Raw genomic sequence first — 144,179 nt, 5'->3', positions numbered from 1 at the left:
CTTCTTCTCTATCCTCCCCCTCCCAAATCTTAGAAAGAAACCCTCAGAGAAAGTAGGGAGTAAACTGAGTGAGTAAATACGGTAACAAGCATACTGGTGGCCCAAGAGCCACTGTCCCTCCAAAGGCCACTTGTCTCCAGCATCTCTACACAGGCAAAGGCCAGAGCTGAGTCACCGCATTGATTTGCCCACATTATTTAAAAGGTAGGTTCATAAACAAGTCGGTAGTCTCGCTCTGGCCAGTTCTGGATCTGTTTGAGAGAAGCGTTTCTGAAGATTATAATTACTAAAAAACTTCTGTGTCACTTCTCTGTATGCACAGCCTCAACTGAGTAGGTTTTAAGAAAGGCTACTGATTATCTGAAGGTCGAAGCTTATCCTATAGATGAAAATATGTTTTTAAAGACAGTTATATTGGGAGTTTTCATGGGTGTGTGTGTGTGGGGATAAGTAACGGAGAAGAAAATGAAAACATCCTGGAAATAGAAGCCATTCTGAATGTCACATTAGAAGTCACTCTGGTGGAATTTAGGCACAGAACGAAACTCCCTTCTCAGACAAGTACCAGGACTAGCCCCCTTCATGGTGACTCTTCTGGGTAGGTATTATGTAAGCCTCGAAGCATCATGCACCCCTCTTTGCCGCTGTCATCTTGGACTGTCCCATCTCCAGCTGTGTTCTCTTGATTTCCTGATCAGTTACGCTGATGTCCGGGTGGAAAGGAGACAGGAGCTGGCTTTGGAAGATCCGCCATCTGAGGCCATGCACCCTTCAGCACTAAAGGTATGCCGATCCCAGCCAAGTGCACCAAGGCAGTTTGGTTACGTAGAATCATCTATGAGTTGTTATCATGAAAATAGTAATAATAAAAACAGCAGGTCCTTTTTATTGGGCTCTTGCTATGTTGCCAGTATTATTCAAGGTGGTTTCTGGGTATTTGCTCATTTACTACCGTGGAGTTCCTGGGAGGCAGGCATTGTTCTCGTTCTGGTTCTTGGGAAGAGACCCAGAAGTTCCGAAGCTAATGCACCCAAGGCGCCGAGGCTTGGAACTTGCTAAGTCACAGAACTGGGTGAGAAACTGCCTCTGTGCTCCAAGCAGGGTTTGGTGACTTCCTGGCCTTATGAGAATGGTTATGAGAAGTCTACCTGGTGTCTCTCCCACAGATAAAAGCTGGGAGATTATTCCACCATCCCACGGAGGCATAAGACGATTTGAGGACCCCGTCCTTCCCTTAGCTCAGTGCTGCTGCTCAGTGCCTCTGGGACTTGGGCACCCTCCATGTCATCAGTGGCAAGGCATACTTTCTCTTCCCATGTCTGGGATCTTAGTTAATAGTGGTGTTGGAGCCAGCTTCGTGCTAGGGGGCTCTCCTGATGAGATGTATTTCCCTTTGTGGAGCCGTGTCTCCTATACTACCCTCGCCTGAACTCTCCAGCCTCCGTCTGGGCTTCCCCCATCTCCTCAACTTGCACAGAGACCACAGCCCTGTTCCTTAAAGGCCATTCTTCAAACAGACACGAATGTCAGGAGGGAAAAAGAGAAAGCAAGAACAGGAGGGAGTGTTGTATGTCATCAAAACGAAGAAGCTGTCGACTATAAGATCCACCATTATTTTAGCTTCCTCTAAAAGAGAGAAAATGCTGCTGGTCAATTTATGATAAAAGGATTTCTTTCATCAGTTGAAGAACACATTCCAGTTTCAGATGTCAAAAGGGGGGTGGGAAAGTGCGCCTTAGAATTATTGAAATATGGTTCAAGTTCCAGGCCGCCCCGTGAGCTAGGATGCAGAGTGGCCGGCTGGGGCTGACGCAGCAGCGATGGTGCAACAAAGGCACCATGGTCCACCAAGGACCGAGTTGGGGGGAAGGAGAAATCACCTTTAAGGACCAGAGAACAGCAGGCATCTTTGCAAAGCTTCCTTTGCTGGCTGCTATACGGGGTGCGATGTAGGGTGATTCATCATTGGCATCCTGATGTGATGCACCTGTCATTGTTTAGGGAAGTGTTTATTAGCCAGCTCTGTCACATAATGCATTGTATATCTTGTCCAAGAATGGAATTAAGTCATTGATTGGCAAGTGTTAGACACACCGTTCATCACAGCTGAAGAACAGGTTTAATGTGTGTGTCATCCAGTCTGAAATTTACTCTCAAGTTTCTCATCCTTTATAGTGGTCCTCAACCTGTTTGGTGCCAGGGACCTATGCTCCTATGAGAATCTAATGCCTGATGACCTGAAGTGGGGACTGATGTGGTGATGCTAGCGCTGGGGAGCGGCCGCAAATACATATGAAGCTTCACTCACTCACTCACTGCTCACCTCCTGCTGTGTGGCCCGGTTCCTAACATGCCACAGATTGGTACCAGTCTGCAACTCAGGGGTTGGGGACTCCTGCTTTAGGAATCCCAGAGCCCAGTGGAACTTCTCCTAAACATGTACATGTATGTAAACACACACACTCAGTCTCAGGCTGCCAGGTTACGAGGCCCCTCCTAAAGGAAAAGCTCTAGGACAATACTTTTCAAACCACCAGTGGAAATAGACCAGCTGGTTTTTTTAATGTCAGATCTGTTGTTGACCGATGCTTTTGTAAATGGTGGATTGCCATGCTTGGATGTGATGTGAGGGGACGTCAAATGGCTGTAAAAGTTTTTCAGTGCTTACTCTCACTTCCTGTACTTATTTCTCTTCAGACCGAGAGCACACAATTCACAAATGACTATGGGCCAGGGACCTCCTCTCAGGGATCTGATTGAGGGGCGACTCTGTGACTAAGCAGTCAAGTCTCAAAGTTGACAGCACAGCAAATCCAAACACATCTTGTAATTCCATGTTGCACGAAGGCCCATAGGTCACATATCATTTCAGCCTAACAAGGGCACACGAGCAGTGTTCACCTTCACTGGAGCCATGACTCGAGGGACAGAATACATAGACTCACACCCAGGGGGTTAACACCCAAGGCCGTTGGACATGATTGGCTTGTCCAAACTGCCTTATTGATGGCAGGAATTTCACCATCCGTCTAAGACTATGTAGGAACATGGCTCAGGAGTCTTCATCATGTGTCTTCTTAAGCTTAAAAATTATCATACCTGTTTTCTTACACCTAAGACACCTACACCTTGCAGGATGGAAAAACAGCCCCTCAGAGCTGGAAAGTCACAGCTGCTTTCTCATATACTATATTGGAGTCAGAGGAATGCTAGGAGACAGCATCCATCAGGACCCAGAGGTCAAAGGATGGGGAACCATAGGCCCTTTGCCCCTTCTGTAGAACTGAGGCCGCAGAGGGGGCATGGGCAGTGGGAGGGCAGCATGGGGGTTGAGGTACCCAGGAGGGTCCAAAGTCATTTGTTTCCCTGGAGCATTAATAATCTGGTACCACTGGCAACCTTATTTCTGGAACCTGCCTTTCCTTCCTTTTGGGAAAGTTCAGACTCTGGGCAGTTAGGTGACAATTGTAAGGAAAACAAATAAAATGCAAAGTCACTTACGGAAATCTAAAAAATCAAGATAGAAGGTAGGAAAGTGTAATAACTGCTGTTTATAGGCTAAAAGCCTCTCAAAGATTATGTTTATAGAGAAGGATAAATATTCTACTGGAATGGGTTTGGAATTATCCCCAAACAGGTAGTCTCTCTCTCAACAGCCTCTAAATTTCTCTGTGTGTTCAGGGGAGAGCTAAAGTCAGTAATTTGTTCCCATCACCTGGATGCTGTCATGTGGACTGCTGTGTCTGTGTGTTTCAGAACAAGGGCTCAAGCCTGGAGCCTCAGCAGCACTTGGATGCACTTGACATGGCCACCTCGGGCCTTAACACAAGTCACTCGCCATCAGCATCCTCAAGAAGTTCCCACAAATCGTCACACACGGCCATGTCAGAATCCACCTGTGAGTGTGATGCCATGGATGGGGAGAGGGGTGGGCTCCCTGAGAGCCGAAGGGCCCCGGGCCTGGGCATAATCAGGGTCGTCGTGTCTGTAAAGCAGAAGTTGCTGTCTGTTCACACCCTTTGCCTCATTCCCCACTGGCCTCCCACCTCTCCACGCTCTGGTTCTATCACTGCGTGCGAAGCAGACATAACACAGGTGACTTGCAGGGTAGATAATGTGGCTAGGTTTTAGTGATTCTCATGAGGGGTGTGATCAGGCAGGTGTCTGAAATAATTAGTGGACATGAAGTTTGGGGACAGTCTGTTGTCATCCACCTGCCCCCAGGCCAGGGCAGGGGCCTGGCAGGACTTTGTGCCACCCGACAAGATCTAGAAGCCACCTCCATTGCTGCTGGACTCAGGCTGTAGTCCAGCCCTTGTTTCGTGCACACTAGGGTCATGGTCCTCTCCTAATAAGAAAGCTGTTAAAGATGTGTGTCTCAGAAAGGCCATCTGTTGCTTTCTTCCAGCCACTCCCAGCAAGCTGATTGTGGAAGCCAGCACCACAGCCATGCCAAGATCAGCCACCCTGCCCCAAGATCTCCCGGTGCCAGGGCTCAGCCAGACAGCCACGATGCAGGTATGTGTGTCCCTAGACTCAGCCAATCATGCTATGCTGCGCCAACCCTGCAAGGCAACCGGATGGTGTGCCACACCTCCCCAGAAGACCAGTCTTACTTAGAGATTAAGAGTGTGGAGTAGCCAGTGGGGGTGGGAACCTGGGTAATTTAATTGGCAGGTAATTTAAAATGTTTTCATACCGAAATCAACACAGATTTATATTCCTTAAAATGCAAACTCCAAATGAATTTTAAAGATAAAGCTCAAAAGTTCATACCTGGGGTCACACCCCCAAAGCATGGGTGCAGGAAATGTGATTAGGGTCTTCCCATTTTGGATCTTCTTTCACTCCAGTGAAATATGCTTGAGAAGCTTGGTTGTCAACCAAAACGTACCTCTGCATGTACCAGGCCATGCCCCTGACACATGCCAGACCTCTCCAGAACACTGGGTAGTGAGTGGCTTCTTAGAAAGCACACTGTCTGCGGAATCACTGACATCCAGTACTGGAGTTATCTTCCACCATGTAACAAGCCACACCAAAATCAGAGGCATAAAGCAACAGTCATTTTTCCTGTTTGCGGATTCTGGGTGGGAAATTCAGAAAGGGCACTCTGGGCACAGCTTCTCTCTGCTGCAGGGTGTTGGTGGCCTCACTGGCCAGGGCTGCGGAACCCACTTCCCTAGTGTGTGTTCACTCACCCAACCAGCACTGACCTGGGCTGGGCAGGCCGAAGGCTGGGGCCCAGCCGAGACTGTCCACTTGCACAGTCCTCTCTTTGCTTTGGGCTTCTCCTGGCATAGCAACTGGGTTCTAAGAAGTCTCATCTGGAGAGGGACCTTTCCAAAAGAGCCAGGCAGAGGCTGCATGGCCTTCTCTGTCCTAATGTTGGTTGGCAGTCCCATAGTATCACCTCTGCCATACCTTTTGATCTCTTGGTCAGAGCAGTCACACACACACTCACCCATAGCGAGGGACACGGACCTCTACCTCTAGATGAGAGAAATGTCAAGAACTCTAGGGGCCACATCCAGACAGTTGCCAGATACCTCATATGCATCCCTCGCTGACATTTTAGAGATGAGGGGTAAATGTCCCACCTTCCTGCTTGCCATCATCATGAAAGTTATGCACAGGCTGCTTAAAACCTAGGGTGACATGTTTTATTTTCAATTAGAATATGACAAAGACCACTTTCTTTCTCTCCAGCCACCCTTAGATGAGCTCGTAAGCCACGACTGCCATTCTGCCCACATGTGGCTGTCCAGTAGGACCCTTTGTGCCACCAGTGGTGTCACAGTTCTTCCATCTTCTCCCAACTGTGCAGGGAAACACAACTAGGCAAACCAAAACCAGTCCCTGCTATAACCCTGTGCATGGGATCTCTTACTTAAAACTAAGTCTCCCGTTGTCATTTCTTCCCCATATTGTCCTGGGTGGCACTTTCCATTTGGACTGTTTTAAATAGTCTCTAGGAAATGAGAGCAGTTTAGGAGTAACTTTGGAAGAACGCTTTTACTTTTAAAATCTTTAAATAGCCCATGAGGCTGGGGGTTTCATTCTTGTTTTGACATATTTTCTCCTTCCCACCCGAGTGATCAGGAAACAAGGTCTGTCACTCACCTGACTGCCCCGGAGTCTCTCAGATTACAGGCAGGGTCTCGTGCATTGCACCAGTATTCGCTGTCAGGATGAGTCCACGGGCATGGTGTGTCTGTCCGTCTGTTGAGCGGAAAGGGTAGGACACACACAAAGCCAACACTGCTTATGAGTACAACCCCATTCATACTGCTCAGTGACATTGCTAAGAATTTATCAGTTTGGGAGAAGAACAATTAAATCCACCAAAGGTGGAGTGTAGAACCAGATCCACCAAAGGTGGAGTGTAGGAGGCAAGGGAGAAGTCACTTGGAGCCGCTAAGCTCCTATAGGTAGCAGCGGCTCTGTAGAGCACACCGTGGCAACACCCCCCGAGTGACCCGGGACCTTGCTCAAGAACCACCTGCACCTTGCACCAGCCTGCTACCCCACCTTTGCCCAGGGAACACACGCTCGTACCCTCTAGATGTAAGCTCTTCACTCTGGAATGGAAGGGCTTCCTTTAAGCCAGAAAACCAGCTGAGTGACAGCACGCCCACACCTCTGTGACAGTCCAGAAGCAGTGTCTGCTCACAGAGCCCCTCCCTCCCCCAGGCTCCCCTGTCTGCCCAGTCCTCCTGTGACCTCGCACAACAGCTCCTGCCTCAGACAGTTCTGCAGAGCCCGCCTGCCCCCATGGCGCAGGTGAGTTGGGCTGGGGGAAGGGGTACCTGGCAGTAGAACCTCCCCAATACACAATGAATGGTGGCCTCTTGAGCATGTGGGTGCATTGGTGCCTACGTGTGTCATGCACTTAGGTACCAAACCAGGGCCCCAAAATAGAGAATATTTCTCCCAACGTGTAGGTGGGACACGCTGACCTACGGGCTTTGTTTCTGCACATGTTTGCTTTGCCATTCCGTCTTCTCTAGAGACATTCTCCCTGCTCTTTTCACTAGTGTCTGTTCCTCAATCTTAACCTTTGTTCATCTCTCTGCCACTTTTCCATGTTCCTCTTATTTTTTATGACTCCAAATTGGCCATGATATTAGGCCAAATGTCATAGGAAGATGCTAAAAGGATCTAAAAGCTGTGAATCCAGTACTATAAATATCACATTTTTAAAAAAAAAGGATCACTGCTTTGCTGAGTAATTCCTTCCTTGTTTCAGCAGCATGCAGTGAGTTATTATCTGGGTTGGTCAGTGCACAAGCATGGAGGACACAGAGATGCTTGTAACACAGCTCTTGTTTTTTCATACTCAGAGTTTAAATAGAGTTAGGCATATAAACAGAGAAACCACCGTGACAGGGTATGTGTTTTTATAGAACCAGTAAGAAAATAGTCTGCCTGGGGTAGTCCGATGTGGCTTCCTGGAGGAGGTGACACCTGAGCTGGGCTTGGAAGTGTGGGTAGAAGGTTGCCAGATGGCAAAGCGGAGGTCTAGCAGGGACGAGGAAAATAAGAAAGACATGTGCTAACGCATGCTTTTCCCCAGAGGTAGGATTGAGGAAGGATGTCAACTAATTAAAATACTCCATATTCATCTTCATTAGAAAAAAAAAGAACTGTTTTTATGGTCAAACTTCCAGGCACATTTGGTATAAAATTAGTAACTTTTCAATCCATGGGCACGCGAAATGAGAATTCCTTTAATGTCTGGGTCTTGCATAGTAAAGGATTTCTTTGTTTTATAATATGTAATGGTGTGGGTAAGGCCTTTCTGGGATTCTAATTTTAATAGTAAGAGTTCTTAGTCTGTTAGGCATATTCTACTTAATAATAACATATTCGTTAAGACATTCTTACATAATGAGGACCTTTCAAGTCAGACTGTCCTTCATGTAAAGGAATGAGCTTTCTCTCCCCCCAAGCCGCCCCCCCACCCCCCGCCTCCCACCACAGGTGTTATCACTGTAGCACCTTGTCAGGAGAAGGGGAAAATAAAATCCAAAATCTGAGAATCGGTTGTCAGCATTCTGGTGGTTTCGCTTCATGCTGTGTTTCTAAAATGTCTCTAAAGTTAGAGATCTTTTTTTTCTTTTTTTTAATCAAAAAAGCCATGATCATGAATGTAATGCTTGGGCATCTTGGATGCCTCGAGAAAATTAGAATCACACTGGAAGTACCTAACTCTTACGAAGAACAGTACTGGCTGCCCAGAACTTCCCAGCCCTCTCAGCGTAGAGTGTCCCCTAGACACGGCAGGCAGAAAGTACCCCTGAATGTGTTTTGATTTTGTAGAACTCACCACAGAAGTCTTTCGGTTTTGTTTTTTAAATTAAGTGTCTGATCTAGCTGGTTTTCTTTCTCAATCGAATGTTCTTTCAAAATCCCAGCTAAGTGTTTGCATAACTCACATTCTGATGAATGCATCTGTGATACAGTATGGTTTTGCATAGGTGTCCACCCCTACCCAATGGTCCCTCCCGTCCACCCATTTCCTCTCAGGAGAGTCCCTTGTGTCAGTGTGGATGGGTGGTGACGTGCAGAGATCACCTGCAAGGTTTTCTAAAGCCAGCCCTTTGTCCCAGAAAGGGAATCAGAGGTGAAAGAAAGGGGAGACAGCCTCTTGGCAAAGCAGATACCAGTGTCCCTCCTATAAGGTCACCCTCCACCAGTGTTCCCCTCAGGGTAAATGTTAGGTGGTTGTATTGTTTTTCTCCTTAATTCTTTTTTTGCACAGATTTCTAAGGAGTGCACAGCCAGCAAGTGAGACTGGGAGAGGGGAGGGAGAGTGACCAGGTCTCCATGGACAGCTTGGAGAGCAGGGCTCCCAAGAAATATATTGTCAACTCCAAGCTCATCTGGGAAGTGTTCCAGAAGAGCCCTGCTCTCCAGGATCAGATCTGAGATAATGATAGGACCCCAAATTGCCTGTGAAGCTGTCACATGCCATTCGTCATGTTCTGGATGAAAGGGGGAAAAAGTGGGAAGGAGGGGTGGGTCTCTGATGCCCTGCTTTTGACAGTCCTCTCCAAACCATTTGTTCCTCTGACGCCGTTTGTAAGCCTTGCTTACAAAAACAAGTTGCGATTCCGTGCTCCTTCCAGACTACAGCGTAATAAATTAGGACCATGGATTCTGGTGGGCCTGAGAAAAGCTCAGGGTGTGGGTGATTGGGGGGACCCTGGGGACACCTAGCCCTATCCATAGCCCCTGCTCACTGCCCAACTCCGGGCTGTGGGTCACTCCTTAGGGAAACCGAAAAGGTGGAGAAAGGATAGAGGCGAAAGTGGGTAGGGCCACTCAGAACAACAGAACATGTGTCTGTGAGGTGGGGCCCAGTCTTTGATCTGGTTGTGTTTTCTGACTCCACTTGGAAGTTCCCACCACAATTCAGCATGTTCCAGACCATCAAAGACCAGCTGGAGCAGCGGACGCGCATCCTGCAGGCCAACATCCGGTGGCAGCAGGAGGAACTCCACAAGATCCAGGAGCAGCTCTGCCTGGTCCAGGACTCCAGCATCCAGGTGAGGCCCCTGTCTGGGCTGGTGGTCCCACGAGACCTGTCCATGTCCCAACCCCCTGCTCCATGCTATGTCTCCACTCATGTGTCAGGGAGGCCGCAGGGCTCCCCAGTACCTCTGTACTGCCTGAGAGAACCCTGCGTACAAAGCACACTGAAATAGCCACAGGAGAAGCACAGGGAATTAATGCCACCTCTTCCCTCCCCAAATCCAGGCCAGATGTGGAGTTTGTATGGCATCCTCTTCACTCTCCCCTCTCTTGTCAGGCATGTGTCTGCCGCCTCACCTGCATTTTCAGTCATGGGTTTGGTGGTGGTGTACCGCCTTGCCCTGATGCCAGCCTCCATCCTGTGGGTTATGAGCTCCAGCCTCTGTGTAATGCTGCTTTCCTAACAGCTCGGGGAGATATGGCAATTGATGACATCTGTGCCCTGATGGAGACAGCCGCGGGAGCTGGGGACTGGAGGGCAGCACGCTGGCACCTCCAGGCCAACCCATTTGTGGCATGTCAATGCCTTGACAGCAGCAAATTTTAACTATGACCCCTCAGTTGTCACTGCTTTGAATCCCTTTTGAGAGTTTTGTCTTAGAGGAAATCTTTATATATTGAATCTCTTTCAAGGATAAATTATTTTTACCACAAGTCACTTTTGTCAGTCCAGGAATGTTTTTCTTCCAAAGTACATTCTTTTGACCAAGCCTTTAACTGGAGTTGTAATTCTGGCTAACTTGAGAGTCTGTCCCGAGAGCTGTAAGCCTTTGCACCCACTTAGGAGAGGCAGAAGGAAGCAGAAGAGACCCTGGGAGAAAATAGCTACAGCGCTCCCCACCCCCGACCCCACTGGCCACATTGGGAATGCAGTGACACCCTCGATGGGCAGGCCCTGTATGGGCACAGCATCCTGAGAAGTCACGCTGAGATTAATGCATGATGGTTACTGGAGCAGGCCATGCTGTGTCCCTGGGCTCCCCAGAGGTGCTGGCTCCTCAGTGGCTGGAACTTAGCAAGGACTTGTGCCTCCCATCCACTGTCACCCAGGCCCGCAGGCTTTGCTAAGAAAGCCATGGCCGCCCCCAGAGACCTGCGGCTCTCCCTTACCTGTACCTCTTCAAGGAACCCCCCCCACCCCAAAACTGATGAGGGAGAAGACTGAACCTTTCACATGAAAAATGGAATCACTGAAGTGTCAAAGTCCCTTTTATTTATTCTTCCCCAGCTCTAATCTTTTTCTTACAGAGTTCAATTGGTAGAACTTGCCTGACTCTCTATTATGTGAATGGAACTTTTTCACTAACAGGAAAGGGAAAATAGAGCCAGAAACTGCTAAAAGCAGGGTAGGCGTATGAACATCCTCCTTGGAGCCCAGATTTTTCTATTTCCTGCCTTTTCAACACTGAGCTGAATTCTAAAATAATAGGCAACACAACATTATGTCTTTCCCTCCTTGTTATGAAGAATTATTCTTTTTCTTCCTCATGTCCAGTGTATTTTGTGCAAAGTACACGAGCACCTGGGGCTGTAAAGGAAATGTGAAAATAAAGCCCTTAGACCATCTCTAGTTGTCCCTTCCCTGTTTTCATTCCTGCAGCCTTATCTTTGCAGTGGAATTTTCCAGAGAACATGGAAATCCACAGATAGTCGAACCAGAGAACATTTCCTCCAGAAGTCTGTCTTCTTGTATTTTGCAAGTTTAAAGATTTAAAGAAATATGTTCCAAAATGCTTAACCAAAACATATTTGTTTTTTCTTTAAAAAAGAAAAACTATATGACTTAATCGTAAGGAAAAACAAGTAAAAATTACTGTACTCCTCCCCGCAAAAATGTGGTGGATAGATTAAACAAGAGTGACAAAATGTTGATAACTAAACATTGAAGTCTAATGATGGTACAGCAGGTTTCATTAGACAATGTCTCTATTTTGTATACTTCTAAAACGGTCTGTGATAGTATTTACAGAAGTAAGCAGATAAGAAAAATGACAAGCCACATGTGAGTATACGATTGGTTCGTTCTTGAAAATTACAAGTATATTTTTTTCTCTGATAACTTTTGTCACTTGAATCAGGGAACTGTTTTTCTCATGCTTTCTATCACATTGACCCTGGAGCTCTTTTAAGAAATCCTCCTCTTAAGCCACAAAATTCCGCTTTGTTGTCCATAAAGTAGGCATGGCCGTGTACAGCAGCAAACCAGGGTGGCCCCCCACAGAGTCCTTTTTCCAAACTCAGTGGGCTTTTGTACTTTACTCATTGGCTCAAAGCTTTCACTGAGACTGTGTAACTGTGATGCTTGCTAAGTGTGATTTAAAAAAAAGACTGAGTTATGAGGGAGAGCTCCTCTAGAGTGTTGGTGCTGGCACCTAGATATAGTCATAAAGGATGCCACCTGGGATGCCTGTTCTAGGGAAAGACTCTGTCACCCCCGGCAGTCCCAGGGAGGCTGCGTCTCACTTTCTTTTTGAGAACATGTGTGCCCTCTGCTGGCTAGTCAAAGAAATGCCTGGAAGGACACCTGTAGCAATGGCAAATGATATGTTAACTAGATTTGTCCTCCCTCCCTCTCTCCCTCACTCCCTTCCTTCCTCTCTCTCTTTCTTCCCTTCTTTCTTCCATTCATCTATCTATCCATTGTTCTTCCTTCCTTCTATCTATCCACCTACCCACCTATCTAGCCTCCCATCCATCCAACCATCCATTTATCTTTCTATCCATCCATCCATCCATCGATCCGTCCCTTCCTCCCTCCCTCTCCCCCACTCTCTCTCCCTCCATTCCCCATCCATTCATCCATCTATCTACCCACCCACCCAGCAGACACCCATTATGTACCAAGCACTTGGTGAGGCACTGTGGGGATACAGAGATAAACAGCGTGGGGGTTCTATCCTCAGAGACCACATATTAGTGGGATGGAGGAGCAGACCAAGGAGTCTCTGATGTAATGCAAGCAGAAGCAGTTGTCCTTCTTCCTTTGAGTAAAAGCTTCATTTATTTGTTTATTCATTCATTTATTTATTCCATTCATTTACTTCTTAGTTTTTATATGCCCAAAGTTTTAGGCAAAGGAGCAAAATGCTCCTTTTTTCATTTTAAATATCATTATTACCTAACATTTATTTAATACTTACTGTGTCTTAGCATAATTCTCATTTCATCCTTTATGAAGTAGATGTTGTTAGTGTCACTGTTTTATTAATGAGGAAACTAAGGCTTTGAAAAGTTATGAGAATCACCCAAGGTCATACTGCTAGTGTAAGATAGGGTTGGAATTTGAACTAAGGTATGCCTGATTTAAGCAAGATTATGCTGCCTGTCATAAATAAAGAGCACATTTATTTGAACTAATCATAAGGTAAATTGTATCCTACCAAAAAAATGTACATTATCGAATGTGAGTGATGGGATTTTGCTGAAGGGCTGAAGTGTTACTCTCTGTGCTATAGACAAGCCATATTACAGTAGGTAACTGGGATCACACAAAGCATGAATCCTCAGACTGGATTTATCCTGAATGGTACTGAATCTGAGATGATGACACCAGAAAATTCTTCTCAACTTCAAAAGCAATGAAAAACCCTCATTCCAAACTGCAGGCTCCTCTGCTGGAGCTGGGGACCTGATGAGAAAGTAGGGCGATCAGGTGGTGTGGTAGAAAGGGCAGTAGGTGGGGCCCTGTCCGGCTTGGCCACCCGCTGACCCCGCCTCTGAACCAGAGGCTTTAACTTCCTGGTCCTTAAGTGCTCCTGCAGGCATCTGCCTAGAGGGGTTCTATATCCGCGCCCCCAAAACCGCTCAGCCAGTGTCAGCTTCTGGGCTCTGCACTGGGGATGAGGCTGCACTGCACTAAGTGCAAGAATTGGGAGTCAAACTCTGGATGCTGGGAGGAAAAGAGTCCCCCCAAAGCACCCAAAGCTAGGGGCCTAAAATGGAGTGGAGCACTGTGTCAAGAATCAGGGTACAGATAACATCAGCTGACGTTTCTACTTTATGTGCATAAGGGAACACCAGTTAATGTTTTTAATGCTGAAGGGAGGCTTTTGTAAAAGAGCTAGACACAGTTCTTAAGTTTAAATTATTATTAGGACTATCGACGTTGTTAAGCCTTTAGAGTCAACTTACAGATCATATTTTATTTACGAATCTACTAATTTGGTCTAAAAGTAGTAATGCTTTTACTTCTTTTTATTTATGTTAAATCAGTTTCTGTTAAATACAATTTATTTAACCAATTGTAAATAATCAGCATTATCTACCAAAGCCATTAATTTACACAGTTAATACATCTAGATCTTTCAAACATTTCACATACCCAACAAGGCAGGCTTATAAACTCTAAGAAGTAAAATCTTTGTAAGCACCCAACCAATTCTTTTAAATCATACACCAAACTTATGAATGAGACAGATCGAAGTTCTCACAAGATTTCAGTACTCTTTACCAACTTGATCAAATTCTCCTAACCCTTCACAGGAAAATCACCAGGCTAACACAGTACCACCTCTTAAACATGAGCCTCTTGGATAACAGTGTGTAGGGATTATTGCAATGATTATAAAGCTTATCCATAACCAAGATTTTCAAAGTACATGGACTTGATGTTATGTCATCATCTCTCTGCTCATTTGCCTTCCTAGGGGTGCAGTCACCTCCTTCATGGGAGACATCCTCGCTGGGAGCATTGAGTTTAAGGCACCAATCCACAATATGGGTATAGACCCTGATCACTGGTCAGAGATTCAAGGCTAGGCACAGCCCTGTTCTTCTGCCAGGACAATGTGACCCATGCCACAGGTTAGAGATTCAAGGCTGGGCACAGCCCAGGCCTTCTGCCAAGATGACGTGACCCATGCCACAGGTTAGCCAACTCTCTGCCTCCATTACTGCATCATTCATTCCATTCACAAGATATTTCTCCCTTCTAGTAAGGAACTGATAAGCCAGCCTAGACTCTATGCAAGCAGAAGTCATCAACCAACCATCTGGATCTAGGTGTCCTGACACTGTTAGGCCTTCATCACTACACTGTATCCTTGAGGGCAAGGGCAGTGTCTCTCTGGCCCATCGTTCCATGTCCAGGGCCTCGCCCTGTGCTCATGACAGCACAGGCCCTCAGTGTCTCCGTGTTGAGTGAATGACCTTCCCAGGCAGGTCAGAGAGAGCATGAAATCTAACCTCTTACCGTGGTCAGAGAATACAAGTGCAGGCCTGTGAAGGCATTCCTGTTGTCCTTCTAGATGTTTCTGCAGCAGCCAGCTGTATCCCTGAGTTTCGGCAGTGCCCAGCAGCCCGACGCTCAGCTCCCACAGAGGTCAGCCCCAGGGACCCAGTCCCCACTCGCTGCCAGCCCTCAGCTTCCGGGACAGATGGCCTCTGCCCAGGTCACAAACCAGCACCTGCTCAGAGAATCGAGTGTGATATCAACCCAGGTAATTGTCCTCATGCATGTGTCCTCAGTCCCCATCATCTACTCCAGGTTTTAGCCATTGTAAGTGTGAGAACACAGGCTATCTGCTTCCGTTTATTGTCCCTTTCCCTAGGGCCTTCATGCTCCTCCTGGTCCCTCAGATTCCCTGCCAAGCCCTTCCCTTTCAGCAATTACCACTTACTAAAAGCTACCAGTGACCTTGCCATCTGACAGGCACTAGAGTCGAATGGAATTAAGAAGTGCAGAACCCCTGCTTCTAGAAGGTCACATGATACAGCTTCTCCTCAGCCTTCTGTGTTTGCACCTGGACTTGGGGACCCGGTGAACTCCCCCCAAGCTCCTGCGGTTTGCCAGCCCCAGGGGGACAAAGATGAATAAAAGTTGACCTTGATCTCAAGGAGCTTCTAGTCTGTTGGGGGCTCAAGGAACATAAACAGATAACGTACAATAAAATGTGGAGAAGTACATGTATGAGAGAGTTTAGTCTATCTTCACCTAGATTTAAGAATTTTACTTTAAAATGCAGCCTTTTGGTTCTAAAGGTCAACAGAAAATTTAATGGCTGAGAATAGTCAAGAAAACTTTGTAAAAGAAAAAAATAGTCAGGATTGATACTATCTGATATTAAAAGATTTCATAGATGCTCTGAGAAGTAAAACCCTATGGTGCCAAAATAGGAATGGAAAGTCAGTGAAACAGTAGAAAACCCAAAAGCAAACTCAAGCTCATTCTCTCATTTATTTATTATTTCACTTAACAAATATTTATTGAACACTCACGGTGTGCCAGGCACTAAGTTTTAGGCACTGAGGGACAGTGGTGAACAAAAAGAAAAGAAAAAATGGACTCTTTGGTTCCAGTGGGGAGAGGGATACAAATAAGTGAAAATCTCAGTCTGATAAGTGGTGATGCAGGGAAGCTGGTGATGGTGGGGAGTGGGTTGGAGTTTTAACTAGGTAGCCAGAGGAGGCCTCACTGAGAAGGTAATACTTGAGGATAGGCCTGAGGGGATGAGAGGATGAGGTGCATCTGGATCAGGAGAAAGAGCATTATTTAGAGGGGGCTGGCCAGTGCAAAAGCTCTGCAGCAGGGGGAGGCCTGGGGTCCCTGCATGGAATTTGTAAAGCAAAAAAATTGAGTTGTCTGGTTCAACGCATGTCTGGCTTGCCTGCTGAAGGCCTGGCACTGTCCTGGGCCCCAGGATTCAAAACTCCTTGAGGTGCTTACAATCCAATGGAGAAGACAGTCACAGGAGTAAAAGGATTCAATAAATAATAGGTCCTGAGTTAGACAAAAGGCCGAGGGCAGAGGCAAAAGATGCTGGGGAGGGAGTTCCTGGAGAGATGACACCTGCAGTGACCCTAAATTTCACCTTTCTCATAAAAATGATGCAACAGGGTCCCAAGCCGATGAGAAGCTCACAGATACAGGGAAGCGGCCACTTGGTGGGCAGCTTGGCGCCCCAGTTCAGCGGCCCCACAGCTGTGCTCCCACCAGCTCTGAGCCTGACCACACCAGCCTCTGCCTCCCAGGACGCCAGCCAGTGCCATCCCAGCCCCGACTTCAGCCATGATCGGCAGCTCAGGTACTGAGACTGTCCTTGTTTGGAAGATAACTGAGGGGTCATTTGAGACGATTCATTTCTGTTCTCCTTTATGCTGTCGATGGAGGCAGAGTCCAGGGCCTCCGAAACTGATCTCAGCTAATGCAGAGGCAACAGAGGGCTGGGGTCTTGATGTCTAGACCCGTTGTGTTCACTGTCCTCTGAAAACAGAGCAGGCGGAGTAGGGATTCCGTCAGACAGAACGAGTCCAGCCAGGCTGGGCAAGTTTTGCTATCAGCCAGCGAGTCTACAGTTTAGGTGCTGATCAGTTTCCCATTTGTTTCTTCCTCCGCTCAAAGGCTATTGCTGAGCCAGCCCATCCAGCCCATGATGCCTGGGTCCTGTGACACGAGGCAGCCATCCGAGGTCGGCAGGACTGGACGACAAGCCAAGTAGGTGGACCGAGCGGAGTAAAGAGGCCGTGGGCTGTACTGAGTATCTCAGGCTGGCAGGGCTTCGTGTGCCTAGACCAGCTGCGTACCCCATGAGTCTCCACCGAGGACAGGGTCAAAGTGAGCCCAGAGCCTTTGAAAGGCTCCTCCTGTAGCTTTCCTTCCACGGTCTCACATTTGAGCAGATAAAACTTTGTGTCGGTGTTCTATGCTTAGAACTGGACCTAAACGAAACAATTAATTATATCCCCAGTTTGGCATCATCTTCAGCTGGATTTACAGTTCTAAACGCCTTCACCCTTGGCAGTCTCCCGGGTAAACATGTAGCCTGCAACTGGTCCAGCTGACCAGCAGATGCTGGCAAATTCCACAAGCGTGCTCTGCCTGCTCTGTGGTTCTAGAACTGTGAAACCCTGCGAACATGGGCCCTTAGCCTCCTACACACACAACCTCATTTCTCCTTTCCCTGGGAGAAACCCCAAGACCAGAGGCAGCTTTGCTCAGGTGCTTAGTTCTAGAGACAGAGGTTCTTGGAGACAAAGCCGCAAACACTTGAAAAGCTGGCAGAGCTGGAAAACAGTTTCTAGGCCTTTGAAATGAAGCAGAAATAAAGCTATCTCACAGACGTGTAAACACTGGCTTAAATTGTGTCGGAAGTTCACTGGGACAGCGCTAGCTACGTAGGCCTAGCATGCCCTCATGCAGAGGCCTTGCAGCCATCCACAGAGACTGTCCCCAGAAGTCCTTCCTCTTATGTCTTCGCTCAGCCAGTAATAAGAGTAACAGCAGACGGTTCCTGAGCATTTCTCAGGGTCAGGGGTCTGTACTTACATCGTTTCATTTTGTCCCGATAAAAACCCTGTGATGGGAGCAGGTGGGGGCAGGTGTGTGCTGTGGGAAGCCGCCTTAAAATTCTCCAGCAATGCTCGCAATAAGGCAGGGGTATTTTGGGTTTGGTTTGGGATTTTGCCTGTTCTTCCTAAGTGACCTAAGTGAGTGGAAACAAAGAATCTTGTTGCATTGCTTTCCAGAGATGCTTAAAATGCAGTGAACTAGGTAAAAATGGAAACTCTTTCTTCTTGGAACTCCTGACTGCCATTTTCAGTTAACCCAATAATTTATACCCTCCCCGTCTCCCTCTACCACCTCTTCCAGACGTGACCTAACACTCCATCTTCTAGGGTGTGTCTAGGTCTGTCTCCCACACACACACAGAGGCCTCTTCAAGAGAAGTTAGGAACCCCCAATGCCTATTGCAAATGATCTCATACAGGGAAATAACATTTTTAAAAATATAATGCAAAACGGACTTCTGTCCAGCGTCTTTAAGCATCTGTTCCCAGTCTCTGCTCCCCGGGAGCTTTCCTAAATGGGCTTCCTCTGCTCCTTCTTAATGGCTTGTTGTCAACACCTCTAACTTTATTATTATTTTTTATTGTGGTAGAACACACACACACACACACAGACACACACACACACAAAATGTATCATTTTAGCCATTTTTAAGTGTATAGTCTAGGGGTATTAAATACATTCACAGTGTCGTGCCACCATCACCACCATCCATCTCCAGAACTATTTCATCCTCCCAAATGGAAGCCCTGTTCCCATTTCACACTAACTCTCCAGCTCCTTTTCCCCAGCCCCTGGCAGTCACTATTCTACTTTCTGTCTCTGTGGATCTGACCACTCTAGGGACCTCATATAAGTGGAATCCTACAGTATATGTCCTCTTGTGACTGCCTTATTTCACTCAGTTTAATGGCCTCAAGGTTCATCCATGCCATAGCGTATGCCAGAATTCCCTTCCTTTTTAAGGCTGAATAATAATATCCTGTTGTCTGTATAGGCCACATTTTGTTTATCCATTCATCTATTAATGGACACTTGAGTTGTTGGCTATTGTGAACAATGCTGCTACTATGATCATGGCTGTACAAATATCTGTTTGAGTCCCTGCTTTCACTTCTTTTGGGCATATACCCAACAATGGGATTGCTGGGTCATAGGGTAATTCTATGGTTAATTCTCTGAGGAACCTCTATACTATTTTCCATAGCGGCTGCACCATTTTACATTCCCACAAGCAGTGTTCCAATTTTTCCACATCCTTGTCAACACTTGGTTATTTTTTTTTTTTTATGATAGCCATCATATGGAGGGGTCTCTGTGGTTTTGCTTTGCTTTTCCCTAATAACTAGTGATGTCGAGCATCTGTCCAAGTGCTTGTTAGACAGTTGAATCTGTTCTTTAAAGAAATGTCCATCCAAGCCCTCTGCCCATTTTTTAATCGAGTTGTTTGTTGTTGTTGAGTTGTGCTCTCCATATTCTGGATGTCGATCCTTTATTAGCTAAATGATTTGCAAATATTTTTCCTAGGTGGCCTTTTCACTTTATGGAGAGTGTCCTTTGAGGCATGAACATTTTTCATTTTGATGAGATCTAATTTGTCTACTTTTCCACTATTGTCCATGCTGTTGGTGTCATACCTCTTTCTTAAAAGTCTGTTGTCTCTTTCCCACATGAAACCAAACAGGTATCCACAGAGCCAGGCCGTGTTTCTGAATGCAGACATGCACAGTACCAGCAGCAGCGCCTCAACCCCCGTCCTGCTGATGGGACAGGCAGTGCTGCACTCCACCTTCCCCAGCTCCCAGCCGGTGCCTCTGCAGCCCACACAGGCCCAGCAGCAGCCACAGCAGCACTTCCTGCAGGTGGGTGCCCGCTAATCCAGGAGCCTGGGAGACAGGGCCCAGCTCCCAGCCCAGGCCTGACAGGCCTCTCGCCCCGCTTGCTTTTCAGATGATTCTGGTCTTCAGGACCAAAATAAACCCCCGGCAGATTTGTATTTGAATCTCGATAGTTTCTGAAGTTCACAATGCTCAAAGGTTATAAACATATATAGTGTGAGAAATTTAGCATCAGCTATTATGCCTCAGGTGGTTATGTGTTAAAAAGGTCCACTTTTAAAAGGTTATTATTATGGTGTCCGTATTTTTAAAGCAAAAATCAGACACTGATAACTGTGTTTGTTGGACCCATTAGTGTGTTTATATACCAAGTCTTATACGAATATAAAATTAAATCATGTTTAGTTAAAGATTCATCAGACTTCTTTACAGATACAAGTATGTTGCATGAGGCTGGGGCTTTTCAGGAAAATGTGAGGCACATGTAAATGTGGCCACTTATTACTTAAAACAAGTGCTAAGTACACTGGCTTCCCCTTCACCCTGCCTGGGCAACTTCAAAGCCATAGGAGAGTGTGCAGTGACACATTTTAAAGACAGTGGGGTAGAGGTGAAAAGAGTCATGCTCGAAGGTCTAGAAGCTAATTTAATTAAACCTGCTAAACCATGTGTGGTGTGCTTTTCAAATGTTTCTGGCCCCAGGCATGGTGGGAGGCAATTCCAGAGTCAGCTTTGCATACTTGTCAGCTTGCAGGTCACAGCTGCAGCCATGATTTGGGATGGGGACTGATGTTTGGGAAATATCAAAGTGTGGGTGGCTGAGAGGGGTGAAGGGACAGGATCCCAGCAAGAGAGACAGCCTGGGCAGCTTCAGAAACAGGGTGGACTGGGTCCCTTGGAGGGAGCAATTTCATGGACAGGAATAGTGAGAGATGAGCCCGAAGGCTCCAAGGTTGAGGTTTGGCCAGCTGATGTTTCTGAGCTTCAAATCAGGATGTCTCCTGGTAGACGCTGGTGGTTGCGGTGGGTGAAAGGAGTTACAGAACCAGGGAGAGTATGCAGATTGCATGTGTGTTTGGGTCCTACCCTGCCTATTATCTGTATGTGGTCTCAGCTCCCAACACTCGAACACACACAAGCTACATGTGTACATGTGTGCCTAGTATACCATTACCCCCAGGCCCACTAGGCCAGAAGGACCCCTCATGCTGGTGGGGAGCTTGGCTTCAGAAGTCACCCCTGTCTGGCAGAACCTCAGATCCCATTCTCCCCCGTGCACCCTCCCCCCAGGGTCCTGCCTGAGCCCTCACCACAAGACCTCCTCCGCGGAGGCGAGTCCTGTGGTCTGACCCCATCTCCACTGCAGCTGAGTTGTGGAATTCCAGAACCACCACTGGAGCCCTTTCCTTTTCTTTTCAGGTACAGGTGCCAACCTCTTTGCACAGCGAGGAGCAGGACTCACTACTTCTGTCCACCTACTCGCAGCAGCCAGGAACCCTGCGCTTTGCCCCGCAGCCCCAGCCCCCACGCCCATCTCGCAGGGTCAGCAGCCTGTCTGAGTCCTCAGGCCTCCAGCAGCCGCCCCGGTAGTGCCCGGGCACCAAGGTTGGGTCCCAATCAGCTTTAACCAATGGACGGATGAAGGGGGAGAGGAGTTTGAACTAAACCCTTGGCGTTTGTGCACACTGCGTACATTTCAGATCTCCTGGATGGTAACCATCTCTGGAGAGTAGCGGCTGGCACGTGAGAGTGATCAGCCACCCTGGCCGCATGCGTGTCCTTTGCCGTTGTGCTCCTTGGGCACACTCTACAGCCATACTTGGACGTCATGACTCAGTTTACCTTATCAGATGGCGCATCTTGCTGCATCCTCCCGAGAGTGCACTGGTCACTCTACCTGGTGGTGGCCCGTCCATACATGCTAGCTGGCCTTCACTCTCTCAGTCCTCTTTCTTTTGCATTCCAGAAGCACTGAGTCAGAGATCTGTTGAGAGAATAAAGAGCTTATTTTTCATTATTTTTAAATGGTTGTTTTTATTTTAATTTGCACAGCTGCACAGCAGAGATAACTTAGGCACTTTCAACTTTAAAAAAAAACAAGATCTCATGACTCAATTTGGAGACCACAGTAATAACAACAGCCTACCAGTCAGAGAGCAAAGCTGGCCCACACCCTCCCTCCTAACCCCTAATGAAATGAGGGTTTTTGACCCACCCCATGCTGGTGATTCCCCCCCACCCCTGCCCCACACTCCCTAAATATAACACTGGACTGTTTCCTGTTTACTTCATTGATTGCAACTACAAGGCGGACTCTGAGCAAAGCACAATCATGCAGCTGACCTTCCAGAATCTTGAGATTCCCCAGGGCTGTGAAGGGAGAGGTTTCACAAGCCAGGCAGGCCCTGAGGAACCCACACCTGTGCTGGGCCTGTGAGGGAGAATGCTCCATGTTCCTACAGAACTTCCTTCCACGATAAGACCTGGGATTGGATTTCCATTTCGAAATGCACTTTGCTTTTTTTTTTTTTTTGTATGTTTTGTTATGTTGAGATGTTTCTAAAGAAAAGATTTTATGTAATTATAAGACAAAGTGTAGTGAAATGTACAGCTGTTGTAATAATGACCTATTTCTATATAAAATAAAATTGTATGGATTATGTGTAAATTATTTTGTATCTGAGACACCAGTTCCTTTCCCAAATATAAAAGTATAAAAGTTTTCCTGTGTTTTTCTGTGAGTGGACATTTTGTAATAAATTAACAGATTTGTACAATTTCCTCTGGAAATAGTTTCTGTGCCTGGTTATATATGCATGCATACATCTTTTCATCAGTTCATATATATATGTATATACATATACATACACACGTGTATATTTTTAATTTCAAGATGTTTCTAAGGACAGTCAAATATGTGGAAATGGTGGAAGAAAGCTGTAAGGAAGCCGGGTAATAATGTTATGTTTTCTCAGCTGCAATATGTATGTCAGGCCATCAGGTTCCTGATCTTTAGATCCTAGGTCATGCCAGAGAAAAACAATGGCTCGCTGTAGAAATGACAGCAAAACAAACAAAAGCAGAAAAAGTTCATGGAAACATGTTGACCTTACAGGTAATCTGTGGCAGTAACGAAAGCATTCCTCACCAGAGAAGTTATAGCCTATAACTCAGCTCACCTGGGCTGAGTTCCACGGGCTCTGACTGCTAACAGATATCGGTGATGCACACAGGGTTTGTGTGCATGTGTACACATGAGATGTACACACATCATGTGACGGGCAGGTAGAGCAGCAGCATCTTGGAGGCTTCTGCCAACTACAGACAACCCCCTTTCCCATAAGGATTCATCACGCTGATGTGAGGATGCCCTGGCACACTGAGGTGGCGATGCTCTGCACAGCAATGTTCCTAACCACTGGCCCAAGAGAACTGAGGTCCTTTTCCTGCTCCAGTGCTATAACTCTGTGCTTCTATTTGCTTCCATGTGGAATATGGATCATTCCTCTTGGCCCCACGACTAGGATCAGGTTTGGATGGCATGAGAGGCTGCCATAAAAATACATCAAAATAAAGTTTTATTTGTCACACAATTGCTGTGTATTTCTGGAAAAACGTAAGTCTAAATACTTTGCATGCATTAGGATCATTTACTCTTTAAAACTAAAGGCACCAGAAATGAACTCTCTTTTTAAAACAAAAAGTCTGTGTGCAGTTGGATTAAGTTTTTTGTAATTTAACTGTTTTGTAAATTCAAAGGTTTATAGGTCTGGTTTTTCTGTAAAAGAATTTGTATTTTAATGGGCTGTCAGAATCCTAAGTAGAACAAGATTTTTAATGGAAACAGCTTATTTATCATCCTAGGATTTTCTAGCTGGAAGCCATTAGAACAGGGTGGGGTACTCCATGCTGCTAATTTAATTTAGCATTGTTTAAATCTTACACATGTTCAGAATCTGGATAAATTCAGAAAACTCTTATTGTGTAATATTTCTGTAAACCCACAGAACTTCCAGGGGAGTTTACTCCCTAAGCTTTTGATTCATTTAATTTTGTTTATTAAAAGGCCATTTTGCAACCCTGTCCTGTTATTTGGAAAACTAGAAAATCTTGGCTCACGAGAAGCAACTGAAGCATGAACTCTGGAATATACCATGTTTTTGAATATCTTAAAATCAACTGAAATGTAGTATCTTCTGTCTCTAATGGCATCTGCCATTCGTTAAATTAATTAAAATTTTTTGTTTATACCGGCAACATGGTAAACCGGTCACCTATCAGATCATTCTAAGCCATGACATTTTGTATGACTGCCTAAATTATCTGGAAAACTTTGAGTGTTTGGTACAAAATTGCTTCAATTTCTGTCTTCGTTTTATGTGAAGCCTGAAAGTTTTTAAGCCAGGCATTAATAACCTAGAGAAATAACTAATTTGGATCCTCCATGGAAATGCCATATGTGGCTCTATGGATAGACACGAGTTACATACTGTACATATGTGCAATACAAACGGTAGCAGACTTCTGTAAACATAATGTGGTTGATGAAATAGCTGAAATATATGGCCTTCTGGTAACTGTGAAAGAGATTTATTTTTCTAGGGGAAAAAAAAAGCTCATTAGAAACAAAGAAAAATCTCTTTTAGGATTTTTGCCTAACCAACCAATGTCCAGTTATGGGGGAAACAGGCTAACCCTTCAGCACATTCACTAAATTAATGCATGCCTTAAAATGGACACTCAAATGTTGGGTTACCCCTTACATACTCTGGAAAGATCCTGAATTTAACTCAGCGTGTGACTCAGTTTCCTTTAAAACTATCTGTCCCAACAGCACCATCTCTTTCAGTGGAGCTACAATGAACCCATCTGCACAAACTGAAAATCGTTCTCCTCTGTGCTAGTGAATTCATTTCCATCAGAGGGGATTTTGTACATGGAAAGATATAGTCACCACTCACTGTAATTCATCTAATGTCCAATTCATTAATCTTATATCAATTAGCAATCTTTTAACCATTAAGTAGTCAACATTTTCCTTAATAATCTACTACTTAAACAACAAATGAATCAATATTTAAGAATTCACAAAAATAATTTCCCCCAATTATGAAGTAAGTAGCTTACAAATATAAATACTTATGAGAATTTAATTAAAATCTGAATTCTGATCTAGAAGATCCCTTAAAAGTAGTAAAACATTTAAAAGCAAAAAATCCAGAAAATGTGATGATAACAAGACCACCTTTACATCAAAACTGGTTGCAAGGATATGCATACCATGATTTATCTATTTTTTTAATCTTTTAATCCGTACTCATTTTCATACCTTCTTAGTATTCCAGTTTTTATATACCATTCTCTGGTTTCAATAACTCACCAAATGAAAATTTTGTACTTCCCTAGGTTTAAGGATCTTACCATACCCACCCTCCTCCAGAAAACACTGATTTCTGCCAGCAGAGACTGAAGGTGCAGAGTTAGCAACCTGTGAGTTTGTCATAGGGACTGGGGACTTTTGGTTATACAGTCTGTCAACTCCCCGCTGATCTGTGGCATCAGATTCCTCCCTTTTCATTTTGAAGTTACATGTCTTACTTACATCAGGCAGCTTTAATTGCTGTCTCATATAGATTTTTATTTTTGAAGAGATTCCTTTACATTTTCTATGGCTGGTTTTATGGTTATTACGACATGTTGAGTCTGATCTGCTGGCCTGTTTGGAAACTATGTATGTCTTACCAACATTTCACTGTAATTAAGAGAGGTCGTCTAGGGCAAGGGTCCCCAACCCCCGGGCCACTGACCAGTACCAGTTCGTGGCCTGTTAGGAACTGGGCTGCACAGCAGGAGGTGAGCAGCAGTGGGCGAGCAAGTGAGCAAAGCTTCATCTGTATTTGTGGTTGCTCCCCAGCACTAGCATCACCACTTCAGCTCCACCTCAGATCATCGGGCATTAGATTCTCATAGGATCCCTGGTCCCTGGTGCCAAAAAGGTTGGGGACCGTGGATCTAGAGGTTTATTCCTTGAGAGAAGGAGATCGCATTTCTTTCAGGGGATGTTTGGCTAATCTAGTAGCTAGGATGCACTCCTGGACCTGCTTTCACGATTGTGGCATGTAGCCATCAGGGTGACTGCACAGCAGGTAAGCTTGTCTCTATACATCATTAACAGACATGAGCATTACAAAGAAACAGGACACCCATGCATATCAATATTTCCCCACTTACTAAAAACAATAAATAGGCATATTTAGTATATTGACTCCTTTGTTAATTACAACTTCCTCTTTTATAGTTCATGTTTTACTGTAAGCGTGAAGTTGCAAGCCCGTGGCCTTTTATAAACTCAGCTTTTCTAATTAATTATTATTATTTTATGCTCAAATTGGTACAACTTAGCAAGTTCCCTTCTTGGTGCCTTTATCATTTTAACATCGTCTATCAAAAATCAGATTCCAGTTTCTTTCACGAAACTACAGGATTTATTTTTTCTGCTTACGAGGCATGGAATCAACTCCAAGGAAACTGGATTTCTTTTAATTTTTTTTTTTTTAAGCATTAGAGATTAAAATCTGAGTGCCTAGGATGAGAATGAGAGTTAGTATTGGGTAGAAGTGCTGCTTCTGTTGCTATTACTGGGCCATTTTGTGGTGATTGAGCTAAGTACATACAATGTAATCACATTGATTTCTTCAACCAATTTTATGTAGTATTTTACTCTACCTAAATTGACATTTCATGTAAAGTCAGTTATAAACTGTCAATTTTAATTTCAAAAGATTTCATGTGCCAGTCCTCTCCTCTCTGTCCCCACTATTTTCCCCCTAGCCCGCTCCTACCCATTTCTGCTGGATCACAGCCTCCTCATTGCTCCCCAACCCACACAATACAAAGAGAGTTACAAAGCACGCAAAATTCATCTTAGTGATTTTGGTCTCTGGAAGGCCAGCAGTGACTGGCCTGACCCTGAGGCTTGGGTAGGACTGCAGGTGGGGCATAGGGAGTGAGGATCAGAAAGTCATCCCAAAGACCTGTTGCCCTGTGAAAGGCCTGAGGCAGGTTTCAGGTGCCTTACCCTGAGCTAGAGGAGCAGAATAGGCTGGGTGAGTGGAGGAAGAGAGGAGAGCAATGGAGAGTGCCCTCAAAATGCTGGGGAGAAATGATTTCAACCTAGAACTCCATATAAGTCAAAATAGTAACAACTTTGAGAGTTGAAGAAATATCTTCAATCTGTGAGGGCTCAAAAACTTTAGCACCCATTCTCCCTGTCTTAAGAAGTCACTAAAGGGTGTGCTCCTGTGACATAAGAAACTTCATCAAGAATGAAGAAGGTGTGGATCCATGGATCCAACTGACTTAGTATCCCTAGACTGGTGACATCTTGTTCCTAGGCCTCCAGACGCTTTAGAAGGACTCTCAGGGCACCTCCTAAGAGCTTCAGTCATCCCTCACATCATATCCAGCCACTTGTCCAGCCACTACTGCTTCCTCAGCTCGCTGGCCACAGTTTGTCTTCTTCCAGCCTCTGTGCCCCAAGGGACAGAATAGGTGGAAAGCAGCCCATCTCCGTACTCATTCCTTATTCTGTTCTCATCTGGCTCCTCCCCACTCCCCACTGCTCTAGCAATGAAACTTACTAAAATCTCCACTTTGGAGAATCTAATGAGTACATCTCAGTTTTCGCCTTACTTGAATTCTATAGCATTTAGAACCTGTTGAGCACTCGGGCTTCCTTTGGACTTATGAGAATATTTTCAAAAGTCTTTTCCTACTGTTCTAATGACACTTTACTAATTTCTTCAGCCCCTGCACTCCAGACTTCTTAGATATAGTGAGTCTACACTGGTTTTCTCTCTCCAAGTCCTCTTGATTTTACCTCTTTATTTCTATAAAATGAGTCTGCTCCTTCCAATCCCAAGGCACTTGCCTTAGTTCAGACCTTCTTCATTTGTCTGTTATGTGAAGAGTTTCCTTTCACCGGTCTCCTTGCTATCATCTTATGCCCCGTTCCCAATCTATTCTTTACAATGTAAGCAAATTAATTCTAAAACAAATCTGATCATGGCACTGCCCTCCTCAAAACCTTTCAATGATCCATTACCTGTAATATTCAAACTCTTGAGTAAGGCCACAAGCTATCTCACCTCTCAGCCTAGAGTATGGGAAACTGTACTGCTTCAGACCTTCCACAAGCTGCATGCTCTGCCACTTCTCTGCCCAGCTGTCTTCTGCCCTTCCTTCCAGACCCAGCACAAGCCTCCCTGGCCCATCTATTGACAAAAGAACTCTAGACCTGTAGAAAGCTCTGTAAGAATTTATTTGAGCCAAGTCTGAAGATGTGCCTGGACACAAGATCTCAAAAGATTGGGAAAATGCTCCGGAGAATGGCACTTTTACAGTTTATTTTAAATTTACAACCAAAGGCTTTTGAAAGCATAAGGAAGGTTACATGAAATCCATTGGTAGGATATTAAGGAGGTGGGAGAAAGCAAAGCAGAGAAATGTCTAGGATTGGATAAAAAGCAAAATGGGGAAACACATATTACGCAAGTGGGTACGGGAAAGTTAACATTAGATAGTGAATAGAGATGGTATGTGGGAGACATAAGGAAGGGGTTTCAGTGTCCATATACTCCGTGACCAGTAAGTCTGCTTCTGAGGGGCCTGGAAAATTATTTTGACATTTCAAAAATGTTTTCCTAGATATGTAGGAATGATGGACAGTGCTCATTTAAGGTAAAAATTGATCTTTGCTATGGAAGCCACAGGCCTGCAAAGTGACTACTCACCATGACCTGCCCAATTAGGAAGTATCAGACCATCCTGTGTGGTTACTTTCAGTCACTGGGCTTGCCAGGCCTGCCAGGTAGCCCCGGAGCTCGTCAGGGCTGCTTTGTCGCCCTTTTTGTTCATCAGGCCCGACAGGAGTGGCTCCAGAGTCAAGGACATAACCACTCTTCAGGAGTCTGCAGTGCTGGGCTTGAGCACCACCAAGGCCACAGCTGGGCCTTGGTCGTCTCTGGAAATGCTAGCCAGCCAGCACAGCCAGCACACAGCAGCACACAGGTTCAGTGAAGTGGGCCCAATAAATAGTGAATAGGAAAAAGAGCATCTTCTTTTCCGGACATTGATCTCGGCCAACTGGGGGCCTAGATCTTGATTTCCTGTGACTTACTTCTCCAGTGAATTATTTTTCAGTGGGCACTTTTTACCGTCTTTATGACTTAGACAACAGGCACAGAGACGCGGAGCAAAGACGAGAACTCTACAGAGCTGCCTGAGCGCGCAGCCGCGGCTCACCCAGGCCCCGCCCCCCGCCCCGAGACCCGCTTGCTTTACCCCAGGCGCGCAGTACTGACGTCATAGCCTCGTCTCTCGCTCCTGCCGCCTCCAGGCGACCCGGAAGTTGTACTTATGACGCTGCTTTTCTTCTCCCACAATACCTCGTGCTCGTCCTTTCCAGCTTGGTCCCGGCGTTGTGAGTATGGGCGCTTGGTCTGATCTTCAGTAATCTGGCTCCATCCTCTTCCGGGATTGCGCTCACCGAGACAGCGGGGTCTGTCCTGAGCTGGCCCGGGGCTGCGCGTTCCGAGGGATGGAAATTAGCACTGCGTTTAAGGGCTCGTAGCTTGGGAGGGAGAATGGCTTAGAGGAGCCCAGGGCTGCTAGGGTTTCCGGGATGGAGGCACCTGAGGGGAGCGGATTCTTGTGCCGGGAATGGCCGGCTTGGCTTTGCCCCGACCTGGGGAATCGGGGCCCTGGCCGGGCCCTCTGCACCCGGGAGCTTCCCGAGGGCGGCCGCATGAGGGAAGGCCCGGGAGGGAGGACTTGGCTTGTGCTTGTCTCACTCTGCTCTGATCCTCCATGTTGCCTGGATTTAGATGGCTCCCGCAAAGAAGGGTAGCGAGAAGAAGAAGGGCCGTTCTGCCATCAACGAGGTGGTGACCAGAGAATATACCATCAACATTCACAAGCGCATCCATGGAGTGTGAGTATTCCTGCAGTCGTCCAGGGCCTTGCTTTGGGGGCTCCCGAACTCAGCGCGTCTGGTGGTCACTCAGGTCTGTTCGGTCGTTTAAAGGCTAGGTGGTCTAGAAATTAAACGCATTTCTTCTTCAAACGCTCAGATTTAATCAGTGGACCGTATTTGAGGTTTATGGGGTTTTAATGCCGGGAGGTTAATGACTGGAAACGTGAGATAGAATAAGGTTCCAGGGAGAGCCAATTGTGAAAACATGGTGATAAAATCATTTCACTCTGTGCTTTGTAGTTAAATAAACTTGGGCAGGCTAAAGGGTGAAAAGTATATATGCGAGGGAAAGTGTCGGAAGCCAGCCGACCAAGTCAAACCGGGTACCTGAATGGGGGAGCGGGGACTGAGAAAAAAGAGAAGACAGACAGGGTGCAGGAGGGAGAGCAGATCTCACAACTGCCTCTCCGAGTTTATTTCTTAACCTCCTTTTAAACACAATCTGTTTCTTTTTGCATTCCAAAATAACATAAAAGTAACATCCTGAAGATCCAGGTGCAATTGACACTTCCTTTGAGACTCCCTTAGGCTATACTTAACCTTCTTCTTCCTGAAATTCAGCAGAACCAGCCTTTTCTTTTTTATGCAAGCAGGCCTCCCGAGACAATCCATGCACTCTTTTAAATTTGGGGAGCTTTAGCTCCCTACAGGAAAGCAAACAGTTTCTAGACTCTGGTAAAAAAGCCAGGTCCATCCCAGAATGTGAACGCTTAAATTGATTATTTTTCTTTGACTTACACAGATGTGTACTGATTACTATTGGTTGAGTTCTAACAAGAGTTTACAGATGGAGTTTTAGGGCAGTATTTGTGGTGGGGACACATGGGAGCTGTGGATTTGAGATGCACGAGAATACTGGTGGTGTGAATATTCTAGTGCTTGGTTTTTCCTTGGGTTTGGTTTTTGGCTTCTAAGCCTTGCGTTTTTCTTTGTACAGAGTGCCTACTGCTGATAATGTAAACAGATCTTGAATAGTTATATTACATAGCAAAATAGTCTATTTGGGCACCAATCTTTGGAGCAAAATTTCCTGCATTTGACTGGGCAGTCTTGTGTCAGCACAACTAATTTTGTGAGAGATTTATATGTGCAGCAACATCCACATTGAGTCTGGCGTTTTCAGCTCTGCACTCCTAGCCGAGTGTGAGCCAAGGAGCATTGTCTTATTTGGAGTTTCAGATGGTTTCCAGGTCAAAAATCAGTGCCACCTTTCCGTTAATGCTATTTGTGAGTACTCATGCCTCTTCCCCCTCACCCCGTTATCTGGGGCATGAAGCACCTACCTGTGTGTTAGGCACAGTTTTGTTTGCAGATTCAGTGGGGAACCAAAGACCCTGCCATCCAAGTTTGCTTAGTACTGGAAGTTAGGCAAGTATTTAAAAAATGGAAAAAATGGCCAAGTGGGAAGTGGAAGTCACCGAGTGTAGGGGGTGTTGTTTTAGAGGCCAGCACAGCAAGGAATGTTTGAAAAGTAGGTGTGAGCCATTGCAGGTGGGTGAATTTGATACAGACGCCCCAGGGGAAGGCCTCCCTGGTGGCTAAGTTCGACAGTTCATTGTTCATTCTCCTCCAGAAATGCCTTATTTTACTTTGTTGGTTCCTCCTCACAAGCTACCACCCTCTTAATGGTGAGGAGTCCCAGGCCTCAGATGCTCTTTTCTGTCTGCCTTAGGGCTTCATATCCAGCTGCTGTTAACATCTGTGCTTAGGTGTTTATGTTGACATCTTGAACTTTACATGGCCCCAAACCAGACTCCCGATGTCCATCTCCAGCCTTAACCTTCTCATTTCTCTTGTGGCCTTCCCTGTTTCAGTCACCATCTGGACTAATTGCACTGGCTCCTCCACCTTCTCTGTCACTTGAATGGCTAGTTAGCAGCTCCCTGCTCGTGGTTCCCTCCCTCACCTACCCGGTTGGTCCTCAAACCCTATGTTGCCTTCCCATTTTATTCAGATTAGAAGTCAGAGTTCTTGCTATGATTCCATATGAGCTGGCCATTTATTTTCTTAATCATACCAGGCACATAACTGATTCAGGGCAGCTGTTTGGTTTTATGTTTATTTTATTCTCCCTCTGCCTGAATGCGCTTCACACATACCTGAATGGCTGCCTACATTGTCTTCAGATATTGACTCCAGTATCTCGTTGGCCATCTTACTCAAACCTGCAGTCTCTTCCCCTAATGCTCCCTCTTTTCACTGGTTTATTTTTCTTTGTTAGACTTGACAACATCTGATGTACTCCAGGAGTACTACCTACATAAGCTGAAGAATAGAGGATTTTGTCTGTTAAACCTACTGCTATTATATCTGGCACCTTTAAGAGATGTGAGCTTGCTTGCTAGATAGAACAGAGGGAGCAGGGAGATGTAAGAAGAGGCCAAGCGAGGAGTGGGGGTGGATGGAGAGTCAGGTCTTCTGTGGGTCAGGAAGTCACTGAAGTTTTTAGAGCAGAATTAAGTCACTCTAGCATGCTTTCTTTGTTACTTACTGGGTTTCATAAAATTCACTTCATCTAACAAGTGTGGGGCACCTGTATGTGCCAGGCACTGTGCATGGGGTTGCAGAGGTGAAATAGACAGGGCCCCTCTCCAACGTTCAGTGTTGGGGTGGTGGGACACCCCTTCAGACTTCGCTCTCAGCCCCACTTGGAATGGCCTGCACTTAGGCAAATATTTAGTCATTTCTGCCTATAGTAAAGTTTTGCTTTTTCACATTTTATTTAAAGCATGCGATTCAAATGGATGTGTGCACCCTTCTAAACAGTGCACTAATAGTGCTTGGCTCAGAATTGGAATAGTGCCTGACATGTGCTGAGAGCTCCATAGAATTAATAGTGCTTGGCTCAGAATTGGAATAGTGCCTGACATGTGCTGAGAGCTCCATAGAATTAACTGTGGTCCACATCGTCCTTCACGAGAGGCAGTCTACATCACAAGCCCCTACTCTTCAAGCACATACCAAGTTTGTGGACTTATATGAGTAATCTCCAAAAACATGCTGTGTCTTAAGATGTGACAATCGAATTATACGTTGATCTGGGGGTGCTTACTGCATTTATACAGTGTTGTATGATATAAGTTCAAGCATATTCTAATGTCATTCTTTGAGTATATTCTCCACAGGTGGTATTAGAGATTGGGGATGTTTTATCAGGAAAGGGTTGACAGATGTGTATTTTAGCATTATTTAAGGATCACATGCAGAGCCCTCATCTTACCTCATTGAAAGTGGATTGAGCATCTTCTCTGTCTCAAGTATGTTTGTTGCTAGGCATTATATGCCAGTGGAAGAAAAGAATTGTTTCTGCCTTGTTCGAGTTCAGTTTAGATGTCTTTTGTGAAAACAGGTCATTTTCATTTAATTTTGTGCTTCCGTAATTTATTTACTTACTTTTGAATCTCAGGGGTTTCAAGAAGCGTGCTCCTCGGGCACTCAAAGAGATCCGGAAATTCGCCATGAAGGAGATGGGGACTCCAGATGTACGCATCGATACCAGGCTCAACAAGGCCGTCTGGGCCAAAGGGATCAGGTACTAAAGTTACCTGTGTTGTATTATAGACCTTTCAAGTGACACTAGCTTACCTATCTCGCTCTGCGGTCTACATGTTCTGTAAATAGCTAATGCATAGAGAAGAAAATAGTGTGACAGTAACTCAAGGGTGAGGTAGCATATGCAGGGAGGCCTTTTGACATGGTATTTGAAACGAGACCTGAATGGCAGAGCCACCATCGTGAGGGTCCAGTGGGAGCCTTGTACAGAGAGTGTGCATGGTGTGATCTGGGAACCGGTTGATGAGTATGGGGTCAAATAAATGACTTGAACAGTGAATGAGAATAGAGTTAGGCAAGGGACAAGCCACATTGCATCATGTCGGTCATGGTGAAGAGTTGGGATTTATCTGTAGAAACTTTTGGGGTACTGGTTTTCAGCCATAGGCAACTTTGGCCCCACTCCCCCTGGCACGTTTTTGGTTATCACCACAGGGAGTGTTACTGGCCAGGATTCTGCTAAGCATCCCTGCAGGGGCTGTCCAGACAAGATGTCGGGAGTGCGGAGGTTTAGAAACCCTGCACCTCAGCAGGAGGGTGGTTTTTGCTGTGGAGGACAGTGTCAGGTGCCAGAGTAGGAGTGCATAGGAGTGCGAAGGGGAGTGGCATTGAGAGACTGGATCAGGGCAAGGTGCAGCATCTGGGTGGTATTTCAATGTTGGGGTGGGTGAGATGGTAGAGGGCTCTGAGATTCAGCCCTGTAGTGGGCTGGCATTTAGAGTTACGGTAGAGATGTGTCTAAAAAAGGAGCAGCCAACACAGCTCCTTGGAGATAAAGTTGAAGTGGTGTCGTAGGAGCCAGGAACGGTCTTGAGGTTCGGGACGCTTCAGGTCCTCAGACCCATAAAAGGAGATACAGTCCACTGTGGTGCTGCTGTGAGGTTGGGTGAGCGGACAGGTAGGGAACTGAAACCCACAGGTAGACACCTGGTCTTAACCTGTTCCATTAAGCCTACAGAGCCTTCAGTATTTCTCCAAATTGAAATTTAACAGATGAAGCCCATAGCCACAGTTTTGCATAGATTGAATGTCAGTGGTGGCTACCTACTAAGACAGGTATCCATCCTGAGATGACAGCATTTTATGTCTACCTGTGGGTGAGTTTATTTTCCAGGGAACTAGACCTGTGATGGCTGCTTGGTTAGATTAGAACAATGGATGGAGCATTAGAAGCATGTTTTGGAAGTAAGGACAGCCTGTAAGCTGGTGGCTATTTTTGTGAGGATGAACTGACTTTAGCAACACGTTTATATTTATAAGGAATGTCCCATACCGTATCCGGGTGCGGTTGTCCAGAAAACGTAACGAAGATGAAGATTCACCTAACAAGCTCTATACATTAGTTACCTATGTGCCTGTCACCACTTTCAAAAGTAAGTTTTTACTCCATTCTGCAAAGCTGTTTAGAAGAACATCTTTAGTTCTTTTATAACATGAATTTATCTGTCCAACAAATGCTGTGCGCTTGTGTTTGGCATCCCACTAGGGATCTGAGTAACAGACTTGATGAGTCAACCATTATTGTCATGGTATGAGAAAATGCTTTCAAAGGACACAAACTGGGTTCATATCTGGGTTGTAAAAAGGTCACAGTGAATATTATTACTTGCCTAAACCCTTCAAGAAAAGGGTTTTTGAAAGTTAAAGTGTAAAATGAGATGTGTGGGTATGGAAGGTGACTGGCTGTCACTTCTTTTGCAGATCTACAGACAGTTAATGTGGATGAGAACTAACTGCTGATTGTCGAATAAAGATACAAAACTGCCTTTGAGGTTTGGTTTCCTGTTTCTGGTTGCAGTGTAATAACTGTGTATCTTAAAGTAGTTCCCAATTATAGAATCACTTGGAAAGCTTTTCCTAAGTACTATGCCTGTGTCCTTTGTCCCCAGCCTCTCGAGTTTCTGAATATTTGGACAGGGCCCAAGCAGTTTTAAGTGATTTTGAAGTGTATGTAGCCTCACTTTAGAATAACTGCTTAGGTAGCTGGGAAAGTGGAGATACATAGGTTAGTTTTTGTTACCTGCATGTTTCGTTAATTCTAAGATAAACATTTTTCCAGAAACTGCCATGTAGAACTCAGCTGCTCTTGGCTACTTTTCATTTTAAACCAAAATGAGGCAATTGACAGCATCTTAGATTTCATGAAATATATTTGGTAGTATGTCCTTAAGCTTCTGCCTATATCTGTATTGAATGTAACTCTCAAAAGGTATATAATTGTCATCTAAAATAGATTTTTGATGGTGTAAATGCTTAATGATATGCTTAATTTATATGTACAGTTAATATTTTAGCTCACCTACTAGTAATGGCCCCATGAAGAATTTTTAGTGCTAGTTTACATGGCGCTAAAGCTCAGAGGTAAAGCTGCTTATACATCCAAATCTGAATTCAGCCTGAAAGGAAGGCGCTGCAAGGATTACATTAGTTTTACGCCACTGTAAAGAGGTCATTTCTGAAGCCTTGTTGGTGCTGGCAGTGGACAGCCACTGGCAGTAGGGTTGAGGACCACAATATTTGAAGGGGAGGGGACAGCTCCAGCCTATCTGTTCACTGGCACCATCTAGACCTTAAACATGCATGTAAGTAAAAGGTATAAACAAGGACCAAAGTCAGTACAAAAATTTCTTATTAAAAAACTTGGAGGCTAACGTTGAAAGCATGGTTTGTACACATTTTTGGAAGGACAAAGTGAATATAACCAAAAATATTAAAATGGTTTCAATTACCAGCATTGAAACAAAATTAGTGCAAACAAACAAACAAAACCAAATAACGATTGCACAGATAGTGCTCTTAGATCTTGAAAGTGAACTTGATTTTGACCACCCAGTAACCAAGTGAAAAATGAGAACTTGGGTATTATTTGAGTTAGCATGATACACTGGACTCTTGTGTTCATCTGAGAACAAAATCACAGTAGAAGTGCCCATTTCAGCAAATCTGATAAAAGTAAAACTCATAATTCTCTTAACAAATAAATAGAAATGTTTGAGGATTGCCTCAGTCCCCCAGCCCCAGCTAGGGCTATTGGGGTGCATACCTGGATGCCCAGCGTGTGACACACACTTACGGGCTGACAGCCCCTGACACTGTGGTCTGTACTTTGGTATGGCAGGCTCGTCTCGTCAGCAAACTGCTATCTTCCTTGAGTTCAGGGTGCGACTGGCCACTCATTTCAAAAGTTTTGAGACTGTACTGGTTGATTTTGGCATTTTCAAGTTTGGATTTAATGTCCAGTGGCTTTTCAAAAAAGTTTACTAATGACTCTTCAGTCAGAAGTGAAGCTAAAATATGCTCAAGGGAGACAGTCCAGTTCCCTTCTGCCTGTTCAGGACATGCCATGGAGTCCTGGGGTGTTGGCCCAGTGTCACTGTCTGCAAAAACCGAGTCCTGCTCTGGAGAGGGCTCCAAGGCCTGCAGCTCCTCCCCCCACTCCTGGAAGCAGCTTCCTGAACTGCTGCTGCTGTGCTGTCCTACTTCCCCAATCTGTAGCAGCAGAGTGGTCACCGTGGCAATGGCCTGGTACAAGTCGTTTTCTTCTGGGTCTTCGTGGAACATGCTGTACAACGTCTTACAGAACTGGATAAATTCCCTCTGGAATGAAAAGAGCACATAGCGGCATAACCAAGATGGTGGTATAATGCATTTTTTAAAATTTTATACTTAGTATACTTTATACTTTCTCCAAGTTTTCTTAGAGGAAACTGCATAGTACTTTTTGAAGCAGGTAGTCGCTGCCCTTTGATTCTAGGGAATTTCAGTACACTTAAAAGAGATTTGTCTGTATAGCAACTCTTAAAGCTGAAGGATGTACGTACCCTTTAACCCAGCAGATCAACGTGTAGAAATGCACCCACAAACTGCAGATTTGTTTATAGGGATGTTTAAGCTAAGGGTTATAATAGGAAAAAAGTTGAAAACAGCTCTATTATGACTAAAATTGGGGCTTGTTCATCTGGTGGAACAGCATGCAGCAACTAAAGGCTGTGAAATATACAATGACAATGTCATGCTTTCTCAAATTGCTCCCATCTAAGGTGAGACTGACTTGAGATGCTTCCTGTGGGTTTAGCTAGCTATACAGTTACTCTCGGAATACCTAGAGAACTACTCATTTAATCATTTGGGAGAAATATCCATGATTACTTTGAAGTAAATGAAAGCAAGGTATTGCTGCAGCCAACTTTTTATAGTTAAAAAAGAAAAGCTCTGAGTGATGAGATTAACTAGATGAGATTAACTATATTCAGAGAGTACAATGAAGATAAGAGCAGGAGCACTTCTCGAACAGGCTGGGAAATCGGAAATCCCACAAGATGTTTTGTGGTCACAAAAAGAAACACTGCTAAATTTGACTCTTGAAGGCTCAGTACCTATCAAAATATTTAGATCATATAATAAAGGAACAGTTTCAACTTGCAGCCTACATTTCCTAAACATTGTGGAGGAACCCTTTTCAAATAAAAATGACCCACTATCATCATGGCACTTGAATTGGACAACTCCTGGGGACAGCATAGACTTTAGAGACATGTCAATACTGTATATTACGTAGTCACTTTAGTTTTTCAAGAAACTAAAGGGTAATTTTTAAAGGAAGAATACTATTCCCAGTGCCCCCAAATGCTGCTATCATTCTAGGGAATAAACCATAACCTGGGTATAGATGCATTTGATATAAAAACTTCAAAGACATGAAGTGTGTGGCAGCCTCTTAAATATTTCCCATTTAATCACAATTTTTGGCTAGAAGTTACAAGATCCGTTGATAATGGCTGTAGAGGTAAAGGGGTCTCAGCTTAACCATCAAGCTTCTGAACAAATCATTTGGCAAAATAGTTAACTTTCTACACAGAATAAAGTCCATACCTGGCTCATTTTGGGCAACTCAGTCTCAGATTTATCTTTTTCTTTGGCTAAATCTTTAATCATCTGCTTCAGCTGTTTCTGATAATCGGTTGCATCACCTGAGACAAAGGAAACATATTTTAATCTACATAAAGTCCATGAAAGTTAAACATGTATGTGTGTGTAGAAGTGAGTGGTGAGGGGATGAGGAATTCCACCAAGAAAATCCATATACAAAGGGGCACAGATGACATAAGAGGGAGTTTGTTTACAGCTGACCAGAAATGGAGTGTGGCAGCTGGGTGACCTCTTGCTAGGAGAGAACCCTTCCCTGAAACATTAAGCAAGACAGTAAATGTGGTAGGGTCGGTAGGGTTGAGGGGCTGTCACCCAGTGCACTGCGGCTCAGGAAGGTTTCTGGCCTGTGAAAGCAGTGTTAATTCTCCAGGGAGGGAGCAGGTGAGTCTTGGCTCTTGACAGTCACCATGACACACCTGGTGGAAGGGAACAATGAAAAGAGATACATGCCATTTGGTTTCCCAAAAACCAGGGGTCTTGACGTCGACAACAGAGGATTCTTTAATGGTGACTGGCTGTCTTGGTCATTTTCAGTGAGTGCTTAAAAAAAAAAAAAAAATTGAACAAATTATTGTATCTCTTTAAGAACTAAAGGCCAAGCCAGCAGCCCCCAACTTGTAGACTCCTGCCTTTGCAGGCACTGGGTACACGGAATAAATGAAGCATCCTGCACCAGTCAGTGCCTTTCCTGAACGTATACGTACTGCTGTGATTGATGACATGCGCAGGGCTTGCATGGCAGGTACTGACCTGGGAGGCGTATGTAGTAAATCCCATTTGAAAAGTTCCAATGAACACCTACTGCTATATTACAGAATTTCTAACAAAATTGAAAAAAAAAAAAAAAAACCCAAAGCATTTTATCATTACAAGTTTTCCTGAAATGCACAAAAACAATTATATTGGAACCCTGATAGACTACTCATGGAAATATAAAGTTTGGCAGTTCCCTCAGAGTTAAATGTGAATTACCATTCAACCCAGAAATTCCAGTAGATATACCAAAGGGAAATGAGATATGTCCACTCAAAAACTTGTATACACGTTTGTGACAACATTGTTTCTAAGGGCCAAAAGGTGGGAACAGACTCAGGTAGGTGTTCATCAATGGTGAGCATGAGTTCAGCATGCCCACCAACTGGGGTACCAAATCCGGCCATGAAAGAATGAAACACCGATACATGCTACACCATGGATGGCCCTTGAAAACGTTAAGTGAAAGCAGCCAGACACAAAATCGCATGCATGTTGCATGACTACATTTATATGAAATGTCCAGACTAGGCAAATCTAGACAAAGCAGGGAAATGGATGGACTGAGCAATAGCTAAAAGGTATGGGCTTGCTTTGGTGGGTGATGAAAGTGTTCTAAATTGTGATGAAAGCTATAAAACTAAATATACTAAAAGTTATTCGACCGTACACCTTAAATGAACTGCGTGGTATGTAAACTGTAGATCAATAAAGCTGTTAAAACATTTACACAGGATCCTCATATTTTAAAAAGGTTGAGCTTTCTCTAGTAAGCTATTCACTGCGAATAAATCAAAGGCAAAATTCAGTGTTATTGAACAAATATCTAAAAGATGGTACCAAAGCCTTGATAAGCTACCCTCCTTCCTTGGAAGGTAGGTTTCTGGATTTTGGCGGGTGGGGGTTTTTGGGGTTTTTTTCCTTCTGATTTTTACTATAACAGAGATACTGAGCCCCGCTCCGAAATTCGCCTAAAACAAAGTATATGCAGTGGCACATGGGAGAACCTACTCAGAAACGGAATAGGAGGAAAATTACAAACCCTGGATGGTGCTTAGAGCAGTCATGATGGAGGATTTCTCAGGTCATAGCCACTGAGTTGTCAAGAACATACTGGGTCCCTCCCTATCCTTAAAGAGCTTGGTACATCAAACAGGAGAAACATGTCCACAAGTCACTCTAACAAAATGCTCTAACAGAAAACTAATACACAAGTGTCATGGGGGCACAGAGTAGAACAATTAATTCAAGAGGTAAGTGAGTATCCAGAAAGGAGGCAGAAAAAGTACCAATAGTGACAACCAGACAGGCCAACCAACCACAGAACAGTGCTTCCCAACCTCTTTCTAGGCACACACGGAAACCACTACCCAGACTGGACACGGGGACACGAGGCAGCTAGGAGCTCACTGAAAAACATCTCTCTATGGTCAGGAATAGAAGATACAATGCATTAGGGAAAATAGTAAACACCGAGTTTTTTATACGGTCTGTAAATGTACTTTCAGCTTTTTTAAGTATTTTAACATATAAATGTAACCTTATTTTTGTATTCCAATATATGTATAACTCATAATTCAAGACTACAAATAGATAAAGAGACATTTCTATTAAAGTAGTCATTGTGTCTCTCCAAATACAAGTTTCATTGTGTCTCACTTCAAGTTAAAATGGGATGAGTGATTTACATTCTGTTACCTGAAACTTCCTGTCTCTGGAAGAGTATGTATACTGCTTTCAAAACAATGTGGCCTTCAGGTATAGTTGAGATACTGCAGTCATCAAAATACCATTGCCCATCATATTTTCTTGCAAAGGCAATGTAGTACCCTCCTCTTACACCTCTGTAGTGGTTGGGAAAGGCAATCAAATTATAGGACTTGCATTTGGATTAATTAGGATTTCCGATCTATCCGTCATTGATAGGAAAGTCAGCTGGAGTATCCAACTTGTGTCTCAGACATCTACTATAAAAAAAGCCACTCGAGGTGTAATAACTAAATGCTGGGATTGTAAACCCAATTTCTTAGTGGCTCCCTGACAATTTGAATAATATTGGGGATCTTCAGCACCTCACTTTTCTCTTAAAAAAAAGTTCAATGCAAACTTTAATTTTACAAAAGTTTGAGGTTTGTAGGCTACACTTTTCATATTTTTCAAAATCTTCAGGTGGTATTTTCAACTCTGGATCCCAATCCAAAGAGCAGATCTCCTCTAGCTTAAGCTGTCACCACACCCGGTGTGCTTGGTGTCAGTTCTGATGCGGTTGATGTCGGTATTGCCAAAGCTGTTAGACTTGGATGTACACTCATTGCTGGTGTCGTGTGAGAAGCTGACCTTGGCAACCTTCCTCGGTACATCATCCATTTTCAAAATCATTATCTTCTGCAACGAATCTTCAGTTTCTACTGTCTAAGGCAAGTCCTTGCTCCTGGCTGGAATCATCATTTAGCTCTTCGGTTTCCATTTCACTTGTGGGCCTTCCTCATGTCCGTCATTGGGCCATTCTCATGAATAATTTGGTCCTTAGAGTGGTGTAGCAATCCTTCAGTTTTCCTGGATTCCAGTAAATATTTTCACATACTGGCACATTCCCAAAAGTGGGACATTTTGGAGTTTATCTTCAGTATCGTTTCTTGATATAACCATAAGAGAAGACCAACCAAAAAGTGAAGAACGAATACCTGGCTGTAATCTGAGTGTCCAACTTTTCTCTTAGGCAAATGTCGTCATATCAAATATATCTTCGGTCCTATTGACATTCATTTCAAACACAATAATCCTATTTGGTGACACTGCTAATGTTTTCATCCACAGTGAATACTCTATCAGTACTTATCTGCAGGTACTCTTCACAAAGCAATGCCATGCAAAGCTCTTGTATTTTTCCAAGTGTACTGCATAGGTTTAGAAAATGGATCCAAGTAAATGAACTTAAACTTCAAAAGTACGTTCTTTTACAATGGGCAATGGAACAAAATAGATTTTGTGAATAAAATGATCAAGTGGTACTGAAATCTTAGTGCACTCAGGACTTTTTAATACTAGTTTTCATACTAATATTGAAATGGCTACATATAATTTCTGATTAGGGCTATTAAAGAATGACCTCTTCAACAGACTGTCACCATCACAAGGTCAAAACAAGTGGCATTTTTCTCTACTTGATGGAAACTCCTTTTTTGTCCTTACCGAGAATCTGAATGGTTCAAATGTTTTCAATTTTACTTCTTGCGTAGTCACTATGCATATCAAATAGCTTCTCCCTGACTGACAAATGTAACATTGAGGTTTTTTTTCATATCAAGTATTTCAAAATAAAGCTTTTCCCCATTCATACAGATATTGTTGTATTAGCCTACAATTATGTTTCAGGATTCAAATTACACTAAACATCACTAATGAAGCATTTGTAACCTCATTCTTTTCTAAGTGGAAATTTTCCTTTGAATCCATACTATCGGTACATGTTAATATATTTTCATGGGCTCTTTCAGTTTCCAATTAAGTTCATTCAAGTTTTCAATATTTTAAGCCTTTTAAAATAACTAGCTTTAGCCAAATTGCAAATTGGAATTATTACGATTTCTTTTAACTCAGCTTCTCGACAAAACTCTTCCTTTGGACAGCAAACACACTTTGGTACAAACGAGACCTCAGAACTCTCTACTTCTTCCCATAAAGCTGAACACAAAGACTGGAGCAGGTCAAATTTTTATTAGATTCGACATTTTAATGTGGATGCAGACCAGCAGGGAAACTTTTTGGAGGGTTACCCTGCCAATATAACAATGTCCCTCAATCTCAGAGTCCCCAGCAGGAACTTGTGATGTCAACTCTGCTCTCAGCATATATGCCATTTTACAGAAGGCCTCCAGTGGCTTGCTCATTTGTATCCGTTTACCATTGCCAGTGTATCATTCTCAGTAGCTTGTTTTGATGCTTCTTTCTAATGAATCTAATGTTCTTCCAGGAAACTGTCACCTGGAAGTCCAATTAACTGAGTAAAATGACCAGTATTTGCAGATCTATCAATCTGCAATAAAAACTCCTGATTTAATAATCTGGACTACTCTTCATCCCTATGTCACCTGATACAGTATCAAATCATCTGGAATATTTATTTCTTTTGCTAAACAGTGTTGCAGTCACCATGGAGCCAATAAAGTGAGCTCTTCTGGAACTGTGAAGCCCTGAGCCTAGTGCCTCTTTGATTCCTGAATTGTATCAGATACCTTTGCAGGCAAGCTCACAAAAGCCCTGCACCTCTTCCAGGGCCCTCTGCATAATGTGGGAGTTTGAGGCCAGGTGTGATGTACCTTATTGGGTACCCCGCCTTCCATCAGGAAATAAGAGTTAAACTTTTTTTATGACTAGTGTGTTTGTCCCACCTTTAACCAAAAAATTTTTATGGTGGAAAGTAAATATTTGTTTAAATTAAGTCTATTTAAATGTTTAAATTAAAAGTATCTAAATGTATTTTGGACCTTTATGGCCTTGGCAAATTATATGTTTAAATAGAGGTTTTAGGGTCTGCATTCTTTTAACTGCATCAAAAATTCAAATGTTAAACATAAGTGAGCAAAATAGCAAATCTTAATTTCTTAAACAATTTAAATTCAGTTCATGCAATATAAATATTACAATCACATATGTTCAAAAGTTTTGAAAAACTGGTTTTCTGAAGCCATGAAGGTCTACAAATGCCTTTAATGAACTAATTAAAATGCGTTTTAGAAATAAACTTATAATTTAGAAATAATTCAATATAAAGTTAGATTAAAAATATCAATCTCAAATAATATCAAAAAGCAGTAATGAATTTAAAAATACATCAAGAATAATATATACTATATAACTTTTCTATAAGTCTAAAATTACCCCAAAATAAAATTTAAAAATCAAGATAAAATTGAATAAAATCACTGGTGTTCTCTCTTTAGCAACACCAGAAACAATTATTATGGAAAAAAATGATAATGATAATAAATAATTATTTACGTATTCTATGTTAGTAGGAAAACATCTGTGCAAAGGCAAATTGAATATAAAACAAAACTTAACTTATATTGGCATAAAAGCCAAAGAACTTCACCGATGCTAAACAGTTTGCACTAAAGTAATAAAGAATCTGTGAGAGGGTGGAGGTGTAGCTGCTGCAGAATGCTTCCTGGAAAGAAAGTGCACACTGTACTATGCGCCAGTTCAGCAGTGGCTGACTTCAGGAAGTGTACCCAGAAATCCACAAATAATGTCCATATGCAGGTCCAACTTTTATACAGGTATTAGTTGTAAAAGCCACTAGGATTTTGTGGCCTGGGAAATCTCACAGCCCACCAGCCTCCCAGGCGTCTGCGTTGGGTAGTTCTGTCAGAGTCCCCATCCAGCACCAGAACAATGGCAATGAGGTCCAGAGACCCTCTGGAATTCCGAACCCACCTCTATCTGTGTCAGAGGTCCAAGGTTAACACCAAGTCTGATCCCAGAGGTTCTCAAGCTGCTTCCCTGTCCCTGGTTACCACTGCTTAAATTTGAAGGAAGCATGGCCTTATATGCTGGGAAAAAGAAATGGTCCTTCAAAAATAGCAAGGTGAAATGGCCATCCATTAAGGCCATGAGAGCCTGGCTTCCCCACACATTCCATGAGCCAGCAGTTTGCAAGGTGTGGTCCTCAGACATGGTAAGTCAAACTGAGGCAGGCCCAGCAACCTGCAAGTTAACGAGTCCTCTAGGTGATTCTGGCACACACTCAAGTTTGGACATCTCTGCTGTAGGCCATACAATACAGCACTTAAAATTTGTCATCAGGAGCCCAAACTAGAAATGTCTGTTGCCTTGAGTCTAAATGAAATTTAAAAAGAACTGCATTGTTGTGCACAAAGCTGATTCATGTCATGGTGGAATGACCTAATTTTTCCTCTTGGAATTTCTTACCTGGAGGGATATGAAGCCTATATAACAATTTAATTTTCTCACTCATTTCTCCATTATACATAGTATCTGCCAAAAAAAAAAAAAAAAAAAAGATTGAGTAGGTGCAGATGGCTATAGTACACTTGTCATGACACAAACTCACTGGAGAGAGATTAGTAAAGTCAACACTTATTGACTCTACACTTCTCTGCCCCAGACACACACTGTGTTTGAAATGGAAAAGTGGAAGGTGGCGATTGCTGACTGTTGAGCTACAAAATAACCTTACAAATTTTGGCCTCATACTTTCTGAAAAATTTTAATTTCATGTGCAAGTGTTCAAAACGTGGCTCCTTAACAGACCACCACCACATCCTGGGCACCAAAGAGAACAAGTGACCTTGTATGTTGAGAGCCTGGGCCCCTCTTCCACCCCTCGAAGCATAAAAACAGTCATGAGAGGAGCCTGCAGAGTGATTTTTCAAATCATAAAAATCATGTCATGCCAGTCACAAATGCACTTCGCTGTGTGGCTCTCCCTGTTCCACAATCCACTTTGTCTTATATTCATACATTCACACCCCAAAATCAACTCGCTGCAATAAAGACCCACAGAGTCATACCGAGACAGCTCACAAATGCCTTGAATTCAATAAGATGGTCCATGTTGTCATCCAGAAGCCTGAACGTCCTTCCAGCGAGGATCTCCGTGTGGGCCCCGCAGGTCCATGGTGAGACAAGCTGGAACAGGTGTGCAAACTGCTGGGCATCTATGCGGTACTGCTCTGTGTAGGGCCTGCTGGGGTCATGGCGAGGGGCCACGGGCCTGGGCTGCTCCCAGTAACAGCTCAGCATGTGTTCTCTCTTAAGATGAAGGAGAGAGCAATCTGTGAGAGATGGCAGCACACTTAAGCCAAGGCTAACAAGTCCTTCTCTCACGACTTACTTTGCCTTGTAAAATTATTGTGTAATGAATAAGCAACATTATAGAGCAAATGGAAAAAAATTAAATTGCAATCTCACCCCCCTAACCAGATGTAAAAGTTGTCACTCTGTAGTCCTTGCCCACGTGAATGTCATTTTGACATTTTTTAAGGTTTTTTTATTGTAGCAAATATACATAACAAAATTTACCATTTTAACTCTTTTAAATACATAATTCGGCTGCCATAGTTTTAATTATAGAAGTTATACAATTTTTTCTTTTATTTTTATTTATTTATTTTTTTTTATTTTTTAAATTTTTTAGGTGAGGCAACCCTTGGTTGACCTCACAGATTGCAAGGACTTTGTCAACTTACAATCCCCTATTTTTTAATTTTTTAAAAATTTTCATTTATTTTTTTTTACACCTACAGCACCTGGTCTTCCTAGGTGGATATACAATTTTTAATCTGATGTTTTCTCATAATTGCATTATTTCAAAATCAAAAAGTACTAGGCAGATCTATATATACAAAAGAAACTAGCAACACTGTGAGTAAGGGAAGTGGGAGTAGAGATCCAGACATGGAAGCAAGTCTTATTACTGCATACTTTTATATACATTCTGAATTTTGAATCATATGGACAATTATTAACAATATATTAACAATTCAAATAAAAGTAAAAAAGGTGATTTCAAGTCTTGGAAATAGGCAAGAAAACTAAAGAAATCAAAAGTGGCCCTGTTGCTGAGGACTAGCTGAGCCTCTTAGAATATATCTTTTATGTCACCTCTTAGGACATCCCAGCTATTGAAATGAGTCCCAGTAACTGCAGATTCCCCACAATTTCAATGCTCTTCACCCGTAAGGATGGCACAGAGACAGGAGGCGGCGCTGTAAAATACCAGCACATATTCCATTCTGGATAGAAACCAAAATGCCATTTGTAATTTTACTGTCATATTCATTGTGGCTGTGTTCTTTAAAGAGCCTTTGTAGAATCGTGAAAAGTACTACAGAGGTCTAATGAATTTCCGTTCCTGAAAACCCAAGACACACTAAATTTCCACATGTAGTTGTACATCCTTTGATGCTGAGGGCCCACAGAATCCTGCCCAGAAGAAAACAATTACATATACAGGCCAAGGACCAATCTGACCTGCTTACCTAGACTCTTAGAGAAAAACAAACCAATATAAAACTCGTCAAAGGACATGAACAGGTGATACAAAAAAGTATACAATCGGCCAATAAACTCATGAAATGGTAGTCACCTCACTAATGAGTAAACAAATTTAAATTAAGAGAAAATACAATTTTCTACAATACTAGCAAAATTTTTAAAGATGCATAATATTAAATGCTGGGTGGGTACGGAGTATAGGAAATGAGCACTCAGACATCATCATTGAAACTGAAATTCGAAAAACCAATCCTGTGTTAGCAGTATTGTCCGAAATTTGGTCTGTGCCCCGACTCCATGTTAAGAGCTGCACTGATGCCCTGATAAAGGCATAAAGGCGTTTGCTCAGTACGGCACGCAGCAAAAGACTGGAAACAACATTATTGTCCCTCAGTAGGGGAATGTTAAATTATGGCTCAACCCTATAATGAAATCATGCAGCCATTAAAAAAGAATGAGAAAGGATCTGTAGATACTGATCTAGAAATATGTCCATGATATGTCCATTATGTGTAGCGCAATCTCACTCTATGTGGAAATAAAGTGTGTGTGTGAGTGTGTCTAGAGAGATATAGTATAAAGAGGCAAAAAAATCAGGACAGAGATATATTGTGAACAGAATTACCTGTACAAGGTAGGATTGTAGGTGAGAGTAAGTATAATTTAATTTTACTTGTTTTTTAATTAAATTTTGAAAATAAAAGTCTAACCACAACATGAAAATGAGCAAAATGTATTAAAGAGACCAGATGCTCTCTAGAGTCTGGCAGTCTAGCAACAGTGAATGAATGTAACTGATTATCGAGAAGGAGGGCAGGCTGATGAGTATGGATGGTTTCAGCTCCCCTGTGTTTCCAGAAGTGGGCTATCACACAGAGTATAAATTACTCTGTTCACATTGTATTTGGAAAGATAAGATTAATGAAGCTATTCTCAACAGGAGGTGAACATTATAAATCTGAATTTATGTAATTTTCAAGATTGATTTAAAACATGGATGAACCTTAAGGGTATTATGCTAAGTGAAATAAGTCAGAGAAAGACAAATACTGTATTATCTCACATGTGGACTCTAAAAAAGAAAACAAAAAAACCCAAACTCATAGATGAAGAGATTGGATTTGCGGGTTACCCGAGGCAGGGGGCAGTGGGGCAGCTGTAGGAAGGTGGTCCAAAGGTGCAAACCCCCAGTTATAAGTAGGCTCTGGGGATGCCGTGCACAACATGATGACTGTAGTCAGCATTGTTGTATGGCATATCTGAACGCTGCTAAGATAATATGATCCTAAAAGCTGTCATCACAAGGACAAAAACATTTTTGGGGGCATCTCTATGAGAAGTAACTAAACTTACTGTGGAATCATTTCACAATATATGTGAGTCATGTCATGCTGTATACCTTAAACTCATATAGTGCTATATGTCAATTACATCTTAATAAAACTGAAAGACAAAAATAACTGCATTAAAAGATAAAAAAGATTGCTTTAAATTAACCAGAAAAATAGATTTTATTAAGTATAACCACATGGTTCATCTTCAACAGGAAAGAGAATGTAAAGGTGAAGGTCAGAGCTGACACAGAGAAGTCACGCCTCCACATTCCAGGCTGAGGGCAGGGTGCAGTGGAGTGAAGAGCTTACTAAGAACCTGCCACATACGTATAAAGCAATGTAAGGGTATTTCAGTGTGGCCTTTCCCCTTAAGAAAATTAAATTCTGATTCAAGAGAGAAGCATCTAAAACTCAGCTAGAGAACATAATATATACATAGTGCTTAAGTATTAAGATACATGAAGCGTGTGAGAGCCAAGGCAATTCAGGGGAGACCAGAAAGGATAGCCTGAGGGGCTGTCATGTACAGGTGATGTGACTCCAAACCTGGTGGGAGGTGCTGGGGTGGGTGTGTATTGGGGGCGCCTTGGTTGCACAACAGAATTAGACACTGTGATTATGACACTATTTTACTGCAATTTCCTTTGGAAGTATATTTTGAAAATAATCTATAGTTACAGTTTTTAAATTTATGTAGTCTACAGCCATGCCCCCCTGAACACGCCTGATCTCATCTGATCTCGGAAGCTAAGCAGGGTCGGGCCTAGTTAGTACTTGGATGGGAGACCACCTAGTATTCCTACAGGTGCTGTAGGCATAAAAAAAAAATTTAAATATAAAAATAAAAGACAAAGCTTCAAATTTAAATGAATGAATGAATGTATGAATGAATTTATATTTGTGGTTTGTCCTACATATATGAAAGACTAGTCGGGCTGACTACAAATATGAAAGATTTCATCAAGTGCCAACCATATCATTCACAGGAAAGACAAAAATGGGAAACAAGAAAGTCAGATCTATCTTTAAAAACTTTGTATTAAAGATGAATGACATGGTTAGTACTTACTGAAATGTGTTTTCATACTAAATTTAAAGCAATCTTTTGAATTATATAAATTCAGATTCGTGATACATCTCAAATGGAGAACAGTTAACTCTAAACAAATGAGTCTTTCTATGCTAAACAACACATTTGTATACCTGCTTTCGTGTTTCTGGTTTCCCTATTTTTCCTCCTTGAAAGTCAAAGGGCTTGGGATTGTGGAACAGGGAGAGCGTATTTGTGACTGGCATGACGTGATTTTCTCTTTGTGCAACAGAGGAAACTGTACAACTTGAAAACGGGTGATGTTTACAGGAGACAGGGCCAGGAGTCCTGCTTATTATGAATGAGGAATGCTAGGAATCCAAAAGCCAACCAGCCATTTCGGTGACTGTAGGGAAACGTGCCACAAGGGGTGGGGTTGGGATGACCTCGAAGGCTCTGCTCAGAAGTACCTGGAGTGCTACTTATTACTATTTAAACTGTTTTGGCAATTTGTGATCAGCAGTGACAGTGGCTTCAAGTGTCCACCAGGGAGAGCCCTGGACGCTGCTCCCTTCAGTGCTGGACTTGCTCTCTGCAACTGCTCTCTTTCTTCCTTCACTGCCAGGGGTCAGGAGTGGATCAATGTGCCTGCCACTCTTCCCCATTTTATTTACTGCTTCAACCAAGAATATTTTTAGCAAGGCACTTAAAAATGTTCTTTGCAGGGTGAGTTAAATAGCAAGACCTGAGAATCTACCTTATTATTCAAATATTAGAAATATGGTTTAGTATATTATTACCAAAATGACAAAAATAACATAAAAAAGATTAAGACTATGTAGCAACATGGAAAAATGTTTAAAACAGCAGCAAGGGAACAGAGAATGCATACCGGCCAAATATAAAAATACGTGGACATGGATTGTGGGTAAGATTATGAGTAACTAAAAAAAGTGTTTGAGGTGACAGTTACAGTCGGGTCACTGTTCCATCTACTGTGGACTGGGGATGCATTGTAGCAGCTCTAGTGCATGGGCTTCTAGCCCACAAGGCTAAGCAGAGCCGCCCCAGACAAGCACAGGGCAGAGCCCTCTACGTCACCCTGGGCGGACTGGTAGTGTTGGTTCTGGCTTGCCTCAGGGCCTGCCACTCCCTCTACTTCCCAGAATTTCATACCTTGAATAGGTCATATAGTTCCTCGAGGTCTTCCGGAAGAATTGAGACTTCTGGAGTGACAACACGGAGCTTGAGGGAAGAACAAACAGCAATGGAGTGAGTTCTTTGCTTGTACCTGGAGAATCAGGGGTGGGGGACAGGGGGTTCTTTCTACTAGTGTGGGACACCAGGTGTCCAGTGCCAGCTTCCCTGTCTGCTTGAGCAGTGTCTGCTCCTTTGTGACACAAAAATCACTTTATGGAGACTTTCTCAGGTGTTAATCCTTGGCCTTTCTAAGACACACACCAGGGCCTTCAGATAAATGTGTATGTTCTAATGGAAGTTAAACACTAGGCAAGAAGGAGCTGGGGCAGAAGGCTCTTCCTGAACAGCAGTGAACATGGCAGGCACGCATGCTGGGCATTTTCTCCACCTTACTCCTTCAGTCCCATGCCATGGGCGTCGTCAACAACCAGGAAACCTGTGGCTCACGGTGGTTAATTTGTTCGCAATCTGACTCTAAACCCTATGCTGTTTCTAGACCACACCACACCTATTAAGTTTTTAATTCAACTCAGATGCATTTTTACGTTAGAGAACAACAGGGGACACACCCAGGCCAGTGAAAGGCTTCCACTCACCACGTTCTGCTTTGTGGTCTCTTCATGGCCCTGCAGGACCCTGATCCGGTGCCGACAGCGCATATGCTCAATCTGCTCCACAGACTGGTCTCCAAATTTCTGTGGGGAGACAATGATGATCCGCTCACAGACTCTTTTGTATACAGAGGACATGAGGAGCAGCCCCCCAAACCTCCCTGAGGTCCATTTCCCCAGTATGCTCCCACAGGGTGGAATGGAACAGGACCAGTTACCTCATAGGAGTCCCGGATCAGGTCAGCAATGTCGGTCACAGGGTAGGGCTCCTGGTCATCAGAGAAAAACGCATGATGACTGCCAACTGGGGGTCCAGGGCTGTCCTCATTCTTAATGTGATCTAGAAACCTAAGCATACCACCTGGCATTAAAGTGCAGGCTGGCCCTCACTGGGCACCATCCAACACCAACTCCCTTCACAGGGGCCATAGATATGTCACAGCACTTTTAAACACAGCTCATCTGTCCCCAGACACCAAGAGGAGGCAAGGGAGCAACCGCTATGCACGTTTTAGAGAAAAGGAAAGAGCTATAAAGCCAGACTCGGTGGTATAGGCCCCACAGTAGGTTTCCAGGGGTCTGCGACTCTCCAGTGAAGTAAATACAAACTTCTGTGCGTACACGCAGTTTTAAGCTTCCACAATATTCTGAAAGGGAACCTGTCATTTGTCAGCCAACCTGCCCTCAGCTCCAATAGACCTAGGTTCCAGTCCGTGGCCTAGAGGGACACACCAGCTCCTACTTGTATAAAATGTCTGAAACCTCCAGTTGGCTGCCTGAGGTTTTTCCCGGTGTCCGTCCTGTCCAAGGCTGCTTTGTGTTTATCTACACTCAAGACATTTGAAACTCAGGGAAGAGCACTGACAGCTCTCTCTCCCTCCCTTGCTTGGTAGAGAGGAATGAGGGAAGATGGCACTCTTTACCACATGCAGATGACAAGTGCCATCTGATGACCTGGCTTTAGGGGGACCACAGGGTGACAAGTGATAGAGCGGAAGGAAAGTTCCCACAGCGACAGCCCTGCAGGGCACCTGCTGCTGCCTCCTCCTGCCATCTGTCTTCTAAGGTTCCAGCTGCTGCCCACTCTGCCCCAGTCAGCCACCAAAACACAGCCCACCTGCTAAGGATCATCAGGGCCTGGCCATCATCCTTGCTGCTGCATAGGTCCTCAGTGTTGGCATCCAGCACAGCCAGCCCCAGCTGGAAGATGGCTTTGATCCCATCGTAGAAGAAGCAATCTACAACATTCACTGCACTCTCCAGAGGCATAATGCTGAGGAAAAGAGTCAGGAACCACGAGAGAGAGATGGACGCCAGAGCTGAGGGGTCATTCAGGTGCTCGGCCAGCTCGGGAAGGTGCTCCCTGGTGAGCTCCTCAAACACAGACTGGTCCACCTGGGCCCCTGGAGAAGGAAGGCCACACTCTCTAAAGTTAGCCTGAAACCAAAACCTCTCTGAGGTCAGAACAGCGAAACAGAATTGAGTTCAGAAAGGACTTGTACTTAGTTAACTGATTTTTGACATTTTGACAAAGGTAATTCGATGGGGAAAGGATAGTATTTTCAAAAAACAGTTGATAGATAGTCACGAGGATGGGGAGCACAGCACAGGGAATGCAGTCAACAGTAATGTAATGGCTATGTGTAGAGCCGGAAAGAAGATAGAGTAATCAAGAGGATTGTTTCAAAAAATATATAAATGTCTAACCAATGTACTGTAGACTTGACATAAAATAAAATACAACACTAAAAAATTGTGGATGTTGTATGGATATTGGGGAAGAGCCTCAATCCCTACTTCACGCCACATAGAAAAATATATTTGAAATGGGTCACAGACCTAAAGATAAAAGCTAGCACTATATAACTTTGAAAACATAGGGAAAAGGAAAAGGCAAAGTTTCTTAGGACACCAAAAGCACTAAGTATAGAAAAAATTATAAATTGGACTTCATCAGCACTAAAGACTCATGTCCTTAAAAAGACACCATTAATAAAATGAAAATGTGAACTTCAAACTCAGAAAATATTTGCAAAAATACCTGACGAAGATCTTGTACTCAAAATAAAGAAGTCCTGCAACTTAGTAATAAGTCAGTAGCCAATTTTTTTTTTTTAAACAGGCATAAGACTTGAACAGACACTTCAGAAGAGATGTAGAATGGCCAGTAAGCATAAAAATATATGTTCAACATTATTAATCGAAGAGACGCAAATTAAAACCACCATATCTACCACTTCTCGCCCACTAGAATGGCTAAAATTAAGAAGACAATTCCAAGTGTTAATGGGATGTGGAGTGACTGGGCACTCACGTCGCTGGTATGAGATCTGCGAATATATTACATACTCTTCGAAAAACTGACAGTTCTTATAGAGTTAAACATATTTCTAACCTATGACCCAGCAATTCTACTCCTAATATTCAAGAAAACTGAGAATATATAGTATTCACAAAAAGATACATGACTGTTCAATGCAACTTAGAATAAACAACTGGAAACAAATGTCTATAAACACATGACGGTACACGTGCTCAGTGAAATACTGGGCAACAAGGAAAAGAGACAAACTCGTGATGTGCCAGCATCGTGTTGTGCAAAGGAAGCTAGTCATGAAAGAGAATACTCCCTATTATTACATTCATACTAAGTTTCAGGACAGGCCAAATTAATCTGTGGTGATAGAATTAATGCCAAGTGCTGCCTGTGGGGAAGGGGCAGAAGAGAACTTGGAGGGTTATGTAGAGGCTCCATGTGTTCCACACTGCATGGGATGGGGTGTCACAAGTGTACACGTTATCACAGAGGGTCTGCTGGTCACTGGAATGTGAATTGTCCCTTAGCAACACTCGTCAAGGTTCTGGTTATTCCTTGCTACTTGGTACACTAACTGCCTCCCACGATATCAAGTGGAAAGGGACACAAGCCAGGTAACCACATGGGCACATGAAGCGGGCCAGGTGAGACGGTCAGTCATACCGAAAGGCCACCTCCCTCACAGCCAGCCCTCCCCCTTACTCCCAGGGGTCATCACATCCCCTCAGTCTCAGGACATGAATCTTCCATCCCTTCTTCCTGACTTACCCCTATCCTCAGTCCTTTGGCAAATTCTGTCTCCAGTAGGTTCTACTGTTTCTGTTCCTGCTGCTGCTGCTACCCTACTTTTGGGCCATCTCCATCTCTTGTTTTAGATTACTGAAAAGTGCCCCTAAGAGTATCACTAAAGCAATTTTTGTGTCATTTTCTCCAATAGAAGGTTGCCAGACCACAGACATAGTGGAAATTCAAATGTCAACCACATGAAAGACAGAGGCACCAAGTGCAGCTACCAGTGAGCTTTCTTATTGTCACCTTATGCAAGTAGGGGCATTCTCCAAGTCTGCCCTTTGGTCTGGGCCTAATGGTGCCCTCCAGCCTTGGTCTGTGCTCCTTTTCTCCCATCCTGTCTGCAAGAGCTCCCTAGTACCAAGAGCAAGACCCCCTCCCTTTCCAGGCCACTGCATTAGTGAAAAACCTCTCCAGTTTTCACTTTTCGACTGGTTTCTTGAGCCTAGAATTTCTCTCTCCTTGTAAATTCAGCTATCCAAGTAATTTTTTTATACTAAAATTTGTCAGTGTTTGTAGCAAAAGAGTAATCAGGTTTCCTCATTCCACCATTTTGCCAAAACTATCCAGAGAATTATACCAGCTAGCTTTGCGAATCTAAGAGCCAAATCGTGTTTGTGAGAGAGAGAAGATTGCAGAACCAGGACTAGTGACAAATGTCCTTGCCTGGACCGAGGGACAGAGGAGGAGGCAGCTTACCGATGACCCGGAGGTTGAAGTAGTCGGGGAGCATCCGCTCACACAGGGCGACCAGCAACCAGAAGGCTTCCTCCTCCCTGGTGTACAGCAGCAAGACAGAGGTCAGGATGTTCATGGACTGCTCGGGGGTCACACAAGAGGGGACAGTTACTGACCAGGCCATGGAGGTCCACGGAGATGTTAAAAACACATAAGCCTAAATGACCCACAAAAGTCGAAATCTGGCATACCCCAACCACTAACACTCGTGTGGTGGAATGACCATGTGTCATATCAAGAAGATCCACTAGGCTAAGCCATCAGCCACCATTCTGTCACTGTCCCCATGTCAGCATAGCTGTGGTGCACCCCTCAGGCTCAGATTTAATCCATCTCTTCTGTTCGTGTTCAGACAGACAGATGGTAACACAAACAACTTCATTCACCCATTGATTTTGCTTATTCACAGGAAAACAAAGTTTAAAATCTTATATTTTTAAATGTCAGAAGCTTCTCTAATCCAGTCCTGGTTTGGGGACTTTTTATTGTTTACTGTTTATTTTGTGTTGTTTACTGCATCCCTGAGAAAACTGAGCAAACTTCCTGTGTCCTCAGGAACTGCTCAGAAGATGTCCTGCCAGTACTCATGCTTCTTGAAGGAAATGACCTGCCCAAACATCTTTTTCCTCCCCAAATAGCACTGTCAGTTTTTAAACCATCTCTAGAAGTTCTAGAGGTCTAGACAGAGCTGTGTGGGGCATGAAGATGGCAGCACCCACAGGTACTCGGCCTGCATGCTGCCCTACGGGGCCCTGGGCAATGCCTCTAAGCTCAAACGATCAGCCTGTCCGGCTCTACGAGGATGATTTCCTTTGGTCTCATTTGATACGTTCTTTGGGGGAAAGGACTAAGAATGGAGCATCCGCATGACGGTCCTCAGTACTGGATGGCTCAGAACCATGGCATCCAGGGCCTGGGTCCCGATATAAGACGTAGACTAAAGGGTCTGCTCCTCAGCACACATCTCACCTGGCAGTACCCAATTTTGGGGTTCCGGTGGGCATAGGCTGTCAGGACTCTCCTCAAAGCAGCAATTCCTGTTTCGTTTTGGAAGGCGGGATGCTCCGGTAAGGAACGGTGCAGGTCTCGTTCTATCTCCTCTGTCACCAGGCAACATTTTCCCATGGACTCCTCCACCAGATGGCCATAGTAACCAGGATGTGAGGCAAGGTCAGTGACGGCATCTGACGATTTAACGGTAATTTTTCAAGGGGCACCGATTACCAGAAAAGTGTTAACATGGGGAAGGGGCCTGTCTCATTGGAGAACCTCAGTGGGGTCTCGTGACTCGAGGGACATGAACTATTTTGAGACCACACACAACCAAAAGGGCTTCATTTCTGCCAAAAACAGAAAAGAAAAAAAGAAAAAGAAACAACATGGATTTTCTAAAAATAACCCTATATAGAAAAGGGGAGAAGCTCATACGAGAGTTTTACCAACATGCTTTTCATAAACTGTGGTCCCCAATTACAGGAAGTATATATATGTGTGTACATCTATACATATGCACATACATATGTACTTACATATATATGTACATACATAATTTTCATGCATTAACTTAACAAGAAGTTATTGAGTACCTATGTGGGAAGCACACGAGAAGGTACAATTATGATTAAGCAACACTAACAATCATCAAGGAGCCAACGAACTGCCAACAGGAAACAGGATCACGATGTGCAGGACAACCAAGCACTGCCCCCCGCCAAGCTACTGCCCAGGCCTCTTGACAGGCAGGGACACCAGAGGATGAGTGAACCAACCCACGTGAGGGTTCTAGTCACTCACTGGCCAGTGCCAGGGCACCTGTGGTCTCAGCCAGTGCTCCCTCCCGGGGGCTGGCAGCAGCTGATTCCCCAGTCCTGCTGCCAGCCCCACGAAGGGATGTCCCAGGAGAGCAGTAGGGACAGAAATGGCTCAGCTCTGCCTTTATCGGCTAGTTACTATTTAATTCTGATTGGGTTTATCATACCCTCCTCTTCAACTCCCCCACTGCCATGACTGTGACTTCTGTCACATCTAGGACACAGTCGCCATGGCATCCATGTGTAGTCACTCACTGCCGATGAAGGAAACATCCTACCACTGGAATGAAGACAGTCCTCTGCGAACTAAGCGGCTGCTTTATGTGTGTGAACAGTCATCCCTCAGCACCCAAGGAGGACTGCTTCCAGAACCCCCATTGGTTCCAAAGTCCAAAGATGCTTAAGTCCCTTCTTAAATGGCAAAGTCTCTGCATATGACCTGCGTTTGCACAGAGACTGCAGCAGGGTCTGCTACACATCACGTCATTCTCACGGATTCAGCGTAGTGCTCAGCATGCGGCAATTTCAAGTTTTGCTTTTTCGAACTTTCTGGGATATTTTTCCCCAAAATTAAATATTTTCGATCTGTGGTTGGTTAAATCCACAGATGGGAAACCCACAGACATGGAGGGCTGACAGTACACATATATGAAACACATTCATTAAATATATCTGGAAGACCATAAACCCCATTTTTTTGGCTGGATTACAAATGATGTTGCTTTTTTGCTTGCTCCTCCATATTTCCTGTTTAACTTCAAATAAAGGTTGTTTTTATTAAATGTAAAATTAAAGAAGACACCTTTCATTTTAAAAGGAAGTGTTCTGATGGTGTGTCTCTGGTAGGCAGCCATAGAAAGAAGCCAGGAGGTAGCGGGGAGACTCAGCTTGTGAATAAGGTGAGCAGTAGCTGGAGAGGTATCAGTGATACTGACTGCATGATTGCTCCGAGTATGTGGGGAAGTGTGAATGCTGTACTTGGGTGTCTCAGGCAGGAGACAGGAGGGGCTGGGCTATTTGTGGGGAGAGACAAGGAAGAGGGCCGAGGGGGATGATCAGGGTGAGAGGCTGCCATGAGGGACAAGAAAAGTGAGTGGGGAGAGGACAGATGCCCAGGCCCAGGCTTCAGGAGGCTCACTGCTGATGTGAGCACAGCAGTGACATCTGAAAAAGTAGACCTCCTTGCCATGCCTCCCACAGCATCTTGAAAGTAGCAGCAAAGTCACACCACTAGACATCAAGGGCCTTCCCTTTCCTTTCCTTCCCCAGCCCCAGGTCCTCTACCGATTGGGATGAAATGGCACGATCAGCGTGGAGACGGACAAATGTTCAACAGTCAAAAAGTCTGGTCCCAGTCTCAGCACATCTGCCAGGAAGTGTCCTGATGAGGGAACCCCAGAGGTCACCAAACAGCAGCAGAGGAAGCCTTAGGCCAGACAAGGCCAGCACTGAATGGGTCAAGTGGCACAGGAGGAAGAAGTGGGACAGAAGAGAAATCTGTGTGTTCTGCCCTTGGGGACAAAGGTGTCTTCAAGGAGGGACTTTATTTCAATGCCACTGCAAGTGAACAGCTTATGAAGACTGTTTGCTTTAGTCTATTTCTGAAGTCAGGTCCTAGAAGACACTTCCCTTCCAGGGGGTTGGTTCTCAACAGAATTCTCAGGACTATGTCTGGACTCCAAGTCATTTGTAAAGGAGAGATCACTGCAGCCAGACCCCACACTGACCAAGGAGGACACCACAGGCTAGAGGCCTTGGACACCCTGACCGAGGTCCCACAGATGATAAAGTCAGGCTCTGAAGTCTCAGCTAGGAATATCACAGGAAGAATCCAAGGATGGATAACTACCATACACACACTGTTCAGACCTAGGCCTCCGTTCCTGCGTCTGCTCCAGAAATCACATTTGGCCTTAAAGACACCAGAATTGTTTACCTGAGAAAAGAAGCCAGAGTCTGCCACGCAAAGACTCAGGGATCCCCATGGCCACCAGCTTCCGGATCTTCTCTGTACGGAACATACACACGGTTCTGCCGTACTCCACAAAGTGGTCATTCCACAAGCTTGTTTTTATCTGCTCCCTGGACTGGAAATGGAAACGCCCTTAGTGTGCAAAGAAGCCCGTCTGACCTTCCACCAGCCCATCTACCATCTGAAACCAAGGAATGCCCTTCTGTAATGGTTACAGTTAACAGTAACAGGCAACATGTTCAGCAAATATTTTTGAATATCTAGAGGATGTAAAGATGAGAAAGAAACACAGAGCACCAGCCCTTGGGGAGCTCAGGCCCAGTGAGAGCATTTGCGCAAGTAAAATGTCATTTCCTTGGCAAAGTGAATAGGAAGAAACAGTCTTCCCAACACTAAAATAGCCCAAGGCAGATGGGGAGGTGGGGTAGGAATGGGGGCGTGAGGGGAAGCTTCTCAGGATGCTGACATGGAGCCAGCTGCTGAAACGCAAGTCAGCTTAGGGGCAGCAAAGGGGTATCAAAATTTGCCCTGAGCTTCTTGATAGCCAGAGGAAAAACTGAAATCTGAAAAAATGATGTTGCTCTCATTAGCAGAAGCAAGGAAGATAGTATTTCTCTAGGCAACTAAAAATCCTTTAAAATTATCCCTAGATAGCAGGAATTCTTAATGCCTTTTAATCAAGATGTTGATATAAGCTTTTGATTATCTTTATTCTCCAGTAATGGGAAAAGTTTACACATATACTCAGTACTCTTATGCGTCCAGTCAACAAAAGTTAATTGAGCGTCTCTGTGTAAAGTATATGAGAAGGTTCGGTTCTGACTGGATAAAGCTAACAGTCCATTATACAGAGCCACTAAGCAACCCAGACACAGCTTGGGGTAGGAACATTCACAGCCACCCCCATAGGTACTCATGGTCACAACATAGCTTCCCACCTACCATGCCACCATTTCAAAGTACAGTCTCTAGACTATGTACCCTACTATACCTGTCATTTCCCTCAGATTCTCCCTCCAAAGAGGAAAGCTATTAAGCAAATTGAACAAAAACATTTTTGGTTCAGTAAAATGAGAAGACAGGAGACCCTTTGTCCCAGAAGACAAAAAAGAAATACTGTAAGAAGGGGCACACACAGAGACACCACAGGATAAAAGGAGAAAGACTTATTGGAAAAACCTGAAAAAACCCACTGGGATGGCACTGGTGACTCCCACTTAAGGCGCAGGGAGGGCACGGACCCCTGCTGTTGCACCACATCCTCAAGGCACCCAGCAGGCATCCGTGAACCTCCTCTACTTTGGGCCAATGAAGCAAAGAGGGAGGAGCTGGCTGCTTGGGGTTGCCTGGCAATCTGCACCACACCTGCTCCCCTAGATGCCAAGCCACAGCAGGCCAGAGAGGCAACTCTGTGAGTGCCCAGCCAGGCCGAGCGCACCCACCATTCGTGAGTCGGGGCTCTGGCTGGCTGACTGCTGGAACACAGCTCTCACGGCCTCGGGGTGCAGCCGTGGGCTCTTCTCTGTTCCGCTTCCCTCGCTATTTTGAGAAGACACCATTTCAAGATTCCCAAACTTGTGGTCACTGCACACACTTGTTGAATGAAACGCAGGTGACATCTGCATGGGGGGATAAAAAGTGATATAAAGAAGAAAGTCATTGCTTTAATTATAAGCCAATCTTTGCATTGCCTTTGGGAGCACGAACATAACAAAGTCAAACATGCCTATTTATGACTCAAGGGAAAAACAGACTAAAATGAGACCCAATGGATTTGATTACCAAGAAGGAAGATGGGCCACACTGCAATTTGCCAGTGAGACTGCTCATGGCACCCAGAGCATGGGGCCCCTGGGGGCAAGAAGGCAGTACTTCTCGTCTGCAGAATTATCCTCCCTCAGCTTCCAGAATTGACAGGACCATCTTGAGAAAACAGCTTTAGGGTACTGAAAGGCTATCTCCTGTCCTCCTTGTCACTTTGGGGGAAGACAGGTTGTGAAAGAAGAGACAGAAGTAAAAGGATAAGGAGGCTAGGCCCCAGCAGACCAGGTCCATTTTTGTAGCTGTCCAACTTCTCTTTCAGCAAGTTATAGCTGCCCCCAAATAATATCATCCCTCTACCTGGTGGTAGGGGCAGGAACTGACCCCTCTAATCTGTAAGGGAGTAGCCAGTCCCTTTCTCTGACATATGTATATGCCCATCAATCTCTAACATATGGAGGAGGATGCCCATCAACCCCACTAGCCTCTAGTGGAGGTGCCCTATCAACCCCTCTAACCTGATTGGGGTGCCCTGTTAGCCCCTCCAACCCGTGGGGTGCATACCCATCGGCCACTCTAACCTGTGTGAAGCCCCCTCTAACCTGCGCATCACCCACTCAGGATGCCCAGTGTATCAGAGATGGCACTGACCACCTGGCACACAGGCCCAATCATCACTATGTCCCCATGGATCATCGTTTTGTGCACTCCCTTTTGGAGACCACTGGCTAGAGGTAGTGAAAAATGGGGTTTCCAATGTATAGAAGTCCACTTTTTCGTACCATGTCGTCATCTTGTGAGGTGTCATAATGCACGGGGTGGTCGGCATGCACCTGCTTCAGCCTCACGAGCAGACTCTCCACCAAGCTGTCCCTGTCCTTAAGCTCGATGAACTGGAAGGCCATCTTGCTCCGGATGCTGATGATGATGGGGTTAGGCAGCAGACTTGTGTCCTCCATCTTCTCAATGCTTACCACCTGTGGCAAAAAAAATCATACGCACAAAGGTAAAGTGAGAAAGAAGGGAGGCAGGCATTTAATTACATACTCAGAAGATATCTTAAGACCGAAGGCAAAACAAAATCACCGCAATAAGGATCTGGTACAAAGATTAAAGGTATGTAAGGCAGCATATTCACAACAGTGAAAAACAAAAGTAACTCAAGTGTCCCTCAATGGATCAGTCGATAAAGCAAATGTGGTCTATACATACAATTAAGAATTATTCAGTCTTAAAAAGGACAGATATTCTGACATGTGCTGCAACATGGATTAACTTTGAAGATGATATGCTAAGTGAAATAAATCAGTCATAAAAAGAAAAGACAAATATTGGACGATTCTACTTACATGAGGGAGCTAGAGCAGTCAAATTCATGGAAAGAGGATATAGAATGGCAGCTGCTAAGGGCTGGGGAGTGAAGGATGGTGGCGTGGTGTGGAGTTGTTATTTAATGGTACACGGTTTTAATTTGAAAAGATAAAATTCTGGAGATGGCTGCACAACAATGTGAATTATTTAATGGCACTGAACTATAACACTTAAAAATGGTTAAAATGGTAAATGTTATGTATATAATTAAAAAAAAATAAGTACATAAGACAACTCCTGGTTTCTTGCTCCACTTATAATAACGTTTTTAAAATAAAGACATCTGCTTAAGAAAAATGATATGGAGGTAAGAGGTCACATGAATGAAAAAACTGAGTTTTCCCAAAGGAGAGTGCTTAGTCCACATGTTACAACAGCAAGAATTTAGAGGTGTTGGTGTGCAACAGAGTTGTGAGCACTGTCACAGCAGGGATGCCACAAAACCAAAAGACTGAGCTCAGCAGGTCTGGAAGGATACTCAGGTTGCCCTCCATTTCTAAGAAGAGAATTAGTAAGAAAGGACCTGATCCATAAGAAAGGAAGCATTTTAAAAAATTTTAACTAGTTCCAGAGGGTGTAAAAGCCAAGCAATTGGACATTTATTTTCAAAAGGGATGCTTTTTGTAGGTTGCTTTTCTCTTTCCTTTTGTGGGTGCAAGGGGAAGACTCATGCCTAAGAGCTGTCGAACTAGCTTTAATTGCCAAGCACGTACTTTTTAATAACAGCTTTATTGACAGCATGGAAGTTAGCATGCCCTAGTCTCACCACTTTTTACGAATTTCAGGCTGCCATACAACAGAAAAAGTAATGGCCAAGTTGGTAATGGTCAAATTCAGACCACGCCTCCTTCCAGATGCCCATCCTTAGCAGGCAAAGCCTTGCTCTGAGCTTCCCGCCTGTGCCCCTCCCTACCTCTCTGAGTGGGAGAATGACATTGCAGCAACCATCTTCCTTGCTAGCAAAGCAGATGTAACTGTCTGAGGCGAACATCTGCCCAACGGTGTGACAGCGACTAAAGGGCGTCCAAAGGGAACAGTCCACGACGGCGTGCAGCTTCTCCTGCCTTGGCAACCTGAAGAACGCCCGGAAGAACTCATTCTGTGCTCTGGCTTTCAGGTCTCTGGCAAAGGAGGAAGAGAGAATAAAAAGAGGCAGGCACAGTGAATGAACAAAGGAAAACACCTTTAAACCCGCCAGCACCAGTTCTTGCACGAGACAGGAAATAGAACGGTGTGCACTCCACGGCCAACCACTGTAACAAGGACAAGCTGAATGGGCTGCCTCTGCACAGAAGTAATGTGATGAACTCACTGACCAAAACACACATTTCTGCTGGGTTTGAGTAACTTTGGGATTTACCATAAATAACTGTATAAGAATCAAAAAGTCAGATAGTGACAAGTGTTGATGTGGATGTGGAGAAAGGAACTTTCAGACAATGCTGGGGGCAATGTAAAGTGGTGCAGCCATTTTAGAATATAGTCTGGCTGTTCCTTAAAAGGTTAAACATGAAATCACCATATGACCCAGCAATTCCACTTGTAGGTATATACCCAAGAGAAGGGAATACGTATGTCTACTCAAAAACTCTTATGTACCTGTTCCTAGCAGCCTTCTTCATAAAGGCTCCAAATCAGAAACAATCCAAACATCCATAAACTGATAAATGGATAAAAAAATGTGATAGATCCATGCAATGGAATATTACTCAGCCACAAAGAGAAATGAAGTACTGACACCGGCTACAACATGGATAAATCCTAAAAACATTACGCCAAGTGAAAGAACCCAGATACAAAAGACTACCTATTGCCTGATTACATTTAAATTGAAATTTCCAGAATAAGCAACTCTATAAAGACAAAAGATAGATCAGTGACTGCTTAAGGCTGGAGGAATGGGGACAGATGGAGTGACTGCTTGTGAGTACGAGTTTTCTTCTTGTGGCAATGACAATGTTCTGGCACTGATCGCGGTGACAGTTGCACAGCTGTGACTATACTAAACACCACTGAATGGGACACTTTAAGAGAGTGAACAGTATGGTATGTGAATTACATCTCAAAAAATTGGTTAAAATTTTTAGATCGGTGCCTGGCATATAGTAAGTGCTCAATAAACATTAGTTATTATTATCTTTTTAAAAAAAGCATCAGAGTAAAGTACCATTGGAGAGCAGAAGCCCCATCGATGTCATATCGGTCTTGACAACAGACAATGATGGGGAGTGAGGGTGAAGCGATTCTACCCCAGGAACTCCTAGACCCTGATTCTTGGCCCTAAAACCCGATAAAGCTAGACGACAGCCAAATTATAATGTATGAAAATACTGATGAATTTATGTCACGTCTCAAAATTCTAACAGGGGGAAAAGCCAAAGAACTGAAGTAAACAATTTTCTGTCATTAAATGAGAGTTCTTTAGATTTACCTGAGAGAATCAGAATGCTAAAAGTCAGGTACCTGAACTCTTGGCTTTCTTATTAGCTGTGTTACCCCGGACAAGCCCTTCTTGCTCTCATTCTGACGTCTATAAATAGAAACGACACCTGTTTCAAGGGATGAATCCCTGTGAATATAAAATGTCCACAATATTATAAAAGAGAAAAAGCAGGTAAGAAGTAGCATTTTATAGTACGATCTCATTTATATAAGTTTTATAAAATCTGTAGAAACTAATGTGTAAAAAGAATTTCCTTAATATGTTAATAATGGTTGTCTCTGCATAGTGAGATTTCCATTTTCCATTTTTATTCAGCTAAAATTTTCTACTTTACCACATATTAGCTTCTAAAAATGAAGCTATTTAAATAAGCTATTTTTGTTCAGGAAAAGAATAACTTTTAAAACGTTGCATAAATGTAAGCTATTAAACCTGCACTCTAGCCTCTGCAGCACAGCCTGGGTGATTTTTTAGAGATGAATTGGTCGTGCAGCCCCCTGATGCCACCACCCTGCCCCGCCCCGGGCCATACCCCTTCCACACCATGTCCCCTATGCACCAGTTGTCACATGCCACCTTCACATGGATGTCTTCCGAGGAGACGTACCACAGAGATGGGCAGTCCAGGGAGTTTACTATTGAACCATCACCAAGGGAAGATACAAGCATTCCATAAAGCCCTCTGGGCAGAGAAATGGTATGAATGCTACAGGTCAGACAGGGCCAGTGACTGTGGGCCAAAGCCGTGGTCCTCAGATACCCAACATGACACAGATGGCTATTTCTGAGGAAATTGCTTCTTCCAGAGAGGAGCTGGGAGAAGCAGGGACAGTAATGCGAATGGTTTAGAAGTGCATGCACCTCGTAAAGCAAGGCCCCTCAAGGGTCACCCCAGCTCCCTGATAACTGATCTCTGTCAAAAGCCTTTAAATTGAAAATGTAATCCAACTGTCCCTGAAGTATGTGGGCCACGCTGGTTTTGCTGAAAGTAAAGCCAGTGTCTCCTACCTGTTCATATCTTATCAGGTCACCACCGAATTCTACTGTTGTCCTTTCCTTCTTGTCCCCTTAGGAGGTGGTTAATACACCACCACCTGAATCCCAGTAGCTCGTGCTGAGTGCAGGGAGGGCTTATATTTACTTACTTGCACCCAACCCTTCTTAAGAATAAGATATTCGGTTATCTGAGGCAGATTAAAACCAGTTTTTTTTTCTATTCAGGGCACCTGCTGCCTCAGCCAACAGCTCAGTTCAATACCCCTATAGCTTCTAAGCAGTCTGCGTGTACCACATACAGTATTCCCTCTCCCTTCCAGGCTGTTCTGTCACTGTAGAGATCTGTCTCTCACATGTTTAGTAGCCAGAGACCAGTGGCCTCTTGATACGAAAAAGAAAACAGCAGGAGAGACCTTTCCAAACAATCGTCCTTCCTCCCTTCTAGAAAGTTCTCTTCCAATTCTGCCTTTAAATATGTGTTATATACATGACATTTAAGTTTCTAACATAACTGAGCTGAAGAAACAATGACTTACAAGATGGAGCACAAACCCTTCATGATGCTCAGAATAAGACCACCCCATCCTTTGGGTCTGCTTCACAGCAGGTGGCAGTTTCAATGCTAAATGTATCAACTCCTTTTTTTGAACAGCATCAAAAAGCCCACTGGTCACAACCTGCCTTTCAGATCTCCCAGTATTTAATTTTCCCCACTTTTCCTCCATAGAGAAGACCCAGAAACACTGGTCATCATCTAACACTCAGAACATGGTATCTGATCTCAGGCCTGTATGCCATGGCGGGACTCCTCTCTAAGGACGGAACCAAGCCCAGCAGCCCCAGTAGTATTCACTACCCACTGTACACACTGCTGGTGTGCACTGGCCAAAGCCACAGCTGCAAAGAGCAGGGGAGGGTGCCGCCAATCCTCCTATCATAACACTTGCCACTTTATGAACTGTAACCATGCTGGGAACACATGTGGGTGTCAGAACATGAAGCCATAAACATCAAGTTTGTTGCTAGCCATAAACATCAAGTTTGTTGCTGAAGCTGAAATTAATATGTGTAATCATGCACGCCAATGCTGCAGAAAAATGTAGACTAAATGCACACATTTTAAAGATTCAGGTTTAATTCCTAAGAACTCAGACCCAAGAAGTTAAGGGGTAGGTACTTCTCTTATTTCTTCACAAACTCAGAATTAGATCTCTCTTAGATCAGGTAAAGGAGTACCAAAAACAGGCATCCCTACCCCTGTTCTCCCATAACCTTTTAGAGTGCTTTTGGTAAGAACTGGGTCAGGCCTGACATACCGGCTCTCCCTCATGTCTTTCAGTCTACATACACAAACCCACATGTAAGAGGCTTAAAGCTGCTTCGAGGCCAAGTGCTTCCCCATGCTCGGGTTGTGTGACAGACAGGCTGGGGCAAGTGGGGTCCATTGGCTCAGGGCACGAGGACCTCTGTGCTGAACAGAAAGCCTTGAGCCACCACTCTCGCCCTTCTGGAATAACTCAGTCCTCTGTGGCCAGTGTGTCTCAGAAAGAAACACAGAAAGGTTTCCAGAGGCTCTCAGCTAGGGGTGCCCACAGATTCAGAACTGGGACCTCCACAACACTGAGCATCTAGAAAGTCTCCTTCCTGACAAGGCTCCGCCCTCACCCTCTGCTCTCCACCGTGTCCCAGACAGACCACAGAGCAGCTAGGTTCCTGCAGGGTGGGATACATGGCCTCCCTTTGTGAGGTTTAGGGGTGCATGAGCCCCCCGGGGATGTCTCCACTGGTTCAAGAAGACACTGAGCTAAGATCAGAAGAACAGAAAGTTGAATAAACGACAGGCAGCGAGCTGAAGCATCCTGATGGGGGACCAGGGAGAACAGCAGGAAAGGGGATGAAGCTGGGCAGAGAAGGCAGAGGATGGTCTGAAAAGCCACTGGGAAGTTAAGGGTGAGCCAGGTGGCCAGGGGGTGAAGGTTTATTACTAAGGACATTCTTCCCTGGGTAGCCACTAGCTACCTTTAAGTACTGGCAGAAAGAGCTTATTTACATTATGAGAAAGTTTCCTTTGACTGCACTGAGTTTTCCTCTAGCATTTTCAGCCCAACAAAACAGATTTTAATGAAGATATTTAATTTCTGCTGAGTGAAGCCCATCACTTCTCCAGTCTCTCCCCCCAAAAGTAGCTGGCTATATTTTTTTCACCTTATCATTCACAACTTCTGAATGGATATTTTCTGTTTGGAAAGGTCGGGACCAACGCATTTATTCCCTTCTGCCTTCCATTCTCTCTGGGAGCCCTCCCCGACCTCAGTTGCCTCTGACCTCCTGGACTCTGACTACATACTGGAGAATCCCTGGGCCAGGTCCCACTCTGGGAAGTTCTAACTTGTCGGCACGTTAGACACTGAGCCTGGGGTGAAAACGCACCATCCCATCCTCCCTTATTTTGCTGGAGGTACGAGCCTCACTCTGCTCTGTGTCCACAGGTCCCTTGGCCGGGAGCACAGCAGCAGATCATGACTCATCCGCAATCACTAGGCTCATGCCTCAAGGGCACCTTTCTAAAGCCATTATCTGGGAAAGGAAGTGAAAATATATCAACAAAAGAGCCCAAGGACCATTCTAGTACTTCTGACTGAGCCCTTAGCATGAAGAGACTGTTTTCCTAAACTTTAAAACCTGGACTCTCTTGGCAGGATGTCAAATTGACTGAGTCATCACCTGTTTATGTCCATAGGCCTACGTCTCCATGACAGACAGCTACAAATGAGAACTAGTGAAGGATTAGTAGGCAGAGTGGCATGCCTTTCATTTTTGGAGAAAGTCACTCAAAGTGCCGTGACCAACAAAACACGCCTGGACCAGATTTCGGCCGCCTGCCTCGGGCCAACCCTCGGCACCCTCAGGCACACAGGCATTTCCACCACTGGCCACCACCAGGGCTCTTTTTGCACTTTTCTCTCTCTCACTTTCTGACAGTTTCAGGGGGGAAGGGGGAGCGGCCTCGTAGAATTCACCCGATTCTGGAATATAAATGGAGACTGCCAACACTGATTAATGTTCTTCCCAAATGGATGGTTTTACCGAAAGGGTCTTAGGTGCTACAGACCTTTGATCTTCCCCTTCTTTCTTCATGAAAACTCTAAACGCACTGCCATTCTGAGACTACCCAATAGAAAGAAACTTTCCTCCATATGTTCAGAGAAGACAGCACTTGTGTTTAAGGAATAGAAATGTTAAAACAGATGAATAAAAAAAAATTTTTTTAATGACTAATGGTTCCCCCAAAATTAAACATAGAATTACCATATGATACAACAATCCCACTCTGGATATATCCAGAAGAAATGAAAGCAGGGTCTCGATGAGATACTTGCACACTCATGTTCATAGCAGCATTACTCACAAAAGCCAGATGATAGAAGCAACAGTGTCCATGGATGAATGAGTAGGTAAGCAAAATGTGATACACTCATGCCATGGAATGTTATTCAGCCTTAAAAAGGAAAGAAATTCTGATCCATGCTACAACATGGATGAACCCTGCGGACATTATACTATGTGAAAAAAGCCAGTCACCAAAGGACCAATACTGGATGATTCCACTTACATGGGGTCCCTGGAGTAGACAGATTCATAGCAATATAAAGTAGAATGGTGGGTGCCAGGGGCTAGAGGAGCGGGGAAAGGGGAGTTGTTGTTTAACAAGTACAGGGTTTCAGTTTTGGAAGATGTAGAACCCTGGAGATGGATGGTGGTGACAGTTACTCAACAATAAGAATGTACTTAATACCAGTGAACTGTACACTTAAAAAATGGTTAAGATAGTAAATTTTATGTTATGTGTATTTTAAAAGAATAAAAAAAAACCTTTTTAATAACTACTAGTATTCGAATAGCAGTGGTCATTCTGTAACTCCATGAATATATCCAGCCAGGACAGCACTTTATAGGTTGACTTGTTTTTCAAAGGACACCATTGGAATAGTTCACCTTTGCATCCACTCTGCAGTTACACCATTTGAACCACAAAGCCAGAAATCATAGTCAAGCTCAAACAGCACCATTTGAGTTTTAGATGCTAAAGCTGAACTACTTTAATGAACAAATAATCAAGCAACTACCTCACAAGCCTCTGTGACTAGTATCAATTTGGGGCAAGTAATAATGACTCTTGACTGACACTCTTAGTAAGGCACATTTCTAATGACAAATTAGCACCAAAAATAAATCCAGCTGTCCTGAAACTTTTTCTACAAAGTAATTTAAGATGAAAATGCAAATTTTCTTAATGTTCACTAATAAAGCCCAATGCTGATCAGAATTCTATCATGAAGCTGCCTGAATTACATTTTCTTTTTTTTTTTTTAAATGAAAATCAATTTTGAAATAATGTCTGAAAAAAGGAAGGATTAGATCTGGAAATGAAAGTCTAAGGCATAAAGGAAATAAATAGTAATCAATGTCAATTACTGTATTTCTATCACAATTCACAACATGGAAAAATCTGGATTCTGCCACAAGAGAAATGTAAATCTAGTACAACTCAGGCTAACAAAGTGCAGGTCAACAAAGGAGGTGCATGGCCTGGTCCCATTCGGTGAGGCCACCTGGGGCCAGCAGCTCTTACTTCTTGGTGATCTGGCTTGGCTCCTGCAGACCTGGGTCCAGGTCGAAGCCCTCGTTATCCAGCAGCCTCCGCAGTGTCACATCAGCTAGCTGTTCCATGATCTTAAACACCTCCTCGAGGTTCAAGAACATGGAGAAGTCTCGCTCCTTCTTGTGTGTGGTAATTCGGATAGTAGCCGTCAGAAAGACGTTGGATGTTTTTTCTAACTTCTGGATATCAACCCAAGGGATTACAAGTTTAACTAGAAGAGAAAAAGGACAAACACGTATTTTACACCCAAGATCAACCCCAAATTTGTGTGCATCAACAACAGTCCAAGGTTTTCCTTAAGCTGAAATACAAATATCTTTGAAATTAGAGCAGGAAAGAGGAAGCACAGAACTGCTTGACGTCTGCTCGTTACAACAATTACTGTTTTAATGATTTTCTTAAGGGTTTAAGTAAAAATTCTCAAGTTACTGGCTACTGTACACGTCCAAGGAATATATATTGAAATATCAAGTTAACGTGAAAACTTTCTAAAAAATATTTAAGCTTAAATATTTGCAAAATATGCAGAAGCTTCTGAATCCACATAAATGCTGGCTTCTAAAGTAGCATTCATGGCATAAGCCATGAAAAAAGGAGTGCAAAAGAAGATTATTCATGATCTCTTCCAGAGAGACAGGCTTAACATTTAGACTGTGGCAAATGACAGTTGTTCTAGTTTCAGAAGACAGAGTACAAGTCGTTTTTATGAAACTCCTTTTAAAGTAATGCCGTATAAACAGTCCATTTAATAAACAAGTGTTCTATTCTCAGAAATGTTTCCAGTACACTGGTGGCTTGGGATAGTGTGCAAATGGGGAAGAGAGATGCAGAACTACTTAAAATAATAATAATAACTTATTAAATATTAGGAATCATTTATTTTTTCCAAATTTTATCATCCTAACAAAATTAGGTCTGGTAACAATGATAGATAAGTGTTGGAAAAGAACTCATTTTCCTTTTCAAATAAAGAAGGGGATTAAGTGTTTTTCTTTCTACCTCGTTTTTCCGTTTATTTTGCAATAATGTCATCAGTGCTCAATTTTAAAAAGCCACATTTCTACATCATACTTGAAAATCAGCTCCTTCAGCTACTTCTAGCTGTTTTCACAGTCTTGTTACACACGCACGCGTGCACACACACATACCCCCACACACACACACACACACACACACTCCATCTACACCATCAGCTTTTATTGGTTAAGCATCTCCTTTGTGAAGAGCTCGTTTAAATAAGGAAAACAGACATGTAAAGAAATAAGTAACCAATGACTTGACAGAGCCCAAAATAGAAACATAAACATGGTGCCAATTATAAGGGACCAAGGAAGGGCCCTGAAGGTGATAAAATTTGAATTAAATTTTTAAAGTTGAACAGGAGTTTCCAAAGAGACATAAGAATGGGAAAATGAAGGAAAGACCGGGCATCAATTTTGAGAAGCACTTCTGAAAGCAGGAGAACAAGGATGGCAAAGATTAGGTCAGAACACATTCCAGGTGGGGTGCGGAGAGCTGTGCTCACAGAGTGTAGAGACTAGAGCATCTGAACTGGGGCTGGCGGTGTGGGCAAGAAAAGGGACGACATGTGCAGGAAGCTGTCTACAGCCGGATTCAAGAGGGGCCCCTTCCACTGGTTTGACGTAAAGCATAAACTAAAATGCAGAAAGAAAAAGAAAATGTGTGTGAGCGCGTGCACACGCTCAGGGCTGGGTTTTACGTGGCCCCTGTGTTAATAAGCCCCACCCCTGTAGAACTACTGGGCCATCAGTTATGATGCTGTGTTCGGAGCAACATACAGCAGTGAAACCCCTTCAGGAGCCAGATGAAGTGAGCTACCCAGAAATGTTTCTCAAGGCAGTAGAAGAAAAAGGACTCACAAATCAAACTCACAGTAGTGCTATATATCATGAAATACAATTGTCTGTAGAAATGATTTGGAAATTAATCAAGTATCATCTGTTATCTCAACTGCTTATTTAAATCTTTAGCCATCTGACTCTTCTTGTTAACGACTTGTCTGGGGACCAGCACTGAGCACCCCAAGGGCCACTATCATCTGGGAAAGACCAAATCCCTCCCAAGGCCCGCGCCAACCTCACTCACGTTCCTTGCCGAGGAAGAAGGAGTAGAAGCAGAGGTGGTTGATGCTGAGGTACAGCCAGCCCTGGCGGGGAACCCTGCCCTTCCAGCAGCAGCAGGAGTAATAGGTGATCAGCTTCTCTGCCTCTGGGAAGTTGAACCTGGCCTCAAACTTGACCAAGGCCTCTCGGAATTTCTCGGGGTCCTCTTCCTGCTCGGCAAGCCTGCTGCTCGTCTCCTCAGCAATCAAAGCCTGAAGCCCAGAAAAATAATGGACCATTGTCCAGGGAGAACAAAGGGAGGCAAGAAGGGATAAGAAGCAGGAAGGTGTCTGCACTGCTCAACAAGAGACATATAGGATGAATGAGAACAGCTCACTACACCACCGCTCACTACACCGTCTGTCCATACCCAGAAACACGCCACAGTGGGAAGAAACAAGCTGGAGGACCAACACCTATGAACAGGTCTCTTGCTTGGCCACTGACCAGCTGTGAGTCGGGTGAGTCACTGACTGCTAAACCTCGGTTCTCAAACAAATCCCTATTTGATATACCTCCCTGTCCTTCCCTAGAGGAATATGAGGATCAAATAGTCAGCTCAAGCATGTGAACTCAATGTACCAACCCTGAAAAACTACCTAAGTTGGAGTTAAAAGTCTTTCTTTAGAAAATGAATGAATTGTCTTCCTTGTGAGGTTCGAAAATTTTGGTCTAAAGCTAACAATTGCCTGACTGTGTGACACCAGATATGTTTCATTACTATTACATATACTCTATAGTCTTCTAAGGGAGAAACATTATAACCAAGGAACCTACCTTCACCTTCCCTTTGACAAAGCTGGCAATGTCCTCTTTATTATCAAAGACAGACAAGGTATGGAGGAGATTTTGCTCCAGCCAGTCCCAATGCTGGCTTATTTCCTCTAACGTTGCACCTGGGTTAGAAGAGAAAAACACACCGAGATTAAAAGACAAAACTAATTCCCAGAACATGAATTTGTTTTCTAAATATCACGAATCCTGTGATTATGGTATTGAAACAGCCCAGTTTCTCACATGCTGGACCACAGTTTGCCAGCGGACAAGGCAGGCACCCTTCACTGGACCCAGTTTCCCCCACCACAGCACTGGGATTTGTGAATGCCTGTTGCACTGCCACACAGATGAGCCAGCCAATCAATCAGGTTACTCTTCACCACTTCTCTGTGGATGTCCTGCTTCCCTAACATAGGGAGTCCCGCTACACAAATGACAGAAATATTTGTCATTAGACAGCTAGCTATTCCAGGGATACAAGCCCCAAGCAGCAGATCAACTCACACTGGTCTCAGATAGCTTCACCTGTGAGAATGACAGATGCTCAAGAAGGACCTCAGCCCAGGTTGACAGAGGAAGAGCCTCTTGGTTGCCCAAGGGCATGAACACTTGCAATAGGCATGGTTAACCCCAACACCTAGGAGACTTCCAGGTTTACGAATTTGTATTCCACGTCATTGACAATAGCCTTTCAAAATATATATAAAAAGGTTTCATAGTACATGTTAAAACGAAAACGCAAAAATGTTAAATTGTATAAAGTTAATTTCTTTCAAAGGCAATGATGACAACAACGTCGCCCTATCATTAAATATTAAGCGACACCATTACCAAAATGCTTGATTGTTTTAGTTGGCCATATTCTCTCTCAGGGAGCCCTCTTTTCCTCTCCACTGGACAATGGGCACCTGGACACAGGGACGGTGCCAGCTCCTAGTGAAAAACCTGGCCCATAGCAGATGCTCAATAATGTCCACTGACTTAAAGCAAGTGTGGTCCTGGACAAGAAAAGGCACGTGTGCACCAGGTATGTCTAGTCCAGAAATAGATGAATGCCTGGCAAGGAGAGCCGGATTTGCAAAATGGGAAGCAGGACGTGCCCTAATCTCAAAGAAGTGAAAGGCTGTGGAACAAACCACAGTGCATGATGATCACGCTAATGTGGGAGGCACAACGGTCAACAGAGCCACATGCCACTTATGCAAAAGCCAGACATGCATTTCATTAATGCTGAATTTTTATGTTATTTGCAGCTTTCTTCTCCCCAAAGTATAAATGTACATGAGGATCTTATAAATATCACACACATGAACAGGACAGAAAACTCACTCTGGACTCATGGACCCAGGGCCAGGGACTAGGAAGAACACCTGTGTTAGGACTGTCATTCTGAATGGGCAGCTGAGGAAGGCCTAAACAGAAGGTTCTAACAGAATACTTCATGAGGAAAAACAAGAGTTTAAAACAATGGCATTTATTTCCTTGTATTCTCCCAATTTTAGGCATGGCCTTGCTAAAGCAATGTCCTTTGGTCATCGTTAAAGCCAGTCTTCCCATCATGGAGGATCGGCTCCATGGGTCTCTCTACTCAACACCTGTCATCAGGGTCAGGACATCTGAGCCTGGACCAGGAGCGCCTGACCAGTGTCTTTGTCAGCTCTGGCTGCTTTAACAGAACACTGTAGACTGTCTCAAACAACAGATTTTATTTTTCATGGTTCTGGAAGCTAAGAGTCCCAAATCAAGGTGTCGGCAGATTTGGTTCCTAGTGAGACTCCTTTCTGGCTTGTAGACAGCTGCCTTCTCCCTTTGTCCTTACATGGCAGAGAAAGAGAGAGCGAGCAGGATCCCTAGTCTCCTCCTCTTCTTGTGAGGACACAAACCCCCCACATGACTTCATCTAATATCTCCCAAAGTTCTCACCTCCAAATACTATTGCACTGGGGGCTAGGGCTTCAACATCTGAATTTTGTGAGGGTCACAATTTAGTCCATAACAACCAGCTATCCTCCATCCCACCTCCCTTTACAGATCAATAAACACAAGCAGCAGCGCACATGGGGTTTAGGAGAGCTAGCTCTGGGGTGAGTGTGACCATCCTATTACTCTCTGCTTCCCTCCCACCTGGGAGGGCCCCCGTGGTGTCCAGAAACCCCTGGCCCTCAGGCTTCCCATTCCTCTTGTGAAAAGGAAAGATTATTTTGAAACAAAATCAAACCAAACAATTCCAGCATTCACAGCATGACCTTCCCAAAGCTTCCAAATGCCATCTACCTGTCCTTAGGACCCACACTGCCTGCTTGATTCCTCACACTCAGTGCTGACGTGGCTTACGTGTATATCTGGTTCACCTGCCTCTTGCCTAAACTTCACTTGTTCAGCGTCCTCAGATGGCAACAGTATAGGTATCCATCACCGAAAAAAATAAAAATAAAAAGGGGCGGGGACCTAAATCTCAACACTATAGCAACAGTGTCTGGGTCTTCGCTGAAGCCTGTACAGCCAATACGCCTGTACAGGTTTTCTCTTTCTAAATCCTTATCCTTTATTATCCATCATAATAAAACCAACTGATCAGAATTTTTTAAAGCAAGGAATAAATAGAGAAAGGAATATCTTTATTGGCCTTTAATCTGTTGTATGCTTTCATGTACTTCTTATTTACAAACAGATCTGGAGGAATGAGGAAAAACAAGAAAGGGGAGAGAATCTTTCTATGTTAGGCAGTGTCCCACTGATGTGTAGTGAAGACTGAATGAGGAAGTGGAGGCTCCAGTACCTCTCTAAGATCAGGTATATCACATGAAAGGCAAACTAGGTACGGACACATTCTCTACAACCTTGAAGTATCCTGGAGTCCTCCCAGAATAAGCTGTATTTCAATTTTTAAATAACACTTACACAATCTGTAGGTCCAGTAATTCCTGTGGCTTGACACTTTAAAAAGCTACTTTGTGCTTATATGCAGAGTGAGCACTCTCCCTTGCAATCCCATTTTCCTGAGTGTTATCTTCCTGGGTGACATGAAGTAGGTTTTCATTTATCCTATTATACTCATAGGGCCAACACAGTTGTTAACAGCTAACCACGTGTGTCTTCCTCAACTGATAACCACAGACACCATGGATAAGTTATAATGAAGTCCCAATAGAGTATATCAAGTGGAATTAAGATTTGAAACAGTCATCAAAAAATTAAACTATTATTCTTATAAGAATTCTACCTACTGTGGAGGAATTTATGATAGGAAAAGATAATTCTAAAACAAAACCGAGCCCACACCTTGAGAGAAAATAAACACACATAAAATCCATCCCTCAGCCACAGTTACTCTGTTCCTGAACATAAGATGTAGCTGTAGGGCTCTCCCAGTAAAGGCAATCAGTATAATGAAATTTTTCCACTCCACTGTCTTCCATTTCCTATGAAAGTTGCCAAATGGCAGGAAAATTTTCCAAACTATGATTTCCTCTGCAGGGAAGTCTTATGATGGGCTTCAAAAATACCGTAAACCAATGTGAGCTGGCTGCACATCCGTGACTGTCAAAGACTAAAAAGCAACGTTGCTCCACATGTCGCCATGTTTTCCAAATTACATGAAGTAGCCCATTGGAAAATCACTTAAAAAATGAAATAGAATAGAAATTAGAATATATGCCACTTTATAAGGGCAGTTACTGACAAAGTATTTATTAAAGTTATGCACAAACACAAATATATTTCTGTCAGTGGGTCACGGTCAAAAAAAGTTTGAAATCTACCATGTTACAGACATACAAGTGGTGGGAAATGTAAAAATGACAAGATAAAGTGAGAATTTGAAACCTACTGAAGGGCAGAATGACAAAAAGCCTACAAATTAACTCAACACTATAGCAGTATTCCCCCTGCTTCTTGCTATGGGCCTTTCAAGACAGGACAGCTGTTGTCAAGTCTCGAATTTGTCCACCCAAGTTCACATGATGAAGCCCTAAAATCTAATGTGTCCATATTTGAAGACAAGGCCTTTAACGAGGTAATTAAGGGCTAACAGAGTCATATTGGTAGGGCTCTGATCTGATAGGACTGCTGTTATAAGAAGAGAAAGACATCTGGGATCTGCCAAGTGAGGACACAGCAAGAAGCCAGCTGTCTACAAGCCAAAGAGAGAGGCCCTCAGAGGAATCCAACCCTGCCAGAACCTTGATCTTGGACTTTCCAGCCTGGACTGTGAGAAAATCAATTTCCGTGTTTAAGCCACCCAATCCATAGTCTTGTTATAGCAGCCCACACAGATTAACACAGTTTTCAAAAACCAAAATTTATAAGAGTACTATGGATTATAACAGAAGTCCAATCAGCAAAATTATACTTTGTTTTATTAAGGTCCCTAATTTTACAGAAAAAGACTTTTCTCTAAGAAAATTAAAGTTCAGTGGATCTTAAACATTATCCGCAGAAGTCAAAAATAAGATTTATAAATCCCTATGTAAAACTAAAATACACTATGAGGAATCTTAAGACCACAAAACAAGCAGTACTGATGATTTATAAATGACCAACCCTATGTTCTAAGAAAGAAAAGCCAGAGGTGGCAGACAAAGGACATTTTCTGAATGCCTAGCATGATCCAAGGATTTTGTTAGGTATGCCATATACTTTGTAATGTTTATCTTTATAAAAAGAGTGCAAGGTAGGTATTATTATTTCCATTTTCTAGGTGCAGAAAAGAGCCAACCTGGAGGCCTGGTTCTATCTGTAACACAGTGGAGGTGGGAGCCTGGAGAGACAGGGGTGTAGGGGGAGGGGCAGCTCCCAACAGCTGAATCACTTTTTAATGCACACATAATATTTATTCTCTAATGTTTTCACTAGAGGTATTTTCAGAAAATAAAATAAGCATCCCATTGCCTATACCTATAGCTTCTGCACAAACAGCCATAAATAATCTGATCCAAGCTTCAATTTTACAAATCACCTCTGTCTATCTCTACATAATAATTATCCAACCGAATTTTCTTCTCCAGCCATTTAGATCTTAACTGACAATGAAGTGGTCATCTCACGAGCACAGCTCAGATATGCTCCTTTGTAATAGTGAAACATTTCTCTACTGTCCAAACACTAAATGTCTACTGTCTAAATGCCTGGACCAAAAGCCAAAGACACGAAGGGACTAATTAAAAGTGTAACTGTCAAGGCAGTGTCATTCCTAAATCCCACTCGACAATCATTACACACAGAGTAACTAAGAAGCAAGGAATCTGAATAAAAATCAAAAATGATGGAAGAGGGTTGGACCAAAGGCTTTAAATTTTAGAAATTAAAAATTATATACATTCTTAAAGTGGAGACTCTCACATCCCATGTGTATGTCTGAAGCAGTATCTTTGTAGGAACATGTAAAAGCGTACTATCAACATCACATCATCATGACTTACAAGACTATTACCTATGTATATTTCTCACTAAATAGTTCAGGAAAACAAATTTTAAAACTTTCTTTTTACACAATTTCTGTGCCCTTTTTGCCTTCAAGTTAAAATAATGAGTCCCTAAAAGTACTTGAAATAAGTGAAAAACAGATAAACTCAACCTCTTTAATACCAAAAGTAAGAGGTTTTTAATTTATAATTTAAATAGTCATTTAAATGTCCTGGTATTAGTGCCATAAGAAACACTTATTTCTTAGAAGTAGGGACAGTAGCAAAGATGTAGGAAAATATGACCTATAACCAAAAGAAATCCAATCAATAGAAACAGAATCAGAAACAACACAGATAAAAGAATCCATAAACAAGGACATAAAACAGCTATTATAAATATACTCCATGTGTTCAAAAAGTAGAGGTCAGCATAAGGATGGTAAGAAGCTAAATGGAAAATATACAACAAGATCCAAATCAAACTTTTAGGAGTAAAAAACAGTATCTGAAATCAGAAATACACTGGATGGGGTTAAAAGTTAATTAGACCTTGCAGGAAAAAAAAAAAGAATAGGGAACTTGAAGACATATTAATGAAAACTATCTAAAGTGGAAAAAAAATAGGAAAAAGGTTTAACAAGAAAAACAGAGCATCAGTGAGCTGTGGAACAACAAGCGGCAGCTAAAACTACGTAATTGGAGTCCTAGGGAAAACAGGGGAGGAGGGCTAGAGAACAGAAAAAAAAATTACATATATATTTGACAAAAATAAAAGCTGGCATTTTTCTTCAAGTTTGATGAACACTATAAACACAGATCTAAGAATCTCAATAAAACCCAAACAGAAAAAACATAAAGGAAATCACATTAATGCACATCATAATCAAACTGGTGAAAATCAATAATAAAGACACTATTTATGGAGAAGCAAAGAATGAGATCTCAGAAACAATGCAAGCCGGAAGATATGGAACAACAGCTTTAAAAACTACTAAAAGAAAAATAATGAATTTACAAGTATATGAAGAAAACATGAGTAAACCCCTGTATAACTTAGGAATAAGAAAACCTTCCTAACCATGACTCAAAAATCAGAAAGTCTAAAAGATAAGTTCCAAATCCAACTACATAAAACAAAACAAAACAAGACAAACAACAACTACAAAAAACATTGGTGATGGTAAAACACAGCAAAAGCAAAGCCACTAAAACACATGACAAACTGTGAAAACATTTTTGTAATTTCCTATCTCGGATAAAGGACTAACAGTCCCAATAGATAGATAGTATCTAAAAATTGAGGGTAAAAAAGAACCACCATCCAATAAAATACTTAGCAAAGGACAAAAACAAGGAGGTTTTGAAAACAGCCCTTAAACATGAATGATGTTCAACTTTCTCATAATAAAAAAATGAAAATTAAAACTGCAGAAACACCTACGGGGTGGCGAAAATCCAAAAGTTTGACAATAAATCTGATGGCAAGTCTGGGAAAGCAGGCCCTTTCATCCAATACTGATGGGTAAGTTTTTAAATGGTAAAATGAAGGGAGCTGCACTTAGTAATATCTAACGAAACTTCATATTAATTTACTCCTTGATCCAATAACCCCATTACTAGTAATCCATCCCAATGATTCAGCAGCAAAAGGACAAAATTATTTATTTACCAGGTTATTCACTGGGCATTCTTTGCCATGGCAAAGGTGGAAAACAACACAAATGCCCATCAGTAAAGGATAGGTTGAATGAACTCTGGTCTTTCCACACAATGAAAGACGAGACAAAGAAGAACAAGAAAACAATCTCTATTCTTTGATAAGGAATGAGTTCCAGGATGTGTCGTTGTGAAAAAGGGAAGGCATGAAACAGAACATATTTGATCAAAATAAAAAAAGGGCGGAGAAATACAGAGAGAAACGAATTGTTTAATATTTGTAAAAAAGAAAAAAAAAAGGGTTCCCTATGGCAGAGAGAAGAAAGCAGGGAAGAGGGCAGCAATGAAAACATGGTTTCTCTACAAATATTCTGTTTTACAGGTTTGATTAAGGAATCATAAAAAAAGCTTTGCATTTAAAAAAAAAATAAGTTAAATCAATGTGAAAAAAACCAACCTGTAATAATTTAATAACTGCATAAACTTAACTGTTTATCAGGTTATTGAAACACAGGCAGATCTCAGAGGCATTGTGGGTTCAGTTCCAGACCACTGCAGTAAAGCAAATATTGCAACAGAGTAACTTGAATTTTTTGGTTTCCCAGAACATATAAAAATTATGTTTATATTACATTGTAGTCTATTAACTGTGCAATAGCATTGTCTAAAAAATTATATACCTTAATTAAAAAACACTTTATTGCTAAAAATGCTAACCATCTCTGAGCCTTCACTGAGTCATCATCTTCTTGCTGATGGAGGGTCTTTCCTCAATGTTGATGGCTGCTGACTGATCAGGGTGGTGGTTGTTGAAGACTGGTGGCTGTGGCAATTTTAAAAAATAAGACAATAAAGTTTGCCACACAATTGATTTTTCCTTTCATGAACAATATCTCTGTAATATGCGATGCTATTTGATAGCATTTTACACACAGCAGAACTTCTTTCAAAACTGGAGTCAGCCTTCTCAGTCCATACTGCTGCTTTATCAACTAAGTTTATGTAATATTCTAAACCCTTGTCATTTCAACAATCTTCACAGCACCTTCACCAGGAGTAGATGTCTGACTATTCCTTTCACTGGAACACTTTAAAACCATTGTAGGGTTATTATTTGGCCTAATCTCAATATTATTATGTCTCAGGGACTAGGAGGCCCAAGGAGAAGGAGAGAAACGGGGGACCAATCGATAGGTGGAGCAGTCAGAACACACAACATTTATCAATTAAGTTCACTGTCTTATATGGTTGTTGTTCATGGCACCCCAAAACAATTATGATAGTAAAATCAAAGATCAATGATCACAGATCACCATGACAAATATGATAAAAAAAAAAAGTCTGAAATATTGTAAGAAATACCAAAATGTGACAGAGACATGAAGTGAGCAAATACTGTTAGAAAAATGGTGCTGATAGACTTGCTCGATGCTGGGTTGCCACAAACCTTCAACTTGTTAAAAATCACAACTGTGAAGCACAATAAAACAAGGCACACCTGTACATACATAGAGAAAATAAGCATCTTAAACTATATTTATTATACATCCATAGTTAAACATGTTCTAAGACCAAACAGGGGTGCAAAACTCAAATTTCATTTAGTACGCTTACTGTTAATAGTAATATTGGTATTATTTAGAAATAATATGTGTGAGAGTGTGTGGATGTGTGTATGAAATATAGCAAGATCAAGAATTCCATGAATACTGTTAGAAACCAAGATTTTCAGTGTATGAGAAAAACAAATATAAAACGAAAATTAAGTTATATGTAGTTTTACAGAATTAGAAAGTATGAACTCATGATTTATTGTTCTTTTTCATAACACATACTTCTTAGCTCATACTTACTTGAAAAACCTAAGAAGCAATGACAACCCAGTAACAATGAGCAACTCTAAACCCCAGACTGTGGTCCCTAAACACCATGTGCCACTAAAAGGAACCAGAGAGGAGGCAGAAAAATGCACAAGATGAACATTTAATATCTTGTTGGCCAGAGAGCAAGGAAGAACTCAAAGATGAATGGAAGTGAAATGAAGTCACAGAAGCCACAGGAAAGTGGTCCAGGGAGCAGACAATAACAATCTGAGTATCAAAAGGACTACAATTAACTGAAACAGACTGAATATATAAAACTCCTGGCTTACAGTGTTACTGTACAATCCTTTCAACTTTTTATATGCTTGAAATTTTTAATAAAATGTTGAGAGCAGGAGACATTGACTTTGAAATGAGAGTTCAAAAAGGGATATAGGAAGAAAGGAAAATAAAGCTAAAACAAAAACATATAATTCACAAGGCACCAACTCCTTACACCAATGAAAAGCAATTGAAGGGCAAAAGTGAGCATTCTTTTCTTACATTTTCTGACTGTATCCCATCTCAGAGTGACCAAATAGTCCTAGTTGATGAGCTCAAGCTGACAGTGGTGAAAGAGGACTGATCGAATTAGAAAAATCACCATTTTCTGATATGTAAAAAAAATTTGGGCAGCAAATATTGGAGGTCAAAAGTCATATTAAAAAAGAAAAAAAAAAAAACACTTTTAAACTAGGAAGATACTTGAAGACCCCACGCTCTGAGTTCCCCATTGCAGTAGTCCCCCTCCATTACAATCAGCTCTTTTCTCCCTCTTGCAACAATTCTTTTGCATAAAATTTCCCCCTTACCTAAATCCTGATTTGTTTTTCTTTTGACATACTTAAGAATAAACATGACCTATGCAGAAACTTGTAAGTTTTTAAGCCGGAATCAGATTTTCCTCTAGCATGTATCTTACAGGTCACCTAATTTCTGCATGAGACATGGCTTGTTTGCCACAGGAAGCCCTCTAGAAGGATCTGAGCAAATATCTAGTTTCATCCTTTTCATTTTGGTAGATGAGAAGAGAGGGACTAGGCATGTGGGTTTCAAAATAAGATGACTTTGGTAAATGACTTTGTATTCAATGGTTCCTTAATAATCGAAAAAGGCAGAGTTTGAGAGAATCAAACTTTCATATAGTAAAACTACTATATGAAAGGTGGATGGGAAAGAATGCAATAGAAGCCATTATCTGAACTCATTAACTGGCCTAAGCTCATTAAGAGTAAGACCCCACATGACATGTGCCGCATGAGAGGATGCAGCATGAAAGATATAGACCTACCCATTAAGCATTCCTTTTTAAAAACTTGAACCTTAAATAAACTGAGTCTTTGTAAGCCCCTTCTAGTTTTCAGAAAATACAAAGGACTGAGAAGTGAGTTACGTGATGCCTTGAGGAGGGAAACAGATGAATATAGCACGTGGACATTCTACATAAAAACTGGCCCCATTTTTCACCAAGTCAATGACTAGAGGAATTATGTGGGATGGGAGGAGGGGCGTGGAGGCTTTCTTGACTAAAGGAGACATAAGAGACACCAATCAAATGGATTAGAACAACAGATTTATGAAGGATTCTTGAAGCCTGCAGGAAGCTTAAGTATGCAGTGAGTACTAGTAATAGCAAAGAATGCCAATTAACTCTATTAGTTCGGCAATACCATTACAGTGAGGTCAGAATGACCATATATTTACTAAAATATAGGGGTGAAATATATTTCTAGGATTTGCTTTAAAGTACGTCAGGAGCGGGTAAAAATGAGCTCAGATAAAGGTTAGCAAACCTTGGTCCCAACGCAACTTGGGTAAAGGTCTTGATGCACCTTGGGTGATGGTCCTAAGGCAACTGTGTAATGAATCTGGAGGATTTCATTATTCTGTCCTCTCTACTTTGGTGTATGTTCTTAAATATTTATAAAAGAATTTAAAACCCCTTAAAAAAAAGGGGGGGGGCATAATCCTGGATCACTGACCACCCATGAGGAATATCCTGGAAAATCAGAAGTGAAAGCAGAGTAAAAAAAAAAAAAAAAAAAAAAATGGACAGAGAATTTCATACTCTGAATTTCCTTTTAAAACCAAGATCACACCCAGCCCCAGGCAACGCAGATCTATACGATTCTAATGTATGTCAGGAAAGACCGAAAAACAGCAAGTGTGAAAGGAGCTCTCAGGAACGCCTGGAAGCCAGCATGACACACCCAGACCAGAAAAAAACAGCAGGAAAAGGCACACTCCTGACACCACAGCAAGTCAGAATGATTCTCTCACACTCTGCCTTTCTCGATTATTAATCATTGAATACAAAGTCATTTACCAAAGTCATCTTATTTTGAAACCCACATGCCTAGTCCCTCTCTTCTTATCTACCAAAATGAAAAGGATGAAACTAGATATTTGCTCAGATCCTTCTAAAGGGCTTCCTGTGGCAAACAAGCCATGTCCCATGCAGAAATTAGGTGACCTGTACGATAATATGCTAGAGGAACGTCTGATTTCGGCTTAAAAACTTACAAGTTTCTGTATAGGTCATGTTTATTCTTAAGTATGTCAAAAGAAAAATCAGGATTTAGGTAAGGGGAAATTTTATGCAAAAGAATTGTTGCAAGAGGGAGGAAAAGGGCTAATTGTAATGGAGGGGGACTACTGCAATGGGGAACTCAGAGCATGGGGTCTTCAAGTATCTTCCTGGTTTAAAAGTTGTTTTTTGTTTTGTTTTTTTTAAAATATGACTTTTGACCTCCAAATTTACTAAGGCTAAAACCTGGGCTCAAGAATTGCCTGCTTTTTAAATAACTATAAGCAACATCCTAATGGAAGAACATCTTCAGTGGGTTTAATTACTGAAGCATAAGCAGAACTGCTTTACTTAAAACAGTAAGCCTGGTGATAGAAACTCCCTAGTAGAAAAAAATTAGCATGGCACCCCTCAGCAATTTCCAAGTGTAAGTTACACATGGAAAATTCCAGCCAATGTTGTTCTAAGGAAATCCCAAGCAACTGAAAATAAGTGTGACACCTCACATGAGTGACCTCAGACTATACACTCAGAAAAGGCTCCACCTTTCCTCTTGCCTCCTTTCCTTGAAGTGCACAGTGAGTTCTGTTCTTGAAAAATATCTGGCTGGTACTTCCTTTGCTGCCCTGGCACAAAGTTCACCAAGACATTAATCTAATCCACGCTGGGACATGTCCTTCCATAATAAAATTTGCTCTCCACAGACGAGGCAAACAGTGATGATGTGGAATACAAAAAACTAAAACTCCAGCCATGGTCAAGGGCAGAGATAAGAGATGACAGCACATCAGAAAGAACACTCAAAACATTTTGTAAGAACTTGCACCTGGGCCACCAGTGAGGTACCCCTGACGCAAGATGTGGCCCTGGCAAGTCACTAAGCAACCTGCACCTTGCTTCTTCCCTCTCTGATACCAATAATTATCCCTGCTAATACACTGTTGAGAGGATCAAATGAGGAAGTAAAGTATTTTTTAAACTGGAAAGCATAACTTCTGTGATTCTCAGTTTCTTAAAACATATGCCATCTTCTGATTAGCAAAAATACCAGCGCTTTCTTTAATGATCCTTGAAATTTCACAATCATGTTTTTCTATTTGCTTAACCTAAAACATTAAGTTTTTTTTCAAACTACACATATACCCGCTCCCAAGATACAGATTTGCATCTGCCCAGCCAGTGGGCATTTATCTCCCCTTAGTGGGCTTGAAACTCTCTGCATCTGCTGGTAGAAGCCAGTATCACAGTGTCATCACTCACACCACCACTTGTCTTCTTTTTCTGTTTTCCCGCTCTTATTTCACTCAAGACCATGGGATAGACCTTGCAAGGAACATGAGGACTTTGCACTTAGGCTGCCATAAACAGGATCACAAAACTACTTGGCACTCTGGAGTGTAAACTCAGGTCTGTAAAAACATGAATGCTATTAAAAGATGATCCATACAAAGGTTTAATTGTTTCTCATAAAGCTTCTGTGATCTTGGCCCTGTTCTTGGCAGGACACCACCCTGGTTCCCTCTGAGCATAGCAATCAAGTCTTTTTTTAGTAACCAGAAAAGACAATCTACACCATATATGAATTAATCGATATTAAAAGGTCAAATTATTGCATAATCAATTCAACTCCTGGAACGATCTAGGCAGATAATCCAGAGTCTTGCTTGGGCTTTTCTATTTCCTAAAAACCAGGCAAAGACAACAGCTAACTCAATGTTTAGAGCCATGGCAAAGAATAAAACTGTGTGCATGAATAACACAGCAGTAGCATCAAGAACCACCTACCAACAGGAACATGAAATAATAAATCAGTAACTCACAGCCTGGTGTGGCCTGGACTTCTCAACTGTAGGACAAAGCACAGGCTGAGACCATCAGACAGAGAAACCCTGACAAAATCTCATTCTTCCAGGGCCCCAAAGAGCTCTTTACAGCTTAGGTGTCAAGTCAGTCAAAAGCTGACCCACCTGCAGGCTGGAGCCCTGGGCCTCTAATCCCCACCTGGTTTCTCCCTCTTCGGACCATGATTAGAAATTATCTCCTGGGATTCAACTCTCCTGGTTCCATACACTATGTCCTTGGTTTCTACTTGTGCACCAATCATCATAGATCTGATTTCGAAAAGAAAGCAGACATGCAATAGATTACTATTTGGCCTTATAAGGAATGAAACTGACACATACTGCAATGTGGATAAACCTTTAGGATATTATGCTGAGTGAAATAGCCAGAGACCAAAGGACAAATACTGTGTTGACTCCCCTTACATGAGGTCCCTAGAGTAGTCAGACTCATAAAGGAAGTAGAATGGTGGTTTCCGAAGCTGGAGGAGGGGCAATAGGGAGTCTCAGAGTTTCAGCTTGAGAAGATGAAAAAAGTCCTGGAGATGGATCATGTGTGAATGTAGTTAATGCCATTGAACTGAACACTTAAAAATGGTTAAGATGGTAAATTTTATGTTATGTGAATTTTACCACAATAAAAATTTTTTTTAGAAAAGAAAGCAAGACCCCTGTTTTACAAGTTTTTCTACTGCTCAATGATCCTGGTAGCTGAGTACAGAGCTTCAGACCCAGGCCACTGCCCACCCCTGGAATACCCCACGCTGCTTCTCCAAAAGGGCTCAAGTTGTCATTGTGATCCCACACACCACCTCCCCTCCTCCTATACAGAAGTCCGGCCCTTATTGTCCACACACTTCACTGCTCATTTGCTCACCTGCTCCTTATTGAACCCCAGGCTCTTTCCTGGGCACTGGAGGGTCAGCGGTGAACATGACTATGAGGCAACTTATTTTCAGGAGGGAGACAAGCCCCCCCAAAAACCAAAAAACAAACAAACAAAAAAAAAACAAAACAGGAAATGATAGGAGTGATAAGTACCGGAGAGACTCGGGTGCCAGAACAGAGAAAACAATCGGCAGGGTGTGAGGGGTGGCCTGTCTGAGGTGGGGACGTCTGGGTCCTGACCTGAATGACAGGGCACATTCCTCTGTCCACCCTCTCACATGTACTCATAGATAATCTCTCGATATCTGTTGGCCACCGAGGCCATGTTTATAAAGCCTTGGGAGTCTTTGGTCCACGTAAGTTAAACAAATAATAGCAACTTTTCTCTTGTCTGCTTCCAACCAGTCATTCACAGATCTCTGTTTCCAAATAATAATATTGTTTACCCATGACATTATCTACCCATCTCTTCCACTTCTGCTTATAAAGAAACTGAGAAAAACGTTCTCAAGCCTCTATGTCTCCCCATACTGTTGTGCGAGCAGCCAAAATCCAATGAAGATATAAATCATTCTTGCAGGCCACTCTTCCTGTCCCTGCCCACGTCTTGGTGCCATCCAGGCCCTTTCTACTGTTCTTGTTTGTGCTCTATCTGAGACCTGAAATCCTGAGCAGGAATCCTTTCTCAATGCTCAAGACACAATAAAATATTAAATATGGTGAGTCAATAACACACTGTAAGAAGCCTGAGTACTCCCCAAATAGGCCTAAGTATCTAAATCAATACTATAAGCCCCAGAAACAAATACCCTCACCATTTTCTCTTCCTTAACCCAAGAAAAACTGCACTGAAGAGTACAATTGCTTACTTGGGGGACATTCTCTGGCCAATATGACAAAAGAAAGTGAAGCATCTATAGACCTGCCATGGTTCAGGTCCAAGGCAAATGTCTAGCCAAGTGGAAATTAAAGGTAGTAGATCTTGGTTCAACAGAAAGAATGGTTTAGGAGTGAAATCTGCTCAGGATGACTTACTCTGGTGGGGTGTGGGGAGCCAGTGTAAGCCGCTACAGCTGTGATGGCAGGCGATTTGAAGAGAGATATATATGCCATTCCAAATATATACCCTTTGATGCAGCAATTCTTTATCATGTGCTTTTCGTGAGTCCTGTCCTGTCTCGCTTTCCTAATCCTTGCTCCACCTGTACTTGCCATTGCTAGGTTGCTATCTGTATTCCTCATGGCCCTGGAAAGCCAGATGGAAGGAGACCACCCCGCCTCTTCACACCCAACACCAAACACATGTCTGGTGCGTGGCAAGCATCAAACGCTTCAAATAAATCGACTGCGGGGATTGTGAGTGTCCTGGAATCTTTAAGTATAACACCCATTTAAGTTTTTAAAACCCTTTTAAAAATCAGAAAGAGTGAATGAGTAAATTAGGCTACAACTATAAGGCTGAATGCTGCGTAGCTATTATATTGTATCGCTGTAGTTTCAAGGTCCTCCCAGGGCCCAACTGGCTACTGTCAGCATCAAGGATAAAACAGTTCAGGAACTGAGCAGAGTTCCTACCCTGCCAACTCCCCAGAAGCCAGTTTAGTGAGAAAAAAATCCAAATATCCCCATCAAAAGCCTCAAATTCAGAGTGAAACCAAGTCGTTTTGCCTGGGCAAAGAGAGAGGAGAGAAACAGGGGAGAAAAAGGAACAGGGCTCTGCCATCATATCCCATGCCCAGCAGCACACCAGTCCTCTCTGCTGTCCCCAAAATGCAAGTTAAAAAGTCACACTCACTATGTTAGTGCAAATAACATAGCGCTGGTCTGAGGTAACTATGTCTGAGCATGAACAAGATGAGGAGAAACACACCTAAGCAAGATACTGGACAGCACAGAAGAACAAATGAGAATGAGGTGTTCAAAAGAGAGATTCTGTCCTAGAAGAAAATGGAACACTCAGAGAAGCAAAGGAAATTCTCACGAAGGATTCATGCTCCCACAATAAAAACGTGAATAAAACAAGAGCTCAAAGATGAGATGGTGAAATAATAGAGGTGAGAGGGAGATTGGAAACCTCAGGAAATGAATAGAGGATCAAAACAAACAAAAAATCGGTAAATAAGTTCAAAGCAGCAAAGTATGGAATACATTGGAATTTTTTACTTAGAGGAAAGAGTTACGAACAGCATGGAGAGTGCAGTTGAAAAAGGCAGATAATCAGACAGAAATGAAAAGCAAACAAACCACAGCTGTCCAACATAAAGTGTTCTTGATGTGGAAAATGCAATAAATAGAACATAAATGCACTTTTAAAAATACATATACAGAATATGAAAATTTCCTAAAACGATTCATCAATCTGCATGTGGAGAGAGCACATCAAGTTCAAGAAAAATTTAACACAATGTGCTCAAGGCAGTAACAAATTGTAACCATGTTACTAAACTTCAACAATAAAGACAGTTATATGCACAAAAATCACATCACTCAAAAGGGGAAGGGGGATCAGATCGGCCTGAGATTTTTCCCACTACCACATTAAATACTGAAAGATCCCAGAGCAATAGCCACCAAGCTCTAGAGTATGGCCATGGACTATCGTACTCAGCCAAGGTGTCATTCAAGTCCAAGAGCAAGGGACAAACATGTGCAAATGTGAGTCACTTTGGAGGGAAGAAAACAGGAATGTAGTCAATTAAAAGATGAGCCAAAATAAAAGATTCTACATTGGGAAAGTCATACCTGAGTAGAATCATTAAATTAATCTAAATAGAGAACAGAGCCAAACAATGATGGAAAGCAAAGTTACAAAACAGGAATTACAATGTAAAATTAATAATGAAACTTTTTAAAGAGATTAGAGAAGTAGGGTAAGAATAAGAACGCTTGTTTCCCTGTCCTTGAGGATGAGAAATCAATAAACATCAGAATTGAAACACTGTTTTAAAAAGACACAATTCTAACCTTGTAATGCTTTCAAAAATTGCTTCCCTTAACCTTAAGTGAACCTTTTAGAAAATAAGCTCTCTTTTGTTAAAGAAACATTTGCAGTTTAGTTTCACTACAGCTTCTTTTCCTATTGAAATCAAGTAAAAACTGAATACTTTTATTAGAAAACAGCAGTCAGAAAAGTCGTATTTTTATATTTCTATCCTTCATAACTATCCTTGTACCTGTCTAAATGAATTATAGTCATCCAGGATGATGTGAGCCCAGTGTGACTAGAGGTCACCTGGGGTGGCTAGGATGTGGGACCAAAGATAATTTCTTCTTTGCACCTTTCAATGTTAATTAATGTCTTTATTTTGAGCATGCACCGTTTTTATCATTTTATGCAAATACAAGCTGGTTCATCTTAATTTATAAAAACAAAACGGGCTGGGAAAAAAAAACATGCCAAGATGTTAACAGCAGTTAGTATTGGATGGTTGATACGGATGACAATTTTCTTCTTTGTACTCTTGTATTTTTCCCAGGGGAAAAACAAAACAAAACAAAACAACGTGGTTAAAGAATGAGAGGTGATTTTGAAAGTCTATGTATGGTAGCTTGTAAACTGTTAAGAGAAAAGGCAAAACCAAAAAACTATGTGTATTAGAAGAGTGATTCGTCCTGGATAAAGGATTATAGGTGACCTTTTTCCTTCTCTTACTATTTTTTAATTTCTAAAGGTAAATGGTGAACATTTATTACTTGTGTAATTAAAAAGTCACCTCTTGGTTTTGGTTTTTAATACAAGAGACTTCTCAGAATGTAAGGGCTGCCAGCCCCAGAGATGCCTGAGTGGTGAGAGGAAAACTGGCTGGTGCCTGCAGGAGGGGCTGAGCCTCAGGTGGACAGAATGAGAAGGTGATCCCTGAATTCCCATAGGGCACAGCAGCCCAGTGATTCTCTTGGTGCATATGTGGAACAGGAGATGAAGGCTGTCCCACATCAGACACAGCCTCTAACATTTCCCCCATTACAATAGGTATGCACACCCAAGAACATGTTTGTTGTGTCAGACACAAGATTAAGAAAATGTAAGGCTTGGACAGTATGTTTGGCTCAATACATAGGATACAGCAGCATGAGACAACACACCACTCAAAAGCCTGTCAAGCTCCAGCTAAGTTGTCTACACTTATTGCCATTATATGCTTTTGACGGTTAAAGAACAGCTCAGAAAAGCAGATGAGGTTCTAAAAGGAGTTACCTTCAAGCTCCACCAGCATGCAGGTACGCAGTGTGCTCAGACATTAAGGTTTGGAAATTCCAACTGAAACAAAACTCACCCGTGGCTATGGCCCAGTAAACGTCTGATCCACTCAGTAACTCACCACATGCTATGGGAGAATAAACCTGGGACCCGGGAACTTGGAGCAGAATTCGAAATGGAGCCACCCGTGCATTGGAGTCCAGCACTGCATCCAGAGCGCCTACCAGGCGACCTTCAAAAGAGAAAGAAAGCGTATGTCTGAGCACAGGGACTGACCTGGCCAAGCAGCCCAACTGTAGCACTACTCCCTGTACAAGGGCAGTGAGGTGTCTGGACGCCACACTGCTGCTGGCCGGTTCTTCCACACATACCCCCGCCCCTCCGCCCCCCAACCACACCCCATAAAAGCCGAGCTCCATGGGGCCCAGGGCTCTGGCTGCCTTGTATTCCTTTCCCAGCATTTGGAACAGAGTCTGGCACTTCTAGGCACTCAGCAGATTTGCAGAACCAGTGAAGAAATGAACAAGGGGCCTGGACAAGCCACTTAACATAGCTAATTGTTAGCATTCCTCAGGGTCTCGATAGGAGAGGCACAGATCTGGAGTCAGAATGTCTGACTTGAATCTCTGCTCCACCACTTTCAAGCTGTGTGACCTTGGGCAACTTACTTAACCTCTCTGTGCTCCGATTCCCTTATTTGTAAAATGGAATGATCACAGTATACCTACCTCATTGGCTAACTGAGAATTAAATGAGTGAATGTATTCAGCATTCAAAGTGCTTAGATTACTACCTGGCCGTAAAAAGTACTATGTAAGCATGGCCCATCATTGTTATTTTGTCATCATCTCAAAGGTGGAAGAAGACCTGTCTACCAGAAGGGCACTGTGGGAAGCCAATAAGAAAACACATTGAAGTCCTTCACAGACCACATGCAATGATAAGCGTAACCGCTTATCATTTTAAGGAAGGCATCATGATTCAACAGCAGACCAAAAATAAATAAAATGCAGCATTGGTTCCTCCATAATCTTCCACTGCCTGGGAACCAAGACGGCTGAGAGGATTAAGCTTCTCACTTTACATATAATTGCTCCGCAATAAATAAGCCCTAAGTTATGGCCACAAGTCTCCTGAGCAACTAATATACATACTTTTGTTTTTAACAACCTCAAACATTAAGTTGAATCATTAGAGAATAAGCTACTGATTAATACCCTAAATCCCCAAATACTGTAGTTATGTTTCATAAAAGCTTGGACATCCTCCTATATAACCACAGTACAACCACCAATGTCAAAAAATTAAGATAAATTCCTACCCTCGAATCCTCAGATCCCATTCAAATGTTACAAAATATCCCAGTGATGTCTTTTTGCTACAATGGATCCAGTTCGGAATCACATATTGCATTTAGTTGTCATGTCTCTTTGGTCCATCTGAGTATATAGACATTTCTCAATCTTTGACTTCCATGATGCTTTTAAAAATTACAGGCCAATGTTTCTGTAGAATGTCTCCCAGTTTGTATCTGTCTGCTATTCCAGCACAATTAGATCATAATTTAATTCAGGTTATCTCTGGCAAAAATCACAGAAGTGATGTTGCATCCTTTTCATCACACCCCACCAGGTGGCAAATGATGTTGATTTTGTCCTATTACTGGTAAAGTTCCCTTTGCTCACTTGATTAAGACAGTGTTTGAAAAGCTGCACTGTGAGGTTAGCCCTTTTTCCCTTTGTAAGTAACAAGTATTCTGAAGAGAGATACTTTGAAACTGTAGATTTCCCATTCCTCAAATTTTCAATTTATTCAATTATTTATGCAAGTATGGTTTCACGTTTTCCTATTTTATTTAATGGGTTATAATCCACTATAATTATTTTGATGCTCAAACTGTCTCAGATTTGGGCCAGTGGAAGCCCCTTTAAGCTGGCTTCTGTGTCCTTTTGACATATCTCCATCATTTTGTACTTTCAGGAACAATAAAATAATCAAAGTTCATCTTGTACTTTTCTTGTTCCAGCCTTGGAATCAGCCATTTCTCCAAGGAGTCCAGGTAGGCTCATTGCTAACAAGGTACTCTCCAAGAACTTCTCAGTGGACAGAGCTGGGGACAATATGTCTGTCTGCATATATGTATGCATATGTATGCGTAAACATATTTATACACACATTTGTTGACATGTTACCTATTTTTCTTTTTATATACATCTATCTGTACAAAAACTGAGTTAACGTCCAATTGCGATCTAGTACTTTCAATCGCGATACAATACCAGTGTTTGTTCTAGTTTCTTTCCATATTTTCGACTCCTTTCTCCAACACGGAGAAATTCTAACTTCCATCATCCTTAATATATTCACTTATCAATGTACCTGCTGCTACCACCATTCCCTCCCTGGCAGATGTCCTCCTCATGCTATCCAAGCTTCGACTGCCCAAATACCCCATGTACCACAACAACCTTGATCTGTCCCACTCATTGATTTTAGGGGAAGAAGGAAGAAAGGGTACATGGGTTTTTATAGCAATTATTCCTTAGGTGGCTCAGTTTTTGCCTCCTTACTGGTTTGCTCCTAAATTACAGATAACAGAGGGTCTGAAAGCTGACTGCTGGATAAAGGGTCTACTACTTTACTATGGAATCTGAGCAGCAGCTTAGCAGCAGTTGTGGTTAAAAACATGGGTGGGGGGGGCAAGAGTAAGGTTAAAGATGCATTTGTATCAGACTGATAAAACATGTTTGTCTATCAAAGATTGGGGGTGGGAGAGATGAGGGAAGCTGATGGGAATTAGAAAGGGGCTATAAAACCCCCACCCATCCCACACACATACACTTGGCACTGCCACAAAAATTAAGAGATCTGTGATAGAATCCAGATCTAGTTTGGTAAAAAGAAAAATCCAAGCAACAAAAGAAGGCAGTAGAGCAGCCACAACACAGTCTTTTTGATTGAAAAGAGTAGAGATATTTTGATTGGAAAGAGTAGAGACCCAGGAGCTTTTGCAATGATAAGGATGTTTTATGCCAACACATCTGAGCAATCCAACCCCTTCAACTGGTGGGAAGGTCGGGAGGGCAGCAATTAAAAAGCAACAAGGGGACTTCTGGTTTCAGCTCTAACACATAGGGGCTTGGGAGTTGTCCACTCTCATCCTAACAAGAAAAAGCTGAGCAAATTGAAAATCAATGACTTGTCTTAGACCCATCAGAGAACTGAGGTCACAGGTCAAAACATAACCCTAAAATCTGGAGAAACTGGAGAGTCCATAGTCACAGCTGAGACTGGCCTACTTGGAACGGAAGCCACTGGAGCCAGTAGGAACTGGTAGGAACACTTAAACGGTGCTAGGAGCTGCGTGTGGACTAGCATGAGTGGGAAACTCCTGACAACAAGAGCCTTGGGGGCCCCCAAAATTGCACAGGTCTATCCCTAGGAACCACACTGGGTTCTCATTATGAAAAGCCAACGAAGATCCCCTAGTGGCGTCATCACCATGCAATATGCTCAGAGCATTCTCTATAACAAGGGCCCACTCCCTAAGGGAAAGACTTCCCAGAGCCTAGCCTAGCTGTGGGAAGGATGTTTCTCAGACTCCAAGCCCCTCTAGCCTCCTAAGGAGGTGGGGTTGGGGGCAGCTAAGAAACACTGTGAAGGGCACAGCCCAGAGACACAGGCCCATTACAGACTGAGATTCACTGACCACAGGACGCTTCCCCTCCCCTACGCTTTACCACTGTGGCTACAGGCTCCAGAGTAATGGCTGTGGATGACAGCTGAAAGGGCTGCCAGACTCCCTCTGAGAAAATGCTCTTTAAAAAACCCAAAGACAAATGGGGGACCAAGACAAGGGCACCTGAGGAATCTAAAACCTCTGGCCCACAGCAAATATTAAACACAGCCCAAGTCATAGTCAGAACAGCATAAAACTCACACTAAAGAACCATTTCTTCATTTCTTACTACCTGATGCATCATGTCTGGCTTTCAATAAAGAAACAAAAACTGAAAGATGAGAAATAACGCAGTCTGAAGAGACAAAGCAAGCATTAAATGAGTCTCATACATGGCACAGATCCTAGAATTATCAGACAAAAAATTTCAAATAACTATGATTAGTAGGTTAAGGGGTCCAATGAACAAGGTAGGCAATATGTAAGAACAGACAGGTAATGCAAGCGGAGAGATGAAAACTCTAAGAATTAATTGATCTAAAAGATAAATGTTTAAAATAGTAAAAATGCATTGAGTGATTACTGCATACAAAGAAGTGAACTGGATGATAGCAAAGGCAGGATGAGAGGGAGAACCTGAAAATAAGATACCTTGCTTCATGAGAAGCAGTGTAACGTTATTTGAAGGTGGACTTAAGGTTAGTTTAAAATGTATATTGCAAATTCTAGGGCAACTACTACAAACAAATTTTTTAAGAAGCATAACTGTTATCCTAAGAGTAAAGAAAAATGTAATAAAATATCCAATTAAAACCACAGAAGGCAGAAAAAGAGTTAAAACCCAAACACAATAACTAGAAAACATATGGTAGATATTAATCCAACTATATCAATAATCACTTTAAATGTAAATGGTCTAAATACACTGACTAAAAGACAGATTTCAGAATGGATGGGAAAAAAAAGCCCAGTTATACGCTGTCCACAAGAAACCCACTTTATTAAGACTCAGGTTAAAAGTAAAGGGTGGCGGGGGTGGGGAGGGGAGTTTAAGAAATAAAGATATGCCATGCTAACACTAATGAAAAGAAAGCCAGACTAACTATATTAATTTCAGACAGAATAGACTTCAGAAGAGGAAAAAAATATCAGTAATGAAGAGGAGCATTAAATAATAAAGGGGTGAATTCTTCAAGATGACATAACTGCCCTTAACATCTGTGAATCTAATAACAGGGCAACAAGATGCAGGTACTAAAAACTGATAGAACTGTAAGGAGAAATAGACTATTATAGTTGGGGATTTCAATGCCTATCTTTCAGGAATCGATAGATTAAGCAGGCAGAAAATCAATAAAGATAGAGTTGACCTAAAAAGTACTATCAATCGACTGGATCTAAATGGCATGTATAGAACATTCTATCCAATCAATGTAATGCACCACATCAACAGGCTTAAGAAAAAAATCGTGTAATCATATCAATTCATGCAGAGAAAGCATTTGATAAAATCCAACATCCATACATGATTTTAAAAAATTCAGCAAACTAGGAATCAAAAACTTCTTTAGTCTGATAAAGAACATCTACAAAAACCCTATAGAAAACATCAGTTAACAGACCTAGATGTAAAATGCAAAACCATAAAGCTCATAGAAGAAATTACAGGAGAAATTTCTTGGTGATTTGGGTTTGGTGATTACTTTTTAGAGACAACACCAAAAACATGATCCATAAAAAAAAAAAAAAAAAAAAAAAAATCAAAAATGATGTTAGACTATTAACATTAAAAGTTTTTGCTCTACAAAAGTATTAGCAAACACATATCTGATAAAGAATAAGTATCCAAAATATACAAAGAATTCTTAAAACTCAACAATAACAAACAGCCCAACTAAAAATAGGCAATAGATATGAACAGAAACCTCACAACAGAAGATATACAGTTGACAAATAAGCATATGAAAAGTTACTTAATATTTTTTCACTAGGGAATTACGAATTAAAACAAGATACTATTATCTACTTGTTAGAATAAAAAAAAAATGAGAACACCAACTGCTGGTGAGGATGTGGCACAACTGGAATTCATTCAATGCTGATGGGAATGCAAAGTGGTACAGCCACTTTGGTAGCTTGGTAGTTTCTTGGTAAAGCTAAAAATAGTCTTTTTATACCATTCAGCAATTACACTCCTAGTTATTTGCCCAACTGACTTGAAAACTTCTGTCTACACAAAAACCTGCATGCAAAAGTTTATAGAAGCTTTATTTGTAACTGCTCCAAACTGGAAGCAACCAAGATGCCCCTAAACAGGTAAATGGAGTAGTATTCAGTGATAAAAGAAAAAGATATCGAGGAACCTTAAATGCAATTGCTAAGTCAAAAAATCCAATCTGAAAGGCTACATGTGACGTGATTCCAATTATTCTGGAAAAAGGAAAAGAGAAAACTACAACAAGGGTAGAAAGATTAGTGGCTGCTGAGAGGAAGGGGTTGAATTAGTCAAAATAGGGTAATTTTAGGGTGGCGAAACTATTCTGTATGATACTGTAATTGTGGGTATATGATTTGTCAAAATCCACAGAAGCTTTCAGCACAGAGTAAACCTTAATGTTTGCAAATTTAAAAAATCATTTAGCAGGTCAGGGGATCCCCAACTGAATGCAGAATGTGACCAAAACACCTCACTGTGTTACAAATGTATGAAACGAGTAAATGAAGAGGGTGAGAGAAAAGGGTGTTGATCTCAGTAACTCTGGAAATGAACAGAGTCCATAGGAAGAAAGGCCAAAGAGATGTACATGATGACGATAGTCCTGCAGGTATGGGTTACCAACTCCGATGCTGCTACACGTGGATATAGAAATAAACAATCAAGAGAAAAGATGGTGGAGGGTGAGAGCAAGGTTTTTAGTGGGCATGGGAGTTTGCAGATGGCAAAGGAACAAGAATAGTCCGTACAGTAATGAATCAAAGGCATTGGTATGAACTCATGTTTAATGTACTACAGACAAATGACTATACACAGAAATACTTATAGATGTGTCTATACAAGGGTTAGTACACATGCATCTATTTCCTTGCTCTGTCAAATGAGAGAGCCTGGAAGCAGGGGACATGCCCAGTGCTCAGATCTCGGTTTCTACCATTCTTCAATAAAAGGAACCAGGGTTTTTTGGAAAAATGGCTGATTCTAGAACTAGAGCAAGAAATATAGATGAGCCTGGAGCATCTTGTTGTAGTAGAAAGTAAGACTCAAACAAACCCCACAGTATGGAAACCACAGTACAGGAAGCACCGAGAGTAACATTAGAGAAACCTGACAAACCAGGTGATCAACATCAACAGTCAAAAATCATGTTAATAGGATATATCCTTGATATTAGGCAATAAGAACAGCACTTTACCTGTTTTTCCTCCCCCAAAATAATAACCCCAGTTTAGTCCCGAGAAAAACATCAAATTCGGTTGAGGAACATCCTACAAAATTTCTGACCAGCATTCCTCAAAACTGTTAAAGTCATTAAAAACAAGGAAATTCTGAGACCTATTCACAGCCAAGATAACAACAAAATGTATGTGGTACCCCGAATGGGATCTTGAAAAAGACTGAGGAGATGTGAACAAATTTGGACGTTAATAATCATTGTATTTCTGCTGCCACTGTAACAAATTACCACAAAAATAGAAGCTTAAAACAAATTTATCTTACAGTTCTGTAGTTGAGAAGTCGGATCTCACCGAGAGCTAAAATCAAGATTGCACCAGGTACCACTCGCAAGGCCACTCCCTTTACTTGGCTCATGGCCCCGTCCTTCTTCAAAGCCAGCAATGCCAGGACCAGTTCCTCCCACATGCCTCCCTCTGCTTCTCTCTGCAGACTCCCATCTCCAGTTGTGATTACATTGGGCCCACCTGGATAATCCAGGAACTTCTCCTTATTTGAAGATCAGGTGATTGGCATCTATAATTCCACCTGCACCCTAAACTCCCCTTTGTCTCGTAATCGAATATATTCGCAGGTTTTAGTCATTACTCTGCCTACCATAATGATGTACTGATACCATTTCATTATATAAGAAACAGTATCACACTAATGTAATAACAGGAGAAGTTGGGTGTGGGGTGTATGAGAACTCTCTATACTATTGTTGCAATTTTTCTGTAAATCTAAAACCGTTCTAAAAAATGAAGTGTTTTTTTTTTTTTAAGTGACAAGGAGAGGCCAGTCAGTGTCCACCTGCAGACAAGGACAGTGCAGGGGGAGTGGGGAACTCCATGTCTGTGCAAATGCAAACTGCCTCTGCAGGGACCCAAGGAGGGTTTGGAGCACTTATTAAGGGGGTGAGCCAGGGCACATAGTGTGGAGCCAACCAAAACACAAAGGCAAAAGAAACAGAAGACAACAGGGTCCAGACTGCAGAGAAGACACCAAGCTGGGTGGCAGGGCAGAGAGGGTTCTCGGCAGAAAAATTAATTTGTAAAATGAAAATTCAGGAAAAAAAATTATCCTTAAATTTCTGTTGAATGAGTAAATGAATGAAAAAGGTTAGCATGGCAAAGCAATCCTTCAAAGTTATTAGGAAACGGGGTATGATGTCTGCCAATTTCAAATGGGCCAAAGACAAAAATATACATGTACACATACAAATAAAGTGAATGTATGGCAAAATGTTAACACATGGCTCCTATTAACAGGGTCTATCCCTTCGAAGGGAGGGATGAAGCAACAAGGGCTCTGAGTGGTCAAGATTACACGGGACCTCCCAGGTCCAGCTCCAAACCTATGTCTTCACCCACCCTGGGACTGTTTAAAGACAGGGCAATGATTCTTTTCAGAAATGCTTGAACACCCACCAACCTACACCTCTATCTGCACCCAGACTAACTTTTCTCCCATAAGCTCGAACTGGTGAAGTCATCACTGCATCTCCAGGAATAAATCCCCTGGAAGGCAAGGCCGCTTGCATGGAGTGTTCTGGTTTCCGGTCTGCAACAGCTCCACATGGCTTGTCTGGCACTGCAGGAATCCCCTCCTGGTGTCTCAGGGAGTGTGACACTTCTATTTGCAGGCTATCTGAGTAACAGCTCTGGCTGAGACAGATGTTGAGTGACATGTTTTATAATGAGGACCCAAATAGGGGCCTATGAATAAATAATTTGCTTCTAAGTGTGATAATGCTATGATTCTCTCATTCTGCCTGAGTTTCCTGCTCATTGATGGTACCATGCTTGAGAAGAAATGACAGCTACTGACACGGGACAAACGAGGACACTCGCAGAAGCCTTCCCACTGCCTCCTGGTTTTTATAAACTCTATGTTGGGCCTGGTACTTATCATAGGCATCAGTAACAAAGTGCTCTGCTCTTACCAGTAAGAGCACCATAGTATGATAAAACCCATTTAAAAAAAAGAAAAGAAAAAGAAAACAGTGACACCCATTCCCCCACAAAAAGCATTCTAACAAAAGTCAGAAAACCAAGAAACCTAGTCTTTCCCCCTCCCCCCGCAATAAAACAAAAAACAAACAAACAAACAAAAAAAAGGCCTTCCTAATGGCTTTGGGCTTAGAAACAGTACACCTAAGCATTATAGCATGACCAAAAATTCTAGTACTTGAGTAAAGGGTTTCTCATCACCATACATACAAGCTGCCAGTAGTGACAGTACATGCAAAGTACATTGCTCAGTGCCATAACCCACCTGTGTGTGGGAAACCAACTTGGCCTAGAGCTCTGTCTTCATGTCAGGCCTGCTTGGTTTGGCTGTCGTCACTGTTTTGGAGGCTTGGGAGAAAAGGCGAATAAAGAATCAGAATAAAGGGTAAAATTTTCTTTGTGAAAAGTAACAACCGAAAAGGATCACATAAACGCTTTCTACTATCAAAGAGAGAAGATAAATTTCAGGAATCTCTGCATTCCCAATGTGAGAGCCACCTATTCAAAGTAAAATTTCTCACCCAAATTGCTAAACCTTTTATTACAAAGCATTTCATATGATTCTATATACTTTTTGGTGTGAATCACTTATGCATCCCACAAATCTTTAAAACCAGATGACGGTGCTATTTACAGAGAGTGCTGGCAGACAAGAGGGCAAAGCCACAGGGTAACTCCCGTGGGAGGCTCTGGCACCTGATGAGCTCATCTCTGGAGCTAAGAGGATGACACAGGCAGCCCTGTGCCCATCACAGCAGCAAGAGGAAACTGCTAAATCCCCAGCACGAGTCTGTGAGAGAGTGAAGGTCCAGAGTGGAGGACTTCAGGATGTGGCAAGGGAGGAGTTCTGGCCCTGGTTCTTGAGAAGGGAACAGGAAGCCACCAGGACCTCATTTGCACGGCGCATCCTAGATTCCTGGGAACAGGACAGCCACGCAGTGACCCACTGCTTTCTCAGAGAACCAGGAGAGGATAGTGGGTGCAGCTGCTAGCTTTGGTCAGCCAGGAGTTACACTGCTAGACTGTCCTATTCACACTGGTCTTAAAGGAGAACATTTTTTTGTCTTCACTCAAAAACTGAGAATTCTCTATTGGGTATAGTTTCAGTCTTCCAAGATGAAGAGTTCTGGGGTGGACAGTGGTGATGGCTGCACGACAATGTCAGTATATTTAATAGAACTGAACTAACTAGACACTTAAAAATAGTTGACAGTCACTTCTATGTGTATTTTACCACAATTTTTTTTTAAATTGTAAAAATTCTAATGGTCAGAAATTTTTGCAGTTGGGTCCCTAAAGTTAATATAAAAATAACATTTCCTAGCCCCAAGATATGAATCATAAATGCAACTGAACATAAACATGCTCTCGGTCCATACCGCTAAACCCTGACACATTCTTCTAGTTGCCCCATAAATAACCCTTGGTTGGGGACCAAGCTGTCTGCTTTGGTTCAGACAAATGTATAGATCCTGTTGGAGTTAACTCCAAGCAGGGTGACGTAATGCTCAAAATGCGTGACAGCAAGAATCTTGCACTGAAACACCATCATGACAGCCAGTTATGACACTGTGACTGCCCTGCCTTACGGATGGACCCATGTTGCTGTGGCTATAACCGAAGGGGACCAAAGTTTGCCATCATAAAGATGTCTTTTGAGATATTGGTTTTAGGTTGGTTCTGAAGAAACAAAAGGCTCAGAAAGAACCTTTAACCCTCCCCCTTTCCTGCCCAAGAGACTGATGGAAAAACCTGCTTCAGGAAGGAAATCTGAAGATATTCACTTTAGCCTAATTTGAATTAAGGATGGCAGATAGGAAGGCACCAAGCAGGGGCCTGGTAGCAAGATCACCCCATGTCCCCACTGAAGCAAAAATCTGCCTGCCATGTGTATTCTGCTCTTCCCCAATTACCTGTAAATTCTCCCATTCTCACTTCAGAAACCTAATGCCATTCCCCACTATTCTCCTTTGTCTAAAACGACATATATACTCATTTTGCCTATTTTTGGAATTTTCATTTATGTGAATTCCCCATGCACACATATTAAAATTTAATTTTCTCATGTTAACTGTCTGTTAATTTGATCAGCCTAGCTAAAAGACCTTAGAAGGTGGGAGAAAAAACTTTTTTAGCCTCCACACAATGAATGTTATTCTAAAAATTCCCCAGCATTTCTATCCTCTTGGCTGTCTACTTACCTGGACTTTTGGCAGGGTGACCACACAGAGCAGTTAGATTCAGACTCTTGTAGGGATGATGCAAGGTTATTAAATGAAAGGCAAGGCCCACAGTAAGAGAAGAAAACTAAGACTCGATACCTACCTTGGCTTTAAGATCTGATACAAGTCTTCCAAAGAAACACCAGTGGCCAGGGACATTTGGGGTAGACAGGGATAGACACCTGCTCCACCTCCACTGCAAAGCCCAGCACAATCCGGGTTGCTCACAGCTCCCCCTGGACACCATTAAGCCATTCTATGAAATGGGCCCTGACTATTCCAGGCCTGCTTACTCACCTCCTGATGGTTCCACCCCATGCCAACCTGCTCTCCCCATGCTGGTTGGCTCTTTCCAAATAACTCATTGTCACTTATTTTTTTATGTACAAAAACCTGTACATAATTAATGTATACAACTCGCTGAGTTGGAAGTACACACCCATGAAATCATCACCGCTATGTATACCGTAAACATGTCCATCGCCGCCAAGTTTCCTCCTATCCTTTCATCTATCATTATTATTATTACTACTAACATATACATATAATGTTGTGACAAAAACATTTACCATAAGGGCTATCCCCTTAGCAAATGTTTCAGTGTATGACACAACACCGTTCACTACAGGCTCTGGGCTGTACAGTAGATCTGCATGAAGAATTTCTCTTGTTTCACCAAAACTTTGTGCCCTTTCTCCTACTTTTCCCTCCCTTCTCCCAGCCCTGGCAACCACCATTCCACTCTTGGCTTCTCTGAGTTTGACTACTTTAGATTAATTATATAAGCAGTACCATGTAGTACTTGTCCTTCTGTAACTGGCTTCCTTCACTTAACATAATGTCCTCAAGGTTCTTCCATGTTGTCACAAATGGCAGGATTTCCTTCTTTTTCAAGGCTCTGTCACCCTTTTTAATCCCAAATCTTCCTCCCCCAGATTCTTACTCTGTGAAGCCTAGAAAAACAAGTTGCAACATTACATTATCCTGACCCAGCTGCAGGCAATTATAACAACAGAAACTGTACTCCCCTGCCAGCTTCTCCTAATTCAAAAGAACCAAATTCCTTTGGCAAAACATTTCTAATCTCCTGATTTTGTTGGGAAGCTACCTGCCTTGGGTCAAGTATTTTAATAGCCTGGTGCACTCTGGTACCTATAGACTGCAACTGGAGACTTCCCATTTGAGACGAAATCATTTATCACTTTTGATGTCCCATTTTAAACAAGCCCTCGAGGTATTATCTATACTCCCAGAATCACATTAGGAGAACCAGTCATAAAGAATATCCTTTCCAAAAATCTTCCCTAAAAAAATAAGGCCTAGTCTTAATTTGTCCTCCTAAAGCAATCTGCTTTTTTTTCTTGATTAAAAAGTGAATAATTTTTGCTGTAGAAAATTGGAGACATATTTAAAAGCACAAAGAGGAAAAACTTATCTCACACCTTGCCACTTAACAATAACCTGTGATATGCATACTTACAGCCTCGTTGCTAACTAGTCATGGATTTAGACTATTGGGTTCCCACACTGGGGATACTGAGGATAGGAAGTAAAAAACAAGACTGAACATGAAATTCAAAGAATTCTGCTTTCATTCTCAGAGAGTTGCAGAAAAGCTGTTAAACTTGTTCAACAACTCACACGTGGTGGGCAAACCAAATTTAATCATAAGCACAGCCTGCCACCTGATAGCACCTTATGCTGTTACAGCCACAATTCTTCCTCCACCCTGCACACCACGCTTTTGTTTATGGCCCTGTACATAATTAAAGGCAAGAAATGGAGCTTGGAGGCATTCAAGGATCACAGAAAAATAAGTAATATAAAGCAATAGCGCCTCCTTTGCAGAATAGAAATCAATAGGAGAGTCAAAAGGATCAGGGAAACAAGACATATTTCCACGGGCTCAAGTTCAAAATAAAAGAGTATCTTGGTGGATTGCAGCTCCTCACATGGAGAGGGCCCCCTGGGAGCCTGTAAAACTGCAAACAAGTCTTACAAAAGGGATAAGTCTGCCTGTTTCATCAGGCTTACCAAGCTACATGCATTTCAATATGGCAGCTTGTGTGCAATTTTTAAAACACACTTTTACTGAACACTTACTGCGTGCCAGGCACACTTTAGTTTGATGAATCCTTCCCCAGAAGAAAGTATTCTCAGCATTTACAAATTGCAGCCAGTGAGGCCACAGTGGGTTCCTCTCATCTCAAAAGTGTGCAGGTACACCAAAATATGCTTGTATTAGCTCATCCATGTCAGCACAACTATTTACAATACCCTTCACTACCTTTGCAATAAATCCCATACTTATCTCTGACTTTCACTTCAACACTTTTGTACTTGATAATAGTCTTTTTTCAGGCATCAAATTATATCTAACTTGCTACAACTAAATGTTATCAACGAAATGTCTATAACCTACAGGAGCTTTTCTTACTGTAAGTGAATGTATAAGAAGACAAAGGGTAAAGGCAAGAATCCTTTATCAGTTCCCAACACCTGGTATACCTGGCTCCAGGTGTGCCCTTAAAAATCATTTTTTAACAAAACTTCTGAATAAAATAAAATCAAAGACCATGGTTCTTTAAGCTCACTAGAAGGAAACTGTTTCTCCATGTGCTGGAGTTTTGTTCACTGTGGATTCTGATCTTGAAATCTGATTACTCAAAGTCTGCCATCTGTCTTGCAACACATCGACAGTTGCATAGCTCTGTTACAAAACTCTACTAATCTTATCTTAGACTAGCCAGAAGGTAAGTGTTTCAGTAACTAAATTTACTTCAGGGATTAAGTAGATTTACTCAGTTTTTGTTTTGTTTTGTTGTTTCAAGCACAGAAGTCTCAGCTTGCACCGAATGTGTACTCTGAGATGCTGAGCCATCTCTTCTGGAGGGTCATACAGATGGGAATTTAACCATTAATTCAGGAAAGCAGAAAAAGTAGGGGAGAGCAGGGCAAGCTAGGGAGCAAGGAAAACACATCACCTCTCTAAGAACAGGTGCTCCATCCCCTGGAAACAGGAAGTGAATTTACTCCACTTGCCCACGGTCTGCCTTCTTCATCAGGTGACATTATTATAGACCTGGTCTGTGACAAGCTGCCAGTCCACTATTGTTTCATAGAACCTATTGTCAACTTCAGGTCCCAAGAAAGTCTCGGACAAGGGCTCAGCCATGTGTTAGTCATGACAGGGTCCAACGCAGAACCATGGAATAAAGGGAGAAAGGATAAAATGACAGCTTGTCCCTGTCTCTAAGGCTATCGCATGACATGGGAATGGTGGTCACCTGACCTGTCTTTAGAAAATCTTTTCTTCTGAACTCAACATGCACATCTGCCAACATCCACAGGCAGAGAACCTGTGGGAGAAAAGCAAACTTAGGGCCGGTAATTGGGGGAAAAAATCAAATCAAATGAAAATTTAATAAGATGGAATGGAGGAGCCTTAGCAGCAGCCATTTCTTCCTCAGACTCATGGACGACTCTTTATTACAGGGAGTTTTCTCCTGGGAATATAGATCTTGAAATCTCACAGTTCAAAGCCTTCCATTTAGGAAAAGTTGTTGCAGGCTTTAAGACTCGATCCTGGAGACACGCCAGTGCACACAGTACTTGTTGGCAAAACACACTGACGTTTATTCTGCAGACTGTGTCCAGCAGTCAGGATGGAAACAGGCCATCTCCAGACCTGGCTCTTCCGGTCAGGCACCTTTGTGCTTCAGAGGCCAGTCACCAGTAGAAACCGGGTAAAGTCCTTGTTACATAAGGCTGACAACAAAAAGATCCCAGGAAACAAGCAACTTTCAGCAGCATGTTGGTTTGCTAAGCTCTAAAAAGCTTCTCTTGAGATCATGTGAGAGAATTTTAAGGTGTCTGAGCAAAAAGAATGGAAATTAAAATAAATAAAAGAAAAATCCCCACTTAATCCCACCACTTCTCCAAATCAAACTTCATGTTTCCATGCTTCCTTCTCATGAACAGGTAATATTTATTTCATTGAGAAAGGTGAAGAGGACAGAGATGTAGTCTCTTAGTACTTGACTGGTTTCCTGGTGCTAGGTAATGGCCCCAGGGCCCAGAGAAGGCCCAAAAGACTTATGGACCCCATTCCACAGGAAGCCCAAAGAACCCCAAAATCGGTCTAAGCTAAGGAAGTTGTATGTTGTTCTGGAGTCACAAGGCCCAGGGTTCAAATCCTAACTCCATCTTTCATTAGCTGTGTGGCTTAGATAAGCACCCTCACCTCTGTCAGCCTTAGCTGCCTCATCTGTCCAACCAGGACTGCATGGATAGTAAACAGAATGAGCAAATCGCCTGGGCCCTGCACCTGTTATAGATTGAATTGTGTCCCCCACTAAAAAAGGTGTTGAAGTGCTGACCCCCAGCACCTCAGAATGTGACCTTATTTGGAAATAAGGTCCTTACAGCTGTAATCAGTTAAGATGTACTCACACTGGAGTAGGTACGATAGGCCCCCTTACCTGATATAACTTGTGTCCTCATGAGAAGACAGCCAGACAAGGGAGAATACCACATGACAACAAAGGCAGAGGTTGGAGCTGTGGAGCTGCAAGGAACCCCAAAGGTTTCCAGCCACCACCAGAAGTGAGGAAGGGGCAAGGGAGGACGCCCCTATGGATTTCAGAGGGAGCATGGCCTGCTGACTTCTTGATTTTGGACTTCAAGTCCCCAGAACTGTTGTTCTGATGTTTTAAGCAACTTAGTTTGTGGTTCTTTGTTACGACAGCCCTAGGACACTGATATACTGCCCCACCCAGGAGACTTCCTGGTGACTCCCGCACACAAGCACAGAGAGTGAGAGCTCCAAATATATCCAGAAAGGGCTCTCCATGACCTCCCACAACACACTGACCATCTCCCCCAACGAGCCTTCTGGACCCAGACTGGATTTCATAACCAATCTCTACTTACTGGTTGTCAGTATTATTTGTTTCACTTATTGCCTTGGCCTGTCGATAATCTAAGTACAGCAAAAAACAGATTCAGGAGGAGGCACCCATACATTCAAAGTCCATGTCGCTTATTTAGAGGGAAAACAGTTTTTGAGGCTTTAGAAGAATGAAGTCCTCAGAACTGCCCTGTAGGGACAGGGGTAGCCAACTCCTACAAGGAAACTGAGCAGTCTGCTCTTAATAACTTCCTTAGCATTAACGTGAACACAATGCTTATTTGCCGAATTTCCTGAAACAGGCAATGTTACTCTTAATATGTTCATCTTCGGTCACAGTCACGCAACAGTGGGGACCAAGCCCACTCAATGTGGGGGGCTCTCACTGCTCCCGGAAACAGGGTCCCCAGGCCTTTCTAAGGCTCCTTGGGAGCCTCTCATGTTCTGAGGTGTGGAGAGCCAATTACCAAAAAACGCATGTTTTCCCACAGCTGGTCCACAGCCCCCATGGGAAGCCCCCTCCAGCCTGAGATGACTGAGGAGAAAGGAAGGTGAGATGCAAACCTTATTAGACACAGATTACTTCACGTCTGTCACCTGCCCGCCCCCCCCACCCCCGCACTGCCTCAGAAGCCCCACGGCCTTCCCCACCCAAGTGTCCCTTTCTACCCCCATGTAGCCCCCTTACTACCAGCCTCAGAAGAGATGCGAGCCCCTCCACGTGTGGTCCTGCCACTCCCCCGCCGGACATGGGTGCACTAACCACTCCTCTCATCTCTCCCTTGGGCAGGAGTCCTCCCAAACTTTGGTTTCAATGCAGTCACCGGGGGCACTTCCAAAATAAGGATGCCTGGGCCCCACCCAGAGGCTGGTGTAATTGGTCCAGGTGCTGTTCCAAGCTCTTCTACGATTCTAACACACAGGCAAGATGGAGAGCCACCAGTCCAGGACACGCTCTTGCCCCTTCCTTAAGGCTCTTGTCCCTGCTGTTTGCTCTTGGGCTGCTCTTCCATTTCTCTAGCTGCTTCTACCTTGAAAGTTACAGGAAAACAAAAGGCACCTGAACCCTCTTTCTTCTTTATCTGGCCACCATCTAGACAATTCTTCTATAGCAGGTCCCTGAAAGAACACTGAACATTTCCTTGGACACATCACTCATTCCAGGACAAGGGTGACATGAAAACCCACCCTCACTATCTTAGCCACATATAATGAGGATCACCCCTACCCTTCTGCCTCCTCAGGCACTGGTCCCAACTCAAATCACCTCTCTGGCACCCTCAGGGACAGGCTGACCTGCATGCATCCAGCACTAGAATCCCCTGAGGAGCTCTTAAAATCCTAACGCAGAGATGCAGTGGTCTATGTGGCCTGGATTGGGGGCTACTGAAAACTCTCCAGGCTCTTGAACCACTGGCTCTATCATATTATTTGCACATAAGCAGGGCCCTTTGCCATCTGATGGAGCTGCCCAGTAAAATCTGCATAAGAGAACATAAAGTACAGGTAAGAATAAACCAACCCACAACAGCCAAGATAAGGAAGCAACCTAAGCATACACCAATGGGTGAACCAATAAAGAAGATATGGTATATATATACTCTGAAATATTATTCAGCCATGAGAGAGAAGGAAACCCTGCCATTGGCGATGATATGAATACACCTTGAGGGCATTATGTTAAGTGAGATTAGTCAGAGAAAGACAAATACTGTACCATCTCACTTATATGTGAAATCTAAAAAAGCTGACCTGGTAAAAACAGAGAACAGAATGGTGGTTGCCAGGGACTGGGGGCTGGGGACATGGGGAGGTGTTGTTTAAGGGCACAAACTTACAACAAGTAGATAAATTTGTCCTGGAGATCTAATGCACATCACAGTAATTACAGACAACAACACTGTAGTATAAACTTTGAAGTTGCTAAGAGACTAGAACTTAACTGTCCCACTACAAAATTATGTGACATGATAGAGGTGTTAGCTAATCCTATGGTGGTCATCATACTGTAATATATAAATGTATCAGTTCAGTATACTGAACACCTTAAATTTACACAATGTTATATGTGAATTACATCTCAATTAAAAAAAAAAAGAATAAGCCAAACCACATTTAGGAGAAAACCATCTGTCAGTCTCCTTAGTAAAGTAACTAAAATCAAAACAGAAGGCCTGTACAAGGATGCCAATCTCAGGTTCAACCTGGCAGCAGAAATGCCGGAAAGAAATAAAGTCCCACGAAAGCTCCAGACAGACCCAAGGACATGATGAGCAGCTGACTGATATGTGACCCTAACAAGAGCTTGTTTGCAGGCACCCGCCAGGGCACAGGGCTAATGGCATTTGGTCTTCAGAAAGAAGGTGTTTGGAGGGCATGCATGCGCGTGCGCACACACAGATACACTCACATACACTCGTACACCTGGCAGAACTTCTGAATGGGGCAGTTACACCTTAATGCTTAGAAGCTGATTCCTATTATTATAGTTAAGTGTAGCAATCCATGAAGGTTTTCTTTAATTTTTTTAGCTGCTTAGCCCCTTTGAAATTCAGCGGCCCAGAAATACTGAACTCACAAGTTACGTGACACTGAAGAGCCTAACTTAACAGACTCTGTGACAGAGCAAACCTCCATCTCTCTCAGTGGAATCCAGTAAAACATGTTAAATCACCAAAAAATTATTTTGAGAGGAAAGGAAAAAAGAGGAAAACAATTCCAAAGAGCCTTATTAAAAATATAAAGCAGTACTGTATTCTATCCTTTGTAACATGGTTATCAGCTATGCCTCTGTGAATGCAAGCCATTGCAGTCCCCACCCCTATGCTGTGGATATTGATACTGCTGTCATCAGCTAGCATACATCACACATATAGTATGTGCGAGGGACTGCAACAAGCTCTCCCCACTCGTCTCCTCTGTTTAAGCCTCGCTACCCTCTGGTGGGCATGGTTTTGTCTCCAAGACTCAGAGAGGTTATATAGCTGGTGCAAGGTCACACAGCAAATGAGTGAGGAAGGAAGTGGGACTCACATCCAGAGAAGTCACCCCCAAACCAGCCTGTCTTACCCTTTATGAGACTGGCAAACTGTGCTTCTAAAAGGACCAATTCATGTTCCCAGCAGGGAGATCAGAGTAGTGACACAGGGCCCTCACACAGCAGGCCACTTGCTGAATGAAGAATCCTTGACAGGAGTGGGTGGGCTCCACAGAGTCTGCACTGGACAGTCACATCACCAGGGCAGGAAAGATTGTTTCATCAGAAACATCTACTCACCCCATGCCATCACATAATGCCTTCGCCCTGGGGAGCTATCATCTGCACCCTTAAGTCCTTAGGGGGAAAAGTGCCTTAAAGGAGCCCACACTTGGCCCCTACAACCGATGGGTACACCATGCTTCTGGGCCAGGCTGAATTCTTGAACTGAGCCATGAGCCAAGCACTCACTCAACCCTCCTACTCAGCCAAGCACATCTATCAATCTCAGGCTGGCTCTTGAGGCAAGGATTCCATATGGGGCAAATAACTAGGAACACTGTGCTTACAGGACAACACATGAAATCAAGTTGCCTGCAGCAGGGTAAGCTCTCAACATCACCCAGGACTGTCCCACCAAGGGGATGATGAAAAGGGATGCATATGTGCACTATACAAAGCTACAAGTAGATAACATCGTAAAAGATGGAAAAAACCTTCCGAGCAGACAGGTAGTGTGCTTAGGACCATCCAGCAGAAACACAGGTCCAAATTCATCCCTACACGCACATATTTTAAGCACTGGCCTTTAGAAAGACTCTAAACAGACCTTGTAACCCTGCCCCATTAGAGTGCTGGCAATGCAGTGGAAGAACAGACTATTCTTTACTTCCTACCTATATGACCATGAGCGTCACTGTTTTAATAGTTGGCAAAATCTAATATTAAGTGTCAAGAAAAGTTGAGAAACAGGGAGTGACACAGATCACCTCTCCAGTTTCAGGTTCCTCATCCATAACATGAGGGTCTGACTTGCTCACAGACAGACCTGAGCTGAGGATAAAGAATGAGCACATGCTTCAAAATGCCAGCGATGATGCGAGGCCACTGTGATGGCATCCCCCAGGCAGCCTGGGTAGGACAGCACTTCAGGGGCACGCACATGAAGTAGCTGTCAATGCAGAACTCAGGAGACAGGCTGAGCAAATCATGGCACGAACACAAAATATATTTGTGACACATTTTCCACGGCTATTATTGTTAAGTGAAAAATGATACAAAACTGCATATACAGTATGAGCTCAATTATATAAATAAGATACATGAAGAAAGCTGGAAAACTGTTACAAGAAGATGAACTGTGGGACAATGGGCTGCTTCCTTTTTTATATTTTTCTAATTTTCTACTATTAGTATTTACTAGATCATGGGAGAAAGCATCGTTACAAAAAATGTTTGTAATATTTTGTTTTCTAATTTAATGAACAAAATTATGACCAGGAAGTTTTTTTAAAGAATACCATATTGAGTGTGTTGTCAAATTTACCTTCCGGGATAGCCAGCTCCCATGATAGCACATGACATAATGTTGTACATGGAACCAGGATGAACTTCCAAACCAGTCAAGATTCTTCTAATCGTTAAAGGCTTTAAAATAAACTCTTAAAACAAAACAGTACCCCCCAAAATTTGAAGAGCAGGCCACCTGTGCTTTTCACCAGTGCATAGTTTTTGCAGCATGCCTCAGCCCTTACCTGGGGGCCAACTGTTTGTCAGTGGGTAAAATGCGTTTTGCCACAGCCAGAAATACATACTTGTATGGTGCTGTTTGTTGGACGAAATATCAGCCTGAGCAGGTCAGTATACAGCCGCAAATAAAAGGCGAGAGGCATAGGAAAATGTCAAGGCAGCACCTGTGTTCACTAGAACACACAGGGTCACACCTTGTGAATATATAAAACAGCAGGAGAGTCAGAGATGGACAGCAGGTGCCAGAGGGAGCAAATAGTATGAAAGCCATGAGATAGTGTGACATGTAGGGGTGTTGGGGCTGTAACTAAGGCTAATGTGCATAGTCACACTAGCAGGGCTCAGTGTATATATGGCTCAGAGATATCGGGGAGCCTCTGCTCTAGAAGTACACTTTTGAGAATGTTCCAAAACTAGTGCACAGGCCCCCTACGACCTGTGAAAACTGTGTTTTCGAGCTTCGTTCACGCTCTAATTCTAACCACTACTCCTGAGAGAGATTTTACCACTCCTGTGTGGTATTACATTGTTACCATTGCAGGTCTACCTTATAAAAGAGCAAGATTCACTCCTTTGATGGACACCTGGTTGTTTAGATTCATCAAGGTGTTCATGGAGTGAGAACTGGAACCCTGAGCCCCCCACAGGCCAGAGGACACCTTCCTTTCACAGCCATCCTATCCAGCACCTTATAAACATGGTCGGAGGCTGCCAGTAACAGGAGAGGAGGTGGAGGATTTATTGTAATCTCCAACAATAGATTAATTCAAATCTCTTTTTTTCTTTTACACACATTTAAGAAAGTATTTTCATCATTACATAAATACAGAATTTATGTGCTGTGTGTCTAAGAAAAGTTCATTTGATATTTCAAGGCTCTATTAAAAATACTTTCCTAAAAATTTCCTAAAAATCATTGCCAAAGAGTCCATAACGGTTGTTTGTAGGCCAAACAAGATTAAACACAACCACCTTTCCATTCCCCAAGTTCAAAAATACACTGAAAACCAACTCTTCACATTTAAGGAAAAGCTTCATGTTAATTCAATATGCAGTTGACATGGGTTTGAACTGCACTGGTACACTCACATACATTTTTTTTCAATAAATATATTGGAAAATTTTTGGAGATTTTAGACAATTTGAAAAAACTCACAGACAAACCTTGCGATTTTCTTAATAACATGTCCTTTTCTCTAGCTTACTTTATTGTAAAAATACAGTATAAAATATTGAAATATACAAAAATATATGTCAATCAACTATTTAGCAGTAAGCCTTCTGGTCAATAGCAGGCTATTGTAAACTTTTGGAGGAGTCAAAAGTCATATGTGGATTTTCACCTATGTTGGGGGTCGGCACCCCCAACCCCCACATTGTTCAAAGGTCAACTGTATATTCATTTTCTGAAGTGAGTGAACAGACTTGGCAAGAATTTTAAGTAAATCTCAGTTGACAAAAGGTGAGCTAGTTATTCCCCAAGAGAAGAGAACACCATAACTGCAACCCTGCCAGAGGCCAGGCTGAATCTGAGGACCAGATTCCATTCAACCTTTCTTTCCAACCTTCTCAAGGACATCGTCCCTGTTGTGGTACTCAGCCCAGGTCTGCTAGTTGCCAGGAGTGCTGGCAGTTTTTTACTTAGCCGTGGAAAAATTCCTACAACCAGAGCGTCTCGGAGGACCAAGTGGGCAAGATGTGGCAGGGCTTTCCCACACAGTAGGACAAGACAAGTATCCCCCATCAGAGACTCAGAGCTTCATCGTCTCACGTGCCTTATAGATCAGCTCTTCAATACGTGAACTATCTCACAGATGAACAATACACTAGAATGAAATCTTTCCATTGTGACAACATAGATGGATTTAGAGAGGATTGTGCTAAGTGAAAGTCAACAGAGAAAAACAAACATCATGTGATTTCACCTACATGTAGAATCTAAAACAAAATAAACAAACCAGAAACGAACTCATAGATATTGAGAACAAATTCATGGTTGCCAGATGGGAGGGGTGCTGGGGGGATAAGTAAAAAAGGGGAAGGGGTAAAGAAGTACAAATTGCCACATATAAAAACAATCACAGGAATGTAAAGTACAGCCTAGGGAACATAGTCAATAATATTTTAATAACTATGTATGGTGTCAGGTAGGTCCTAGACTTATCACTTCATAAATTATATGTCTAATCACTATGCTGTCCACCCAAAACTAAAATAATATTGAATGTCAACTGTAGTTGAAAAAAATTTTTTAATTAAGAAAAAAACAATACAGATTACTAAGGAATAGATTTGTGACATTTGTGTGCAAATTAATTTCCTCTGAGCAAATGATATTTTTATGCCTATTTAAAAAACAAGCAGTCTCCATGACAGATGCATTCATCATCCAAACAATCGAGCAGCCTTCCGGCCACCTCTCTCTGCCCAAAGCCAGTCCCAGCCAGCAAGCTCTGTTGATAACATAGCATTTCCAGAGCACGTGGGGCACCCGGGCCAAGGTTCAGATTTTGCAAACACAGCCCCACATTCCTGGACCTGCGACTCACAGCCACTCCTTTCTAAGAGTAGACAAGATGAGCCATTAAAGAAAAATCTCAGAGAACATCCCATTTTCCACATATCATGCATCCAGACTTGAACATCACATTTTTACAGATTTATTAAACATCTGCGAAGTCAGAAACTTGAGGAAATATACATAGACATTCAAAGAAAAGCTTCCTTCCAGAAGTTTTATTTCCACAAAGCATGGTAGATTCTAATCTACTGAAATCTAATTTATTTTAAAAATTCTTATTTTTAATCCAAAGAAAGTCCTGCCTTTAATTCCAGTGATCCTCTGCAAAAAGCACCCCAAACCACAAGCCCTCAAGACCAGAAATAAGTCATGTTAGGCAGTGTTTCCTGTCTTTTTACACCTATAATAGTGTGAAACAGCTTGAAGTATAGCAGTTTTTATGGTGCAGCGCTATGACACAGAGCCCAGAGGTTTACAAACTGTCATCTTTCACTAAGTCCAGATTCAGACAGCATAACCGATATGTACCCTTTCAGTTCAGAGACATCCCCTAACCTCACCTGAGTTCATAGCCCCCTTCCTTCATCCATCAGACATTTTAATCACTGTCATTAATTACATTAATTGATTACTTACAGGTAATGAACTTGAATTCCATCCTCTTTCCCTTAAGACTTTATTGGGTTATAATGCCTTGAGGGTAAGAATTCTCTACCATGAGCATCTCCGCTGCACACGTATGGGTTTTCCATAAATACCTGTTGAGTGTTGCTGACTGATCAGCTTTGTTGAAGGAAACGACAAAGTGCGAGGGCTCTGCTAACAGCTTGGCCAGTCAGATGACTGCACCGACCTGTTTGCAAAACCAGGCTGCCAAGTGGCCTAGACAAATATTTAAGAATGTATTAAATGAGGCCAAGTGGATGAAAGCACTATAAAAAGTACAATACAATATGCAAAAATACTGTATTATTATTGTAGTACTAATAAACAATAAATGTTTTAGGTTTTGTATTTTAATGGAAAGATTGGAAGAAAAAGGCATTACAAGCTGGCTATTCTTTCTTGGAGAAAGTGAAGATCAATAAGTAGTAAAGGCAGGCAAGGTCAATCGTAGACAATGGCCAAGTCTTGAGATGGGCAGAGCTGGAAAGCTTCCTACCTAGTTCTTTGAAGACAGCTTCACTCTATTTCTGAGCAAGAAAAATTATGCTCATAGCCCCTTCAACCTTCTCCTCCTTGCCTTCTCTTTCCTCTCTCAGGTCAGAAGGACTCACCCCATTCCCTTGCTAGAAGACGTGGCCAGCCCAGGGACACAGAGACTTGAGGGTTTATGCCTCATAGGTATTTGGAATTCTGGGCTGGAGCCAGAGAATTGGCTGCCAAGCTGGTAACAGGAAATCCTGGGCCTGACCTGGCCCCACAAAAACAGATCCTGAAAGGCCAGAAAGTCTCAGCTCATGTCACACACCACTGGGATGTGTCCACCACCTATAGAAAGTAGACTTGAGCTTGTAGAAAAGAAAGAATTCTGAAAAGGAAGGAAGGTAGGAAGGAAGGAAGGAAGGAAGGAAGGAAGGAAGGAAGACTCTGCAGTCACAAGAAGACTAGGCAGGGGTGGGGGGTAGGCAAGATGAGTGAAAAAGGCCAAAAGTACAAACTTCCAGTTACAAAATAATAAGTTCTGGGGATGTAATAAATAGCATGGTAACTATAGTTAATAATACTCTATGATATACGTAAAGGTTATTAAGGAAGTAAATCTTAAAAAGTTCTCATCACAAGAAAAAACTTGTAACTATGTACTATGATGGATGTTAACTGGACTTACTGTGGTGATCATTTTGCAATATATATCAATATCAAATCATTATGTTGTACACCTCAAACTAATATGTTATATATCAATTATATCTCAATAATCATAATAATAATAATAATGATGATGATGAAGACTAGAGGTACAAACTGGATCCTTCAGAATCACTGACCATCTATAGCCACAAAGAACCATGGAGATGAGAGGGTCCAGCTTCCCCATTCGACAGGTGAGAAATCTGAGCCTCCCGGAAGTTGGGAGATGACTCAGAGTCACACAGCACTGGGAATTACCTGCATAAAGGACCGAGCTCCTGAGTCCTGCTCCAAACTCTTCCCACTGCTGCTGTTTTACCCTTCAAAAGCTGAGGACCACCACACACCCTCCAAACACCCTCCAATTATTCCATGACAACAAACAAGGAAGAACAGACAATATTAACTAAGCACAGAGGCTGTCAAACACTGTCCCAGGTGCTTCAGATCCATTTTTTCCTGGTTACTACTACAATCATAACCTTTATCCATTAGACATTTTAATCACTGTCATTTAATCACTGTCATCTGTATTAATTAGGTAGTATTAGTTCCATTTGTAGAAGAGGAAACTAAGGCCAAGGTCATATAAGTCATAAGAACAAGATTTTTTTTCCCTTTTCTACCTCCTAAGAGTCCTATTCTTTTCCCCAACAACACTTAAATTAGATACACATGTAATTGGGAACACGTTAGAAAATCCACTAAAGCCAAATTAACTTTAAGCATTCTACTCCTTGTCATAGTTCTGGAACACACACACACACACCCACCCACCCACCCACAATAAACAACAGTAAACCTGAAAATGCTCCCAAGTTAATTCTAATTCTTGTTGTATTTTTTTTTCTTTTTAATGAGCAGCAATGCCCCTCTAAACAAGCTTCAGTTCTCTTCATTCTCCACTCAACCTAAATGGGAAGAAAAGCAGGGGTACTCAGGAAGCCAGGGACCAAAGGCTGGAAGCTATGGCCCAGCAAACTGAGCTCAGTCCTGGCCATACAGTCAAGTCCGCAGAGGCCAGGAGGGATGAGAATCAGAGGCAAAAATCAAGTCTCCTCAAAAAATTAACTACAGAATTGCCATACGATCCTGCAATTCCACTTTTGAGTATATATCCCAAGGAACTGATAGCAGAGACTTGAACAAATATCTGCGCACCCATGTTCACAGCTGCTAAAAGGTAGAAGCAACTCAGCGTCCATTGATAGATGAGTGAGTAAGCAAAGTGTGGTCTATACATACAATGGAATGTTATTCAGCCTTAAAAAGGAAGGAAATTCTGACACACTCGACAGTGTGGACGAACCTTGAGGCCACTGTGCTAAATGAAATAAGCCAGTCACGAAAAGACAAATACTGTATGATTCCACTATATAAGAGACCTAGTCGAAATCATAGAGACAGAAAGTAAGATGTGGTTGCCAGGGGCTGGGGAGGATGAGGAGTTACTGCTTAACAGGCACAGTTTGGGATGACGAGAAAATTCTAGAGCCGCATGACAGTGATGGCTGCATGACACTGTGAATGTGCTTAATGCTACTTAACCGTATACTTAAAAATGCAGAAAATGGTAGGTTTTACATTATGTATATTTGACCACAATTTTTTAAAAATCTGTTACTTAAACAATTTTTAGAACACAAGGGTCTCAGGGGATGCCAGCCCAGCACTAAAGGAGGGGGAGCAGATCGGGACTGGGTAAAGGCAGCCATGGGATCTCCTGATTCTAGAGTTGCTTCAATTTTCCAGAAAGGGCTAGACCCAGGCAAGTGAAAACAGAGAGCACCTCTGTCTCTGATCAGTCAGGCTCTTCAGCTGTAAACGAAGGACTACGGTCTGGTGGTCTCCATAATCCCAGTTCCAATGTCCACCCTGTTAACGACCCTAAGAGACGACAACCAGGAGTGCCGGCAGTGAGATGGGGCAAGCCTCATGATCAGAAGACTTGAACCCACAGCTGCTGAGTTATTTTTAAACAAGAAAATGAGCCCATTTCATTCCAGTCACCTACGGAAGGAGGCTGAGCTGTCCCACAAAAGGGAAAGGGCAGAGGAGGCTGTGCCAGCACTTCACAGAATGTGGTAATGCTGACACCCAGATGGTGTCCACACCCCGAGGCCCAAGGCAGAACCTCAAAGAGCCCAAGCCAGCTGCACTCACAGGTACTCCATGTGCCTTGACCCCTGGTAAGAAGTTAGAAAAACTTCAAGGGGGCAGAAGTTGCTTACTTCAATTCTTTTGGCCCTGCCACAGAGTTTGCAGATAACGTACCCAAAGCAGGCAAGAACCTAAGAGATGTGGCTCACAGGCCCTAACTTCCTTAACAAAGTATTGCAGTTTGTAAGGTCAAGGACTACAAATCCGACCTCTTATGGTATGATTAAAAACAATACAAAATGTTTTAATGAAGTAAGTTCGAAATGATGCCCAGGCTGATGTGTTTAGGGAATCTATAGTACACACTTGAGAATTCCAATCCTAGATTAATTACTAAAGTAATTGCTACAGTAGAGTTGCTCTAGATTAATTACTAGGATAAGTAATTACTAGAGCTGAGTTGCTCTAGATTAATTACTTGAGTAAGTTATTACTAGAGTAGAGTTGCTCTAGATTAATTACAAGCGTAGGGTAAGCTCCATGAGGGCAGGACTTCGCTTTGTTCACTGACTGGACAAGAGCAAGTGGCACGGAGACACATGGTAAATATCTGTTGAATGAATTTCTTTTCCAAGATCTTTATTCTCTTAAAACTCAACTGTCTTTTGCCCATAATCAAGGCCTAACCTAACATATAACATGTACACATGATATTAAAAAGCCCCATGTAGAAGCTGCTGATAGCTTAGGGACATGGGGAAAACCTATACATCACTTGTCCCGATGCAGATGGCAAGAGGGACCCCAAGAAACCTCAACTGTTTAAAAACCAGGTTACAAAATGGTTGCTTCAATGAGAAAGCAGAGGGGTGGTTAGTTCAGACTTACAATAAAGTTATTTTTCCTGCATAAATTTCCTAAATAAAGAATTTTTTAAAAAGTTATAAGTATATTTTATATTTTGTTATTTCAGGCTAAAAATACTCTATGAAGTGGACAAGGGCTCCCAGGTTCACACTCAAACTTAGTTATTTAACTTTTTACTTGGAAATAACTTTGAGCATAAAAAAGCTTCAAGAATTAAAATAAGACCAAAAACCTTCCTATCATTTGCTCTCTTCCTCTCTCTCTTCTGCTTGATATAATTTGATAGTATATATAATATAATTACATATACTTTTTTTTCTGAATCATTTGAAAGGAGGTCTAGTGCTATGAATAGGTATAGTCTCTTACACAACAATAGCACAGCTATCGACTTCACTAAATTTCACACATGTGGTACTTCATCTGCCATTTGTATTCCAGTTTCGTCATTTGACTCGATAACGAACAGCCTTTTCCCCTCCAGTGCCCATTCTAGGGCTGGGTATTACATTTAGAGATCAAATCTCTTTAGTTTCCTTTAATTCATAGCCTTTGTCTTTTATGACTGACATTTGGAAGACAAAGTCCCCATCTCTTTTTTTGTTTTTGACAGTTTTGATCAACCAAGTAATTTTCAGTTTGTAATAAAAATATTCTTACATCTGAAATGCTGTTGTTCAAATTTATATTCTATAACTTTTTAATAATTTGCTCCATACTTAAAATGTCCATCTCTCTGACATAATGGGAAAACTGTCTAATTCATACAATTCTGATTCTAAATAAGACGTTTCAACAATGCATATAGACACATGTAGCATATCAGAGCACATGTTCCCAAAGCTTCTGAGACTATGATCTCTCTCTGTGTGAGTACATCAACCATTCAAGTTTCTCTCAGAGACTCTCCCTCCCCTCTTTGCTCTCTCTCCCCCTACCTCCCTCCCAAGTGCACACACAGACTTTCTAATGATCTTTTCAGTACAAATGCATGCTCACCTACAGAGACTCTGGTCTTGAATCTTAGTAACATTTCAGGTACCACCAACACAATGAGATCTCTGGTTTTGCCTATAGTTTGGGTTTCTATAAATTTTAATTCAAAGAAAGTAAATACATTTACTAGTACATGATTCTAGGTTAACTTTTGGCTCTTAATAGAGAATGCTCAAATCTGGCTTTCCAGGTTATATAGGAGACTAAAATCAAACAAGGAAAACAGCTTTTACAGTGGGATATACATCCTACAAGGAAAACCTTCCAGTTCCAAAAGAGGTTCTCCAACCCCTTTTCTCCTCAAATCTAAATGTTTTATTTGGGTAAATGAAGATAAGCAAAAAGCTGAAAGGCAAACAACACCCACTTAGTGCAGACCTTGTCACTGCAAGCCATCTGAACTGTACATGCCACCATCAACCTCACCTACAAGCAATTCCCAAATTCCTACACAGAGTATAGTATCATCACTATTACCTTCATCCGGCTGACTCAGGTACTTTACCTCATCTAGCAGGTGGTGGCTGGTGGTTTAGTGGATGCATATCTCGTGTTCAATTCAACAATATGCACTGGCCAGAACACAGGGGAAATAATTCACATGGACCGCCCACTACAGGCGGGCCACATGCCCTGGTGTGAGCTCACGGGGGCTGGATTCCCCTAGCTCCACAGAGATCCCCACACCCCAGGACTCTGGGAACATGAGCTGATCACCAAGACCAGGTCACCATGCTGATTGCAAGGGCAATTTTTGTCCTTCATATGGATTTTGGAACATAATATCACATTAAGAGGCAGCTCCATTACATTGGGATTAAACAGTGTCTACTTCGAGACTTGAATGAGTGTCCAAACTCCTCTTTACCTAAAACGTCTAAGAAAAGCAACAAAAAAACACAGGCATGTGCACATGCACACACACACACACACACACACACACACACACACACACACACACATATACAGTTTTGGGACACTGAGTTTACTGAAATCTAGTCCCTGCAGCCAAATCTTTGCTGTGATTGATTCCTCGATAGATGGATGATCATGAGCTACATATTCTAAAAGCAATCTTAATGTCTTGCTTCCATTTGACAAATTATATTCAATTATAACAAGAACATAACAGAAACTCAGAATCTACTTTAACTCTCTATACTCCCACGGCAGGTGAAATATCTAAATCTCTCTCTGAGGTTGAGCTCTGCTATTTCTGCCTTTAAAAGGTATTTCTGTCCTGCAAATACAACAGTGAGAAACTCCTGAACTTCCTCTCAAACTCTTCACCACTAGGCCAATCCCAGGTTAACAATGTTACTACATTTTCTTAGTAAAACATTCCCACATCCCAAACTCTGGGCCACAGATTTATTTAAAACCTGTTAAATGGACTCAGTAATTGAAGACAGTCCAATTTACTGGTCAACCTTTATAATTTAGTGAGATTTAATCTGTATTTTCCTTCTAAAAATAAATTCTATTTTTTGAATCCTGACATTATTTATAACAAAAAACTATTTATGTTTATGAAGGTGAGAAATGAAGTCTGATCAAAACACTCAGTGAAGCCATATCAGAGTCCCACCAGCAGTTACCCCAGACAAGACTGTGCAAGGGGCATCCCACACATAGGCACCTCAATGTGGCACCATGTGACACTAAATGCCAAGCAAGTAACATTACCTAATGTTTAAGCTGCCATGGTCACCTCAAAGAATTTCTTTAATCAGGTGAAACAATCATGGTCCAGTGCTAAGCCAACATCCTTGGGTTCGTCTAAATTAGTTCATTCTTTTGGTAGTCAGTTACAGATTCTTTGAGACATTTTTTTTTAAAGTACTGAGTACTTAACTTCATTTCCAAACACAAAATTCTTTGGGAATTTTGAGGTCTTGAAGTCTCCCTCACCTCTCACTTGGATGCTTTACCTACTTCTTTGACCTACTTACCCATTGCCCATCTCAAAGCCTAGCATCTCTATCCCAAGTTCACAGTACCTGCAGATCCAGCATTCAACAGATACTCTATTTGCTAACTAATAACAACTTTGTAAGAAACAAAATACACACACACACACACAAAACAAATCCTACCTTGATGATGCTGCCCTCCCATGCCATCTCTTCCTCACCACCCATCTAGTCTTCAGTCCTTTCCTACACCACACCTACCTGCATCCAAACTTCTCTCACTGAGGTCATCCATGTCTTGCAAGCCTTTTCTAGACCACACTGCAGAGTCGATGCCTCTTCCCTCCCTCCTTCCTAGATACACTTTTCTCTTGGCTTCTGGAAAAATATACTCTGCTGATTTCCTCCTCAGCCCCCAATGTGGTTTCCTCCCCTAAAGGCCTTACTAGACGGCTCATCAAACTTAACTTGTCCAAATGGGCTCTTGGAGGCCACAGGGCTTTTGCACATGCTGTTTCCGCTGCTCAGAAGGCTCTTTCTCTCACCTGCACCCAGCTGGCACTATCCCACACAGCTTGCAGGTCTCAGTTGAGATCACAGGTCCTCTGACACTTTAACCTAAATGAGTTTCCCCATTATTCCCTTTCACAATGCTCTGTATTCACCATCATCTGCAACACTGTATTTTGTGGTTTAATACAACCCCATCACTAGCTGTAAGCTTCATGGGAACACAGGGCCTGGCACTGTTGAGTGAATTATTCTCTTGGTTTTTCTTCTTCTTTAAGTGCAAAAATTAAATAAATTTTGCCAATTTATCTGGAAAATAATACAGTTCAAAGTATAAATGCTTCCACAAAACAAAAACTGTTTTTTGTTATTATAATTGTTAGTACTGTTTAATAGGTTAAGAAAATGAGAACCCAGAAGGAATGGGTTATAGTCACAATACCACATGTCTGAGGCTAGGGGAGACAAAAATCATAAATTTACAACTCTAAACTGATTTTCTCTCTACAAAAAAAAAAAAAAAAAAAATCCAGAGTAGATATCTTATAATTTCAAATAAAAGTACCTGACTAGATTAGATGCATTTCTGAAAATAGCTTTTAAGCCTCTGTGAAATTGACACACCCCACACATGCTAGACATTTTCAAGGCTAAAAATAGTTTACTAAGAGGACAAATATCTGAAGCAGGGCCAATCCAGGAGCTATGACGGTCCCTGAGGCAATAATGCGACATGCTTCAGTGCCTCTCCTGACCTCTTTTACCCATATAGAGCTGGTAACCTGAAAAAAGGCCAACCTCCCCCAAACTTGAGATTCTGTGTATTTTTTATCAAAGTTATATGAGCATGAAAGAAGCATATGATGCTACAAGGCTCGTGAGAAACCCTAAGGTCCCTTCACTCCTCCCTACTCCCACTTCCTGCTTCCCCAAGGTCAACCACTTCCAATTCTTGACTGAGTTTTTTTGTATTTCACATCTCCAAAAAAGTAAGTTTATACTACTGCTTCTTCAATTTTTCAGTTTAAGTATTAGCTGTCGGTTTCAGAAGTGGAAGTTTTAGCTCTCTTTCATTGACCAACACCACCACCTACCACTTATGCCTCACTTAGGCAACAATTTTGGTTAGATCACTAATCAATATTTATATTATTATAAGTATGTAAACATTATTGAGAGCTGAGCTTTGTAGTAAACTTATCTAATCTACACAACTTTTTTATTCTCCCTAGAATTAACGGCTGTCCTGGAATTTTTTGCAATGTATCAATAATTTACTCACAAATCCTCCCCTACTGTCTGATCAATTTCGCTTCTCCTTGGAGTTGTCCAATCTGAACTGAGAGATTCCTCAGCTGTCATCTCAGGATCTCCCTCCATCCTGGAGACTTCCTTTTAAGGATTTTTTCTTAAACCAGTAATAAAAAAAGGCACAAACTAGTAGGGGAAAGATTGGTACATCTGACTGCATGAAAATTAAGAATGTTGGGTCTTCAAAAGACCCCTAACAAAAATAAAAAGCCAAATCATAGAATGAGAGACTTTTTAATACATATAATTGAAAAAGAATACAGAACATAGACACATGTATGTTTGCATCCACACACACACACATACACCCCTAAAATAAGAAAAAGGCAGACAACCCAACGAAAAAAATGGGCAAAAGACAAACTTTTCTCAAAAGGCTAAAAAATTCTTAATAAACACATAAAAAGATTCTCATCCCTATGAGTTACAAAGGAACATAGCATCTCAGTGGTTCTGAGATACTATTTTAATACCTATCAGATTGAGAAGTAACGTCTCTGACAATACCAAGCATTGGTGAGGCAGTGTCACTATGAGGATTTTTCCACACAGCCGCCAGACTGTAAATTGGCACAATACCTTTGGAAAGCAATCAGGAATGATCTAGAAAAGTGAAAATTCACATCCCTATGCCCCAGTATTGGGGCTGTTCACAAATGTCCCAGTTCTCCTCTCCTTCCAGGCACACAGTAGGATGGCATGTCCCTGTGTCTTTGAGGTTACAAAGAGCCACTTGACTTGCTTTGGCCAGTGTAATGTGAATAGAAAGAACAGGAGTCATTTTTCAGGTGAAAGCTCCAAGAGCCAGCATAAGATTTGCCAAATTGCTCTCTCTTTACCATGGTGATTGGGGAAGCACTGGGGATGGAGCCGCCATAAGCCCATCCTGGAGCGCCAATGACAAGAAGAGATCCCTGCAGACCCACGCTGACTTTACAGCATCAGAGAGAAATATATTGTGAGTCCACTAAGATGTCTGGAGTGTTTGTGACTGCAGCATAACCTAGCCCATCTTGGCTGATACACCCAATAAGGTCACTCATAGGAATACTCTCTAGAGAACCTTTTACAAGTGTGAACATTATACAAGAATGCTCATAGCAGCATTATTTATAATAGCAAAATAATGACTAGGAACCCAAAAATCCACTAACAGGAGAATGAATAAATTAATACAGCAGGTCCTCAAATAATTTCACTGTTTCATTATAATGTCGATGAGAAAATAAAAAAGGACTCTTCGCCAGGGCCACTGTGAGGAGTTAGCACATCATCTCCGTGTCTGCATGGGTTTCCTCCGGGGACTCCGGCTTCCTCCCACATCCAAGGACGTGCGCATGAGGGGACTTGGCATGTCTGCATTGCCCTTGTCTGAGCGAGAGAGGTATGTGGGTGGCCCTGCAATGGAAGGGTGTCCTATTCAGGACAGAGCTGTCCCCGTGGTGCCCTGAGCTGCCGGGATGGGCTCTGGCCACCAAGACCCTAGGCTGGAATCAGGGGTTTGGAAAACAGTGCTCTTACTTGTTTTGATTCATCTTTCTTAAATGTATGTAGAGTTCACATTTTTTCAATGTTTAATATTAGAAGTATATGGGAGGATGTACGGAGGTTATATGGAAATAGTACACTATTTTATGTAAAGGACTTTGGTATGCGTGGAGGGTCTGGGAACCAATCCCCCGCAGACACTGAGGGACAACTGTATACACACACATATACACACATATCATACATATATACACACACACATAAATATATGTAAAATATAACTGAGGGGTAGTGGAAAAACAAGCTTTGGAAAAATAAAGTAAGATTCTCCTTGTATCAAGTTATAAAAACATACAAAACAAAACAATATATTCATGAGGGATACATATAAATATGTTAAAACTACAAACAAAAGCAAGGGAATATTAACACATAATTCAGGATAGTACTGTGACAAGGGACAGAGTGGATGTAACCAGGGAAACACACAAGTGGTCTCTCAGGCATAGGAAGTATTCCAGTTTTGTACCAGGTGGTGGGTATATGATGTTCATTTTATTATTTACTGTTTATATTACATTATATACTCCTTTGCACATATTTAAAAACTTCGGGCAAACTGCCATCTTATTTATTATTTTTGAACACCCATGTCTACTAGTAGCTATTTATTTATTTAGAATAAAACCAATCACAAAATACAGTACCTTTTCCTAAGGAGATCTTATTAGGGGCTGTTTATTTTGTTGTGGATTTTTCTTTCCTTTTATGTTAAGTCAAAAAAAAAAAAAAAAAAAAAGAAGCAAATAAAATCTGGTAGAACAGACCCACCAAATATTCAAGAATATTAATGACTCAGATTCATTTTCGCCAGTGAAAACCTAGGGGAATCCTTCAGGGTCTGTACAGGACCATATACATAAAGGTTACCAGGGGGTGACTCTAACTGGCCAGGTGCAGCTGACAAACCACTGGTCCATACAGGCACACAGGGCAGGTGTGAGAAACAGCACTAATATTGCTCTTTAATATTCGTTCCTGTTTTCTGCATGATTTCCATTTCCAGGACAATGTGAAACATTTCTCAGCCTCAAAGGCTCATACCTATAAATTCTACTTGGACATCCATGTAGTCACTAAATATTTATCAAGAGTGTTCCAGTGACAGAATGTGTTCCAGCACTGGAGGAACAGTGGGGAGGGATGCAGACTTCCTCCCTTCTGGAACTCATGTTCTGGTTTGCTTAGTACAGATAAAGCCACAAAGGGTTACAAACAGTGGTGAGTGCTATAAAGAGAAAGTGCTATAAAGTTCCTTCTGGAACTCATGTTCTGGTTTGCTCAGTACAGATAAAGCCACAAAGGGTTACAAACAGTGGTGAGTGCTATAAAGAGAAAGTAGAGGGCAGCAGGAGAAGATCAAGGGGAGGTGGGGGTGCCCTAGGCAGAGGAGACAGCCAGTGGAGGTCCTGGGAGAGGAAAGTGCCTGACACGCTAGAGGGTCCTGGGCCCAAAGAGAAGATGCGAGAGGAGAGAAAAGTAGCCTGAGACACGGTGAGGAAGAGCTCAAGCAACACCCAGGGAACGGTTACAATATGCACAGGGCTGCTTTTAATACAGTTAATCCAAATTTTAAAAATTACAGGGAAAAATCTAGGCTGAAAATATTATCAGATTTACTCCTTGCATTTTAAATAAACTCCTTTATCCATACTGCCAAAATGTAGAGTCGAGATCATAAAATCCTACTCCTTCGGAGCTAGTAAATGAATTTTTAAAAAGCTACAAGCCTCTCAATCATTTTCAGCTCTTCCTAAAGAGTCTCAATTAAGCTGAAATGGCTAAGCCTTCACGACCCACCATCCACACATTTGTACCTCATATTATTTCTTGGAGAGACAGTCCATGCTGTGTCTAGTTATCTAATGACAAACACATTGTCCTTATTATACTCTCATTAAATGCAACCGTTGGAAACCTCAAAGCTCTTATTAATGGTTTATCAGTCCTTCAAAATGTATGTTATTTTACTTAAATACACCTGCTGATTTATACTCCTGAAATCAAAGTATTTCCTCTATTTGTGGTTTCTTTCTTCCTGTGCTTTTGGAAAACAAGACCAAAGCATGTAAGACCTGAGCCAATATCTGGGATGTCTACACAATGCAACGACTGCCCTGTTGAGCTAAAGATTTTCTTCGGTAGTGGAGACAAAATCCACCAACAAATTCAGCTACCTGAGCAGGAGTTCAGCCAATGTGAGATGGGCTAGCCAAGAAAAGCAACACCCACATTGAGCTGCACCCATTTCCAACCATTGGACAGAGTCCTTCTGAGCAAGCTTAGGGACTCCACATCAATCCCTAATGTCAGTTTCCCCTCCCCAGCCTTGGGGGCACTGTTCAAAAGGTGGTAGATGATTTACACTGGGCACAGCTACTCATGTTCAATGCATGTGACACAAAAGTAAAGTTCCCTTTCTTAATCAGGATTTAACATGGTCAAAGAAGCCCTGTAGGCAAATCCTGCAAAATGCCTTTCCTTGGGGCAAGACTTAGCACAAATTGCTATTTAAATATTTAATTTCCTAATTACACTTATTATATACTGCACTTTCTAATACAGAAATGAATGTTTCTTATATCCTTCACTACAACACAAACTTCTTTACTTTTGTTCTAAGAAACCTTCTTGTTATTCAATTTTTTAAACGTTACCATTAGTTTTTTTTTCAAACCTACTAAATGGCCAGCATGACTAAATCTTTAATGTATGTTGTGTAATTCTAACCCTTATTTTAACTGGAACCCTTGTGCCTAGCTGCTGGGAACATAAAATGGTACAGCCAGGTGGAAAACAGTTTCCAAACCTCAAAGTAAGATTCATTATTGCCCCTCTCTTAAGATTGAGTTATAACTAAGGCTTGAAGAAGCTGAATAAACCAGCCCAAGGCCTCGCAGCCCAGATTTCCAAACAACGGACTGATCTTGACTCCAAAGCTCATATTTTGGGCCATCCTTTACTTCCTCTTGACCCTAACTATTAAAAAATTGGTTAGCCCATCACTACAACAAACACAATGACAGGAACAAAGGCTGAAGGCAAACATTCAGGAAGCATCAACATTTTATTCAAAGTACAATTTTTTAATTGCCAGTCTCTTTGGGAAAAGAATTACAAGATTACACAGGAATGTATATAATAAAACACCAGAAAAAAAAAACAAACCACCATCCTTCAGAGAGGCACATCTGGGTAGTGATATTGGATCTTTGAAGTTTAAGCTGCTCATTTTGAGTGCTTAAGAGAAGGGGAGGGGAGGCAGCAGTGCTGTGTGTTCTGTCCACTGCCTCCCAAATGCTAACATCTTTCCTTCATTGTTCTATCACATCTGACCAAACTTTTATAAGAAATATTCCCATGGGCTATATCCAAGTGAACACTGTATAACTTTACTTCCTCCCTTCTAGGGCAGCAAAATCACTTCTACCAAGGAAGCTCTGGAAACATCATTCTAACTGGAGAAAAGGTAGCTGCCTCCCACTACGGTTCCCGAGTCCAGGGTTTCCTTCACCACACAAGAGGCCACCTGAGAAGTTGGTGCCATGATCCTTCCATCTCAAAAGAGGAAGCTACAAAAACACAGGAGGAGGAGGAGGTCTGTTTCCTACCCACTCCCTCCAGCTTTCCACAGCAGTCACACTACCAGGTAAACAGGAAGCTGAGGAGAGAGAGGGGATGTTCCAGGTCCATGTAATCAGCTCAGCCTCAGTCAGAAAAGCTGGGCCTCCGCTCTCACTCAGCTTTCAAAAAAATGGGTTTCATCATTCATGCATATATTCATCCATCTATTCATCCTACAAATGTTTACTTACTAAGTATATACTATATGCGAGGCACCACCATAGATTAAAAATACCCTTCTTCATAGAAGAGACAATTAAATATGAGAAACAATGAACAAAATAAATAAGTATATTACATATTAAAAAGTGAGTTATGGAGAAAAATACACTGAAGATGTGTATGGGGCATGTGTGTGTGTGTGTGTGTGTGTGTGTGTGTGTAAGTAGGAAGATGAATTATAATCCCCAGTGAAACAAAACCTTATATTTCTGAGGGTGGGCAACTTATAAACATTTCAGAGTACCTTAAATGACCATGGAGACATTATGTTTAAGTGCCTACCACCTAATTAGAAAGTCAGCAACGCAATAAAAGAAAGGTGATACTTCATTACTGCCTCCTTACATTTTATTTCTAACCCCTCTTAACCATCTCTACTTGCTTCTCCTCAAAGAAAAGCCTAGAACCGGTTAGAATGCACATCATGTTAGTATCCATTATGTTCACAGATAAACTCATTCTAAGTTTTAAACCTTTAAAATACATTGCTGAAGATCTGCCAAATTAGAACTCTACATTTTCAGAAAACTACCGCCCATATGGAGCTGCCCTCTGTGTCACATCAGTTTTGATTTTACAGCATTCGAAAGTGGCCCCATTAAGAGCAGCCCATTGGTGAATGTGGTAACTCAGGGTTGCTCAACAGGCACAGCCATGTTATTTGCTTCCTGGCTAAATGCCCAAAGGTAAAGTGTCCAGCTGCCGAAAAGATGCCATCCTTCCACAGTCAACAGAAGGCTCTAATAAAGCAAACTGTCACCAAGGCCAAAGCCTCAGGTATAATGACAAAAGGAGACCTGCCTGATTTTGGAATACAGCGGGGTGGGGGTGGGGGAGACCCTCTCATTTTGAGTTCATCACAGACAAACTCTGGACAACAGTCAGGCTCTCCTGGTGGAAGCTGACTTGAATCTCTAACAAGCATTTGATTTGCGGCTTTGCCCCTCCCTGTCTGGACCTGTCTCCCTTGCTGGATGGTGAGAAACCTGAAGTCTTTCCCAGAGCAGCACAAGAGCATCCCACACAGTGGGCTGCCCATGAACTAAGTAAAGGGAAGTACTCAGCTAGACAAACATTCCTCTGCTTCTCCATTTCACAAATCTTCAAGCCTTGTCCTCACCGCGCCCTCTATGAAATGACACCATTTATAGGCCAGGTGCTTAGTGCACCAAAAATTAAGACACACTGTCGTCAGAAGAGGGGGACTGGGCAAACATGGAGCCCAGAACCCACACTCTGACCCTTGACCTCTCTTGCCAGCACTTGGTCCTCTCCTAGGTATAAGCAAAGATGTGATGAAAAAGATCTAAGATTCAGACTCCAAAATTTGAAAATTCAAGAGGTGCCCTAGATACAACCGTAAAGGGTAATCAACTGTTAGTCCATTGGCCCGTTTAAAGAGGTGTCCCAGTTAACGCAAGCTGGCCTCGACTTTTTAAATGCTTGACTTTCAACGAGGTTTGGATAACTTTTAGAAAGAGTGCTATGTTATCCACAAATTTTACAAGCCTGGGTTTGTTTCCTCGTTTCGTTCCTTGGAAGAAACTGAAGTGAGGGAGAAAACTGATGTGCTCAATTTTGCTACTAAGGTCGTGAGCGTAGGGTTCGTACTACCTTGGCTTCTCCTCCGGGCTTGCAGATTGTCCCTGGCCCGCCCTGCCCACTGTCCCGGATTGCCAGGGCCTCCCGAGAGGCGCCCCGCCGTGGGCTGCCCGTGTGTGCCCAGCCGCGACACCACCTGGATGGAGGCTCCGCCGCGTCCAGGTGGCCCAGTCGGGGCGGGCCAGGGCGAACCCCGATGCCACTTGGCCCGGCACCGCGGGGCTGCGCTCCTCCCCGGGCGGCCCTAGTTCACTCAGGTCATGCTCCAGCCGGCGTTTTCTCCTTCGATTCCCTAGCCAAGTCTGGCCCCCAGGCAGTCACTGGGCCAGGCGGCGAAGGCACCTGCCTGGCCGGGAAAAAATGCACGACCCTGCAAGTCCCTTCGCCACCACCTCGACGGAGGCTAGCAAGAAAAATGCTGGAGAAAGGAAAACAAGCATGAGTGAGGGCCATCCCGACCCGGCGTCACCCGTGAACTGCGATGTGGCCCCACGGGCCCGGCGAGGAGCGAGGTCCGCGGTCCGGCCGTGGAGCCCGTCCGCCTGCCCGCCCCGGCGCGACACTTACCCGTGAGGCGACCGCCTCCCTCGCCGTGCCCGCGGCGCCGCTGCAGGATGAAGTAGCAGCTGCTCTTCTGAGTCACCCACAGCTTCAGGGCGTTCTTCAGCAGCACCTCCTCGGGCTTGAGCCACATCTCAGCGGTCCGGCCACGCCCGCGGGCTCCGGCTCACATCGCCCCGGCCACCGGCCGCGCCGGGCTAAGCTCGCTCGGGAAGAGGCCGCGGCGGGGGCAGCAGCTAGCCGGTGCCGGGGCTCGGAGCGTCCCGGGAGCACGGCTGGCGCAGTTTAACCAGCGCAGCCCGCTCGCCGGCCCCGCCCACAGCCCCATCCGGGCCACGCCCCTGATCCGCCCACAGACCCGCCCACGGCCAGGCCGGCCCGCCGCGCCAGCTCCCGCCGTGCCTCCCGCGTTTCCGAGTCCCCGCCGCTCCAGCGCGCAGTTCCGGAGTGGAGAGAGGAAGTCCCATCCCTGCTGCCAGGTCCCCCTCCGCTCTGCGCTCGCGGGGAATGCCGCGGCCTTTGTCCTCCTCCGCCCCTCCTGGGAGGCAACTTCGGTTGGCACCTTATTCTGAGCCGAGGGGGAGCGAGGGAAAAAACCTCTTGTTCTCATAGCTGCGGGTTGCCCAACCTGGGGCATTTATCTTTGGAGGGGACAATGCACGCCAGAAAACCCAAGTGTGTTTGGAATGACATAGCACTTAAAGTAACATGACACATTTTTACAAATAACCCCAATATAGCATTAAACATTAAAAACAATTCTTTTCCGATTTTTAAAAGCTTAGCACACGATTTTGATGTTCTGGCACAGGATCCGACGGAGCTGCTGAAGGGGCAGTGACGCTGTTGAACCCTGAGGCAAGTATCAGCAAATTAAACACCGGATGCCCCTCGTGCGTGTAGAAGATGCAGATATTAGGGCCCTTCTGCTAGTCCCCTACGCAGGAATGAAACCAGTCATGTTTGTTCTGAGAGAAATGAATAGCTGGGAAATAAGGGGTAGGTGATAATAAGGAAAAGCTATAGGAAATGTGGAGGTAGGCTTTTAAAAACGAGTATTTCTTCAAAGCTGGTGTAGAAATAGACGCATGGTAGCTGGCCTTAAACAGGCTGCGGGGACAGAGGAGAGGGGTGTGGGAAGGTGGGGGGCCTCCAAGCCATCACTGTATGGAGGTAATTCAATCCAACACCCTAGCAAAAGAGAGGAAAGAAAAACTCCACCAAAATATCCCTCGAATTTTGACAAAGGGATCCCTGACAAAAGTTGACTTAATTCGGACAGAACTGAAAAGGAGAAGTAAAGTGAATCTCCCATGGGGCACCTGAAAACTGAGTGACACCTTTTCACTGGAAACCGAGGAGGATCAGAAGGGACCTGCTCAGAACTCCAGACCTGACCTGGCAGATAAGAAGCCACATGAAGGTCCTGGGTTCAGACAAACAGGACCACCCACCCCAGGGGCAGCAGCAGCTGTGGTCCAGAACTGGCAGGCCATTAACAACTACTCTCTGAGTAAAACTCAGAGGAAGTCAGCTATAATCAGGAGGACTTGAGTACCTCAGAGCAAACAGAGCCCTCAGGGGTGGCAAGAAATACACCTTCCAGAAACATTCACTGACACCTCCCCTGTCGGCCACCCTGGCAGGCCCTGGAATTGCAGAGATGAATGGGAGATGGTCCTGTTCTGAAGAACCCACCAGTAGGCAAACAGGCACAAAGTGTAGTAGGAGTCATGGTGGGGATGCACAGAATGAAGAGTCAGTTCCTCGAGGAACATAGCTTGCTACAGAAAAGCTATGACTCGACCAGAGCTTGGAAAATGGATATGTGTTTGCCACAAAGTCAAGGAGTATGTCTGGTAAATAGTTGGCATTGTGGTTTAGGGCACACTTCTGGAGACAGACTGCCTTACATCAAATCCCCGTTCCTGCTACTAGTTAGCTTGCAACCTTGACCTTGGGCAAGGTAGGCATCTCAGTGAGCCTCAGTCTACTTAACTATAAAATTGGGATAATGATAGTACTCTTTTTATAGGTACTATCCAGTGTTTAATATATTTAAGTACAGTACTTGGAATGCACATAAGCACTCAATAAATGTCAGCTATTTTTACTAAATGCACAAAAGTTCCTGGAAGTGAAATGATTCACATACACTCACCCATATTTTAAGCTCTTATTATCTGCCAAGTATTAAATGTAAAATATATAATATTAAAGCAGATGAGAAGGGTACTTTGGGGTACTGGACCTGACCTCTCTCTCTCTCTTCCAATCCCTGAGGCTCCTGCATGTGCCTCCCAGTAGCCAAGTCAAATAGGAGCCGAAAGGCAAGGGAGCCCAAGGAATGTGGCCTGCAGAGGTATGCCTCCTCGTGGAGAAGGTTGAAAAAGGATCTAGAGGGGCCAGTGGAGAATATCCAGCACTGGTAGTAATAACTCCCTACTGTCCCTCGTTTCTGGGTGCTCATCACCCCTTTTTGGTGTTATGGGTTAAATTGTGTCCTAATCCCCATTACTGCAGAATGTGACTTTATTTAGAAACAGGGTCATTGCAGATGTAATTAGTTAAGTTACAATGAGGTCAGTATGGTGGGCCCTAATCCAATATGACTGTCATCCTTATAAAAAGGGGAAATTTAGACATAGACACGCACACAAGGAGTACACAATGTGAAGACTGGAGTTATGCTGCCACCAGCCAAGGAACTACCAGAAACCAGAAGAGGAGCTGGAGCAGGTCCTTCAGAAGGAACCAACCCTACTACCACCTTGATCTTAAACTTCTAGCCTCCAGGACTGTGAGACAATTTCTGTTGTTTAAGCCAGTCCTTTATGGTACTTTGTTATGGCAGTCCTAGAAAACTAATACAGTTGACTGCCTAATTCTGCACATACCTGTTTAGTAGCAAGTGTCTGGAACCATTCTGAGTTGAATTTTGTGGCCCTAGGAAACACAATTCTTCAATATGGAATTCAGGATAGGTTACTCACATATCAGTGCATGCATAGGGAGCAAAAGGGATGTGGTAATCTGTGACATACAGTAGCAGTAGAATTACTTAACCTAGCACTGGTGGTGGCATGAGGGGCAGAAGGACAAGGCTTGGGGGGCTCTTGCTGCTGTTATGCTTGATTGCTATGGCAACGATGATAATAACAAAGATTATAGAGGAAGGTACCTGTTTCTGACTGCCCTGGAGAGTTAAAAAAAAAAAAGTGTGAAGTATTAAATTCCCATCTCAAGATACAGATATGGTGAAATTCAAAGTATAAATTTGCTGGTATAGCCGCAGGATAGATGAAAGGCATCTTCAGATACGAATATAATTGTTCAGGGGACAGAACTGTTGCAAAGGTTAAGTGCTCACCCTCAACTAGTTCTCTTGCTAATGTTAGACGCTGGTTGGGAAGGAGTAGGATCATGGACTTGCGATGGGAATAGTTGGACACAGACAAAGTGATAATTACGCGATGCAATAGAGTGCTACAATGGCAATTATACTGCACATTTATAAATGTATCAACACATTTTACACCTTAAACTTATATGGTGTTATATGTCGATTCTATCTCAATTGTTTCAAAAAAGAAAGTTGGATGTAGATACTTAAAGGAAAAGGAGAGAGAATAGCAGAATTATTACAGAGATTGATAAAATCATCCAAAAATTATCAGAAAAGTTATTAGAACAAATGTGTAATAGAGAAAACAGATAAAGTCAAAAGTTAGACACTGAGAACTTAATAGTCTCTAGGAAGACTGATCAATACAAAGAGAAGGAGAAAGGGAAAAAGAAGGAAGACTCGAAATAGAGCTTCATAAATACAAAAAATAATCATTGCAGTTTCTAGAGATACTGAACGCACAATACTAATACAGTTGACCCTTGAACAATGAAGGGGTAGGGGCAGCGACCTCCATATGGTCAAAAATGCACTATAATTTTTCACTCCCAAAAACCTAAGTTGCTCTTTGGTATCCATGGGTTTGGTTCCAGGACCCCCAGGAGATACAAAACTCCATGATGCTCAAATCCGCTATATAAAACAGCATAGGTCCATACATACAGTCAGCCATTCATATCCACAGACTCCCAACGGTGGACCAAAAACAGTAGATATTTACAGAAAAAAAGTCCATGTATAAGTGGACCTGTGAAATTCAAACCTGTATTCTTCCAGGGTCAACTGTATTTATATATATATATATATATATATATATATGTGTGTGTGTGTGTGTGTGTGTGTGTGTGTATATATATATCTGAACTCCCAAATCCCAAACATCTCTTTCCTACAGAAGCAGCCCCCACTACCCTGTATATATGAAGAAATTAGTATTCACTCACATGAAGATCTTTCAAGACTTCACCTGGGGCCTTTGCCTCACACATGGATGTCTGTTCCAAAAACTGCCCACAATGTATCTCATTGACTTGAGAATTGCAAAGTCTGCTGGGGATGGGGCAGAGACAGATTATACACAAGGGAGTTGGAGTATCTTGTCAATATGTATTGAGAGGAAGCTGAGGCTCTTGTATGGGAATGTAATTTAGAGTATTAAACCAATAAAGTCACATTCTGAGGATGAAAGATAAGGTTGGATTCAGCAAAATTTATGAGTGTGTGCGCTCACCTGGGACTCCTATATAATGTGCTAGCTTCAGCACCAATGAGTGGATTCAAAATTCTGCTTCCGCTCCTTCCCAGCCATGTGACACAGGGCTGGTTCTTTAACCTCTTACAATTTTGGTTTCTTAACTGGAATATATGTGTCTCGCTGAGATATTATAAGGCTAAAATGAGGTAAGCTAGGCTATACACCTACTCCAGGCCTTAACCCATGTTCATATTTTAAGTGGCAGCTGTTATCACTTCCTCTGGGATTATCCAACCTTAGGCACACCTATGACAGCTCTCTTCTCTACCTGCAATTCTGAAATTACTTTCATATTCAGAAGACTTAAGACCTGCCCCAGCATTTTCCTAAGCATAGGTAGGCATACAAGAGCGGAGACCACTGGACTAACTTGTCCTTTCTATACCCAAGAAAGGATAGTAAGTCATATTGAACCACTACTGAAAACAGACCTTGGTCAATTTGGTTACATGTAACTGCTAGGTTTTTTTGATAAACGTCAGTAGCCACTGGTTTGAGATAAATGAGGGCTATGGGTTTCTCCCCATCCCATACACTTAAAAAAAAATAATAATTTCTTACAACAGAAGCAAATAGACTAAATATTGCTGCACATTTGAACATGTATTAAACATTTATTAGAAAAAGAGCCCAAAATACTCCTACATCCTGTTCTATAAGCTCCTGAAGTCTAGGTCTCTGACCATATCTGGCATTAAATATTAACTCAAGATAAAAACACAACCATATCCTAGAAGTAATTTCAGGATTGGCATCAGGCAACCAGACTCTTTTGAGTCAGAAGCTGGACATAGACCTTTTTGTTCAAGCTTTAGATACCATTGCAGAGGGTGAGGTGAAGAGCTCGCTAAATTCACAAACAAAACAAATTTCACCAACAAAATCAGTTTTCTAATGCCCATTGTGCTAATTAACAAATTCTCCGTTGTTTGGTTGGAGAGAAAGACAGCTGGAGTGTGGGCATTTGATTCCATGCTCCTGAACCACCCCTGGAGTGTGTATTCATGATTAGGTGTCTGATACTGTCTTCTAGGGTGTGGATTAAAACCAACTAGTGTAGACACATGTGTTACCTTAAAACTATGCCAAAGTATTCTAAAGTAAATTACTGCAACACCAGGAGTAACAAGTCTGTCCAGATCTGTGGCTTAGGTAGAATACAATCATTAAAAGCACCTTCTTCAGGGATTGCTCTAACAGGAGGGCCCATGGCATCTTCTTTTATAAGAGCAGTGCACTGATCCCTCTGTAATCTAGGGCAGTTCATCTAACCTCTGCTTGCATTTTTTCCTATGTCTGTAATTATATAAAGAATGTGAACATGTTTGGAAAGAGCCCAACAATATAGCTTGTGTCCAGCTCCTTGGAAACCCCCCTCCCAGAGACTATGCAGCCTTAAATAGATCAAGCTCCCTTGTTTTCCCATCTCTTTGGATTCCTCCTTGCACCTCGTTTATCAAGCTCCCTTGATAAACCTCCTCTCATCTTGGTATGATTTCTGATTGTTCTTCACTAAACTATAGTGTGAAAACAAGGGAGCTTGTTTTCCCATCTCTTTGGATTCCTCCTTGCACCTCGTTTATCAAGGGAGCTTGATAAACGAGGTGCAAGGAGGAATCCAAAGAGATGGGAAAACAAGGGAGGGAAGAGTATATCTTGTGTTTCCTCTTAGCTCTTTTGCATCTCAAAAAAAAAGTTATAATCTGAGAAACTGTATCAGATGGAAATGATGGTGAGTCTTTACATGTGCATAGGAAAATTACACAGTTAGGGAATGAGAAAATAAGCCATGTTCTGTTCCAAATTCTTTCTTTGTTTTACAACCAGTTTGTTTCATTTTTTTATTAGACAGAGAACCTATACTAATAACTCCCACAAAATAGATGGATCCTTTCATTTACACCATAATGGCATTAAATCGAAGTATAAAACCTTGAAACACTCTGATTAGCTCTGGAAGATAGCCGGTACAGAATCCACATTTATTTCAATAATAACATTCTTAAGTGGAAAGAGAAGGACTTGGATCAATTGAAAGAACCTTCACAAATTGGATTTTTCTCAAGATACAGGTTACACTGTTCTTTCTGAGAGCCCAGGATGTGACCTAAAAATATTTTCTTTGCACATTCAGCCACCACTGGACCAATGAGAGTAGGGTACCTCCTCTCATCTTGGTATGATTTCTGATTGTTCTTCACTAAACTATAGTGTGAAGCTCTCTCTTTCACTTCTTCATAACTTTCGGTGTTAACAAGAGCCCACTTTGAAATAAAGATAAAATTTCAGGACCCAGTTTAAAGCGTATAGTCCAACAAACAAACAAAAAAAGACCTATGCTGAGGCACATCATTATGCTATTTCTGAGCACCCATGATAAAAAGAGGATCCTAAAACCCTCCAAAGAGAAGAAACAGATCACCAGCAGATGATTGAAAATCAGAGCAACATTACACTTCTCAGCTATAACACTGGAAGCTAGAAGACAGTGAGATAAAACCTTGAAACATCTGAGAGAGAATGCTTTTAGACTGGGAATTCTATATCCAGGCAAACTGTTAATCAAGTATGACTTGTGAATCAAGTGAAGACACTTTCATATATATCAAAAAATTTACTTGCCTAATGTACCTTCTTAGAAAATACTGAAGAATATGAAGAGAGAGTAAATCAAGAAAAGGGGGAGCAAATGAGAACCAGCAAGTAGAGGACCCAACACAGGAGAGAGTCAAAGGGAACTCTCCCAACAAGGTCAAAGTATGTCCAGCAATCCAGCGGGGTGCAGGCAGACTGAGGCAGCAGAGCAGTTGTGAACTTGAGAGATTACCTGATTGAGAGGAACTGGATTGAGAGAAACTCCATAGCTCTGGCATAGAGTTTGAGAAAGAATTTGCATCAAATGCATATAAAACTAAGAATTTTTTAAATGAGGAAATGTTTAACAAAAGGAGGATTAAGTTTTACAAGGAGAGAAATATAATCCTTTATAAATGTAGCTTGAATGTAAACATATCAGTTTAATCAAAATAACATAATCATTGAATGTTGGTTTTAACTAAATACTGTATTATGACTGCAGTGGGAGAACGAGGGGACAGTGTATGGTTTTGGGGAAAGGAAGAGTAAAAAAACTAAATTCTAATTTTTTGTAACAGGAAGTTAATTGATAATATCTTACATTAAAATCAAGAATTAGTAGTATGAGCATATTATTTAGAAATAGGGAAGTAAATAACAGAAGGAAAGGCAAAAGGTCGAAAAAGTTTATAGGGAGCAGGCATGAGGGTTAGAGAGGGGATGGAGCAGGGGACTGTTGTTATAAGTTTAAAAACAATATATCTTGTACTTTGATACATATATATATATATATATATATATATTTAGTTTTAAAGAGTGAGCAGGAAGAAAAATGAATAGAATAAGTTTAGAGAAATCAGATTTAGAGGTGGAAGTGATTCATTTAATTAAGGGTGGCTAAGACATATAATTTCCTCACTTTACCCATAAGAAGACACATAGCTAACTTTATATTATCTAGTTCAGTTGCTGGGGACATGGGAAGATGAATAACGAAAATCCACAGATTTCTTCCCCATCGCCTCATAACTACAAGGAAGGTTTGGGTCTCCAGTAGCATTAACTCCAATTTCTCAGTTTAGTATATGGTAAAACCTCATCTTAAGAGACTGAACACTGTTTTTGATGCTTGGGAATGAACAAACAAGATGACCAGCTGTGCTTTCACTTCAGCCCACTAGGCTTGGCAGGTCATTGTCGGGGCCGTTTTACAAGTCTGTACAGGAACAGAGGTTAATGTGTAGATTTCTTTCAAGTGGGAATGAAAATTGATTTCTGTCCTGTGGAACAAATAACTCTAAAGGTTATGGCTTAAGACCCTGTTGAACATTATCCAGTTTTTTACCTATGCAAGCAATGTATCAAATTACTGATATATGCCCAGTTTCTCAAGAGATTGTGGAGTGAGCAATGACAAGGAGGCCTGATTGAGGAAGGCTTGTTGGAGGATGAAGCCTGAGAGCAGGAATAAGAAGACTGCAACTCCCTCCATCCCATTCATTGATAATTAACAATATACCACCTCATTCATTCTTCCATTAGCCTTTTGTGGATCTTAGTCCATCTGGGCTGCTGTAACAAAAATGCCATAGGCCCAGTGGTATTTTATTTCTCAGAATTCTGGAGGCTGGGAAGTCCAAGATCAAGGTGTTGGCAGATTCGGTGTCTTTTGAGGACTTAAGTCCTGATTCATCAATGGCAGTCTTTTCATTGTGTCCTCACATGGCGGAAGGGACTAGAGAGCTCTCTGGGGTCTTTTCTATAAGGGCACTAATCCTACTCATGGGGACTCCACCCTCACAACCTGCTTACCGCCTACAGGTCCTGCCTCCTGATACTATCACACCGGGGATTAAGTTTCAACATAAGAATTTAGGGGGAACAAAAACATTCGGTCTGCAACAAATCGTAAGTTCTTTTGATTACCATAATTACTCTCATTGGGAAAACAGAACAACGAAAAACATGTTTGTGCGATATATTACATTGCTAGGGCTGCTATACCGAATTCTACAGACTGGTAATTTAAATGATGGAAATTTTTTTTTTTGTCACAGTTCTGGAGGTTAGAAGTTCAAGAGCAAGGTGGTAGCAGGGCTGATTTCTGGTGAAGCTTCTCTCCTTGGCTTATAGACAGCTGACTTCCTGCTGCATCCTTACATGGCCTTTTCTCTGTGTGCCCGCATCCCTGGTGTCTCTTCCTCTTCTTATAAGGACACCAGTCATGTCAGCTTATAGCATAGCCACATGACATCATTTAACCATAATTACCTCTTCAAAGGTCCTGTATCCAAATTCAGTCACATTCTGAAGTGCACTGGGGTTTGGTTTTCAACATATGACTTTGGGGATGGGGGCGACACAATTCCATTCATAACATGATAAAAACTCAAACTACAAAATGACACATATTGAAAAATATGTCTCTCATCCATTCCACCTCCAGTCCCATGTCCCCAAGTTTATATTATCATTCACATTTTACATGACTCTGAATGTAAGGTTTTTAAAGGCTGAGAACATGTGGTGTAATCTTTGCAAAAAGAAGTGGTGGGCCACATGCTAAGGCCTGCAGAGGGAGGCGGGCATAAGACCTACAGGCCAGCATGCCACCTGTGCTCTGTTCCCACCTCGTCCTCCTCAGAACGCATGGGGGAGAGGCAGAGGGGCCTGCTGTTTGCTGAGAAGATACCTTCTGGATACAACTCTAGACAAAGAGGAAGGATGGGAAGGAGCTATCACCCCACAGAACTCATACAGGGAAGGAGGAGAAAGACCAGGGGAACAAGAACAAACAAAACAAACCAAAACCAAATAAATAGCCTGGAGAGTTTCCAAAGTATTTTAACCTAGTGGACAAAATAATATGTTGGCTACTGTATTTACATTTTAGAAATTCCTTTAATTTGTATATCTGCATAAATATTTTCTACTTTATAAATAACAGCTTTATGAGCTATAATCCACACATAAAATTCACCTTTTTAAAGTATACCATCAAGTGGGTTTTGGTATACTCATGAGGTTGTACAACTATTGCCACCATCTAATTCCAGAATATTTTTATCAAATATTCTAAAAAAAAACCCCAGCATCCTTTTGAGGCATCCCCATTCCCCATTCCTCTCATCCCTGGGTAACCGCCAATCTACTTTCTATATATTTGCCTATTATGGATATTTCATACAAATGGAATTACACAATATGTTGCCTTTTGCATCTATCTTTTTTCATTTAGCATACTGTTTTCAAGACTCACCCAAGTTGCAGTGTGTATTAGTACTCCATTTTTTTTCATGGCTGAATAATATTCCATTATATGAATATATCATTTCTTGTTTATTCATTCATCAGTTGGTGGACATTTGGAGAACTACCAAACTGTTTTCCACAGCAGGTACCAGCAGTATATGAGGATTCCAATTTCTCCACATCTTAAAAACACTTTTTATTGCCTTTTGATTATAGCCATCCTAGTCGATGTGAAGTGGTATCTCATGGTTTCGATTTATATTTTCCTAATGGCTAATGATGTCGAGCATCTTTTCAAGTGCTTATTGGCCACTTGTATATCTTCTTAAGAAAACTATTCAGATCTATTTCCCATTTTTAAATTGGGCTGTCTTTATTTTTGAGTTGTAATAGTGCATTACATATTCTAGACACAAGTCCGTATTAGTTTGTTCAGGCTGCCATAACAAAATACTACAGAATAGGTTGTTTAAACAGCATAAATTTATTTTATCGTAGTTCTGGAGTCTGAAAGTCCAAGATCAAGGTACTAACAGAGTTATTTTCTGGTGAGACATTTCTCCTTGGCTTGCAGTCAGTGTCTTCACATGGCCTCTTTTCTGTGTGCCCACATCCCTGGTGTCTCTTCCTCTTTTTATAAAGACACCAGTCATTTAACCTTTATTATCTCTTTAAAGGCCCTACCTCAAATATTCACAGTGAGGTTTAGGGCTTCAAAATATTTGGGATACATAATTCAGTCCACAACAAAGTCCTTTATCAGATGTGTGATTTGCAAAAACTGTCTTCCATTGTGAATGTCTTTTCACTTTTTTGACAATATCTTTCGAAGGACAAAAGTTTTTTTAATTTTTATGAGGTACAGCTTATTTTTTTGTTGTTGCTTATACTTTTGGTGTCATATATAGAAAACCATTGCCTAATCCAAAGTCATAATGATTTACACCTATCTGTGCTTCTGAAGGTTTTACAGTTTTAACTCTTAGAGTTATATCTGTGATCTGTTTTGAGTTAATTTTTGCATATAGCATAAGGTGGAGGTTCACTTTCGTTTTTTTGCATGTAGGTATCTAGTTGTCCCAGAACAATTTGTTGAAAGACTACTTTTTTCCTTCATTAATTTGTCTTGGCACTATTGTCAAAAATCAATTGGCCATAAAAATAAGAGTTTATTTTTGAACTTTCAATTCTATTCCATTGATTTCTGTGTTTATGCTTATACCAGTACTACAGAGTTTTAATCACTGGATCTTTGTACTTAGCTTTGAAATCAGAAAATATGAGTCTTCCAACTTTGTTCTTTTTCAAGGCTGATTTTGCTACTCTGTCTCTCTCACATGTCCATAGGAATTTGAGATCAGCTTGTCAATTTCTGCCAAAAACAAAATGCTAGCTGGAATTCTGATACAAATTGCATTGAATCAGTACATCACTTGGGGATTATTGCCATGTTAACAACATCAAGTCTTCCAGTCCATGAACATAAGATGTCCTTCCACTTATTTCAGTCATTTTCAATTTCTTTGAATGTTTGTAGTTCTCAGTATACAAGCCTTGAACTTCTTTTGTTAAACTTATTCCTAAGTATTTTATTGTTTATCCTAATGGAATCTGCACAGACTTTTTGAAATATTGCTGAAGGCTTATGAGAAATAAAGTTACAGTTTTAAAAGAAAAAAATGGTTCCCTATAGTGGTGATCATTAAAAATTCCCTACAAAATTTCCTCATTAGCTTTTCGTCACTTGGTTCTCATTTTTCTTTCTTTCCTGCCCACTCCTTTGCCTGAATATACTCATTTAAGACATGTATGAATAGGCTC

The 144,179-nt window shown here is 42.4% G+C and overlaps 3 protein-coding genes and 1 pseudogene across 8 annotated transcripts in view; 3 read left to right on the top strand and 1 right to left on the bottom strand.

Moving 5' to 3' along the window:
- The window catches only part of NPAS2 (neuronal PAS domain protein 2), a 136,703-nt gene extending 114,254 nt beyond the window's left edge, over positions 1 to 22,449 (top strand). Inside the window, exons 12-21 of one of the 2 annotated variants that reach the window (XM_011383733.2) lie at positions 699 to 783; positions 3,757 to 3,898; positions 4,409 to 4,518; positions 6,694 to 6,783; positions 9,405 to 9,551; positions 14,784 to 14,975; positions 16,372 to 16,559; positions 16,877 to 16,969; positions 19,506 to 19,683; positions 21,079 to 22,449. In XM_011383733.2, the coding sequence (XP_011382035.1) occupies positions 699 to 783; positions 3,757 to 3,898; positions 4,409 to 4,518; positions 6,694 to 6,783; positions 9,405 to 9,551; positions 14,784 to 14,975; positions 16,372 to 16,559; positions 16,877 to 16,969; positions 19,506 to 19,683; positions 21,079 to 21,249 (1,396 nt within the window). In that variant the 3' untranslated portion in view covers positions 21,250 to 22,449. The remainder of the gene's footprint in view (positions 1 to 698; positions 784 to 3,756; positions 3,899 to 4,408; positions 4,519 to 6,693; positions 6,784 to 9,404; positions 9,552 to 14,783; positions 14,976 to 16,371; positions 16,560 to 16,876; positions 16,970 to 19,505; positions 19,684 to 21,078) is intronic. The other variant, XM_011383735.2, reaches the window with a different exon arrangement.
- Positions 22,450 to 28,987: 6,538 nt separating this feature from the next.
- RPL31 (ribosomal protein L31) lies at positions 28,988 to 35,099 on the top strand. Of its 2 annotated transcripts, none has more exons than XM_011383732.2 (5): positions 28,988 to 29,140; positions 29,544 to 29,650; positions 33,099 to 33,224; positions 34,505 to 34,617; positions 34,946 to 35,099. In XM_011383732.2, the coding sequence occupies exons 2-5, from the start codon at positions 29,544 to 29,546 to the stop codon at positions 34,975 to 34,977; spliced, it is 378 nt and encodes a 125-aa protein (XP_011382034.1). In that variant the 5' UTR covers positions 28,988 to 29,140; the 3' UTR covers positions 34,978 to 35,099. The 2 variants fall into 2 exon arrangements, with proteins under 2 accessions (XP_011382034.1, XP_011382033.1); XM_011383731.2 differs by having other exon boundaries at positions 29,080 to 29,218.
- Positions 35,100 to 35,856: 757 nt separating this feature from the next.
- Positions 35,857 to 132,175, bottom strand: TBC1D8 (TBC1 domain family member 8). 4 transcript variants are annotated; one of them, XM_011383730.2, is made up of 21 exons: positions 131,875 to 132,004; positions 100,648 to 100,730; positions 91,383 to 91,493; positions 72,885 to 73,003; positions 72,091 to 72,319; positions 69,955 to 70,195; positions 62,796 to 63,003; positions 61,294 to 61,488; positions 60,193 to 60,369; positions 58,715 to 58,865; positions 55,937 to 56,151; positions 54,929 to 55,046; positions 52,241 to 52,526; positions 51,342 to 51,471; positions 51,109 to 51,207; positions 50,489 to 50,557; positions 45,463 to 45,703; positions 44,861 to 44,926; positions 38,624 to 38,713; positions 38,117 to 38,214; positions 35,857 to 36,841 (listed from the first exon to the last, which is right to left on the bottom strand). In XM_011383730.2, exons 6-21 carry the CDS (start codon positions 70,083 to 70,085, stop codon positions 36,314 to 36,316), a joined length of 2,802 nt encoding a protein of 933 aa, XP_011382032.1. In that variant the 5' UTR covers positions 70,086 to 70,195; positions 72,091 to 72,319; positions 72,885 to 73,003; positions 91,383 to 91,493; positions 100,648 to 100,730; positions 131,875 to 132,004; the 3' UTR covers positions 35,857 to 36,313. The 4 variants fall into 4 exon arrangements, with proteins under 4 accessions (XP_011382032.1, XP_011382029.1, XP_011382030.1 ...); XM_011383727.2 differs by lacking the exon at positions 100,648 to 100,730 and having other exon boundaries at positions 91,338 to 91,493; positions 131,875 to 132,175; XM_011383728.2 differs by lacking the exon at positions 100,648 to 100,730 and having other exon boundaries at positions 131,875 to 132,175.
- LOC111733238 lies at positions 48,979 to 49,099 on the top strand (annotated as a pseudogene).
- Positions 132,176 to 144,179: the final 12,004 nt, after the last annotated feature.

Source organism: Pteropus vampyrus, unplaced genomic scaffold (assembly GCF_000151845.1).
Source record: "Pteropus vampyrus isolate Shadow unplaced genomic scaffold, Pvam_2.0 Scaffold541, whole genome shotgun sequence".
NCBI lineage: Eukaryota > Metazoa > Chordata > Mammalia > Chiroptera > Pteropodidae > Pteropus > Pteropus vampyrus.
The sequence above is the reverse complement of the archived record's forward strand: the minus strand, read 5'-3'. Positions and strand labels throughout refer to the sequence as shown.

Bases quoted from the DNA above. Each gene is read 5' to 3' on its own strand.
- RPL31 (XM_011383732.2), top strand. From the start codon at position 29,544: ATGGCTCCCGCAAAGAAGGGTAGCGAGAAGAAGAAGGGCCGTTCTGCC. The intron at 33,225-34,504 runs GTACTAAAGTTA...TATATTTATAAG, and splicing joins GTCTGGGCCAAAGGGATCAG to GAATGTCCCATACCGTATCC. The intron at 34,618-34,945 runs GTAAGTTTTTAC...CTTCTTTTGCAG, and splicing joins GCCTGTCACCACTTTCAAAA to ATCTACAGACAGTTAATGTG.
- TBC1D8 (XM_011383727.2), bottom strand. From the start codon at position 132,001: ATGTGGCTCAAGCCCGAGGAGGTGCTGCTGAAGAACGCCCTGAAGCTG. The intron at 70,196-72,090 runs GTGAGTGAGGTT...TTTCTCTTCTAG, and splicing joins CTTCTTCCTCGGCAAGGAAC to TTAAACTTGTAATCCCTTGG. The intron at 56,152-58,714 runs GTAAACAATTCT...TTAAATCGTCAG, and splicing joins ACTCTGGCTTCTTTTCTCAG to ATGCCGTCACTGACCTTGCC.